General features: G+C 44.9%; 5 protein-coding genes across 17 annotated transcripts; 1 reads left to right on the top strand and 4 right to left on the bottom strand.

The window, feature by feature from the left end:
- Positions 1-46,507: 46,507 nt before the first annotated feature.
- On the bottom strand, positions 46,508-47,384 carry AHSP (alpha hemoglobin stabilizing protein). The gene is made up of 3 exons (XM_045871987.3): positions 47,332-47,384; positions 47,084-47,162; positions 46,508-46,861 (listed from the first exon to the last, which is right to left on the bottom strand). Exons 2-3 carry the CDS (start codon positions 47,156-47,158, stop codon positions 46,658-46,660), a joined length of 279 nt encoding a protein of 92 aa, XP_045727943.1. The 5' UTR covers positions 47,159-47,162; positions 47,332-47,384; the 3' UTR covers positions 46,508-46,657.
- A 7,686-nt stretch (positions 47,385-55,070) lies between these two features.
- Positions 55,071-70,741, top strand: RUSF1 (RUS family member 1). 5 transcript variants are annotated; one of them, XM_045875417.3, is made up of 13 exons: positions 55,238-55,606; positions 56,019-56,133; positions 60,287-60,332; positions 62,151-62,183; positions 62,273-62,378; positions 64,587-64,688; positions 66,701-66,771; positions 66,850-67,034; positions 67,115-67,172; positions 67,538-67,608; positions 68,264-68,407; positions 68,517-68,594; positions 70,554-70,741. In XM_045875417.3, exons 1-13 carry the CDS (start codon positions 55,307-55,309, stop codon positions 70,583-70,585), a joined length of 1,341 nt encoding a protein of 446 aa, XP_045731373.1. In that variant the 5' UTR covers positions 55,238-55,306; the 3' UTR covers positions 70,586-70,741. The 5 variants fall into 5 exon arrangements, with proteins under 5 accessions (XP_064449099.1, XP_045731373.1, XP_064449098.1 ...); XM_064593028.1 differs by lacking the exon at positions 70,554-70,741 and adding an exon at positions 68,857-69,005 and having other exon boundaries at positions 55,239-55,606; XM_045875416.3 differs by lacking the exon at positions 70,554-70,741 and adding an exon at positions 69,033-70,528 and having other exon boundaries at positions 55,243-55,606.
- SLC5A2 (solute carrier family 5 member 2) lies at positions 69,455-78,859 on the bottom strand. 5 transcript variants are annotated; one of them, XM_045875420.3, is made up of 14 exons: positions 75,323-78,859; positions 74,700-74,771; positions 74,521-74,625; positions 73,487-73,651; positions 73,072-73,177; positions 72,749-72,829; positions 72,376-72,605; positions 71,928-72,063; positions 71,575-71,682; positions 71,310-71,460; positions 71,009-71,177; positions 70,716-70,931; positions 69,768-69,897; positions 69,455-69,681 (listed from the first exon to the last, which is right to left on the bottom strand). In XM_045875420.3, the coding sequence occupies exons 1-14, from the start codon at positions 75,446-75,448 to the stop codon at positions 69,455-69,457; spliced, it is 2,022 nt and encodes a 673-aa protein (XP_045731376.2). In that variant the 5' UTR covers positions 75,449-78,859. The 5 variants fall into 5 exon arrangements, with proteins under 5 accessions (XP_045731376.2, XP_064449095.1, XP_064449094.1 ...); XM_064593025.1 differs by lacking the exon at positions 75,323-78,859 and having other exon boundaries at positions 74,700-75,211; XM_064593024.1 differs by lacking the exons at positions 73,072-73,177; positions 75,323-78,859 and having other exon boundaries at positions 72,376-72,921; positions 74,700-75,211.
- A 146-nt stretch (positions 78,860-79,005) lies between these two features.
- TGFB1I1 (transforming growth factor beta 1 induced transcript 1) lies at positions 79,006-84,504 on the bottom strand. 2 transcript variants are annotated; one of them, XM_045875418.3, is made up of 11 exons: positions 84,356-84,504; positions 82,954-83,069; positions 82,776-82,828; positions 82,531-82,673; positions 82,287-82,374; positions 82,056-82,170; positions 81,759-81,953; positions 80,662-80,835; positions 80,358-80,439; positions 79,916-80,064; positions 79,006-79,678 (listed from the first exon to the last, which is right to left on the bottom strand). In XM_045875418.3, the coding sequence occupies exons 1-11, from the start codon at positions 84,366-84,368 to the stop codon at positions 79,412-79,414; spliced, it is 1,395 nt and encodes a 464-aa protein (XP_045731374.1). In that variant the 5' UTR covers positions 84,369-84,504; the 3' UTR covers positions 79,006-79,411. The 2 variants fall into 2 exon arrangements, with proteins under 2 accessions (XP_045731374.1, XP_045731375.1); XM_045875419.3 differs by lacking the exon at positions 84,356-84,504 and adding an exon at positions 83,912-84,067.
- Positions 84,505-86,053: 1,549 nt separating this feature from the next.
- Positions 86,054-92,120, bottom strand: ARMC5 (armadillo repeat containing 5). 4 transcript variants are annotated; one of them, XM_045875415.3, is made up of 6 exons: positions 91,492-92,120; positions 89,863-89,970; positions 88,977-89,763; positions 87,944-88,449; positions 87,229-87,361; positions 86,054-87,141 (listed from the first exon to the last, which is right to left on the bottom strand). In XM_045875415.3, exons 1-6 carry the CDS (start codon positions 91,967-91,969, stop codon positions 86,322-86,324), a joined length of 2,832 nt encoding a protein of 943 aa, XP_045731371.1. In that variant the 5' UTR covers positions 91,970-92,120; the 3' UTR covers positions 86,054-86,321. The 4 variants fall into 4 exon arrangements, with proteins under 4 accessions (XP_045731371.1, XP_064449091.1, XP_064449092.1 ...); XM_064593021.1 differs by having other exon boundaries at positions 89,863-90,090; positions 91,492-91,625; XM_064593022.1 differs by lacking the exon at positions 91,492-92,120 and adding an exon at positions 91,235-91,466.
- Positions 92,121-122,877: the final 30,757 nt, after the last annotated feature.

Here is a 122,877-nt window from a genome sequence, read left to right as displayed (position 1 = left end):
GGGGGAGAGAAAAGTTGCTGTGCTGCAGAGGGGAGGGAACACTTTCCACAGAGAGAGAAAAGGGAGAGTAGGAGAGAGGGGTTGAGAGAGTGAGGTGTCGGGTTCGCACAAGAAGAAAATCTCTTGGACCAAGACTGAGTTGCTGGGGGAACTGAGTGGCTCAGGTTTTTCTGCAGTGTGTGGAGCTCGTGCTCAGAGATTTTGAAAGCACATAACTTTTGTAGAAGCAGAACTATGCCATGCACTCCTGGAGAGAAGGAGGGCTCTGGCTTGGGAGTGCACACAGAGTGGTATAGGGATCAATCACCAGGGTGGTACCAGGAGAGATTGTTCCCCTTTCTGGAGTACATTTGGAAGAGGGTATATTGCCTCTCCAAGGACAAAAGACCCTGCAGGCACCAGCAAATGGCCTTTCATAGGTAGGGGACAAAGGTGAGGGCAGGGGATGGATAAACTGGTTGCTCATTTTCGAAGTGAATATACCATAGATTCTGAGCACTGCAAAGGCAGGGGACTGTTTTTCTGGGGCAAAGGGCACTAGTAAGAGCACAGCCAGTCTCTAATCCAGAGGAGGGAGTGGATTCCAGTGGTCAGCTCCTTAAAGATTTGGAGTTTTGAATTCCCACCCTGCCAAAGATAAAATACAGTTAAGCTGGGCACTGGGTGTGCTAACAGCCTTCGCTCTTCTGTGAGGGCTTCCAGAATAGGAGGGTGTGTGAGATCCCCTGTCTAGAGGGGGGTGTCACAATTTTACCCCCACTACCAACCCAGTCAGACATCAAAGAGCGACACAGTGGCCCCCAGTGGAGGTGGGAGCTGCTTACATCAAACTCCATACACCCCACCTCCCACCCCGTTCTTGGCAACTGTTGTTGTTCTTGTTTTAACAAGGGCAAGATTGACTCTGAGCTAGCACAGCAGGCCTGTCCCCCAGGAGAGCAAAACAGGCAGCAGGCCACATGCATCAAGTCTACTAATCATAGAGAGCTTCAAAGCATCCCCTTCAGTTCTGGTGGAAATAGGATCAGGCTGTTTTTGTTTTTGTTTTTTTACTTATTCTTTCTTTTACTTTTTTCTTTTTCCATTGGAATTAGGCTTATAGATTTTTGTTTGCTTGTTCGTTTGTTTTTTCATTTCCTTTTCTCTTTTTTCTCTGGATCAGGGTTCTTTTTTTTTCTTTTTCTTTATAATCAGGGTAATAGTTTTTTAAAATTTTTATTTATTAGTCACCATACAGTACATCATTACTTTTTGATGTAGTGTTCAATGATTCATTATTTGCATGTAACACCCAGTGCTCATTACAACACGTGCCCTCCTTAATACCCATCACCGGGCACCCCTCCCCTACCCCCTCCCCTCTGAAACCCTCAGATTGTTTCCCAGAGTCCATAGTCTCTCATGGTTCGTCTCACCCTCTAATTTCCCCCCTTCAGTTTTCCCTTCCTTCCCCTAATGTCCTCCATGCTATTCCTTATGCTCTACATATGAGTGAAACCGTATGATAATTGTCTTTCTCTGCTTGACTTATAATCCCCTCCAGTTCCATCCATGTCAATGCAAATGGTGGGTGTTCATCCTTTTGGATGGCTGAGTGATATTCCATTGTATAAATGAACTACATCTTTATCCATTCATCTGTTGAAGGGCATCTCAGTTCCTTCCAAAGTTTGGCTGTTGTGGACATTACTGCTATGAACATTGGGGTGCAACTGCCCATTCTTTTCACTACATCTGTATATTTGGGGTAAATACCCAGTAGAGCAATAGCTGGGTAGTAGGGTAGCTCTATTTTTAACTTTTTGAGGAAACTCCATACTGTTTTCCAGAGTGGCTGCACCAGCTTGCATTCCTACCAACAGTGTAAGAGGGTTCCCCTTTCTCCACATCCTCGCCAGCATTTGTTGTTTCTTGCCTTGTTAAATTTTGCCATTCTAACTGGTATGAGGTGGTATCTCAGTGTGGTTTTGATTTGAATTTCCCTGATGGCTAATGATGTTGAGCATTTTTTCATGTGTCTGTTAGCCATTTGTATGTCTTCTTTGGAGAAGTGTCTGTTCATGTCACCTGCCCATTTTTTGACTTGATTATTTGTTTGTTGGGTGTTGAGTTTTAGAAGTTCTTTATAGATATTGGATACCAGCCTTTATCTGTCATGTCATTTGCAAATATCTTCTCCCATTCCGTGGTTTGCTTCTTAGTTTTGTTGACAGTTTCCTTTGCTGTGCAGAAGCTTTTTATCTTGATGAAGTCCCAAAATTCATTTTTTGCTTTTTTTCCCTTGCCTTTGGACACATGTCTAGAAAGAAGTTGCTGCCTATGTTCTCCTCTAGGATTTGATGCATTCCTGTCTCACACTGAGGTCTTTCATCCATTTTGAGTTTATCTTTGTGTATGATGTAAGAGAATGGTCCAGTTTGATTTTTCTGTATATAGCTGTCCAGTTTTCCTAGCACTATTTAAAGAAGAGACTGTCTTTTTTCCATTGGATATTTTTTCCTGATTTGTCGAAGATTAGATGACCATAGAGTTGAGGGTCCATTTATGGACGCTCTTTTTTTTTATAGAATAAACTTTATATTCACTTTTTATTTTATTTATTTTTTAAAATTTTATTTTATTATGTTATGTTAGTCACCATACAATACATCATTAGTTTTTGATGTAGTGATCCACGATTCATTGTTTTCGTATAACACCCAGTGCTCCATGCAGTACATGCCCTCCTTAATACCCATCACCTGGCTAACACATCCCCCCACCCCCCTCCCCTCTAAAACCCTCATTTGTTTCTCAGAGTCCATAGTCTCTCATGGTTCATCTCTCCCTCCAATTTCCCGCCCTTCATTATTCCCTTCCTTCTCCTAATGTCCTCCATGCTATTCCTTATGTTCCACAAATATGATAATTGACTTTCTCTGCTTGACTTATTTCACTTAGCATAATCTCCTCCAGTCCCCTCCATGTTGATGTAAAACCATGTTGATGTAAAAGTTGTGTATTCATCCTTTCTGAAACCATTGTATATATAGACCACATCTTCTTTATCCATTCATCTGTTGAAGAGCATCTCAGCTCTTTCCACAGTTTGGCTATTGTGCACATTACTGCTATGAACATTGGGGTGCATATGGCCTTTTTTTTCACTACTTCTGTGTCTTTGGGGTAAATACCCAGTAGTGCAATTGCTGGGTCATGGTGTAGCTCTATTTTTAATTTTCTGAGGCACCTCCACACTGTTTTCCAAAGTGGCTGTACTAATTTGCATTCCCACCAACAGTGTAAGAGGGTTCCCCTTTCTCCACAACCTCTCCAACATTTGTTGTTTCTTTCCCTATCCATTTTTGCCATTCTAACTGGTGTAAGGTGGTATCTCAATGTGGTTTTGATTTGAATTTCCCTGATGGCTAATGATGAACATTTTTTCATGTGTCTGTTAGACATTTTATGTCTTCTTTTGAGAAGTGTCTGTTCATGTCTTCTGCCCATTTTTTGACTTGATTATTTGTTTTTTTGGGTGTTGAGTTTGAGAAGTTCTTTATAGATCTTGGATACCAGCCCTTTATCTGTAGTGTCATTTGCAAATATCTTCTCCCATTCTGTGGGTTGCCTCTTTGTTTTGTTGACTGTTTCCTTTGCTGTGCAGAAGCTTTTTATCTTGATGAAGTCCCAAAAGTTCATTTTTGCTTTTGTTTCACTAGCTTTGGAGGTGAATCTTGAAAGAAGTTGCTGTGGCCGATGTCAAAGTGGTTACTGCCTATGTTCTCCTCTAGGATTTTGACGGATTCCCGTCTCATATTGGGGTCTTTCACCCCTTTTGAGTTTATCTTTGTGAATGGTGTTAGAGAATGGTTGAGTTTCATTCTTCTGTATATAGCTGTCCAATTTTTCCAGCACCATTTATTGAAGAGACTTTTTTCCATTGGATATTTTTTCCTGCTTTGTCAAAGATTAGTTGACCATAATGTATTATTTGTTTCAGGGGTACAGGTCTGTGATTCATCAGTCTTACACAATTCACAGCACTCACTATAGCACATACCCTTACCAATGTCCATCACCCAGCCACCCCATCCCTCCCACTCCCCTCCACTCCAGCAACCCTCAGTTTGTTTCCTGAGATTAAGAGTCTTTTATGGTTTATTTCCCTCTCTGGTTTCATCTTATTTCATTTTTCCCTCCCTTCCCCTATGATCCTCTGTCTTGTTTCTCAAATTCCTCCTATCAGTGAGATCATATGATACTTGTCTTTCTCTGATTGACTTATTTCACTTAGCATAATACCCTCTAGTTCCAGCCATGTCATTGAAAATGGCAAGATATCATTTTTTTGATGGCTGCATAATATTCCACTGTATGTATGTGTGTATATGTGTATCACATCTTTATCCATTCATCTGTTGATGGACAGCTAGGCTCTTTCCATAGTTTGGCTATTGTCGACATTGCTGCTATAAACATTGGGGTGAACCTGCCCCTTTGGATCACAATATTTGTATCTTTGATGTAAATACCCAGTAGTGCTATTGCTGGGTTATAGGGAATCTCTATTTTCAGCTTTTTGAGGAACCTCTACTGTTTTCCACAGTGGCTGTACCAGCTTGCATTCCCACCAACAGTGTAGGAGGGTTCCCCTTTTTCTGCATCCTCGCCAACATCTGTCGTTTCCTGACATGTTAATTTTAGCCATTCTGACTGGTGTGAGGTGGTATCTCATTAAGGTTTTCATTTGTATTTCCCTGATGATGGGTGATGTTGAGCACTTTTTCATGTGTCTGTTGGCCATTTGGATGTCATCTTTGCACAAATGTCTGTTTATGTCTTCTGCCCATTTCTTGATTGGATTATTTGTTCTCTGGGTGTTGAGTTTGATAAGTTCGTTATAGATTTTGGATACTAGCCCTTTGTCTGATATGTCACTTGCAAATATCTTCTCCCATTCTGTTGGTTGTCTTTTGGTTTTATTGACTGTTTCCTTTGCCTCTGGACACTCTTTCTGTTCCACTGATCTATGCGTCTGTTTTTGTGCCAATACCATGCTGTCTTGGTGATCACAGCTTTGTAATATAGCTTGAAATCAGGCAACATTTTGTTTTTCTTTTTCACATTTCCTTGGCGATTTGGGATATTTTCTGGTTCCATACCGGATGGCGTTGAAAGTGTAGATTGCTGTGGGCAGCATAGACATTTTAACAATGTGTATTCTTCCAATCCAAGACCATGGGATGTTTTTCCATCTTTTTGTGTCGTCTTCTTCAATTTCTTTCATAAGTGTTCTATAGTTTCTAGAGTACAGATCCTTTACCTCTTTGGCTAGGCTTATTCCTAGGTATCTTATGTTTTTTGGTGCTATTGTAAATGGAATCGATTCTCTAATTTCTCTTTCTACCGTTCCATTGTTAGTGTATAAGAAAGCAATTGATTTCAGTGCATTGATTTTGTATCCTCCTATATTACTAAATTGCTGTATGAGTCCTAGTAATTTGGGGGTGGAGTCTTTTGGGTTTTCCACACAAAATATCATGTTATCTGTAAAGAGAGAGAGTTTGACTTCTTCTTTGCCAATTTGAATGCCTTTTATTTGTTTTTGTTGTCTGATTGCTGATGCTAGGACTTCTAGTACAATGTTGAACAATAGTGGCAGGAGTGGGCATCACTGCTGTGTTCCTGATCTTAAGGGAAAAGCTCTCAGCTTTTCTCCACTGATAATGATATTCGCTGTGGGTTTTTCATAGATGGTTTTTATGATATTGAGGAGTGTTCCCTCTATTCCTGAAGAGTTTTAATCAGGAAAGAATGCTGTATTTTGTCAAATGCTTTTTCTGCATCAATTGAGAGGATCACATTGTCTTGTCTTGTCTTTTATTAATGTGTTCTATCACATTGTTTGATTTCTGAATGTTGAACCACCCTTGCATCTCAGGAATAAATCCCACCTAGTCGTGATGGATAATCACGTGATGGATAATCCTTTCAATGTGCTGTAGGATCCTATTGGCTACCAAGATATTAGGGTATTTTGATATCCATGTTAATCAGGGATATTGGTCTGTGATTCTCCTTTAGGATCGGGTCTTTGCCTGGTTTTGGGATCAAGGTAGTGCTGGCCTCATAGAATGAGTTTGGAAGATTTCCTTCTGTTTCTAGTTTTTGATGCAGCTTTAGAAGAATAGGTATGATTTCCTCTTTAAATGTTTGGTAGAATTCCCCTGGGAAGCCATCTGGCCCTGTACTCTTGTTTTTTGGGAGGTTTTTGATTACTGCTTCAATTGGTTATTGGTCTGTTCAGATATTCTACCTCTTCCTGTTTCAGTCTTGGTAGTTTATAAGTTTCCAAGAAGGCATCCATTTTTTCCAGGTTGCTTAATTTGTTGGCATATAGTTGCTGGTACTAATTTCTAATAATTGTTTCTATTTCCTGGTGTTAGTCATGATCTCTTCCCTTTCATTCATAATTTTATTAATTTGGGTCCTTTCTCTTTTCTTTTAGATAAGCCAGAGTTTTATTGATCTTATTAATTCTTTCAAAGAACCAACTTCTGGTTTCATTGATCTGTTCTACTGTTCTAGTTTCTATTTCATTGATTTCTGCTCTTATCTTTATTATTACTCTTCTCCTGCTTGGTTTAGGCTTTATTTGCTGTTCTTTCCCCAGCTCCTTTAGGTGTAAGGTTAGCTTGTGAATTTGGGATTTTTCTACCTTTTTGAGTGAGGATTGGATGGCTATGTATTTCCCCCTTAGGACCACCTTTGCAGTATCACATAGGTTTTGGACTGAAGTGTTTTTGTTCTCATTGGTTTCCATGAATGTTTAAGTTCTTAAACTCCTAGCTTAAACAGTTCCATAACTGTTTAAGTTCTTCTTTAATTTCTTGGTTGACCCAATCATTCTTTAGCAGGATGCTTTTTAACTTCCAAGTGTTTGAATTCCTTCTTCCAATTTTTTTCTTGTGATTGAGTTCCAGTTTCAAAGCACTGTGGTCTGAAAATATGCAGGGAATAAACTCAATATTTTGGTATTAGTTGAGACTTGATTTTTGACCCACTATGTGTTCTATTCTGGAGAAAGTTCTGTGTGCATTTGAGAAGAATGAGTATTCTGTTGTTTTAGGGTGGAATGTTCTGTATATATCTACAAGGTCCATCTGGTCCAATGTGTCCATCCAAGCTCTTGTTTCTTTGTTGATCTACTGCTTAGATCATCTGTTCATTGTTGAGAGTGGAGTGTTGAGGTCTCCTATTATTAAAGTATTATCAACATGATTCATTATTTTGGTTAACAGTTGGCTTATGTAGTTGGCTGCTCCCATGTTGGGGGCATATATATTTATAATTGTTAGACCTTCTTATTGGAAAGACACTTCAAGTGTGATGTAGTGTCCCTCTGCATTTCTTACTACAGTCTTCAGCTTAAAATATAATTCGTCTGATATGAGAATTGCTACCCCAGCTTTCTTTTGAGGTCCATTGACATGATAAGTGGTTCTCCATCCCCTCACTTTCAATCTGGATGTAACTTTAGGTTCAAAATGCGTCTCTTGTAGACAGCATATGGATGAGTCATGTCTTTTTATCCAATTTGCAACCCTGTCCTGTTTCATGGGAGCATTTAGGCTGTTCATGTTGAGAGTGACTATTGAAATATATGAGTTTAGTGCCATCATATTGCCTGTGAATTCCCTGTTTCTATAGATTGTTTCTGTAAATTTCTGGTCTATATTACTCTTGGGGTCTTTCTTCTTTTATAGAACCCCCTTAATATTTCTTGCTGGGCCGGCTTGGTGGTCACATATTCTTTCAGTTTATGCCATTCCTGGAAGCTCTTTATCTCTCTGTCCATTCTGGATGACAGCCTTGCTGGATAAAGTATCCTTGGCTGCATGTTCTTTTCATTTAGTACCCTGAATGTGTCTTGCCAACACTTTCTGGCTTGCCAGGTCTCTGTGGACAGGTCTGAGGTTATTCTGATATTCCTCCCTCTGTATGTAAGAAATCTCTTCCTCCTAGCTGCTCTCAGGATGATTTGCAAGTTTTATTATTAAATTACAGGGCATTGGTCTGTTCTCATTGATCTTGGGAGGGGTGCTCTCTGCCTCCTGGACATGAATGCTTATTTCCTTCCCCAGATTAAGGAAGTTCTCAGCTACGATTTGATCAAATATAGCTTCTAGTCTTTTCTCTCTCTCTCTCCACCCCCTCATGGATCCCAATAATTCTGACATTGGAAGGTTTCATTGTGTCATTCATCTTTCTCAGTCTGTTCTCATGGGCTTTTAGCTGATTATCACAGGCCTCCTTGATTTCCTTCCTTTCTATTGTCTTATCTTCTAGCTCACTAATTCGTTCATCTGCCTCATTTACCCTGGCTTCAGGGTATCCAGTTTAGGCTGCATCTTATTCATAGCATTTTTTATTTTGGCCTGATTAGATCTCATTTCAGCCCTTAGAGATTCTATATTGTTGGTCATATTTTTCTCAAGCCTAGATATCAACTTCATAATTGCTACTCTGAAGTCTATTTCTGACATCTTGGTTATATCCATATCCACTAGGTCTGTGACAAAGGCCACAGTCTCTGATTCTTTTCTTTGTTGGGGGTTCCTCCTCTTAGTCATTCTCTTGAGGGGTGGTTGAGGGAATGTACGGAGTCCAAAGTATAACCATGACCCAAGCAAGATGCTCCTGTTTTATAGGGACCTTAGGGTTGTTGTCCTCTTGTTCTTCCAGCCTGTCTTCTGGGGGAGGGGCCTGCCACGCTGTTACTCAGGCAACCCTGCTTGGGCAGAGTTGCCCTGCTCCCTATTTGGGGAAGTGGGCTCTGTGGAAACAGGATTTTGAGCTTTTGTTCTCTGGCAGCTTTCCACGCCTGTTCTGAGATTCAGAGCAGAAATGGCCCCACCCAAACCTCGATCCCAGAGCAGAGAAATCATAGTCTGCTCTTCACTGAGCCCTCCAGGACACACAGTCTCTGTTTCTGTATGAGCTGCTAAAAACTATAGCCTCCTGCAGTGGTGTTTGCCCACAGCAACTCTCCCAGAGTTTAGTCCCAGGGCTGGGGGGTGTCTCTGACCTTTGTGCTTCTAAAACCATGAGCCGCCCCAGGTTTTAGGGGTGTGCACTCACTGCTCCTGGATCCTACCTGGGGGCTGCTCTAAAGCCCTCTTCTGTCTGATACTATTCTGTGAGTTTGTGCCCAGTCCCCAGCGCAGGATACTTTTGTCCTCCAGTGTTATATCACTTTCTGGGTGCCAGCTTATGGCGGCTCACTCCCCCTTCTGCTTATCCTGTGATATCTGCCCACAGAATCACAACTCCACCCTTCATACCTCACGACTGCTACTTTTTCTGCTTGTAGAGATCCTGATATATATTCTTACATCTCAGGCTGATTTTGTGAGTGTTCCAAATGGTTTGGTAGATATCCAGCTAAATTCAGGGGACTTGTTGAAATAGGGTCCCCTACTCCTCCACCTTCTTGCCTCCCCAGGGTAATAGTTTTGTTGTTGTTGTTGTTTTTGGCTGTCTGGTTTTCTTCATTCCCTTTCCTCTTTTCCTTTTATTTATTTATTTATTTATTTTGGAAGCAGGCTTTTCTTTTTCTCCTTTTTTTTGTTTCTCTTTTTTTTCTTTCTCTCTTCTCTCCCTGAGGTTTTTTTAGCCAACAAATCAAAGTATACCTAGATAAAGGTCCAAGCACTCCCCATTGCAATCAAGGAGTAACTCTGCAGAGGAATGACCAGTGGGAAAGAGCAGCCAAAATGCAACAGCAGAGTGCACTCAGCATATACACCAGAAACACTTTTTTAAGTGTCAGCCCCCAGACAGTATATGACCTCTTTTTAATATAGCATTCATCTGAGGTGCAGGAAATATAACAAGCTTTCATAACAGGCAAAAGATAGAAACTTAGCCCAAGTTACAAGACAGAGGAATTCTCCCCAAAGAAAGGGCCAGAAGATATCATGGCAGAGACTGGCTGAATGCAGATATATGCAAGGTATTTGAACAAGAATTTAGATCAACAGTCATTAGACGACTAGCTGGACTTGAAAAACACATAGAAGACACCAGAGTGACTCTTGCTGCAGATATAAAGGACCTAAAAACTAGTCGGGCTGAAATACAAATGCTATAACTGAGATACAAAATAGTTTGGATATAATAACAGTGAGGATAGAAGAAGCAGAGGAGAAAATAGATATAGAGAATAAAATTATGGAAAATAAAGAAGCTGAAAAGAGGAGGAAAAGAAAATTATTAGATCATGAAGGTAGGCTTAGGGAACTAAACAATTCTATAAGACAAAATAACATCTGAATCATAGGAGTCCCAGAAGAAGAAGAGTGGGGAAAAAGGGACAGAAAGGTTATTTTAACAAATTATAGGTGAGAACTTCCCTAATCTGGGGAAGAAAACAGGCATTCAAGTCCAAGAGGCACAGAGAACCCCCCTCAAGATGAACAAAAATAGGTTAACCTCATGACATATCATAGTGAAACTTGCAAAATAAGAACAAAAGGAGACAAGTCTGAAAACAGCTCGGAACAAGAGGTCTTCAACCTACAAGGGTAGACACATAAGGCTGGCAGCAGACCTGTCCACAGAGACCAGGGAGGCCAGAAAGGACTGGCATGATATATTCAACCTGCTAAATAGGAAAAATATGCAGCCAAGAATACTTTATCCAGCAAGGCTGTCATTCAGAATAGAGGGAGAGATAAAGAGTTTCCAGGACAAACAAAAACTAAAGGAGTTTGTGAACACTAAACCAGTCCTGTAAGAAATATTAAAGAGGACCTTTTGAGCAGAAAGAGAGGCCAAAAGAATAAAGACTGGAAAGGAACAGAGACAAGCTACAGGAACAGCAACTTTACAGTAATGCAATGGCACTAAATTCGTATCTTTCAATCATTACTCTGAATGTAAATTGACAAAATGCTCCAATCAAAAGACATAGGGTATCAGAATGGATTAAAAAAAAACAAGACCCATCAATATGCTGCCTACAAAGGACTCATTTTAGACCCACAGACACGTCCAGATTGAAAGTGAAGGGGTGGAGAACCATTTATTATCAAAAGAAAGCTACAATAGACATCCTTATATCAAAGAAACTAGATTTTAAATCAAGGACTGTAATAAGAGATGAAGAAGGACACTATATCTTAATAAAGGGTTGTATCCAAAAGGAAGATCTAACAATTGCAAAAATGCCCCTAACTTGGGAGCAGTCAAATATATACATCAATTAATAGCTAATATAAAGAAATCCATTGATAATACTATAATAATCGTAGGAGACTTTAACACCCTACTCACAGCAATGGACAGATCATCTAAGCAGAAGGGCTTTGAAAGACGTACTGAACTAGATGGACTTAGCAGATATATTCAGAGCATTTCATCCTAAAGCAACTGAATATAATTCTTTTTGAGTGCATATGGAACATTCTCCATAAGAGATCACATACTGGGTCACAAATCAGGCCTCAACTGGTCCAAAAAGATGGAGATCATACAATATATAGTTCCAGACCCCAATGCTGTGAAGTCAACCACAAGAAAAAATTTGGAAGAATCACAAATACATGGAGGTTAAAGAACATCCTACTGAAGAGTGAATCGGTTGAGAGGAAATAAAGAAGGATTAAAAAAATACATGGAAGCAAATGAAAATGAAGAGGTGATAGTCCAAAACCTTTGGGAGGTAGAGTACATGCCTACCTTAAGAAGGAAGAAAAGTCTCAAATACACAGCCTAATCTTACACCTAAAGAAGCTGGGAAAAAGAACAGCAATTAAAGCCTAAATCCAGCAGGATAGGAGAAATAATAAAGATTAGAGCAGAAATCAATGATATAGAATTAAAAAAAGTAGAACAGATCAATGAAACTAGGTACTGGTTATTTGAATGAATTAACCAAATTGATAAACCCCTAGACACACTTATCCAAAAGAAAAGAGAAAGGACACAAATAAAATCCCAAAGGAAAGAGGGAGATCACAACCAACACCACAGAAATACAAACAATTGTAATAGAATATTATGAGCAAATGTATGCCAACAAATCAGGGAATCTGGAAGAAATGGACGCATTCCTAGAAACACACAAACTACCAAAACTCAGACAGGGAGAAATAGAAAACCTGAACAGACCCACCAGCAAAAAAATTGAAACAGTAATGAAAAATCTCCTAACAAACAAGAGTCCAGGGCTAGATGGATTCCCAGGGGAATTCTACCAACCACTTAAGGAAGAATTAATACAGTTTTTCTGAAAATATTCCAAAGAATATTAATGAAAGGAAGACTTCCAAACTCATTCTACAAGGCCAGCATCACCTTGATCCCAAAACTAGACAAAGAACCCACTAAAGAGAATTGCAGAGCAATATCCCTGATGAACATGAATGTGAAAATTCTCACCAAGATACACGCTAATAGGATCCAATAGTACATTAAAAGGTTTATTCACCTTTTAATGATTTATTAAATCATTTATTTAATAAATGATTTATTAAATATATTTATTTAATTTATTAATCTCATTTATTCCTGAGATGCAGGGGGGATTCAACATCTGTAGATCAATCAATGGGACACACCACATTAATAAAAGAAGGGATAAGAACTATATGACTCTTTCAATAGGAGCAGAAAAAGCATTTGGCAAAATACAACATCCTTTCTTGAAAAAAAGGTCACAATTTAGGGATAGAAGGAACATAACTCCACATCATAAAGGCCATATATGAAATACCCTCAGGTAATATCATCCTCAATGGGGACAAACTGAGAGCTTTTCCCATAAGGTCAGGAACAAGACAGGGATGTCCACTCTCATCACTGTTGTTGAACATAGTACTGAGTGTCTTAGTCTCATCCATCAGACAACAAAAAGAACTAAAAGGCATCCAGATCAGCAAAGAAGAAATCAAACTTTCACTTTTTGCAGATGACATGATACTCTATGTAGAAAACCCAAAAGACTCCACCAAAATATAACTAGAACTGATGAAGGAATTCAGCAATGTTGCAGGATATATCATTGCACAGAAGTCCATTGAATTTCTATACACCAACAATGAAACAGCAGAAAGAGAAATCAAGCAATTGATCCCATTTACAATGGAAAGAAATGCCATAAGATATGTAGGAATGAACCTAACCAAAGAGGTAAAGGATCTGTACATTGAAAACTATAGAACAGTTATGAAAGAAATCAAGAAAGACACAAAGAAATGGAAAAATATTCTGTGGTATTGTGTTGGAAGAACAAATATCGTTCAAGTGTCTATACTACCCAAAGCAATCTACACATTCAGTGCAATCCCTATCAAAATACCATTAACATTTTCCACAGAGCCAAGACAAACAATCCTAAAATTTGTATGGAACCAGAAAAGACCCCAAATAGTCAAAGGAATGTTGAGAAAGAAATGCAAAGTTGGAGGCATCACAATCCTGGGCTTCAAGCTGTATTACAAAGCTGCAATCATCAAGACAGTATGGTACTGGCACAGAAACAGACACACAGATCAGTGGAACAGAATAGAGAGCCCAGAAATGCACACTCAACTCTATGGTCAACTAATCTTCAACAAAGCAGGAAAGAATATTCAATGGAAAAATGGTGTTGAGAAACCTGGATAGCCACATGTAGAAGAATGAAACTGGACCACTTTCTAACACCATACACAAAAATAGACTAAAAATGGATGAAAGACCTAAATGTGTGACAGGAATCCATCAAGATCCTAGAGGAGAACACAGACAGTAACCTATTTGACCCTGGCTGAAAAACTTCTTCCTAGACACGTCTGCAGAGGCAAGGGAAACAAAAACAATAATGAACTATTGGAACTTCATCAAGATAAAAGGCTTCTACAGAGTCAACAAACCTAAAACACAACTATGGAATGAGTGAAGATATTCACAAATGACATATCAGATAAAGGTCTAGTATCCAAAATCTATAAAGAACTTATCAGACTTAACACCCAAAGAACAAAAAATCCAGTCAAGAAATGAGCAGTGTGGAGGACCACAGGGGAAGGGAGGGAAAACTGAATTGGAAGAATTCAGAAGGGAGACAAAATATGAGACTCTGGACTCCAGGAAACAAACTGAGGATTACAGAAGGGAGAGGAATGGGGGGGGTTGGGGTAACCGAGTGATTGGTATTGTGGAGGGCACATGATGTGATGAGCACTGGGTATTTTATGCAACTAATGAATCGTTGAACACTTCATCAAAAACTAATGATGTATTATAGGTTGGCTAACTGAACATAGTAAATAGTGATAAAATAAGATAAAATATCAAATTGAAAAAAATAAAAAATAAATAAAAATTTGATCTTTGTGGTGTCTAGCTGGCTCTGTTGGTTGAGCATGCAACTCTTGATCTTGGGGTTGTTAGTTCAAGCCCCACATTGGGTGTAGAGATTGCTTGAAAGTAAAATCTTTAAAAAATAAAATAAAACAAAAATTTGATCATTTCTATCAAAAAAAGAAAAGAAGCCTGATCCAAAAAAAGAAGAAAAAAACAAAAAGGAAATGAAAAGAAAACCAAAGTATAAGCCTGATTCAAAAAAAAAAAAAAAAAGGAAGAAAAGAAATACAGCGTGGTCCTATTTCCACCAGAACTGAAGGGGATGCTGAAGCACTGTATGGTGCTTGTGGCATGCTGCCTGTTGCTCCTCTGGGGGAGAGGTCTGTTGCGCTGGCTCTGAGTCAATCCTGCCCCAGTAAAAAAAAGCATTTGCCAAGCATGGGGGGCGGGGTTTGATGTAAGGGGCTTCCACCTTCACTGGGGGCTGCTGTGTTGCTCTCTGAAGTCCAACTGTGTTTGTAGTGATCATAAAATAGTGTTACCCCAGTCTCTTGCCAATGGACAGGGGATTTCCCATCTCCATGTTCAGGAAGCCCAACAAAAAGTTGAGGGCCATGAACATGCCTGGCTGAACAGCTCTCCTGCTTTTTCTCTTTGGTGCATGGCTGGGATTCAAAACTCCAAATCTTAAAGGAGCTGGCACTCCTTGGATCTGCTCCCTCCTTGGATTAGAGCCTTTCTGTGCTCTTACTAGTGCCCTTTGAACCACTAACACAGTCTATGCTTCTGCAGTGTGCAAACTCTATGGTGTAGACAACAAAAAGCAGCATCCAGGTTATCCACCCTCTATGTGTGCCTCTTTGACCTGCCAATGGAAGGCCTTTGCTGGTGCCTGCATGGTCTTTTGTCCTTGGAGAGGCAATATACCCTCCTCCAACTGTACTCCAGAAGGGGAATGATCTCTCTCTGTGTGACTCAGGAGATCCTGACACCACCTTGTGCTGGACCAGAACCATCCTTCTCTATAGGTGTACATGCTACAGCTCTGCTCAGTCAAAAGATGTGCACTTCCCAAAACTCAGAGTTTGAGCTACACTCAGTTTGCAAAAAACCTGTGTACTAACCAATAGTACATCACTGCACTTGATACACCAGTATAAGGTTTACTATAATATTCTGAAAACACTAGTTGTATAGAAAACCCATGACTAAACAGCCAGTAAATTCTACCAAATGTTTAATGAAGAACTTCTCAAATCCTTACAAAAAAAGAGTTTAAGAATAGGAACACTTTCAAACTCTTTATATGAGGCCAACATTACACTGATATCAACCCAGATAAGGACTCTAAAGGAAAAGAAAACTATAGACCTGATGAATATAGATGCAAAAATTCTCAAAACATATTAAGAAACCAAATTCAAAAAACATTAAAAGGATTATACACCATGACCAAGTAACATTTATTTCTGAGGGGCTAGGATGGTTCAACATATGCAAATCAATAAATATGATATATCACATTAATAGAATTAAAGATAAAATCATATGATCATCTCAGTAGATGCAAAAATAAATTTGACAAAATATAACATTCTTTCATATAAAACCACCAAAAAATTTTGTATGGAAGTAAAATACATCAGCATAATAAAGGCCACATAAAACAAACTCACAGTTCACATTATATTCAATGATGAAACACTGAAAACTTCTCTAAAATCAGGAATACAATGATGCCTGAAACTGCATATAATGAGTTGAAGAAATCTGAACTCCTTAAATTAATCAAGGTTATGAAAATAAGGAATAGTCTCAGAATCGGGATGAAGAAAGATGTATTTTTTTCTATGTAGTTGTACTTGGTAACACTCATATTGAAGTGGGTCTGTGGATTAGATTTTCAATATTGTTATGCTGATGTGTGAGTTGTGTACTATCATTGAGTTAAATTGTGACTAAACTAGGAAAAATACACTGAGAATTTCTGTGAAGGAGCAAATGCACATCATTAAGCCACTGGAGAATCTAAATGAAGGAATATTAGACATTGCAAGTTTCTGACATTTGAAATTATTTGAAAACACCTTTATAAATGACTATTTTGATACTCTGCCATAGTTATGCCATTAAAGAACTTTGAAATCAAACTTTATTATAGAGGATAAACCTTTTTAAACCCACAGGAAACAAGTGTTAAATCTAATTAACTTGTAAAAGGCTGACTACTATTTAGATTGAAATATGTGAATATTACATTATGCCACTGTATCTTTCGTGTTATGAATTATGTGGGGACCCTGGTGAAACAGTGCGAATTTTATTTTACTTTAATTTAAATTCAAGTTAGTTAACATATAGTGTATTATTAGTTTCAGGGTAGAGTTTAGTGATTTCATCAGTTGCATGTAACACCAGCTCTCATTACATCAAGTGCCAGTTCTTAATGCCCATCACCAAATTACCAATTCCAACACACTTCCCCTCTAGCAATCCTCAATTTGTTCCCTATAGGTAACAGTCTCTTATGATTTGCCTCCCTCTCTATCTTATTTTATTTTTCTTTCCCTTCCCCTATGCTCATCTGCTTTGTTTCTGAAATTCCACGTAAGTGAAATCATATGGTATTTGTCTTTCTCTGACCTACTTATTTCACTTAGTATAGTACCCTTTAGTTCCATCCACATCATTGCAAATGACAAGATTTCATGTTTTGGTTGGTTGAGTAATATTCCATGGTATATATTTACCACTTCTTCTTTATCCATTCATCAGTTGATGTACTCTTTCCATATTTTGGCTATTGTGGACATTGCTGCTATAAACATTGGGGAGCATGTGCCCCTTTGAATCACTATTTTTGTATCCTTTGGATAAATACCTAGTAGTGCAATTCCTGGGTCATAGGGTAGCTCTATTTTTAACTTTTTGAGGAACCTCCATATTGTTTTCCAGAGTGGCTGTACCAGTTTGCTTTCCCACCAACATCCTCGCCAACATCTGTTGTTTCCTGAATTGTTAATTTTAGCCACTCGGACAAGTGTGAACTAGGATCTCATTGTGGTTTTGAGATTTGGTTTATATTTCCCTGGTGATGAGTGATGTTGAGCATTTTTTTCATGAGTCTCTTAGCCATTTATATGTTCTTTGGGAAAGTGTCTATTCACGTGTTCTGCCAATTTCTTGACAGGATTTTTTGTTTTTTGGATGTTAAGCCTGATAAGTTCTCTATAGATTTTGGATACTAGACCTTTATCTGATATGTCATTTGTGAATATCTTCTCCCATTTTATAGGTTGTCTTTTAGGTTGTTTGTTTCCTTGGCTGTGCAGAAATTTTTATCCTGATGAAGTCCCAATAGTTCATTATTGCTTTTGTTTCCCTTACCTTTGGCGATGTTTCTAGGAAGTTTTTCAGCCAAGGTCAAATAGGTTACAGTCTGTGTTCTCCTCTAGGATCTTGATGGATTCCTGTCACACATTTAGGTCTTTCATCCATTTTTAGTCTATTTTTGTGTATGGTGTTAGAAAGTGGTCCAGTTTCATTCTTCTACATGTGGCTATCCAGGTTTCTCAACACCATTTTTCCATTGAATATTCTTTCCTGCTTTGTTGAAGATTAGTTGACCATAGAGTTGAGTGTGCATTTCTGGGCTCTCTATTCTGTTCCACTGATCTGTGTGTCTGTTTCTGTGCCAGTACCATACTGTCTTGATGATTGCAGCTTTGTAACACAGCTTGAAGCCCGGGATTGTGGTGCCTCCAACTTTGCATTTCTTTCTCAACATTCCTTTGACTATTTGGGGTCTTTTCTGGTTCCATACAAATTTTAGGATTGTTTGTCTCAGCTCTGTGGAAAATGTTAATGGTATTTTGGTAGGGATTGCACTGAATGTGTAGATTGCTTTGGGTAGTATAGACATTTTAACAATATTTATTCTTCTAATCCAATACCATGGAATATTTTTCCATTTCTTTGTGTCTTTCTCGATTTCTTTCATAACTGTTCTATAGTTTTCAATGTACAGATCCTTTACCTCTTTGGTTAGGTTTATTCTTAGGTATCTTATGGGTTTGGGTGCAATTGTAAATGGGATTAATTCCTTGATTTCTCTTTCTGCTACTTCATCTCTAGTGTATAGAAATGCATTGATTTTTATATCTTGTGACTTTGCTCAATTCCTGTAACAGCTGTAGCGATTTTTGGGTGGAGTCTTTTGGGTTTTCTACATAGAGTATCATGTTGTTTGTTAGGAGTGAATGTTTGACTTCTTCCTTGCTGATTTGGATGCCTTTTATTTCCTTTTGTTGTCTGATTGGTGAGGCTAGGACTTCCAGTAGTATGTTGAACAACAGTGATGAGAGTGGACATCCCTGTGTGTTCCTGACCTTAGGGGAAAACTCTTAGTTTGTCCCCACTGAGGATGAAAATAGTTATCATATGGTTTTTAAGAGATTATGTTCCTATGTTATGAACGTTTTTTATCAAGAATGGATGCTGCATTTTATCAATTGCTTTTTCTGCATCTATTGAGAGGATTATATAGTTATTCTTTCTTTTATTAATGTGGTGTATCACTTTGATTGATTTGCAGGTGTTGAACTACCCCTGCATCTCAGGAATAAATCCCACTTGGTCATGGGGAATAATCCTTTTAATGTACTCTTGGATCCTATTGGCTAGTACCTTGGTGAAAATTTTTGTATCCATGTTCATCAGGGATACTGGTCTGTAATTCTCCTTTTTGGTGGGGTCTTTGTCTGGTTTGGGGATCAGGGTAATGCTGGCCTCATAGAACGAGTTTGGAAGTTTTCCCTACATTTCTATTTTTGAAAGAGCTTCAGAAGAATAGGTATTATTCTTCTTTAAATGTTTGGCAGAATTCCCCTGGGAAGCTCTCCAGCCCTGGGCTCTTGTTTCTTGGGAGATTTTTGATTACTGCTTCAATTTCTTTGCTGGTTATGGGTCTGTTCAGGTCTTCTATTTTCTCCTGTTTCAGTTTTGGTAGTTTATGTGTTTCTAGGAATGCATCCATTTTTCCAGATTACCTAATTCTTTGGTATATAATTGCTCATAATATTCTTTTAGAATTGTTTGTATTTCTGCTGTGTTGGTTGTAATCTCTCCTCTTTCATTTATGATTTTATATTTGGGTCCTCTTTTCTTTTCGATAAGTCTGCTAGGGGTTTATCAATTTAGTGAATTCTTCCAAAGAACCAATTTCTTGTTTTGTTGATCTGTTCTGCTGTTTCTTTTTAATTCTATATCATTGATTTTTGCTATAATATTTATAATTTCTCTTCTCCTGCTGTATTAGGCTTTGTTGTTCTTCTTCCAGCTCCTTTAGGTTTAAGGTTAGGTTGTGTATTTGAGACTTTTCTTCCTTATTGAGGAAGGCCTGGATTGCTATGTGTTTCCCTCTAGGACAACATTTGCTACATCTGAAAGGTTTTGAACTGACATGTATTTGTTTTCTTTGGTTTCCATGTGTTTTTTGAAATCTTTAATTTCCTGGTTGACCATTAGAGCATTTAGTGTGTTTATATTCAGAGTAATTTACATCTCGAGTAACTCTTGGATAAAGTATGTTGATTCATATTATTCCCATTTAGCAGATTGAATATATCATTCAAGGCCTTTCTGGCCTCCCAGGAAGGACTACTGGCTAGCCTTATGTGTCTCCCCTTGTGGGTTCAGGTTCTCTTGTCCCATTCTTCTTCAGAATTGGTTGACCAATTTTGCTGTTATGGGTTCTCTGTGCCTCTTGGACTTGAATGCCTGTTTCCTTACCTGGATTAGTGAGGTTCTCAGCTATCTATTGTTTGAATAAACCTTCAGCCCCTTTTTACCACTCTTCATCTTTGGGGATGAATGTCCTATAATATGGATAATATTTCATTTTTATGGAATTGCTGAGTGGCCTAAATCTACCTTCGTGATATAATATTTTTATTTCCTTCTTTTCAACTTCTTTGTTTTCCATAATTTTATCTTCTACATCACTTATTCACCATTCTCCTTTTTTCATCATCATTTTTATGGACTCCACTTGGGACTGCATTTCAGTTGTAGCATTTTCAATTTTGGCCTGAGTAGTTTTAGTTCTTACATCTCTATACTAAAGGATTCTCTATTGTCTTCTTCTTTTTTAAATTTAAATCCAATAAGCCAACATACAGTACATCATTATTTTGTGATGTAGTGTTCAACAATTCATTAGTTGCATATAACACCCAGTGCTCATCACATCACGTGCCCTCCTTAATGCCCGTCACCCAGTTACCCCATCCCCACACCCACTTCCTTTTCCACAGCCCTCAGTTTGTTTCCCAGACTCAAAAGTCTCTCATGGTTTGTCTCCCTCTGCTTTCTATCCATTCAGTTTTCCCTCCCTTCCCTATGATCCTCTGCACTATTCCTTATATTCCACATATGAGTGAAATCGTGCAATAATTGTCTTTCCCTGATTAACTTATTTCACTTAGCATAATAACCTCCAGTTCCATCCATGTCGATGTAAATGGTAGGTATTCATCCTTTGTGAATAATATTCCATTGTGTATATGAACCACATCTTCTTTATCCATTCACATCTCAGTTCCTTCCACAGTTTGGCTATTGTGGACATTGCTACTTTGAACATTGGGGTACAGGTACCCCTTCTTTCCACTACACCTGTATCTTTGGGGTAAGTACCTAGTAGTGCAATGGCTGGGTTGTAGGGTGGCTCTATTTTTAACATCTTGAGGAACCTCAATACTGTTTTTTCGAGTGGCTGTTTCAGTTTGCATTCCCACCAACAATGTAAGAGGGTTCCCTTTCTCCACATCCTCGCCAACATTTGTTGGTCCCTGTCTTGTTAACTTTAGCCATACTGACTGATGTAAGGTGGCATCTCATTGTGTTTTTGATTTGTATTTCCCTGATGGCAAGTGATGTGGAGCATTTCTTTTCATGTGTCTGTTAGCCATTTCTATGTCTTCTTTGGAGAAGTGTCTGTTCATGACTTCTGCCCATTTCTTGATTGGATTATTTGTTTTTGGGTGTTGAGTTTGGTAAGTTCTTTATAGATCTTGGATACCAGCTCTTTATCTGTAGTGTCATTTGCAAATATCTTCTCCCATTCTGTGGGTTGCCTCTTTGTTTTGTTGACTGTTTCCTTTGCTGTGCAGAAGCTTTTTATCTTGATGAAGTCCCAATAGTTCATTTTGGCTTTTGTTTCCCTTGCCTTTAGGCACGTGTCTTGCGAGAAGTTGCTGCAGCCGAGGTCGAAGAGGTTACTGCCTGTGTTCTCCTCTAGGATTGTGATGGATTCCTGTCTCACTTTGAGGTCTTTCATCCATTTTGAGTTTATCTTTGTGTATGGTGCAAGAGACTGGTCCAGTTTCATTCTTCTATATGTATCTGTCCAATTTCCCAGCACCATTTATTGAAGAGACTGTCTTTTATTCATTGGATATTTTTTCCTGCTTTGTTGAAGATTAGCAGACCATAGAGTTAAGCGTCCATTTCTGGGTCCTCTCTTCTGTTCCATTGATATAAATGTCTGTTTTTGTGCCAGTACCATGCTGTCTTGGTGATCACAGCCTTGTAAATAGCTTGAAGTCAGGCACTGTGATGCACCAGCCTTGGTTTTCTTTTTCAACATTCCCCTGGTGAATCAGGGTCTTTTCTACTTCCATACAAATTTTAAGATCATTTGTTCCAGCTCTGTGAAAAATATCAATGGTATTTTGATAGAGATTGCATGGAAAGTGTAGAGTGCTGTGGGCAGCATAGACATTTTAACAATGTTTGTTCTTCCAATCCAAGAACATGGAATGTTTTTCCATATCTTTGTGTCTTCCTCCATTTCTTTCATAAGTGTTTTGTAGTTTCTAAATTACAGATCCTTTACTTGTTTGATTAGGTTTATTCCTAGGTACTTTATGGTTTTTTGGTGGAATTGTAAAAGGGGTTTGATTCCTTAAGTTCTCATTCTTCAGTCCTATTGTTAGTTTATAGAAATGCAATTGATTTCTGTGCATTTATTTCTGTATCCTGCCCCGTGGCTGAATTGCTGCTTGAGTTCTAGCAATTTTGGGGTGGAGTTTTTTGGGTTTTCCACATAAAGTATTACGTCATCTGCAAAGAAAGTTTGACTTCTTCATTGCCAATTTAAATGCCTTTTATTTCTTTTTGTTGTCTGATTGCTGAGGCTTAGACTTCTAGCACTATGTTGAGCAATAGTCGTGAGAGTGGGCATCACTGTTGTGTTCCTGATCTTAAGGGAAAAGCTCTGTTTTTCCCCACTGAGAATGATATTCACTGTGGGCTTTTATAGATGGTTTTTATGATGTTGAGGTATGTTCCTTCTATTCCTACACTCTGAAGAGTTTTAATCAGGAAAGGATGCTGTATTTTGTCAAATGCTTTTTCTGTATCAATTGAGAAGATCATATGTTCTTGTCCTTTCTTTTATTAATGTGCTGTATCACAGTGATTGATTTCCTAAAGTTAAACCACCCTTGCATCCCAGGAATAAATCCCACCTGGTCTTGGTGAATAATCCTTTTAATGTACTGTTGGATTCTCTTGGCTAGGATCTTATTAATATTTTGGCATCCATGTTCATCAGGGATATTTGTCTGTAATTCTTTGGATGGGGTCTTTGCCTGGTTTTGGGATCAAGGTAATGCTGGCTTCATAGAAAGAGTTTGGAAGTTTTCCTTCTGTTTCTAGTTTTGATACAGCTTCAAGAGAATAGGTATGATTTCCTCTTTAAATGTTTGGTAGAATTCCCATGAAAGCCATCAGGCCCTGGACTCTTGTTTTTTGGGAGGTTTTTGATTGCAGCTTCAATTGGTTATTGGTCTGTTTCCTGTTTCAGTCTTGGTAGTTTATAAGTTCCCAGGAAGGCATCCATTTCTTCCAGGTTGCTTAATTTGTTGGCATATAGTTGCTGGTAATAATTTCTAATAATTGTTTCTATTTCCTTGGTATTAGTTGTGATCTCTCCCCTTTCATTCATGATTTTATTAATTTGGGTCCTTTCACTCTCTCTCTCTTTTGGATAAGTCTGGCCAGTGGTTTATCAATCTTATTAACTTTTTCAAAAAACCAGCTTCTAGTTTCATTGATCTGTTCTACTTTTTTGTGGTTTCTATTTCATTGATCTCTGCTCTAATCTTTATTATTTCTCTTCTCCTGCTTGGTTTAGGTTTTATTTGCTGTTCTTTCTCCAGCTCCTTTAGGTATAAGGGTAGCCTGTGCATTTGGGATTTTTCTAATTTTTTGAGAGAGGCTTGGTTGGCTATGTATTTCCCCACTTAGGACCACCTTTTCAGTATCCCATAGGTTTTGGACTGAAGTGTTTTCATTCTCATTAGTTTCCATGAATTGTTTAAGTTATTTAATTTCCTGGTTGACCCAATCTTTCTTTAGCAGGATGCTCTTTAACTTAAAAGTGTTTGAATTCCTTCCAATTTTTTTCTTGTGATTGAGTTCCAGTTTCAAGGCAGTGTGGTCTAATGTCAGGCAGGGAATAATCCCAAATCTTTTGGTATTGGTAGAGACCTGATTTGTGACCTTGTATGTGGTCTATTTGGGAGAAAGTTCCATGTGCACTCGAGAAGAATGAGTATTCTGTTGTTTTAGGGTGGAATGTTCTGTATATATCTACGAAGTCCATCTGGTCCAATGTGTCCTTCAAAGCTCTTGTTTCTTTGTTGATCTGCTTAGATGATCTTTCCATTGCTGAGAGTGGATTTTTAAAATCTCCTACTACTAATGTATTATTGATGATATAATTCTTTATTTTGGCTAACAGTTGGCCTATGTAATTGGCTGCTCCCATGTTGTGGACATAGACATTTACAATTGTTAGATCTTCTTTTTTGATAGACCCTTTAAGTATGATATACTGTCCCTCTATGTCTCTTAATACAGTCGTTAGTTTAAATGCTAATTTGTCTGATATAAGAATAGCTACCCCAGCTTTCTTTTGAGGTCCTTTGGCATGAAAAATTGTTCTCCATCCCTCTCTTTCAGTCTGGAGGTGTCTCTCCGTTCAAAATGAGTGTCTTGTAGACAGCATATGTATGGGTCCTGTCTTTGTATCCAGTCTCCAACCCTGTGCTGTTTCATAGGAGCTTTTAGGCTATTTACATTGAGAGTAACTACTGAAAGATATGTGTTTATTGCCATCCTATTGTCTGTACAGTCCCTGTTTCTATGGATTGGCTCTGTAAATTTCTGGTCTATATTACTCTTGGTGTCTTTCTTCTTTTATAGAATCCCCTTAATATTTCTTGCAGGGCTGGCATGATGGTCACACATTCTTTCAGTTTCTGCCAGTCCTGGAAGCTCTTTATCTTTTCATCTGTCCTGAATGACAGCCTTGCTGGATAAAGTATTCTTGGCTGCATGTTCTTCTCAATTAATACCCTGAATATGTCTTGCCAGCCCTTTCTAGCCTGCCAGGTTTCTGTGGATAGTTGTGATTTATTCTGATATTCTTCCCACCATACCTAAGGATTCTTCTCTCCCTAGCTACTCTCAGGATAGCTTCTTTTTTTTCTAAGACCTGCAAGCTTCACCATTATATGTCTGGGTGTTGATCTATTTTTATTATTTTGGGAGGTGTCCTCTCTGCGTCTTGGACTTTAATGCTTGTTTCTTTTCCAAGATTAGCGACGTTCTCAACTATGATTTGCTCAAATATACCTTCTGGCCCTCCCTCTCCACCCCTTCAGACACCCCAATAATTCTGACATTGGTTCGTTTCAGGGCATTATTAATTTCTTGAAGCCTTTCTTCATGGGCTATTAGTTTTCTTTCTCTCTTTTCCTCAACTTCCTTCCTTTCCATTAGCCTGTCCTCTAGATCACTTATTCTGTCTTCTGTATCATTGTCTCTAGCTGTTAAAGCATCCTATTTAGACTCTGTCTCATTCATAGCATTTTTAAGTTTGGCCTGATTAGATCTCATTTCCACCCTTAAAGATTCTATACTGTCATATATGCTGTTTTCAAGCCTAGCTATTAACTTTATAATTGCCCTCCTGAATTTCATCTCTGACATCTTACTTATATCCATATCGATTAGCTCTGTTGCAGAGAACATTATCTCTGTTCTTTCTTTCATTGTGAATTCCTCCTTCTAGTCATTTTGCCCTGAGAAGGGTGGGTGAGCAAATGAGCAGAGTCCAAAATATCAACCAGAACCCAAGCATTATAAAACACCCTAGAGAAATCTGAAGTGGTCAGAAGGCACAACAGAAAAACATACAAAACCAAAATGAAACAAAACAAAAAAAAGGGGGTGGTGAAAAGAGACTATAATCTCACAGGGTGGACTAAGCAAGGTATCCACTTCTTCCTCATTGAATTTTGTCTGTGTGTTAAAAGACACTACATTCCAAAATTGCAAAGAAAGCAAAACTTATATATATGTTTTTTATATTTATATGAAAAATTATATATATATATAAATTTGAATAGTGTGGAAAGACTAAAATGAAGCATATATCTATAAAACGTAGACGTAAAAAATAAAAGTTAAAAAGCGACTTAAAAAACCTAAGCTGGTAGTATATGAATCTAGTTGAAGCAGGATAAAGTTAAAAAAAAAAAAGAAATGGAAAATTTTAGACTGATAGATAAATGAGTCATGAGAGAACACATGGAGCTCAATATTCTATTTTCCCCTGGTACTGGAGTTTTACGGTCTTGTTGGATCCATAAAGTTGTAGTTCACCTCTTCTTCCAGTCTGTCTTCTGTGGGGAAGCATCTGCTGTGCTGCTTCTCAGGGTTCTTTGCCTGGGCAGAGTTGCCCCACTCCTTGTCAGGAGGCTGGGCTCAGTGTAAGTTGGTCATCTGTGTGGATTTTTTTCCCTTAGAAGCTGTCCACACCTCTTCAGAGGATGAGATCAATAATGGACATGCCCAGATCTTCAGCCCAGAGCTGAAAGGTCATGGTCCCCCCTCTTCAATAAACCCTCTGGGACAAACTGTTCTCACTTTCGTGTGTGCCAAACTCTGTAGACTCTTGTGGTGCATGCCCACTGCAATCCTCCTGGTGCCATGTTACTGTCCTTTCCAGGGCCACCGCCACCCTGAGAGCTGTTGCCTAGTCGTGGGCACAGCCATTTTGCCCCTTCCAGGGGATGGTAAATGGCCCACATGTTCCAGTCCTTTTCAGGGTGTTCAGGCAGAGTGGTCACCCGACTGGCCTGGTTTGTGGTTTATGGCACCCTCAACTGAGAGTCCCTCCTGGGCTTGCTGACTGCAAGCAGTCTCCCTGCTCCACTGCTTGGGTACTATACCGGTTTCAGATCCCCCATTACTTCTGTGTCTACTGGGATCCTGAGACCACAATGACCCACCTAGAATTCTGCCATTTTCATCCCCTGAGCCCCTTTCAGAAAAGGAAGTCTCTCACTGAAGCAGATTTCTAAGGGTTCTGCTTTTTCACTCTGGTGTTATATCACTTTCCAGTAGCCAGCTTATGGAGTCTCCCCCCTCCCCATTTATCTTCCGATATTTCCCTGCAGATTCATGACTCCACAATTCCTACCTTGTGAAAAGCAGTCGCTTTTCTACTTGTAGAGTTCCAGATGTTTTCTTACCTCTCAGGCTGAATTCATGTGTGTTCAGACTGGTTTCATAGATAGCCAGCTAAATTTGAGAGACCAGATGAAAGGAGGTCCCCTACTCTTCTGCCATCTTTCTCTATTTTTGTCTTTGCTTTTTTCAAGCCCAGCTAGTGTCCTTATAATCATTGTAAATTTTAATTCAGACATCGTACTTATATCCATATTGATTAAATCCCTGGCTGTGAATACTACCTGTTGTTCTTTTGGGATGAATTTCTCTATCTCATCATTTTATCCAGAAAAGAAAAGAAGAGAGAAAAGGAAAAAATAAAAAAACAACAAAAGAACAACAGCAAAACAAAACAAAACTAGATCCTGGCTGTGTTTTGGTCTGCTTGTTAAAAGAAAGTAGATTCCCAAAATAGGAAAGAAAGAAAGAAATTATATATAAATATATATATAAATCATTTATAAATAATATAAAATAGGATGCCTGGCTGGCTCAGTTGGTTAAGCGTCTGCCTTTGGCTCAGGTCATGAACTCAGGGTCCTGGGATCGAGTCCTGCATCAGGCTCCCTGCTCAGTGGGGAGCCTGCTTCTCCCTCTGCCTGCCACTCCCCCTGCTTGTGCTCTCTCTCTCACTCCCTCTCTATCAAATAAATAAAATCTTAAAAATATATATATATAAAATAATATATAATATAAAAACATTATGAATATAAATATAAATAATATATAACAGCATATATACATATATTATCTATGTTATAAAAATAATACATATAATATATATAAAATTTATATTATAATATAAATAATATATAAATACAAAATAATTAATATATAATATAAAATACAATATTACAAATGATATAAAAATATAAATATATTAATATATAAGAATATGTTGAAAATATATAAAACATTTAAAATACATATTTTATATTATATATAAATAATATAATATTAAATTTATTAAATTTATTATTTTTAATAATTTTATTTTGTTTAAAATTTATTATTTAAAATTAAGTATAAAATTAATTATATATTATATATACATAGGTGTATATAGATATATAAATATGTATTTAATATATAATACATATATATAATATACACATATATACTTAAAATATACTATATATATATAACATGCTACATTATATACATATATAGATATATAAATGTATATAATATATAAAATAAAAAATAATACAGTAAAATGAAATAAAAAATATATATAAAATATACATAAAAATAAAGAATTAGAACGGAATGAAAAAATAACTTAAAAATAAGAAAATATGTGAAAAAATAAGAAAATATCAAATAAAAGCACATTTTTGCTAGATATTATTTTCCCCTAGAGCTGAAGCTTTGCAGCCATCTAAACTGCAAACTGGGTCATCATCACTAAACTGGGTTCGAGGGAATTGTTTGTGCTGATCTTCTGGGGGAGGGGCCCATTGTCCTGATTCTAGGTAGGGCTGGGTCATTCCTGGATTTGGGACCCTTGGGGAGGGGAACACCTTGCATCCAGAACACCCCAGATGCCAACAGCACAAAGACACAAGATGTTTCATTCATTCAGCATCCTGGGTGATGTGGGGGTTAAAGCAGAGTGCTGAAATATGGATGAATGCCCTCCACTTCCTTTATCGACACTAACTTAGAGGCAATAGAAACAGGAGGGGAGTAGGTGCAGGAAGAGGCAACAAGCATGGGCGATGGATCACATGAACACACAGGAAGGCTCTCTGGGTGCTTCCCCAGGCTTTCAACAATTCAGACCACTCTCTTTGAGACTCACCACCTGCAGAAACAAGCCATTTCTTCCCTTTGTCATATATCACATGATCTTGGGGCAAATCTCCCATGATCTCAATCCAAAATCATGAGATCTCATCCAAATCTCATGAAATCTCAGACCCAGCCTTCAAGATCTAGGACAAAAGCTCATGAGATCTCTGGCTAAAGCTCCTGGACTCTTGTAAGTACCTTTCACTTCCTAGCAGAGACTGCTTTGTGCTACTTCAGTAGGTAGGGATGGCACATACAAAGATTCAGCACAACTGCCAATATTTGCAGTTTCACAAATGCTCCCAGACACGATTTGCACAAAGACACAAGGTGTCTCACACCTAAATCCCTGGTGTTTCAGCATCCTCCATAACGTCGTGGTAACAAGGTAGCATTGAATTCAGGATGAATAGACCCTGTAGCCTCTTATTCACACTAAAATGGAGGTAATAAAACAGGAGGGCAGGACAAGAAGACAAAAGCACTATGCACCCAAGCCGGACATTTGAGCACACAGGCAGGCTTCCTGAGGTTTTTCTCATGCTTTCAACACGTTAAAGCTGTCTGTGTGTGTCCCACCCCCAACACCCCAGCAAAAAAGATGTCACCTCTTTCCTTAGCCAGATCTCATGCAATCTTGTGGCAAATCTCACCAACTTTCAGGCTTCCTCTCATTAAACTTGGACTGATTCTCAAAAGATCTCTGGATAATCTTGCCAAACCTTGTATCTCAGTCAAAAATTCCTGAGATGTTGTTACAAATCTTGTGGATCTAGGACCAAATCTCAGGAGACCTGGGGAGAAATCTCCCAGGAATTGACAGGGGTGGGAACCCCCTAGCTTCCACGCCTGTGCACTGGGACATTCCAGGATTGGGGATTCCTGGGAAGACCTGGCATTCCACAAATGCCTCCAGATGCCATTATGATGTGGAGGTAAAAAAGGAGCACTGAAATAGGGATGGATAGACCTCTAGGTCCCTTACTGACACTGCATTAGAGGTGAGAGACACTGGAGGTCAGTAGGTGCAGGAAGAGGCAATAAGCATGGGAGCTAACTCATCTGAACACACAGGAAGGTTCCCTGGGGGCTTTTCCAGGCTTTTGACATTTCAGGACAGCCCGAGACCCCCATCTGCAGAAACAAGCTATCTCTTCCCTTTGGAGATCTCATGTGATCTTGGGGCAAATCTTGTGTGATCTCATCCAAATCTCATGAGATCCTGGGCTCAGCCAGTGAGATCTAGGGTCAAAACTCCTGAGACCTCTGGCCAGAGCTCTCTGGGTGCTTTTCCAGGCTTTCAACATTTCAGGACAGTCTGTTTGAAACTTGCCACCCATAGAAACCAGCCACCCCTTCCCTTTGCCAGAACTCACCTAATGTTGGGGCAAATCTCACATGACCTAAGCCAGAGCTCGGGAGATCTCATCCAAATCTTATGAGATCTCAGGCCCAGTCAGGGAGATCTAGGGCCAAAACTCATGAGATTTCTGGCCAAAGCTCCTAGGCCCTCCAGGGGACCTGGCACTCCCTAGCTCAGCCTCCTTTGTGCTTGTGAAGTAGGTAGGGCTGGCACATTCCAGGATTGGGCATAACTGCACATATTTGTGGTGTCACAAATGCTCCCAGAAGTGACCTGCAGGAAGACATAAGTGATCTCATTCCTATATCCCTGGTGTCTCAGTATTCTGGGTGAAAGGGGGTAACAACATAGCCCTGAAGAGCCCTTGGCCTCTTATTCACATGAAATTGGAGGTGATAGGAACAGGAGGGAAGGAGGAAGTCATGTGCCCTGGAGCTGGACACCTGAGCACACAGGCAGACTCCTGGGCACTTTCCAGGCTTTTTTTTAAATTTTATTATGTTATGTTAGTCACCATACAATACTACATTGGTTTTTGATGTGGTGATCCATGATCCATTGTTTTCGTATAACACCCAGTGCTCCATGCAGTACGTGCCCTCCTTAATACCCATCACCAGATAACCAATCGCCCCTCCCCCCTCTGCTCTAAAACCCTGTTTGTTTCTCAGAGTCCATAGTCTCTCATGGTTCATCTCTCCCTCCAATTCCTCCCCCCCTCCATTTTTCCCTTCCTTCTGCTAATGTCCTTCATGCTATTCCTTATGTTCCACAAATAAGTGAAACCATATGATAATTGACTTTCTCTGCTTGACTTATTTCACTTAGCATAATCTCCTCCAGTCCCATCTATGTTGATGTAAAAGTTGGGTATTCATCCTTTCTGATGGCTGAGTAATATTCCATTGTATATATGGACCACATCTTCTTTATTCATTCATCTGTTGAAGGACATCTCTGCTCTTTCCACAGTTTGGCTATTGTGGACATTGCTGCTATGAACATTGGGGTGCATATGGCCCTTCTTTTCACTACATCTGTGTCTTTGGGGTAAATACCCAGGAGTGCAATTGCTGGGTCATAGCGTAGCTCTATTTTTAACTTTTTGAGGCACCTCCACACTGTTTTCCAAAGTGGCTGTACTAACTTGCATTCCCACCAACAGTGTAAGAGGGTTCCCCTTTCTCCACAACCTCTCCAACATTTGTTGTTTCTTTCCCTGTCCATTTTTGCCATTCTAACTGGTATAAGGTGGTATCTCAATGTGGTTTTGATTTGGATTTCCCTGATGGCTAATGATGATGAACATTTTTTCATGTGTCTGTTAGCCATTTTATGTCTTCTTCAGAGAAGTGTCTTTTCATATCTTCTGCCCACTTTTTGACTTGATTATTGGTTTTTTGGGTGTTGAGTTTGAGAAGTTCTTTATAGAACTTGGATACCAGCCCTTTATCTGTAGTGTCATTTGCAAATATCTTCTCCCATTCTGTGGGTTGCCTCTTTGTTTTGTTGACTGTTTCCTTTGCTGTGCAGAAGCTTTTTATCTTGATGAAGTCCCAAAAGTTCATTTTTGCTTTTGTTTCACTAGCTTTTGGAGATGTATCTTGAAAGAAGTTGCTGTGGGCGATGTCAAAGAGGTTACTGCCTATGTTCTCCTCTAGGATTTTGAGGGATTCCTGTCTCACATTGAGGTCTTTCATCCACTTTGAGTTTATCTTTGTGAATGGTATTAGAGAATGGTCGAGTTTCATTCTTCTCCATATGGCTGTCCAATTTTCCCAGCACCATTTATTGAAGAGACTGTCTTTTTTCCATTGCATGTTTTTTCCTGTTTTGTCGAAGATTATTTGACCATAGAGTTGAGGGTCCATATCTGGGTTCTCTATTCTGTTCCATTGGTCTATATGTCTGTTTTTGTGCCAGTACCATACTGTCTTGGTGATCACAGCTTTGTAATATACCTTAAAATCGGGCAACTGATGCCCCCAGCTTTGTTTTTCTTTTTCAACATTTCCTTGGCATTTTGGGGTCTTTTCTGATTCCATACAAATTTTAGGATTGTTTGTTCCAGCACTTTGAAAAATGTCACTGGAATTTTGATCGGGATGTCATTGAAGGTATAGATTGCTCTGGGTAGCATAGACATTTTAACAATGTTTATTCTTCCGATCCATGAGCATGGAATGTTTTTCCATCTTTTTGTGTCTTCTTCAATTTCTTTCATGAGTGTTCTGTAGTTCCTAGAGTATCGATCCTTTACCTCTTTGGTTAGGTTTATTCCAAGGTATCTTATTGTTTTTGGTGCTATTGTAAATGGAATCGTTTCTCTAATTTCTCTTTCTACAGTTGCGTTGTTAGTGTATAAGAAAGCAACTGATTTCTGTGCATTGATTTTGTATCTTGCCACATTACTGAATTGCTCTATGAGTTCTAGTAATTTGGGGGTGGAATCTTTTGGGTTTTCCACATAAAGTATCATGTCATCTGCAAAAAGAGAGAGTTTGACTTCTTCTTTGCCAATTTGAATACCTTTTATTTCTTTTTTTTAAAGATTTATTTATTTATTTGAGAGAGAGAGAGAATGAGAGAGAGTACATGAGAGGGGGGAGGGTCAGAGGGAGAAGCAGGCTCCCTGCTGAGCAGGGAGCCCGATGCGGGACTCGATCCCGGGACTCCAGGATCATGACCTGAGCCGAAGGCAGTCGCTTAACCAACTGAGCCACCCAGGCGCCCAGAATACCTTTTATTTCTTTTTGTTGTCTGATTGCTGTTGCTAGGACTTCTAGTACTATGTTGAACAATAGTGGCAAGAGTGGGCATCCTTGACATGTTCTTGATCTTAAGGGAAAGGCTCTCAGCTTTTCCCCATTGAGGATGATATTCACTGTGGGTTTTTCATAGATGGATTTCATGAACTTGAGGAATGTTCCCTCTATCCCTCTACTCGAAAGAGTTTTAATCAGGAAAGGATGTTGTATTTTGTCAAAATCTTTTTCTGCACCAATTGAGAGGACCATATGGTTCTTTTCCTCCTCTTAATAATGTGATTGATCACATTGATTAATTTGCAAATGTTGAACCACCCTTGCATCCTGGGGATAAATCCCACTTGGTCGTGGTAGATGATCCTTTTAATGTATTGTTGGATTCTATTAACTAGGATTTCATTGAGGATTTTCAAATCCATATTCATCAGAGATATCAGTCTGAAATTCTCCTTTTTGATGGGGTCGTTGCCTGGTTTGGAGATTAAGGTAATGCTGGCCTCATAGAATGAGTCTGGAAGCTTTCCTTCTGTTTCTATTTTTTGAAACAGCTTCAGGAGAATAGGTATTATTTCTTCTTTGAATGTTTGGTAGAATTCTCCAGGGAATCCATCAGGCCCTGGACTCTTGGTTTTTGGGAGGTTTTTGATCACTGCTTCAATCTTGTTACTGGTTATTGGCCTATTCAGGTTGTCAATTTCTTCCTGTTTCAGTCTTGGCAGCTTATAGGTTTCCAGGAAGGCATCCATTTCATCCAGATTGCTCAGTTTATTGGCATATAGTTGTTGATAATAATTTCTAATAATTGTTTCTATTTCCTTGGTGTTAGTCGTGATCTCTCCCCTTTCATTCATAATTTTATTAATTTGGGTCCTTTCTCTTTTCTTTTGGATAAGTCTGGCCAGTGGTTTATCCATCTTAATTCTTTCAAAGAACCAACTTCTAGTTTTGTTGATCTGATCTACTGTGTTTCTGGTTTCTAATTCATTGATCTCTACTCTAATCTTAATTATTTCTCTTCTAATGCATGGCTAGGCATTGTTTGTTGCTTTTTCTCTAGTTTTTTAAGATGTAGAGTCAGTTGGTGAATTCGGGATTTTTCTATTTTTTTGAGTGAGGCTTGGGTGGCTATGTATTTCCCCCTTAGGACCGCCTTGGCAGTATCCCATAGGTTTTGGACCAATGTGTTTTTGTTCTCATTGATTTCCATGAATTGTGTAAGTTCTTCTTGATTTCCTGGTTGACCGAAACATTCCTGAGCAGAGTGGTCTTTAGCTTCCAAGTGTTTGAATTTCTTCCAAATTTTTTCTTGTGATTGAGTTCCGGTTTTAAAGCATCGTGGTCTGAGAATATGCAGGGAATAATCTCAATGTTTTGGTATCAGTTGAGACCTGACTTGTGACCCAATATGTGGTGTATTCTGGAGAAAGTTCCATGTGCACTCGAGAAGAATGAGTATTCTATTGTTTTAGGGTGGAATGTTCTGTATATATCTATGAGGTCCATCTGGTCCAGTGTATCATTCAAAGCTCCTGTTTCCTTGTTGATTTTCTGCTTAGATGATCTGTCCATAGCTGAGAGTGGAGTATTGACGTCTCCTACAGTTAACGTATTGTTATCTATGTGACTCTTTATTTTGGTTAACAGTTGGCTTATGTAGATGGCTGCTCCCATGTTGGGGGCATAGATATTTACAATTCTTAGATCTTCTTGTTGGATAGACCCTTTAAGAATGATATAGTGTCCTCCTGTGTCTCTAACTACATACTTTAGTTTAAAATCTAATTTGTCTGATCTAAGAATTGCTACCCCAGCTTTCTTTTGAGGTCCGCTGGCATGGAAGATGGATCTCCATCCCTTCACTTTCAGTATGGATGTATCTTTAGGTTCAAAATGAGTCTCTTGTAGGCAGCATTGGATGGGTCCTGTCTTTTTATCCAATCTGCAACCCTGTGCCATTTTATGGGAGCATTTAGGCCGTTCACATTGAGAGTGATTATTGAAAGCTTTGAATTAATTGTCATCATGTTGCCTGTGAAGACGTTGTTTTTATAGATTGTCCCTGTAAATTTCTGTTATATATCACTCTTGGAGTCTTTCTCCTTTTATAGAACCCCCATTAATATTTCTTGCAGGGCCAGCTTAGTGGTCACATATTCTTACAGTTTCTGCTGTTCTTGGAAGCCCTGCATCTCTCCATCCATTCTAAATGACAGCCTTGCCGAATAAAGTATTCTTGGCTGCATGTCCTTCTCATTTAGTACCCTGAATATGTCTTGCCAGGCCTTTCTGGCTTGCCGGGTCTCTGTGGATAGGTCTGACGTTATTCTGATGTTCCTCCCTCTGTACATAAGGAATCTCTTCTCCCTAACTGCCCTTAAGATGGTTTCCTTGGTTCTAAGATTTGTGAGTTTTACTATTACATGCCAGGGTGTTGGCCTGTTTTCCTTGATCTTGGGAGGGGTCCTCTCTGCCTCTAGGATGCGAATGTTTGTTTCTTTCCCCAGATTAAGGAAGTTCTCAGCTACAATGTGCTCAAATACATCTTCTAGTCCTCTCTCTCTCTCCACTCCCTCTGGGATTCCTATTATTCTGACATTGGAACGCTTCATGGTGCCACTTATTTCTCTGATTCCATTTTCATGGATTCTGAGTTGTTTTTCCCTGGCCTCCTCTTTACCTTTTTATCTATTATATTGTCTTCCAGGTCGCTTATTCATTCTTCTGCCTCAGTTATCCTAGCTGTTAGATTATCTAGATTGGATTGGATCTCATTGATAGCATTTTTAAGTTCTGCCAATTCAGCTTTCATTTCTTCCCTTAGAGACTCTATGTTGTCATTAATTGATTTCTCCAGTCAAGCTATTGTCTTCACAATTGCTAGCCTGAATTCCATCTCCGACATCTTGGTTATATTTGCATCCATTTGTAAATCTGCAGCATAAGTCATAATCTCTGAGTCTTTTCTATTTTGGGGGTTCCTCCTCCTAGTCATTCTGTTCATGGGTGGTTGAGGGAATATGTAGAGTCCAAATTATTGACCAGAACCCAAGCAAGATGCACCTGTTTTCTAGGGACCTTAAGGTTGCTGGCCTCTTGTTTTCTCAGCCTGTCTTCTGGGGAAGGGGCCTGCTGTGCTGTTACTCAGGCAACCCTGTTTGGGCAGAGTTTCCCTGCACCCTGGGGCAGAGGATGGGTTCAGTGGGAATCAGTTTTGGGGGGCTTTTGTTCTCTGGCGGCTTTCCGCCTCTCTTCCTCGAGTCAGAGCAGAAGAGACCATTTCCAACCCTCTGCCTCAGAGCAGAGAGACCGCAGTCTGTTCTTCAGTGAGCTCTCTAGGCCACACTGTCTCTGTTTCTGTCCGTGCTGCTATAAACTGCAGCGTCCTGGGTTGTGCGCCCCTCTGCAGCGCTCCCAGTCCTGCCTCCAGGCCGGGGCACGTCTCTGCCCTTTGTGCTTCTAAAACTGCCAGCCGCTCCCAGTTCCCACGTGCAACCCCACCGCTCCCGGTTTCCACCCCGGGGGCTGCCCTAAAGTCCTTTCTCCGCTGCTAGTGGTCTGCGAGTCTGTACCCGGTACCCAGCGTGCCAGGCTATCACTCTCTGGTGGTGTAGGATCCCCACAGCCAGGCTCCCTCCTGCTGCCATTATCCTCCAATATCTGCCCTCGGAATCACGGCTCCCTGCTTCCTACCTTGAAACCAACCGCCTGCGATATTCTGTTTGTAGAGATCCAGATCTTCTTACATCTCAGGCTGATTTCGTGGGTGCTCAGAGTGGTCTGGTAGATATCCAGCTTAATTCCAGGGACCAGTTGAAATAGGGTCCCCTACTCCTCCACCATCTTTTCTTCTCTCCCTAGCAGTTTCATTTTAATGTATCTTGGAAAAGGTCTTTTTGCACTGAGATAATAGGTGTTCTATTAGCTTCACGGACTTGTATGTCCAAGTTTTTGGAAGTTTTCAGCTTTTATTTCTTTAAATAAACTCCTCTCCCTCTCTTCTCCTTCTGGCACATCAATTCTTATATTTGCCTTTCTGATTGAATCAGATAACTATCATAGTGTTTCTTCACTTTTTAAAAATATTAATTCTCTCTCCTTTTCTAACTGAATTATTTCTCAATTCCTATCAACCAAGTCACTTATTTTTTCCATCTGGTCTGTCCTGTTACTGGTGCTCTCTATTGCATTTTTACATTTTTTTCATTGAATTTCTCAGCTCCAGAATTTTAGTTTCTTTTTATAACTCCAATCTCCTTGGTAAAGAACTCCTTATGTTCATTGATTTTATTCTTTATGTTCATTGAATTATCTTTCTGAGTGTTCTTGTAGCTCACCAAATTTCTTCCTAACAGCTATTTTGAATTCTTTATCAGATAGATTGCAATATACCATACCTTTACATTTAATCACTGGAGAATTATTATTTTCTTTTGGTGATAGTATATTTCCTTTATTTTCCATAGTGTTTGTAGGAATGAACTTCTGCTTTCACATTTGAAGTAGCAGACCCTTCCTTAACTAAGCTTTTATGTCTTCTTTGGTTCTTACAATTCAACAGGCTGACTATTAGAAACCTTTCTTTTGTATTCCAGAAGGTGGTGTTATAGCTCAAGTTTATGATTTCTCTCTTGCTCACATTTCTTGGCCTATTATCTGAGCACCTTCTGTGTCTTCTGGAGTTCACTCTGGCAGATATACTTGCAAGCACACAAGGAGCTGACAGCAGAGTGGGGGGAGTTGTGGGTTTAGCACATAGTGCTTTAGGAGTGCCCACAGCTGGTGAGGGTACCCTTGAGTGGGGTACTACCAAAGGTTTGAGTGGATGTCTCACTGAAGTCCTGAAGTAGATGGCAGGAAATGTTTCTTCAATGCCCTTTGATATATTCATCTACTTTATTCCCTTTTTCCTTCTTTCCCATAGTGGTCCTCAGAAAGCCAGGTGCTGCTGGAAAGAAATGGATTTCTCCAGGAGCAACCTGCACAATTAGGATAGCCAAGCAGTCACTCACCACTTTCACTTTCCACCTACTCTGTGAGACAGGTCACCACTTTCCACCTCTGCTGCCAGAGAAGTGGCAGCTGCTCTTGCCAAAAGTCCACCCCTGTAGTGTTGCCCTGGGAGAGGTGCCCCCTTGGCAAGTTCCTCTCTCTCATCTGTGTCCACACTTGTCCTTATCCTGCTCCAATGGCATAATGGAAATCCCCCTTAGGCAGGCTGAACTTCCACAAATTTTCTCTTGTTTGCGGGTATCTCCCATTTTTGCAATCTCCAGGTTCTTTTTTCCCCCAATTGTGGTGAGTGGGGGTGGAGCAGGTTTGCTGACTCCTTTGGTTCTGTAGGCTTTACTGAGATTCTCTTTATTTTCAGATGGAGAGGTGGGCTAGAAACCTCTTGGATTCTTTGATGTAATGCGCAGTGGCACATTTGTTCAATTATGGATGTCACTGGTTATTTTTAAAGGGGGGAGAGAAAAGAAGAACACCTTACACTGCCATAATGATGACTTCACTCCTACAAGTCTGTTCACACTACTTCTAACTCTAATCCATTACCACATGGGTAATTTTTAACTTTCCCCATTGACTGTCTCTCAATTCCCACTCTAACATTGAAAAACCAAACTCCAACCATCTATTTATGTGTTTGTTTAATTCCAATGTGCATATATAACAGTATCAGAATTATTAACAGGCATTTCTGTGGGAAATAATTTTGTCAACTCTATCATGTCCAAAGTCACTTAGGTTAACACCTTTTATTCCCCCATCCCCTTAGTGAGGCTGTCTTGTACATTTGTAATACATTTGGATTCTCTTGTCATGTTCTGTATTCTTTCCTGCAATTCTTTAGACTTATCTAACTAATTTTTCTGGAAATTTACATACATTACAGTACATTCTTTGTGTCATAAAGTTCTATGGATTTTGAAAAATTCATAATGCCATGTAGCCACCATAACAGTATCATACAGAGTAGTTCCACCACCCAAAGAAATCTCCTATGCTTCAGAATCAGAGTCACAGTCAGGTTGTTTTAGTGTAGGGTGATGATCAGAGTCAGGTTCAGGGTAGGGTCAAGGTCAAGTTGAGGGTCAATTTCAGGTAAGGCTCAAGGGAGAGAGGAGGTCAGAGTTAGTGTCAGGTTACATCAGAGTCAGTTTTGGGAGACGGTAATAGAGAGGGTGAGGATGAGAGTGTTTTTTAATGTAGGTTTTATTATTATTCAAGTAAGGTGAGGCCAATAAATCAAGATATGATTACCATTAAAAAATATTTTGCTGGGGTGCCTGGGTGGCTCAGTTGGTTAAGCGTCTGCCTTTGGCTCAGGTCATGATCTCAGGGTCCTGGGATTGAGCCCCGCATCAGGCTTCCTGCTTAGCAGGGAGTCTGCTTCTCTCTCTCTCTCCCTCTACCCCTCCCCACTGCTCGTTCTCTCTTTCTGTCAAATAAATAAATAAAATCTTTTTTAAAAAAAGATATTTTGTTACTTGCAGCTCCCAAGAGGAAGGGGCATGGCATGTCACACAGAGCCACATGGAGAAGCACCGGGGTTAGGAAACAAAAAGAGTGAAGGCAAAGCATAGGCTTTATTACAGTTTTCATAGAAAGGAATGGGCCAGGTAGGGTAAACAAGCTAAGCATTAGCTAGTTTGAATAATTCCAGTGGGTTCTGAGGCATAAGGGCTGTCCCAGGTTGTCTGGTACCTGGCGCTGGGATGATTAAGGCAGAGGAATACTGGGCAAGAATCTAAGAGCCTTGTGAAAACCCAGTAAAGGAGGTAGTTGGGAGGCATGGACTTTGGATTGGTTGGTTTGCATATGAAAAGCATGCTACAATGGAAGTCATTTGCTATCTGTAGGAGTTAGCTAGTCCAGGGAAGGGCAGTCTCTCTCAGGTCAGCAAAACTCTAATTCAAAGTATCATAAAGTACAGAAAATTGTAAAACATGATTAATACAAAGTGTCAGGGATGGCAAGGATTAGGTTCAGGGCAAGGTTCTTATGGTAATGATCAGGTTGAAGGTCATGGTGAGGGCAAAGGTAAGAGTAAGTGTAGCACCAGGGCAAAAGTCAGGTTCAGAATAAGGTTTAAATAATCAGGGTCAGCATAGGTAAGGATAAGAGCTGAATGTAGGTCAGGTTCAGGGTAAGAGTCAGAGTCAAAGTCCCAAACAGGGTAAAGGTCATGGTGAGTATAAAATTTGGGGTAAAGGTCAGAGTTAAAATCAGGGTGAACGTAGGTCAAGGACAAGTTAAGTATGAAGATGATAATCAGACTGAGAGATCAGAGTAAGAGTCAGGGTCAGGGTGATGGTCAAGGTCCTGGTCTGGTTGAAGGTCACCTTGAAGCTTCAAGGTGAAGACAAGAATCAGATAGTATTTATGTGAGGACCAAGTTTCAGAGTCAGCATGTTGTTATGGTCAGAATCAAGGTGGAGTGATAATCAAGGTCAGGATGGTGGTCATTGTCAGGGTCAGTGTGAGGTAAAATTTCAAGATCAGGGTGAAGATGAGAATTAGAATCACTGTCAGGATGAGCTTCAGGATCAGAGTCTGGGTGATGATCCAATAAGGGTCAGCATTTTAATCATGGTAAGGGTATGGAAGAGTATGAGGGACAGAGTGAGTGTCAAGTAAAGGTTAGGGTAAGGAGGAGGGTCAGAAGAAGGATCAGGGTCAGATTCTGATATATTGTCATCATAAGGGTCAATGTGAGAGTCACAGTCAGGATCACGGTCAATGTGAGGGCCTCCTATATTAGCGTGGATGAGAATGTGAGTTGGTATCAGGGTGAGCACTGGGGTCCAATCAGGGTAAGAATCAGCATCAGAGATATGGTCATTGGCAGAGTCAGTGGCTTCTGGGTGAAGTTAGTGTCAGAATTGAGTGAGGGTAAGTGTCAGGTCAAGGTCAGGTTCATGATGAGGGTCAGAATGGTGTCAGGGTGAGAGTGAGGGTGAAGGTCAGGTTTAAATTATGGATAAAATGAAGCTAAAGTTCATAGTTAGGATCAGAGTCAGAGTCAGGGTAATGGTCAATGTGAACTGCAATATCTTAGTGAGGATGAAGTTAATGATTAGGGCCAGAGTTATGTTCATGGACATAGTGAGATCCGGTCATTTGAGTGTCAAAATGAGGTTTTAGTTAGGTTGACAGATTAGGTGAAGTTCAGAGTGCAAGATAAAGGTAAGTATGAGGGTGAGGATCACATTAGGGTCAGGTTCAGGAACATGGTAAGGTTTAGAAACCAAGTTATTTCTAGAGTAAGAATCAGGGTATGATTCAGAGTATGAGATCAGGTTCAATGTCAGGAGAAAGGTCAGAATCAGGTAAGTTTAAGGGTGAAGATCAGTGTCAAGTTCAGGGTGAGGGCCAAAACAAATTGCTGGGTCATGCTCAAGGTAAGGGTCATGTTCAAGGTAAGTGTCATGCTCAAGGTCAGATTGAGAGTCACTGTGAGCGTCAGAGTGAAGATGAGAAGTCAGGAATATGAGGCAAATATTGAGAGTCATGCTCAGGTTCAGAGTCAGGGTCAGTTTCAACATCAGAATCAGAGTGCAGTGCCAACCTAGGTCAGGGTGAGGAAGGGTTAGTGTCACGGTCAGGCTGATAGTCTGGTTCAGGTTCAGCATAAGTTTCAAATTCAAGGCTCTTTCTTGGACATAATGAAGATATGTGTAAGGGTCATTGTAGAGTCAAGGTGAGGTCAGGGTCAGGGAGAAAGTCATGGTCAAGTCAGGGTAAGTAGAGTATGAGCATCAGAGTCAGGGTCAGGTAAGGGTCAAGTTTATGGTCATGGTGAGGTTAAATTCAGGGGCAGGGGGGAGGGTCAAATTGAATGCTGGTGTAGGGATAGCTTCAGGATCAGAATATGGATGAAACTGAAAGTAAAGGTGAAAGTGAGGGTCACGACGAACATGACACAGAGTGTCTAAATGAGAATTAGGATCAGAGTCAGGGTGAGTGTCATGATCAGACACAAGGTGAGAGAGAGCATCAGGGTAAGGTTTAGGTATAGAATAGAGATAGTGTCAGAATGAGAGTCAGAGTCAAGGTGACAGTGAGTATATACCTCAGAGTCAGAATCATGGTCATGATCAGTATCTAGATCAAACTGAGAGTCAAGGTCAGGGTCATGGTGATGAAAAGTGTGAAAGTTGAGGTCAGTGTGAGCATCCAGTAAGGGTAAGAGTGACATAGAGGTTCAGTGTCAGTGTGAAATTCAGGGACATGATGAGGGTCACGGTAGGATCAGCATCAGAGTATGGTAAGGGTCATAAGAAAGTCACTAGCACAGTCAGTGTTAGGTTGAATATCAAGTCAATGTTAGAGTCACAGTCAGTTTGGGGAAGCAGCTGAGGGTCAGGGTGAGGATCAGAGTCATGTAGTGTGTGAGGTTAAGGGTCAGAATCTAAGTCACACACAGGGTCAGGCATGAGTCAAAATAAGGTTTAGGGTCATGGTGATTATGTATGTCAGAGTAAAAGTCAACTTCAGAGTTATTGCCTAGGTCAGGATATCAGTCCAGGGTCAGAGTAATCAGAATCAGGGTCAGCATTAGGTTCAGGTCAAAGACCAAATTCAGTTTAAATTTTGAGGGGTGGAGAATATAGAGTCAGTGTTGGGATCAAGTCTGGGTCAAAATCAGTTGAAGGTTATGGTCATGGAGAGGGTGAAGATGAAGTTCAAGGACAGAGTGAGGGTTAGATTCAGAATCCAATTCAGGGTCAGGATCAAGTTGGTCAGGTTGAGTATGAGGTTCAGAGTAATGATCAGCTTGAGGGTCAGTATTAGGGTGAGTGTGAAGGTCTCAAGGGTAAATTTGAATATCAGTATTGGCTTAGATTTAGGTTGAAGGTCTAATAAAAGTCACGTGTATGGTGAAATTGAAGAAAATGGGTCAGGTGTACAGTGAAGTTAAAGATGAGGGTCTGAGACAGATAAACTTTAGGATTGAAGTCAGGGCTTGGGTGAGGGTCAGTATAAACATGATTCTTGGTGATAGGATCAGGCAGAGGATGAATGTCACGGTCAGGATTGAGAATAGGGATATAGTGGGGTTGAGTCTGTTTCATGTTCATAGTCAGGGTCTTGGTGAGAGGCAGGTTCAGGTAAGGGTAAGGATCAGGTTGAGGAATAGGGTCAGTGTCAGGGTGAAAGTCAACATCAGGAAATTTTGATAGTTAAGGTCAGTGTCAGGGTCTTGGTGGTAATAGTGTCAGGATCAGCTTCAGGATCAAAGTCAGCACATTAGTGTCAGGTTGATGATCAGGGTCAGGGTGAAGAGCAAGTTAAGTGTTGGGTTCAGAATCAAAGTCAGCATGAATGCCAGAGCCTTAGTAAGGGTCTATGAGCATCGTGGTCATGGTCACAGGGTCAGCAACATGTTGAGAGTTAAGAGTCATGTCATGGTTAGGGTAAGGTCATAGTGAAGGTCAATTTCAGGGTAAGGATCAAAACAAGATCCATGTTGAGTGTCAGGGTCAGAATCAGGGTGAAAAGTAAGGTCAGGTAAGGTTCAGGGTCTAGTTAGACATCAGGATCAATGTGAGGGCAGGGTCCTGGGATGGAACCCTACATCCGGCTCTCACTCAGTGGGGAGCCTGCTTCTCCCTCTTTCCCTCTGCCTGCTGCTCTGCCTCCTTGTGCACTCTCTCTCTCTCAAATAAATAAATAAAATCTTTAAAAAAAAAAAGGAAAAAGGAAAAAAGAAAATGAGAGAGGTCAGCATGAGGGTCAGGGACAATTTGGGAGAGTAAGGGTGTCTGTCATTGTCAGAATCAAAGTCAAGTAGGACTGGGTGTCAGGGTCAGGGTGAGATTAAATGTGTGATTAAAATTCAAAGCTACCCCCTGGGTCAGGTGAGATTAAAGGTGAGGTTAAAGTTCAGAGTCAGCCCTAGGGTCGTCAATGTTAGGGTCAGGATAAGAGCAGTGTTATTGCTGTAATATTTCATTCTTCTGTTTACAATCTTACTTCCAGCATTAATTCAGGTACTGCTGTCAGAACAAAAGAAACATTATTCTTCCTGCTAATTTTGGTTTATTTTTCTGCAGGAATAGTAATGGATTTGGGATACTCACTGGCACAGTAATTTTAATTGTATTTTTATGCACCATCAGATCCTGATGATTCACACCTCTGAAAAGTCAAAATATTCCAAATTGTATGCCTTTGTAGATTTACAACAGTGCTTAGGTGATAGGAATGCAAGAATAAGGAGCCTGGGTGGCTCAGTTGGTTAAGCGACTGCCTTCAACTCATGTCATGATCCTGGGGTCCTGGGATTGAGTCCCACATTGGGCTCCCCCTGCTTTGCAGGGAGCCTGCTTCTCCTTCTCCCTCTGCCTACCACTCCCCCTGCTTGTGCTGTCTCTCTCTGTCAAATAAATAAATAAAATCTAAAAAAAAAATAGTAATGCAAGAACATGCAGTACAGTTTTAACAGGTTTCTGTCCTTAAAAAAAAAAGTCTTGCAACTTCTAAATTTCAAGCTTATGGAATGACTGGAATAGAATTTAGATGTTGAACTTCCCATTCCACTACAACATACCTGATAAATGATCATCTTCCTTTGAGCATTTGAGAAATGGCTAGCTAGCAACTCCCTAGGTTAGATACTTTCAAATTTATGGAAAATTTATCATCATTAATTGAGCCAAAGTGGCTTCTGACCATTCTTTTCACCTTCATACAGCAACAGACTAAATCTAATACTTTTTTTTATATGGCTCCTCAGTCTGTCTCCTCCACTCATGCACAGTAGTGCAGGTCTTTCTGCAAAAGTAATGCTATGACCACTGTCCCATCTGAGCAGACCCTGGATCCCATTAACAGGCTGAAATTTCCTGAGGGGCACAGTGGGAAGGCCCTGGCCTCTACCTGGACCACCAACCACACCTCAAAGGTGCTCACTGCCTGATTCCCAGGAAGGCTGCAACTCTCTTGATGGGTCCTGACATCCTCACACCCTAAGTTTGGAATGATGGCTGGGGGGCACTGGGCTTGTTCCCTTTGGACCCTGTGATGTAGGAAAGACAACATTAGGGTTCAAAGCTGATGGCCAAGAAAGAATTCTTGAGATATCTTTGGTGCAAAAAGGTGATTTTATTAAAGCATGAGGATAGGACTCGTAGTTGGAAAGAGCTGCAATGGGGTCAGAAGTGGCTCATTATATACTTTCAAGTTGGGAGGGGGGTGGGGATAGCATAAGTCTCTAAGGAATTTTGGAAGCAAGATTTCTAGGACTTTGAGGGGTCTAGCTATTGCTGGGAAAAGATCATTTATTACCAGCTAATAAAACCTTAGTCATGAGACCCTTCAGATGTATATTGGTAGGCCATGTGCTTGGGGGATGATTGCCAACACATATCTTGGGGGGTTTAGAGATAAAGGAAATTTCTAAAGGAATTTTTATATGTTAAAGTAGACTTACAGGATGGGGGGCGGGGTGGGCAGATCCGGCTAGGATTGCCTTTTGCCCTTAGCAAAGTGTCAACATGGAGGCAATTGAGTCCCTAGAGGAATGCCACTCTGCCTGTTTTAAGGACTTGTCAATGGGCTATAGGTAGTAAGGAAATTTAATTTAATAATTTTTCTTCTGCCTTTGTTTCCCACATCACCTGAACTAGACTAACGAGGCCCCCAAACCAAACCAAAATCAGAGGTAGGATCTGAAGGGAAGACTTGCTGAAGGTTGGAATGAGAAAACAACCCCTCTGACCACCAAACTTTTCTGGCTAAAGAGAAAACAGGAAATGACAGGGAGAGCTCCTCGCTCCCTCCTGCCAGCCCAGGCTTTGGGCAGCCTCTGATTCCCATGCCTCACCCCTAGACCAGCATTTCCTGCCCCTTCCCCACGTCTATCCCTCCTTCCCTGCTCACTGGTGCTGGGCACCTCTGATGCTTTCTGCAGATGTCACAAACCTTGTGGGATATTCCTCTTTCTAACACCTTCATTTCATTTTTTTAAACACTTGTGAGCCTGACCCCACCGTGATTCCACCCTGCAATGAATAGGTTTACAAGGTTTAGAGGTTGAAGAGAAAAGAAGTCTAGGCCAGGGAATGTCAGGAAATGGTTGAGGCCTCAGAGGCAGGCAGAAATCTTGCTTCCCAAACCTGGGATCTGAGGCTGAGGAATTATAGAGCCAAAGGTTTTCCTATCTGAAAAATAAGGGATGTATTGAATGGTTCCCAAGATCCTTTCCAATTCTAAATCACGATGCTCCAGGGAGGTATTCTCTGGTATTAGAGTCATTAGTTCCTAGAACTTTGTTCAAGCTGGGGCTAAGGGAAAGGAATTGGAAAATTGAGGCGGGTGGCCTCTTGATTCCACCTAGCGTAGGATGAACAAGACTGAGAGTCTTCAACAACTTTCTTCTAGACAAGAATGCCACAGGGCCACAATTTCTGGAGAATTTTTTTTTTCTTTTTTTTTTTACGACCCCTCCCCCAGCACTTTCTCTTTAGTCTCTGCCTGCCTGGCCTCTCCTTCAGGCTATTTTAATACTGCCCAGTGGTTACTTAAGGCTGTTAACCTCTGCTCTAAAGAAATTAAATATCCAAGATCATATCTAGGAAGCAGAGTTAAAGGAAAGGGAACCAAATGCCTCCGCAACTCAGGGACCAATAACTGAAAAAAAACCAGAAGAGCCAGGAAGACCAGCAAACCAATTTGGACTTTATTGAGGTGTCAGGGTAGAGTAATACCATGAAGGAGCAGAGCCTGAGCACTTGAATAACACAGAGGCAGGATTTAATGCAGGCCTGGGTATTTGGGCTAGGAAAAAGGCTGTGGGTGATTTAGGTGCTCAAAAGGTCTTCAGGAATGCCTTATACTTAGCCAGGAAAGGGGCAGACAGAATATTTAGCTCTTGCTGAAGTTCCTGTAGAGCCCTCTCCTGCTCTTGCTGCTCCCCCACCACCTGCTTCCTGTAATAGTTGATGTAGAAGTCCACCCAGTCATCCACCATAGTCACCATGGCTTCTTCAGGGATGGGAGGATTAGGGAAGACCTGTAGGGTGAGGGGGTAGCAAGGGAGAATGTGGTCAGCAGTGTGATTCAGGAATAATTCACAAACTCCAACATCCTCCTTTCTCTGATTTGTATCCCCTGTCTCTAATTGTTTCCATCAACTGCACCACTGCTCTCCCAACTCCAAATTATTCTCTCTTCTCTGCCCTCATCCACCTGCCAAGAGTCTAGGGCTGTCCTTTGAAACAGTGCCCGGGCTTACCTGCTGATTCAGCAGAACATTAAATTCCTTCATTCCTGTAGAAATGAGATCCTTATTGGCCTGAAGAAGAGCCATCTGCCTAAGTTAGAGAAAGAGATAGAATTTAAGTATCCTTTTTCCTCATTCTTGGGTATTTCCCCCAATTCCCTCATTCCCCTTAAAGATCTCTGGTGCCTTGCAGGACCACCTCTCCAACACCTTTCAAATCATGCCCCTTTTGAGATCACATTTCTCCCAGGTTGGCTCACCTGCAGGTCTAACAGTGCTATGTATGTCTCACCCACACTTTCCAGGGTATGTAGGTCCCTCTCTGAACTAAATGTAGGCAAGGAGTCAAGTATCAGCCTAAAAGGGGAACGCCCTGCATCTAGGTCCTGAAGGAGGGTGATAGGTCAACCAGGGGATGGGAAGGAGGGAGACGTTTCCCTGAAGTTAAAAGATAGCAAGGCCAAGAAAAACAGATAAGTGGGGAGACCCAGAAAACCAAACCCAGGACAGATCCTTGCCATCTGCCCCACATCCCAGTATTCACTCTCCAAAAGTAAAATTCAGGCCAACAAAACTAATATTAATTGACTCCCCATGACATGACAGACACTTTTTTCATTTTATTTTAACTCTGGTGTACTTAACATGCAGTGTTATATTAGTTTTAGGTGTACAGTATAATGATTCAACAATTCCATATGTCATCCTGTGCTCATTATGACAAGTGCACTCCTTAATCCCCATCACCTGTTTCACCCATCCCCCTACCCACTTCTCCTCTGGTAACCATCAGTTTGTTCTCAGTAGTTAAGAGTCTGTTTCTTGGCTGGTCTCTCTCCCTCTCTATCTCTGTCTCTCTTTCCCTTGCTCATTTGTTTCCTAAATTCCTCATATGAGTGAAATCATATAGTGTATTTCTCTGACTGACTTATTTCACTTAGTTCCACTTATATTCTCTAGCTCCATCCATGTCGTTGCAAATGGTAAGATTTCATTCTCTATTATGGCTGAATAATATTCCATTTATATATGGTAATTATTCTCCAATTCATAGATGATACATTATAGCAGCTACATTAATCATTTGTGTCAGGCACTGTTTTAAGCATGTATTAAGGTATTTATCCTTATAAAAAATCCAACTGGGCAGAGACTAATAGAAGCCACATTTTGTGGATGAGACACCTGTAAGATGTGGGAAACTGAACTCTACCAGGCTGTGCTCTGTAAGAATGGAGACACATTTGGGGTGCCTAGGTGGCTCAGTTGGCTGAGTGTCCAACTCTCAGTTTCAGCTCAGGTCATGATCTCAGGGTTGTGAGATGGACCCCCCCCCATTGGGCTCTGTGCTCAGTGGGAAATCTGCTTAAGATTCTCTCCCTCTCCCTCTGCCCTCTCCCCACTCGAACTCTCTCTTTCTCTCTCTAAAATAAATAAATAAATCTTTTTTAAAAAAAGAATGGAAACAGATTTGTCTTGTTCTCTACCATATCATCAGGTATTCAACAAAGCAGAAATACTTTTCTCTTTTTAAATATTTTCCTAATGTTTTCCATTTTTAGTAGATTTTTTCAAATTTTGAAATCACCAAATGCCAACTGAAGTAAGTGCTTTGAAACAATTGTTTCAAAACAATACAAAAATGTACACTGAAAAAGTTAGTCATTTTTGTTTCCTCCCCCAACAAAGTTACCAGCATTAAAGATGTATTTATTTCTTGTCACATCTTTCTCCATTCAAAAACCAACATTCATAGGCACCTACATACTCATACAGGCTTTGTTGATTTGCTTTTTTGTTTATAGCATGTTCTTAATTAACATACAACAAAATTGATTTCCCTTAGTGTACATTTATGAATTTTATTACATAGATTCATATAACCACTACCACAATTAGGACACAGAATATTTCTATCACCCCAAAAAGCTCCTATATGCTACCCCTTTGTAGTGACCCCCACTCCCATACCTAAACCTTGCCAACCACTGATCTGTTCTCCATCACAACAGTTTAGTGCTTTTGAGGATGTCCTATAATGGAATTATACAGTATATAACCTTTGAGAGTGGTTTCTTTCACTCAGAATAATGCCCTTAAAGTTCATACAACTTGTTGCAAGTAGCAGTAAGTTGTTCCTTTTCATTGCTGAGCATGCATCACGTGGATGCACTGTAGTCTGCTCCTTCATTCACCCACTGAAGGACATCTGGATTATTTGCAGTTTGAGGCAAGCATGAATAGAGCTGTTATAAATATTTGTGTACAGATTTTTGTGTGAACATGTTTTCATTTATCTAGGGTAGAAAATATTTGTTATCACTAGGAGAAAAAATTGCAATACAACCTGACAAGGAACATGTATACAGAATTTATGACAAACTCTTATATTTTGATAATAAGACAATCTAGTCTTTTAAATTGCTAAAAGACTAATATAGACATTTCACAAAGAAGATATACAAATAGCCAATAAGCATATGCAAAGACATTCAACATTACTATTCATCAGGGAAATACAAATTAGAGCTACAAGGTGATACCACCACATGGCCACTACAATGACTAAAATTTAAAAAGGCAGATTAAGTGTTGGTGAGGATATGGGAGGAATAGAATTCTGATACATTGCTAATGGGAGTGTAAAATGGTGCAACCACTTTGGAAAACAATTTGACAATTTCTTATAAAGTTCAACATACACTTACCACATGACCCATCAATTTCAGGCCTAGGTAGAGTTCATGAGAAATGAACATACATGTCTACAAGAACACTTAACATGCAAATACAAATGTTCACAGCAGCTTTATTCATAATAACCAAAAAATGGGAACAACCCAAATGTCCAATAACCACTGAATAGATATACAGATTGTGGGTATATTCATACAATTATATACTACTCAGCATAAAAAGGAACAAACCAATGGTCCTCATGACAACATGGATGAATCTCAGAATAATTATGTTGAGCAAAAGAAGTCAGACATATAATAAAGAGGAAGAAACGGGAATAAAAAAGACATGAAGCGGGGAGGTGGGTGGGGAGATGGGTGAAATAGCTGAAATAGGTGAAGGGGATTAAGAGTACATTTATCCTGATGAGCAATACATGGAATTGTTGAATCATTATTTTGTACACCTGAAAATTAATATAACACTGTATATTAACTACACTGCAATTAAAATTTTTTGAAAAAAGAGAAGCCAGAGATAAAATATTATATACAATATAATTCTCTATGAAATTCTCGAACAGGCAAAAATAGTCGATAGTGACAGAAAGCAGATCCAAACACAAGAGTGGAGATTAAAATGCAAAGCTGCCCGGGTGCCTGGGTGGCTCAGTCGTTAAGCGTCTGCCTTCGGCTCAGGTCATGATCCCAGGGTCCTGGGATCGAGTCCCACATCGGGCTCCCTGCTCAGCAGGAAGCCTGCTTCTCGCCCTCCCACTCTCCCTGCTGTGTTCCTGCTCTCGCTGTCTCTGTCTCTGTTGAATAAATAAATAAAATCTTTAAAAATAAATAAAATAAAAAAAATAAAATGCAAAGCTGCCCAAGGGAAATTTTTTGGACAATAGAAATATATATATCCTGATTATGACAAGCAGTTCCATGCACTGTTAGCAGGAGTGTAAATTGGTAAAGATTTTTAGAAGGATAATTTTGACAATACTTGTTCAAATTAAAATATGCATATGCTTCAATCCAATGATTCTGCTTTGAACTCTATTTTAAAGAATTATTCAATTCAGTGCACAGAAAGGCCTGTACAAGGAATTTGCCATAATAATAATGAAATTATTTGTAATAATGAAAAGGCAGAAAAACCCAAACGCTCATTAATATGAGGAGTCATTAAAGAAATTATGGCATATCCATACTATGGCATGACATGCAGCTATTAAAATAAATGAGATAGATATTTATGTGCTGATATGAAAAGATATCTAAGATAATGTTAAAAAGGGACGTCTGGGTGGTTCCGTCAATTAAGTGTCTGCCTTTGACTCAGGTCATGATCCCAGGGTCCTGGGATCGAGTCCCACATCAGGCTCCCTGCTCAGTGGGGAGCCTGCTTCTCCCTCTGCCTGCTGCTTCCCCTGCTCGTGCTCTCTCTCTCTGACAAATAAATAAAAAAAAATCTTTAAGATAATGTTAAATGAACCACAGAGCAGACTACCCTATAGGAGTAAGGATTAAACATAAAACTCTCTCTCTCTCTCTCTCTCACTCTAAGTGTGTGTGTGTGTGTCTAGAATAGTAAACAATGTTCCCTTTTGGGGATTGATTAGTATTTGCTGGGAAATGTAAAAAGGAATAAATGTCAAGGGAGAAATTGACCTTACCTAGCTAAGTTATTGTTTGAATTATTTCACAGAAAGAATGCATCCTTCTATTATTTTTATAATTCTTACGAAGAATACAAAATTTAAAAGATAGAAAGAAGATGGTGTAGTTCTAAAATCATTAGCCTCAAATTTGAATCCTGCCTCAGAGCCTAGAAGAACTAGGCCTAGCAGCTGTTCACTAAATATTTGTTGAATGAATAAATAAATGAATGCTTTTGCCGCTTTTCAGCTCTGTGACGTTGGTGAAGTCACTTCCCATATATAAATTTCAGTTTCCTTGTTTGCAAAGAAGGAAAAAAAAAAATAACTACCTTACAAGTCCTATTGAGAAAATAAATTCATTCATTCCACAAACTGATATGTGGCACCTACCTTGCACCAGGCACTGGAACAGGGCACTAGGAATATATTCAGTGCCAAAGACAAAGTTCCTGTCCTCCCGGAGCTTATGTTCTAGTGGGAGGAATAAGAGGATGAATGGTAAGGGCAACATCTGAGAGATAGGGCAAGACCCAATCTACAGAGCTTTGTGGGTCATGACAAGAAGTTTGTGTTTCATTTCCAAGTGTGAAGAAAAACCACTGAAGGGTTTGGAGGAGAATGTTGCAATCTTCTTCCACAAAAGTAATAGGAAGCCACTGAAAAGTTTAAACAGAGGAGCTTTAAACTTCATGGAGAGTGGACTGTAAGAGAGCAGTAGTGGAAGTGTGGGGATCAATGAGAGTAAAGTCAAGGAGACAAGCAGCTTGGACTATTCTGCCCAATGTTTGGTATTCTGTTGAATGCAGACTACCAAGAGGTTTCCTGGGGGTAGGAAAAGGGGAACCATCACTCATCTCTTTGTCAAGCCATTGATCTGGACACTTCTCAAAGAAGTGTATGATGAGTCCTTGTCCTCACTTATCGTTCAGTTGGGAAGACAGGACATAGGTACCTAATAAAAGCAAATACCAACTGGCTCCAGAAAGCATATGCTAAGGGCTAAATAAGTGCTACAGTGAACAAGGGCTGCCATGGTCTCTGAGCAGGAGAAATCAATGTGGGTAATGGTGGTCAGTAAAGCTGAGAGGTTCATGATTAGTGTGACAATATATACCAATATGCCCAGAAGAGCTCCAGTCTGTTTCCCCAGTGTAACTGTTAATAGTGCCTCCTCTAATGACATGCTCAAAAATTCTGATTTGGATAATGAGTTATATGGTGATGCTAGTCATGAGGGCCACTTGCCTCATATGGAGAAAAAAAACCCCATATTTGAATACTTGACATTAGCTCCAAATAATGGCCAACACTTAAATAGCATGTACTGTGTGCCAAACATAATTTAAAAGCTTTACACATGTGATTTATTTAATGCTCAATCCAAACCTATTGTGGTAGATATTAGTATTATTCCCATTTTATAGATGAAGAAACTAAAGAACAGAAAGATAAGAAAGTTGCCCAAGATCTCACAGATACTAAGTAACAGAACCTGGATTCAAACTAAGGCTCTCTGAAGGAATTCATTCATAGAGGTTGGCTTCAGAGTTCAATGCATTCACAGAAGCTAATATTTAAAATATTACACATTTGTCAGTATGAAGGTTCCTCAAAAAGTTATAAATAGAACCACCCCATGATCCAGCAATTGCACTACTTGGTATTTACCCAAAGAATACAAAAATACTAATTTGAAAGGATACATGCAGCCCAATATTTATAGCAGCATTATCTACAATAGCCAAATTATGGAAACAGCCCAAGTGTCCATTGACTGATGAATGGATAAAGAAGATGTGATATATACATATATATATTTATTAATTAATATTTATATATTATATACAAAACACACACAATGGACTATTACTCAGCCATTAAAAAGAATGGCATCTTGCCATCAGCAACTACATGGATGAAGCTAGAGTATTAGGCTAAGCGAAAGAAATCAGTCAGAGAAAAACAAATGCCATGATTTCACTCATATGCGGAATTTCAGAAACAAAACAAATGAGCATAGGGAAAAAAATAGGACAGAGAGACCCCAACCAAGAAACGGACTCTGAACTATGGAGAACAAACTGATGGTTACCAGAGGGGAGGTGGGTAGGGGGATGGGTGAAGTAGGTGATGGGGATTAAGCAGTGCACTTGTTGTGATGGGCACCGGGTGTTGCATGGAAATGCTGAATCACTGAATTGTACACCTGAAACTAATATTACACTTTATGTTAACTAACTGGAATTTAAAAACTTAAATAAATAATAAACAAATAATAAATAAAGATATTACACATTTGTAACCCTTCAATTCTTCACTCTAACACGAAACTCAAAACTTAAGAAAAGAATAATGAAGTGCCCCAGGTCTATCTTAGCATCAGAGACTCTGTGTAGGTCTCAGATAAGGTGAGGCAGGGTAGAAGGGTGTTCCAGGCTGAGGTCCAAGAAGAAGGTGATAGTTCAGGATAATCAGAAGTTTAAACCAGGGAGTCAGGCTGTGGGAGTCCAAGAAAGCCAGCGTAAGAAACGAGGATGTTTTATTTTCTGATAAAAAAGAGGGCACTTCTGGCAAATTTCTACTTTGGAATCCGTACATTACACAAGATGGAAGGAGAAAGGGAGAGAGGGAAAGAGAAAAAGAGATGAACTAGGAGAGAGAGAAACACTCTGTCTTTAGACTCTCACCCCAATTTCATGGACCCTTTCCACCAATAAACACACAAGAACTTCTCTATTTCTCATTTTCTGAGACTATTAGCTGCAATCCCTTGATTTTCTCATTTTTCAGATGTCCTAAGGATCCTTTCAGAAATAATACTCTTCAACCATAAGAGACTCTTAACCCTAGGAAACAGTTGAGGGTTGCTGGAAGGGAGGTGGGTCAGGGGAAGGGGTAACTGGGTGATGGGCATTAAGGAGGGCACTTGATGTGATGAGCACTGGGTGTTATATGCAACTGATGAGTCACTAAATTCTACCTCTGAAACTAATACAGTGTATGTTAACTAAATTGAATTTAAATTTTAGAAAAAGAAAGAAAAGAAATAATACTCTTCCAGTCTTGGGTAAGGCACAGGACCCTGGGGATCATTTGCTCCAACTTCTCATCATGCATTCCTTTGTTTGTTCATTCATTCATTCATAATTTTTTTTTTTTTTGTAAAGATTTTATTTATTTATTTGACAGAGACAGCGAGAGCGGGAACACAACAGGGGAAGTGGGAACACAGCAGGGGGAGTGGGAACACAGCAGGGGGAGTGGGAGAGGGAGAAGCAGACTCCCTGCTGAGCGGGGAGCCCCGATGTGGGGCTCGATCCTAGGACGCTGGGATCATGACCTGAGCCAAAGGCAGCCGCTTAACGACTGAGCCACCCAGGCGCCCCCGTTCACAATATCTTTTCAGCACCTACTATGTGTTAGATACCGGGCATCAAATAAGGAGTAATATATAGTCCCTGCTGTCACAACAAAGAAGGCACCTAAGCCCGGGGAGGGACACTGACTCGCCCCAAATCAAAAAACCCTGTGGCCGTCCTGGGTCTCAAACACAGCGGCTCCCCGGGGATGCCCTCTTCCCTTCCGCCCACGGCTGAAAGTTGCGGGTTACAGGAACGCAGCTATGTCCAGGACTTGGCGGGCTCAAGGGCTCCGATTGCTCCCGCGGCCCAGCAACCAAATGCTACAGAGAACAGAGGCAGAGAGCAGCCCTGAGGTATCCGCAGCGGGGCCCAGAGGCCCCGGGAGGAAGTGTGGGATCCTGCGCGGGACAGAGGAGGACGCAGCGGCCGGCGGCCCCTTCGCGAAGAAAGATTGCCCCTCTGGAGCCGCCGTAGCCGAGCCGGAAACGCAGTTCGGCCACGTTTCGCGTGCGGAGGCCCCGCAGGGCGAGCTCTGAGATGGCTGACGGCGGGAGCCCGGCGGCGCAGCTGTGCTCCGAGCAGTTCGGTTCCGGGGCGGCCCGGGGCTGCCTCGCCGCCGCCGACGGGAGCCTGCAGTGGGAGGCTTGGGGGTGGCGCTGCTGGGGGTTCTCTGGGCCCTTCACAGTAAAACCGCCCGGACGGGACGGCGGCGCAGGGGGGACTCCCGGCGCCGCTTCACCGCCTCTCTCGGGGCTCACGGCCGTGTTCCTGCCGCAGGGCTTCCCCGATAGCGTCAGCCCGGACTACCTGCCCTACCAGCTGTGGGATTCCGTGCAGGTCAGCCTGGCCGACCGGGGTCGGGGGCAGCATGGAGCCACGGGTGAGGGAGGCAATGCGGGCCACCCGTCTGCACGTAGAGGCTGGAGACTGAGGCCCAGAGCGGGGCTGTGACATGTTTCAGGTCGCACATCTATGAGAGCTGATCATAGAACTTAGACCTCCGTGCCCCTGCGCACACTCCTCACTCCACCTTTTTTTTTTTTTTTTTTTAAGATTTTATTTATTTATTTGAGAGAGAGAGCACATGAGAGGGGGGAGGGTCGGAGGGAGAAGCAGACTCCCCGCCGAGCAGGGAGCCCGATGCGGGACTCGATCCTGGGACTCCAGGATCACGACCTGAGCCGAAGGCAGTCGCTTAACCAACGGAGCCACCCAGGCACCCACTCACCCCACCCTTTTTCTTCTCCAGGCCTTTGCTTCCAGCCTCTCAGGCTCCCTGGCCACCCATGCAGTCTTGCTGGGCATAGGGGTGGGGAACGAAAAAGCTTCTGTTTCAGCTGCCACTGCCACCTGGTTGATGAAAGGTGAGCTGGGCCCCTGGAACCTTACCTGTCGCTGCTGTCAGCCCTGCCACCCCACTGGCCTCTTTTTCCTCCTACTGGGAAGCCCAGCCCCTCCTTTCCCCCATCCCAGTGTTCTGGCCTCTAGATCAGGGCTGTGATGTGTATTTGTATGGACTCGTTCCTGATTGGATCTGGAAGGCAGCTCTCCCCAGCCCCTAAAACAGTATTTTTATTGGTTTTATTCAACAATTAATTAGTCGCCCACGACCAGAATATCCTCATCCTGAGACCAGCCTTGCAGCCGCACTCAGTTCCCCACACTGTTCAGAGCCTCTAAATCATCTGGAGCTCAAATCCCTAAATTAATCATCCCCTCTCCTTTACCCCTAGGCTTTTTGTGGAGCACTGCGTTGAGCATGCGGTTATTGAATAAAACGACCGGCTGCTTGAAATGTGGGAAATTGCTCAGTTCTAGAAAAAAACAATTTTGTAGTTAGTCCTGAGTAGGAAAGAGGAGGTTCTGGGAAAGACGGAAGGCATTTTAGAACCTCTGGGATACTGGATGATAATAACTGTAGTAACCTTCTGTTGGATGTGTACAGCTTTTTGAAAAACCACTAATGAAAAATAGAACATATGGTTTGGTACCATGCCACCTAAAGAGTGAGGTAGAGAAGAAAAGGGAAACTGCCACGGATTCCACATCAGGAGGGCCTGTGGCTCTCTCCATTGTCCTTTGTCTTTCATTACTGGTTCCCTGTGGGAACTTAAATCAGACCCAAGGGAAGGCTCTTTCTGCTCCTAGCATGAGCCTGGCCACATCTCTGGTGAGTGTCCATGGATCTTTCAGAGGATCTGGAGGCTCCTGCTTAACATCCTTATTAAGACTGAGCAAACTGGCCAAACGTGAGTCACCTCTTGAAAGAAGCCTTTCTCTGTGGCTTCTTGTCCTAGGTATCTCTTCTCTTAATAATAATAGTTCACACAAACAGTGTTTATTATTTGCCAGTCTTTAAATATGCTGACTTCACAGTAGCTCTGAGATAGGTATTGTCATTACGCCCATTTTACAGATAAGAAAACTGAGGCACAAAAAAGTAACTTGGCCAGGGTCACAGCCAATAAATTGTAGGGCATGGATTTGAACCCAGGAGGTTTAGTTCCGGATTCATTTTCATACCACCAAACTGCTTGATTTGGACCTTTTCTGTTGCTCTTCTGTTGGCTGAGTGTTTGGAATGCAGCAGGAACATGAATCAGTAATTGATGTTTTCATGTCATTTCTAAGCACCCTAATCTTACCACCAACATGCTGCCCATATATGTGTTTAAGGTATTAAGAAAAAATAAGACCATCTTAAGGGAGGAAAAAAAAATTACCCACTTTTTAAAGCCTATTGTTGATATTAAAGGAAGCCTTAACTAGAAAAGAGTTTCCAAACTCATTTCCATCAAACCTGGGAAATTTGTATGTGGAGCTTTATATAAGAAACTCCCTTGGGGGGGGAAAAAAAAAAACTCCCTTGGAATTTTTTTTAAGTCCTTTTTGGTTACAGATCTCTTAGTGGAACGTGGTGTTGTCATAACTAACAATAGTAATACTACTAGCAGCTAATATTTTAACAGCCTATACTGTATGCCAGGAATTTTGTACACTTACATGTAATATGTAATTTAATCTCTACAGCAGCCATATTAGGTAGATACCATTATTAGTCCCTTTTTCAGAGAGGTTTCGTAACTTGCCTAAGTTAATGTAGGGCCAGGATTTGGACCCAGACCGACTGACTCCTGTGTCCCACTCTTAACTGCCACATTCTTGCCAGTGGGATTTAGAGTGGAGCCTAGTACAATTTGTGGACAGCTGATCCCTTACAACTGCTCAAAAGTTTCTAGATCATATAGCTCAGCTAACCGTAAGTGAGGCAAAGAAGAGCAAATGGGAATTAAGATTCCTATCTAGTGGACAGTGTTGACTTTCAGATACAGGGAGGGTATGTGTCATTCTTGCCTCCTAGTGCCAACTTCCAGATTCTGACAAGGGCCCTGCAGACTGCTGATGAAACATAGAGTAGGTCCCCTTTCTACCCAGTGGCCCTTATATGCAGGACATACACCCTATTGGATGCGTGTGCAGTCAGAGGGAAGAAAAATAGAGTCTGGCCCAGTGAGCTGTCAACAAGTAAAAGTAACCTTGGCATGTTCAGTGTCACTAAGTTGAGCCAATACAAGAATCTTAAGTGGAACAATAAAATTTTTGTGGAGAATAAAATATAGTTGAAAGAAAGAGGGTAAAGTGGGTGATAGAGGAAGCCTATAAAGCCACCTGGTGGGTATTACTTCCAGGGATATACAGGGGACAGAAATAGAGAAGTGGAGCAGGCCCAGTAAGAAATGTACATATGCCTCATCTGAAGTAGCCACCGCTCAGCCCCAGCCAGTTGTGGTGGTAAGGGAAGATAGGTTCAGGGTTGCCATGTCTTCAGGTTCTTCCAGAAAAGCTGGAAATCCAGATTTTCTCATAAAATGTCCCATTTTTGTTGATCTAGCTTCTCTGAGCTTTAGTTACTTCATCTATGAAAGGGAGGATCTCTCAGAAGTTCATAGGATTGTGGTGAAGGTTGAAAGGAGGAGGGATTTCAGGTGACCACCAGCCTGTTTACTGGTGTTCCTCAGGCCCCGAGTTTCATAAAGATGTCTAGGTAGAAGGCCTCACTGCCCAAGGATGGAGGTTGGGGCGAGGGGTGAGTACCGCTCTTTCCAGTGGAGAATGGGGAAGGCCAACCTGTCACCACCTTTTTATGTTGTAGGATACTCCCAACCCTCCCCAAAACCTAGTTTCCCTTCTTGCATTCCCTTAAGGGTCCATACCCTCGAGTTCAAACAAGTCAGGAGTCTTCTGCCTACTGTATCTTTGCTTTCCAGTATCCACTGTATGAGGGCTTCCCAGTTGTTTGGTTCTAAAACAGTCCTTTGTGATCCCCCTGCTGAACTTAATGAATGCTACTCTCAATATAAGGGGTTTATATCAGGGGGTGGAAAACCTTCTGTAAAGGACCAAGTGGTAAATATTTTACACTTTGTAGGCTGTATAGTTTCAGTCACAGCAACTGATTCTGCCGTTGTGTCACAAAAACAGCCAAAGACAGTCTGTAAATGAATGGGCACAGCTATGTTCCAATAAAACTTTATTTATAAAACAGGGAGCAGAAGACTGTAGACCACAGTTAACTGATCCTTGGTCTAAATCAGTGTTTTTCATACCGATTGCTGTTTGCTTTTATGCTGTGTTTTGAGTCTGGAACCATGACCTTCTGGGTCACGGTATCCCCTTACCTCTTATAATGCCTGGCACAGAGTTAAGTAGCCAGTAAGCATTTGTTGTGCAAATGAAGGTCTAGCTGATTCTGGAGACTTCTCTGACTCTGTCTAGCCTGAGGAAGCCTCTCCCTCTGCCCCACACCCCCAGCTGTCGTCATCAAACTGTAATTCAAATCCTTTTTTTTTTTAATTGATACTCTAATGACCACCCGTGAACCCATGGCCCAACCTAAGAGCTAGAATATCAACAATAACCTCTGAACTTTCCACACAGGGTTTCCTGCTTTTCCTTTTTTTTTAAATAGTTTTTCCATATATATATATATATGGAAAAAATATATATATATATATAAACACTGTATTGTTTCGTTTTAGAGCCTTATGAAAAGTGTATTTTGCTGTATGTAGTCTTCATGGCTTACTTTTTCATGCAATATTATAATACTAGGATTCACCCATTTTGATATGAGTAGTTGTGCATTAGATTTTTGCTGCTGTCTAATATGCCACTGAGTGAATATACCAGAATCTATCTATGCATTCTCCTGCTGATGAGCATTTGCATTATTCCCAGTCTTTGGCTGTTTATGAACAATGCTGCAAAGGGTATTTCTGGTCCATGTCTCTTGGTGTGCATGGGCACATAGTTTTCTTGGGTACATACTGAGGAACTGCTAAATCTAGACACTTCTGACCCCATCATACAGCTCTGTCTATCCAATATTTATTTTGCCAAACTGAGTTCCTAAGAGCAGTGATGCAAGGTGAATCGGCCATTTCAGTGCCAGGGTCTGCCAGGCCCAACAGCCCCCAAGGCTCTTCCTTGTTCCTTACCAGTGCCTCTCTCCCCCAGATTCAACTGGCATGCTGGGCCGCATCATCTTTGCCTGGTGGAAGGGGTGAGTTTGTCTTCCTGGTCTGGCCACTCTCCCCAGACGGGGGTCACGTGTCTCATCCCTGGCTGTATTTTCAGCAGCTCCTCTCTCCTACCAGTCTCCAAGGGAGGGGAGATTTAGCAATTATTTCATCAGAGCTAAGGTACTTACTTAGTAAGTACCCAGTCCAGGTGGCTCGCCCTAGCAATGAAGCCACAGAGCCTTTGTTATGATCACGCCTGCCTTCAAGAGCACTGATTTGCCATTCTGCTGCCCATCGTGGAAAAATACAGCCACAAGGCTCTTAAGTGTCCTCTGTTTGCTTGTTGAAAGAGAAGCCTGAACGGGACAATGCTGAATTCAAAAGGAGTGATTTTACTCCAAAAGCTACTTTGGTGGCTCAGATACTTGATTGGACTTTGCCGAGCCTAGTGGGGAGTAGACTTGGGCAGGTCATCCGTTACCATTTATCTAGAAGGAATTAAGGATCTTTTTTTTTTTAAGATTTTATTTATTTATTTGACAGAGACACACGGAGAGAGGGAACACAAGCAGGGGGAGTGGGAGAGGGAGAAGCAGGCTTCCCGCGGAGCAGTGAGCCAGATGTGGGGCTCGATCCCAGGACCCTGGGACCATGACCTGAGCTGAAGGCAGACCCTTAACGACTGAGCCACCCAGGCACCCCAGGAATTAAGGATCTTGTGCTGCCTTCTTCCTCCTCATGTCAGTAATGGGCAACCTCAGGAGTGATTTAGTATCTGCAATTAATTGTAGGCAGACACTACCTACAATGTGTTCAGTGAGATGGTTTATGCAAAGTGCATAGCATATTGTGGCACATAATAAGTATAATATTAACACTTATTATTAACACTAATAAGTGTTAGCTGCTGCTAACAGCTCTGTGCCTCACAAGCTCTCTACATATCCTCTCTCATCCTCAGAGCAAGGATAGGTAGAGAAGGATTAAATGTGTACATTTTAGCAGACCTAAAAGGGGAGGTCACTTACCCAAGTTGCACAGCTTATAACTATTAGTATCAGGCTGCTTTATTGGGCAGAGCCCTAGACCAAGCCCACGTGTTCTGGTCCTGCCTTTGCCATTTATTCCCGCAGAAGTTTCTAATGTGTGTCCCATACCCCACCTAGGAATGCTCCTTTTCCCTCCAGGAGATTTTAAAGTAAGGGACAGGGCTAATGCTGCAGATTCTGAGCTGGTCTGGGGCTACAACACCCTCTGTTGGAGAAGAGGTCCCCAGGAGTTTGTGCATGGGCCAGGGAGTCCCTCTGCCTGACAGAAGAGGCATCTATCCTCTTGGTGATAGAAATATCCTAGGCCTAGATGTCAGAGCCTGCCTCTCTCTTGATCTTTTTTTTTTTTCCTTGGCCCCTGCTTTCCATGTGATCTGAGGGAAGTCATGTCCCCTCTCTGGGCTACTTATCTGTAACCTCTGGGGGGTTACACTAAATGTAGTTGTTTACCAGTCCAAAATATGTGGACTTCTTGCTGGGTACCCTCGATCAAGTGGGAGGAAGGGGTGGGGAGCTGTCAGAGGGACCCAGGGATGGCTTCTCCCAGAGGAGGGCCAGAGGGTGGGGAGCAACCACAAGACAATCACTTCTTTTCCCTGATGCATCTTGGGTTAGTGAAGGGCAAACACTAAGTAACCACTGAAGGTCCTCCCAGCTAATGGTATTTCAAGCAGCAGTGACAGGGTGTTGGGACAGATGTCTGCCTGGGGTATGGATTTTGCTGAGTCCTTCAGACCTTACCTCAGCCTGCCCACAGGATGTGTTTTCTCCTTAAATTCAAATTGCAAACCAACGTCTCCTCCCCAACAGGAGTAAACTGGACTGCAATGCCAAGCAGTGGAGGTAAGGAGGGGCTGAGACAGAGGGGAGGGAAGTCTTCTATTATGAAGGTCTCTTACCTCTGATCTCTAACCTCTGATACCTCCCCCCAGGCTTTTTGCTGATATCCTCAACGATGTAGCCATGTTCCTCGAGATTATGGCTCCCATATATCCAGTCTTTTTCACCATGACCGTCTGTACCAGCAACCTGGCCAAGGTATCCACCTCTGGCGCACCCCTATACCTGCCTTGGTGATGCTGTGTGTGGGCTTACCTGGGGCCCACAGGTGAGACCAGCCTGGGCCCTGTGTTCAAAGCACTTGCAGAAAAGTGAAGAAGTTCAGATTTTTTCTACTCGAACTCAACCATATTTTCTGATTCTCCTCCAGCCAAATAGTGCCTCACGTAGTCTAAGACAGTGTCTGAAACCACAGGATTGGTGAGGAGCTCTGAGCTGAAAGATAGAAGAGGTGCTCCAATGTCAACCTCTTGGGACCAGCTCCCTGGCTAGCTTTCATTCTTTCAGGAAAATACTTACTGAGTGCCTGCTGCATGTTTGGCATAAAATATAGGCCCTCCCATTTTTTTCTTTGAAGAAAGCTGCACATAATTAAACAAATGTTTATAACATTGTAGCTACAGGTATTCCAGATGAGAAGTGTAGGGGGCTGTAAGAGGGTTGAGCAGGGATTCTGGCCTAGTCAAGGGATGGGCCCCTTCCCTAGGCCTGGGTCCTGAAGAATTGAGTTTAAGGTGAAGGGTGGATGTTTTTGAGTAGAAAGAACAGTGTGGGTCAAGGTCCAGGGGCAAGACAGCATGAAGTGGTTGTGAGGCTGGAGGGTCACATGGGGTGAATGTGGGCTCTTCCTCTCTGCCAGGCTGCTCACCCTTACAGTTCCTTCAGGTTGGCCGCATCCAGGTAGGGAACTGAGGCATAGCAAAGTTCAGCAAAGAGCTTAGCCTGTCTTCACCACAGGGTTAAGTACCTGGCACAGAGCAGTGACTCAAGAAGACATAAGATCCATCTCAAAAGCCCATCTATCTGTTCAAAATCACTTCAGAGCAGTGGCTCTCCACAAGGCACTAGTGACATTTCAGATACAACAGTTCTTTGTGGTGGATTACATTTAGCCCAGGTTCCAGTCCCTGGCCCAGGCACACTGCCTTGAGCACCCCCTCCAACTCCAGGGCAGGAAACACCAGAGAAAACCAGGCTGTAGCTGTAGACCAACGATTGTGACCTCTGCCATCTGTTTGAAATTATGCATTATACTTTGCCTTTGGGGCCTCAGTCTCTTCATCTGTCAAATAAAGGAGTAGGATAGGGCCATGAACTTTCCCTGACCACCTCCCACCCTCTCTAGAGTTCTAGTCTCAGTGACTAGTACCTCCGTATCCCAGGTACACTGGTCAGAAGCCTGGCTGTCATCCACGCCTTCTCCCCGCCCACTGTTACTTTCGTGTTACCTTCAGCTAAACCTCCATCTGGTGGTTCCTTGTTGCTGAAAAAGCATGGTTGCTTCCTAGGTAGTCTCCCTGCTTCCATTCTCACCTCTCTTCATTACTTCTCAGAGCAGCCCATAATCCTTTTAAGAATGGAAATCAAATCTGGTCACTTCCCTGCCCTCATTGCTCCTTAACAAGGTCCACATGATCTGGTCACTCCAGCCTCATTTTGTACCATATTCCTCTTAACCTTTGAACAAATTATTTCTTCTGCCTGCGTGACAACTTGTTTATTTATTGTCTATTGATTTATACACTTCATGAGGGCAAGGGTTATATCTGAATTCTATCACAGCACTAAATCTGTGCCTGGCATCTAAAAGAGATTTGATAAATATGAGATGGATGACAGTGATCAGTGACCCTCATTGATGAGTTCTACCATCCTAGATCTCAGGGATTGAGGAGGCCCAGGTGTCCTGGGAGGTCAGGGCCATCACTGTGGGTTTTGAAGTGGCCTGGAAGACTTGACTGGGCCTCCACTGGGACAGGACGAGAGTGGAGTTAGTTACAGGCAGAATGGAAGCATAAAGTTGGAAACCAGACTGGGCCTGGGAGCTTAGCAAAGGGGCAGGTACAGCCAAAGTAGAAATTGGGGGTTGGAGAAGTTGTGGGCTAAGAACAGTGTTTGGGCCTCCACCTTGGGGAAATAAATGGAGTTCCTTGGGACTAGGCCACAGGGAGGTGTGACAGGCAGGGCTTTAGTTTTCTCCAGGAATAAGAGGGGAGGTGGATCTAGTGGAAGTGTGGGGATGAGAATGAGATATCCAAGGACAGCATTCAGGGTTTTGCTGTTTGGTCACCTGATGCCTGGTTTTCTCAAACTGCTTTGAGTCATTTATTTGGCTCAGCTACAGACGTGCCTATGTTGCCACAGCACGTGGCCATTCTGACCTTCCTTCTCCCTTTCCCTACCTAGTGCATTGTGAGCGTGGCTGGCGGGGCCACGCGGGCTGCCCTGACCATGCACCAGGCCAGGAGAAACAACATGGCTGATGTGTCAGCCAAGGATAGCAGCCAGGTGAGCAGCTGGAATTGGGGTTGGGGGGAGTCGGAGCAGGGAGGCAGGCCAGGCCATGATTTGGGAGTATGGAGAGACACACCTGAGTGCTCCTGAGGGTAGGGTTGGGAGACCAACACACAGGAAGAAATGTTGTGCTCCCTGCTCCGACTCACATAGGTAGTCAGGTTGAGGGCATGAGTTCTAGGGGCAAAAGTCCAAGCTGATCATCTCAGCCCCTTCCCACTGCCTTTGTGGCCAAGAGTGGGCCCTTGCCCTGGCCTTCGCCCTCTCTGGGCCATAGCCCCAACCTGGGAGGTGGATGTCTGACCACGTGAGGCCCCATATGTTAAAGCACTTGGCAAGTCAAAAAGTGCTCAGCGTGTGAGGTAGCTGGGGTCATTGGCCAGAGGTCTCCACTTGACAGTTTCGTAGGCCTTTTTGACCCAGCCCCTCACCTGACCAGGGCATCCTGAAAGGTGGGGACCCCGAAGGCTAAACTCTACAGGTATTGGATCCTGCCAGGCTCCTGTGCTAGGTACTTATGTGTATTGTGGTGTTTAACTCTCACACCAGCCCCAGGAGGGTTATTATTATTATTATTTTTGGGGGGGGTTATTATTATTATTATCCCTATTTTACAGAAGAGGAAAATGAGGCCCAGGTTAGTCAGAAGTGTGACATAGTTTGGACACTGAAGCAATTTGGAAACTTCTGTTCTGTCCAGTCCTACACTCTATCCTTCTCTTAAATTGTTCTGCTCAGTTTCTAAATAGAAATTTTTTAAAATTTAAAATTAACTCCTTTCAACAATATTAACAGAAGCTAAAAAACATTTTAGCTTCTACTAAATACTAAAAAAGTATTTCATTTATATGAACTCATTAAATCCTTACAGTGGTCTTATACAGGAGGGACTCATTGTTGCCATTCTACAGATGACGAAATAAGTCATAGCCTCAGTCCCCCTGAGTACCTTTGGACACATCCCTTCTCTCAGGAAATGGTTGGATTAATTCTTCCCCATTATGTCTTCCGTAGGTTATTAGGAAGGAAGAAATGAGTACAACCCAGGACTTGTGCTTTAGGATCTCCCAGCTCCATGCCTGCTGCCTCTCACCTCCTCTCTTTCTAACCCCCAGCCCTCCCCATACCCCCAGGCTGTGTTTTCCAAGCCCCAGGGCTCCCTCAGTCTGCAGAAACAGGGACACATCACAGGGGCAATGCAGGACATATGCTCAGTCCTGCGGCAGGCCCCTGCTTTCTACTGATGTTGCTTTATTGCCACTTGATGGGGCTGCTGGAAATGACTCTTCCCACCTGAGGGAGAGGAGGTCTTTCTGCTCCTGCACAACCAAGACCTCTAATCTCCTATTTACCACCTATTTACACCCATTGCTCTTATTTCCACAGCCCACCCCCTTGCCAGGACAGCTGGGTAGGAAGAGCTCTCCCAGCCTCAAGCCCGCTTTGTGCCAGGACCAGCTCTCCCTCGGACCCCAGTAGTCAGGGGCACCAATCCAGACTCTTCCTCCCTCATGATGAGTTGGGGACAGGTGGCCTGGTGTCTGGCCAGTTAGGCCATCTCAGGCCATCAGAGGGTTCTGATAACATTGATTCTCAAGGGAAGAGGTTTGGATCTTGTGCCTTTCTTCCTGAGTGGCTCCTTGAACCCTTCGCAAATGTGTCTGCCAGTTTTTGTATACCAAGGGGCTGAGGGGGATCAGTCTTTTTAAACCACCAAATATAAGAACTTCCCCATTCCGAGGACATTCGCTTGCCTGAGTATAGGGCTGCTCAGAGGACTCTTGCAAAACAAAGACATGTTCCAAGGGCATTGTATCTACCTAGACAGAAGCAGCTGGTATCTTAAATGATAGCTCACTCATTAAAAACTTACTAGGCATCCTCATCAGTGTAGGGAGCCCTGGGAGGAACTGGGGCAGGGAGGAATGTGGTGAAAGGCACTCAAGGATATTCAGCCTGGCCTGGAAGGAAGCTCTCCAACTCCCAGCCCTTCTGCCATTTTCTAGGAGACACTGGTAAACCTGGCAGGGCTCCTGGTCAGCCTCTTGATGCTTCCCCTGGTGTCAGCTTGCCCTAGGTAAGACAGGATCAAGGGCAGGGAGGAGGTGCCCAGCCGGGCCTCTGCCCCTGTTGACCACCCCACTCTCCCACCCAGCTTCAGCCTCGCTTGTTTCTTCTTCCTCACCGCCCTTCACATCTACGCCAACTACCGGGCAGTCCGAGCCCTTGTCCTAGAGACCTTGAATGAAGGCCGGCTCCGGCTGGTCCTGAAGCACTTCCTTCAGAGGGGAGAGGTACTTGGCCCCACCTCAGCTAATCAGATGGAGCCACTGTGGACAGGTAACCCAACCCCTTGGTCTCAAGTACTGTGTCTCCCAGGCTCTTCCCCGTCTGGGCATCCTGACTCCAGCTTCCCACAGGTTTTTGGCCGTCTCTGTCTCTATCCCTGGGGGTCCCCCTACACCGCTTGATCTCCAGGTAAGTGGCCCAGTGTCTCCTACCCACCTCTGCTGCCACACACACACCCCCCCCCCCCATACATGCTCTTTATTCCGATTACACACGGGCCTCACCTCTCTATTCTACGTTCTTTATTGCCACGGACCAGACTTGGGGTCAGCATGGGTGCTTGAGGGCAGCAGGGGTGTGACGCAGAGGAGATATAAGGGATACATTTGTTAGATGCAGGAAGAAAAGAAGGATGGATGTGGCATGCATGGGTAATGGCTGAGAGAGATGAGAAGGGGGTGAAGGACAGATGAAGTAAGGGCAGTTCAGCTGAGCGAATGGTTACTCCTGCTTTTGCTTTCTCCTCCCCCACTCCACTCTCTTCTTTCCTTCAGTGTCTTTGAGCTGCAACAGCTGGTTGAGGGACACCAACAACCCTACCTCCTTCGCTGGGACCAGTCGCAAAGTAAGCGTGCCGTGCTCTTCCAGCCTTAGATTCACCCTTCTGGGGCCAACTTCTCATTCCACCAGCTCCAAGGCCTCAAGCCTGGGCAATTTAGAGGCTGCCTGGTGTCCTGAAGGGAGCTCTAGACTAAGACCTGGTGCATTCAAATTATAGCTGCATGCCCCAATGAAATTCACATTGGCCCTGTGTAAAATGAGGCTGACAATACCTGCCTTATTGTCTGTGTGTTTTTATAAGAATCAGAGAAGGCGATTATGTAAAGCAATTTATGTATTGCAACGTACTCAAATAAGATTATGACCTTTGGTTACCCCGGGAGAACTTTTCTCTCCCATCCAGAGTCACCGGTTAAGGAAACGAGTACTAGAGTTTACCGGTCTGCTGGGTGTGTGCTAAAAGGTGCTTATTCTTACTAGACATGCAAAGTAAACCCACCTCAGTGGGCTCCTATAAAGTAATATTTGGAAATTGGGCATTTCAGTTTGGCCAGAACATTGGGACAACAGGAGATGAAGATGGGAGGGGAGTGGTGAAAGATAGCCTCCATCCATGCCAGGCGGAGGCCTCAGGGCAGACAGGGATGAAGCAGGTCGGTTTGAGGGTGTTTAGGGAGGTGGCCCTTCCCTAGTACCAGCCTGTCGCTGGGTTTCTCCAGAGCAGGTGCAAGTCGTTTTGAGCCAGATGGCGGACCCTGAAACCATCCTAAGGGCTGCCATACACGGACTGGTGCTTGAAGCCCTGCAGGGAGATGGGCCCCTCCCAAGAGAACTGGAGGAACTGAGGAACCTAGTACGGGCAGGTAAGCACCTCGCAGTCTAGACTGCTGATGGCTCGAAGAGGGGTCGAGAGAAGAAGGACTGTGTTCCACTTGGGGACCTAACAGCTTCTGGTTCTGCACCCACCTCCAGGCCCTGAGAAAGAGCGCTGGGTCATCGTCAGGGAGACACACCGAGTGTTGGACAGGCTCTTCCCAAAGTTCTTGAAAGGTAACATCCTTAAGCTCCACGGCTCTTTGGCCTCTGGGGCCTTGTCCCCAGAGACCCTGCCTAGTCTGTTTCCCTGTCTGCGGTATGGGGAGGGTAGGGATACTGTCAGTATTGACAATCTGTATAATCCCAGTTGGCACTGAAGAACTGGGGGCGGGGAGGGGGGTGGGCGGCTCACAAATGACTAATGATGACCTTTCATTTAGCACCTAGTCCATTCCGGCGCTTTTCCATGTGCTAACTCAGTGAATTCTCGCTACAGCCCCATGAGGTTTTAGCCTCATTTTGTGCCAGAAACGACCCAGCAGAGGCAAGAGGAGGCTGGGCAGTACACAGAGCATGCACCTGGCCCGTGCTGCTCCTTACCACTCTCCCCAGACTCCCTAGAGCCTTCCTCCCAGCAGTCCCAGCGGCACCCTTATTATGACCTCTCCCCAGGACTGCAGGATGCAGGCTGGAAGACTGAGAAGCACCAGCTAGAGGTGGATGAGTGGAGGGCCACGTGGCTTCTCTCTCCGGAAAAGAAGATCTTGTGAGCAGCCCAGATAGAGGCCCAGGTCCCAGGATAGGAGCCTGGAGCAGGCACACTTTGGCCACAGCAGGATGTGGGAACAGTGGCTTTATTTTCGTTTAGGGGAATTGCTGTGGCAGTTTGGCCAAGGCCTCATGGGCTGTAACCACCAGTTGGATGGACAGGGGCCCCAGACAGAGACAAGGTGGAGAGAAGGGGAACCAGGGCCTACCCCCCCACTCCTGCTCCTGTCGTTCTCCCTTCTCACCACTGCAGGCTCCTCACGCCCATTCATTGTGAGACTGAGCCCTGTCCTGGCTGTGGCTCATGGTGTCCAACAGGGTTGGCCTCAGGCATAAAAGCCCCAGAGGAATGTGGCCACAGCCATCATTAGCAGGGCATTGAAGTTGACCACACGGGCCCAGCTCGAGTCCTCGCTGATGTCCTCCAGCCGCCTGGCTGCGGCAGCCACCTCCTCCTGGGTAGGGGCAGCGGGGCTACCGGCCCCAGCCCCGCTCATTCCACAGAACCAGAGCAGGCACCTGCGGACCAGGCCTGGAGCTGGGGACTGGGGCTCTAGGAAAAATTGACACTGTACAGTTAGTTTCAGGGGACCTTGGCTCCCCTAGTCCCTAGCCCCACCTCCTGAAGTAGCGCCTTACCCTCCATGTCCACTGCATGCTCTGGACACCCATTCTGGATAGGGGGGGAGGCGGGACCTTCTGGCTCATCAGCATCCAGGTCCTCTCGCTCCTCCTTGCTGTGCCGCAGACTGAAAACCAGGCGGTGGAGCTGGGGAAGGGGGCAGGGACCAAGTGAGAGTGCTGCTCCCCCACCCGGGACCCTCAAGTCTCTTGTCCTCCTGGTACTCCCTCATCTCCCTCTGTCCACCCTGTACACACAGTTCAGACTCCGTTCACTCAAACCCGACCTTCCATGGCTGCCCTTTGCCCTCAGACTGAACCTAAGTTCTTCAACTGTGTCTTTAAAGCTCTTGGCCCCAGTCAGCCCCTGCTTCATTACCCCAAGTCCCTGTCTACACTCAAATTATAGTCCTTTAGACACTAGTCTTCTCGTCCTGCTAACAGTGTTCCTTCCTGTGGATATTTGTTCACAGAGTTTCCTCCTGCTACCTTTCCCCGCTCCTCCACCTGTGCAGCCCCGCCCATCCTGCCCAGCTCCTCTGTCCTGGCCCCAATCAGCCCTGCTCTGGGGCACCTACCCTGCAGCAGTACAAGACCAAACCCTTCTGTGGGCCTTCAGGATAGTACTCTGTCCCTCTCAGCCACCAATCAGATCTGTGGTCTGAGTCCCAGGGGCCATTCCAAGGACTTTGGGGGGCTTTCATCACCTCCCCCACAGTCTTCAAGCCACCTCCCCGCCCCCCCCCAGAATACCTCAAATAAATGTCATTTAAATAAAACATTGTGCTTGCTTTGCGAATGCAGCTTCCAACTGGATTGCCAGTCTACCCTCATGAACCCCCAGCACAGAAATCCAGGTCCTCCGCCCCGGGCATTCCTGGAAGTGGATTGGCAGGCTAGGGGGACAGAGGGCTGCACAGACTCACATGGTGCACATTTGGCGCCCATGCAGCGGCCGGCACTTACGTGCTTGCGTGGGATGGGTGCTGTGCACAGTGAGACGACGAGGGTGAGGAGGCCGGAGCAGATGAAGAGCACGATGGCGAAGTAGAGGTAGTGCATGCCGCAGAGGAGTGCTGGGCACGCCGAGGGTTGCACGCAGCTGCCCGAGCCAAAGGAGAACTCAGGAACAAGTCGTGCCAGACCCATAAGCAGGCCCCCAATCAGTCCCCAGAAGGCACCCTGCGAGGGGAGAGAGTGTCAGCGTCTTCGGGATGTCCAGGTTCTGCCCCAAGCTCACCACCCACGCACAGACTCACCTTCTCGTTGACGCGGGGCACGAAGAGCGCCAGCACGAAGATGGCAGACACAGGGGGCGCCAGGTAGCTGGAGACGGCCTGCATGTAGTCGAAGAGCTGCCCGCCCTGCGCTGCCTGCACCACGGGCAGCCAGGCCACGGAGACCGCCACGATGAACACCACCCAGAGCCTGCAGCGGGTGACCATCTGGAGATTTCACCCAGGACTCCCCGTCTGCCCCTAATCCCACGAGTGTTCCCTGCCCCCCCGCCCCCCGGGGCTGATTGGTGGGGCAGGGCGTGGGGGGAAACCCAGGCCGCACCGTCCTACTAGCAGCAGCTCGCGGTCGCCTGCGCGGGGCCGCAGGCGCGTGTAGATGTCCATGGTGAAAAGCGTGCTGCTGCTGTTAAAGATGGAAGCCAGCGAGGACATGAGCGCGGCCAGCATGACGGCCAGCATGAGTCCGCGCAGACCTGCAGGCCGGTGCGAGCTGTGAGTCCCGGGCCCCAGCGCATCCCCGGGAGGGTGCGGACTTGGTGAGGGGCGACTCCTCCCAGGGGCAGTCTCCGCAGCCGGCCAGCCCTTACCGTTGGGCATGAGCTTCACAACAAGGCGCGGGTAGGCGATGTTGGAGCAGCCCACCTCGGTACCGCACACGCGCTTACACACCTCGGGCGCCACGCACGCCACCTCGTCTGCGGGAAAGAGGCACGACGTGGCTGGGACGGGACCTGGTCTGGGAACTCAGATCCCCGAAGCGGGGACGGGAAGTCCTAGCGGAAGAGAGACGGGGCCTCTGCTGGGAGGTGGGACTGGGTGACGGGATTTCCAGAGCAAAGGACAGTGACAGAAATGGGAAATAGGCACCGGTAGCCATACACAAGAAAGGGGCTGGATGGGGCACGGGACTCTCGGGGGGGGCGGGGCTTGCAGACGTTACCCGGATAAAGAATGCGGCTGATCATGCCTGGCATGACCATGAGGAACATGGGCATCAGCTTCAAGTAGCCACACAGTATGCAGCCCGCCTTGATGTGGGTCAGGCTCTTCCCGGCCAGACAGCGCTGCACGATGACCTGCGGCGGGGGCTCTTCAACTACCCGCGTCCAATCCTGGATACCTCGCCCTCTCAGGCCTTGCCTCTACTCCGCTGCGCTAAATCAGGCCTGCCTCTGGCTCAGCGGTGCTGCCAGTTCACCTTCATTCAGACCCAGAGTCTTTGGATTCCGCCGGGTCTGGTTTAGCTCCGTCCTGGCCGGGTTCCTGACCGCTCAGACCCGGCCTTTGAGCGCCCCCATATGGGTTCCGGTGCCACCCATCTCAGCTCCTCCCACAGCGGTTCTGGTTCTGCCCCGGCCTCCCTCCCGGCCCAAGGCCTGACCCCGCACCTGGTCGCTGCACCAGTACCAGCCCGACACGATGGTAAGACCCAGGAGCAGCGCCGGCCACGGCAGGTCCCCCGTCACAGGGTCCCGGAGCAGATGGTAGGAGTCCGGACGGGGTCGATAGCAGGAACTGGAGATGTTGCCCACCGCCGGATCCTCGGAAACCGTCAGCGACGTCATTGCCCCCAAGTATTTGTCGAAAAGCCCCGAGTACCCGCCCACCTCGTGGAAGGCTGTGAAGGCAAGGCTGTCAGGGGACCCGGCAAGGCCCTCCCTAGGACCCACGTGCTGGAGACGCGCCATGTCTCTGCTCCCAGGTTGAGAGCTCTGTGACTCGCATCCTCTGTGCCCCTCCCCCACTGGCTGAGCTCCATACCGTAACCCATGAGGATGAAGGCCCCCCCAAGAATGACGAAGGTCTGCACGGTATCTGTGTACATCAGCGCCGCCAGCCCTCCTGCAACGGGCCTGGGTCAGTGGAGACAGCCCAAACAGGATGCCACGAGTACATACGGTGTCTTTGTGCGCATTTGACAAATGGGCCCCTTCCTGGAGAGCAGATTTCAAAGAAATGGCCCATTCTCCAGGATCATGTACCCGGGCATCAGGAGGCAGGGCTTAGCAGAATGTGCTTCAGTGACACTCCCACCCAGCACATCTCTCGAGACCACTCCATCCCTAAGCCCCTGCCACAGCCACCTGTCACAGTGTAGATCATGGTGATGCCCAGGAGGGCGATGACAGAGGCATAGATGTTCCAGCCCAGAGCCTGTTGAATGAATACTGCCCCGGAGAACATGTCCACCTTGGGGGAAGGAGCGATAGCACGGGTCACGACCCAGGGACCCGGACAGGGACCCAGGTCTACCTCATGCCCAGACCACGACCCTACGTGGCCATGCTTCAAAGGTTCTCTTATTTTCCGATGGTCTGGCCTTCCCAGGTCCCACCCATTGTGGCCGCGGCCCAAAACCTTTTCCTTACAGACCCTGCTTCAGTCATGGGTCTTACAAGCTCTTTCCCCTTGGTCCCGCCCCCTCCAGGGTTTTCTAGAGACCTCCACTCCATGGTCCCTCCCTTCCAGGGCCCCGCCCCGCCCTCCATGAATGCGCACCGAAATCTTGGTGAAGATGTACAGAAAAAGCGAGAGCACTGACAGGTAGAGGCGGATACGGTGGCCTCCGAAGCGCTTGCGCAGGTACTGCGGCATGGTAATGACGCCCGCGGTCAGGTACACTGGTGCGAAGACCCAGCCCAGTAACAGCACCACGAACAGCGCCTGTGGGCACAGCTGACGGCTGAGGATGACTGAGAGATCCGGCTAGGAGTGAGCCCTCGCCCCTGAAGGTGTAAGAGACCTCTTCCTGAAAGTGCTATACCAAGGAAAGATCTCACTGGGGACCCAGAGGATGCAACTGCAGAGGATGTCCCTGGGCCTGGGATATTAAGGGACAGGGTCTTGACACCTCCTTGGGCCCTTAACTAGAGCCCTCCTAGTCCTCTCAGGCCAAGACCCCTGGCCAGTCCCTCCCAAGATGGTCCCTATCCCTTCACCCCCCAGCACATGAATCCAACCACAGACCCCTCAGCCTGACCACAGCCTCTGCCAGGAAGGGCTGCCTCCCCTCTCCTCTCCACCCAACCAACCCTTCTGTCCCTCAAGACTCAGCACAGAGACCTCCTCCTCCAGGAAGCCCTGAGCTCCCCAACCCTCAAAGACAAGCCTCAGTCCCAGAGCTTTGCCTCCTTCCCACTTCTGCAAGGGACTTTAATTTGGTCCAGGGATCTTCACAGGCCACAGCTTCAGAGAGCATTAGAACAAGCACTTCACTATCTTTGAGGCTGTTCACCCCACTTCAGAGAGGAGTAAATGAAGGCCACAGAGGGTAGTGGCTGGTCCAGGCTTACACAGCGAGTCAGGAGCAGGCCCTGAAAGTCGTCATCCCCAACATCCCCCTGCCTGCAAGCTGGATGTGTGACCCTCACTCGAAGCCCAGCCACACCCCACCACTTGGAAAGTCCCACCTCCAGTCTTACATCCCCCCACCTCCAGTCTTACATCCCCCCACCCCGCTTGGAGCCTCCCCAGGTGTGACAGTTCTAGGGGTTCCCACCGGGGGGGGGGTGTCAGCAAAAAGGAGGTCTCACATTCCACTCAAATCCAGCCACAGCCAAGCCGCTTGCAGCACCAGTCCCTGCCAGGCCCACGAAGTGGCCACTGCCGATGTTGCTGGCAAAGAGGGAGGCCCCGACCTAGATGGCCAGAGGGGCGGTGAGCTAGGCTGCTTCTTTCGGCCTCCCCGCCTCCACCGCACAGCCTCTCTCACCGGCCACCACACCATGCTTCGTCCTGCCAGGAAGTAGCCGCCGACAGTGCCTCTGTTGGTTCTGCACATGGACTGAGGGACAGGAGTGGGGGAGGAGGGAGACGTGGGTTCCGAGCACATCTTTGGACCTAATTAGCCTTCTTGACACATTCCTCAGCCTTGTTTCTGGCTGAAGATTAACCAGTCCTCGGCTCTCTTGATGGTTCCCACCCAACCCCCTGCCCCAACCTCCCCTGAGGCATCTAGAGCAACCCAGGCCCTAACCTAGTGCCCAGCTACCTAAGCTTGAGTGTGGCTGGATTGCCTGACTTTTCCTGGGGCCTTGGGTAAGGACGGGCTTCTGGTCAGATACCGTGTGGACAGGGGAACAGAGACCTCATTTAGAATGCTGTCCCTGATGAAAATCCACGGATCCCTTCAACTAACCCAGTCCAAAGGTGGGAAGACAAGGAATGAGTATTGGCTGGGCCTTCCTGAGGCTATCAAAAGACTCGCTTGCCCCCCAGCCCCAGGTTTCTTCCTCAAAGATCCAGGCATCCCACCCCTACTGAACATGGGGTCTCCCTGAGACTTGCCCCCCAAGCCCCAGAAGCCTGGCCCCCAGCAGCACCCCAACTTCTCACCCACAAGCCGACACCAATGACCAGCAGGAAATAAGCAGCAATGACCAGGATGTCAGCAGAGTTGTTAATTAAAACCCTCTGGTTTCCCAGTCCCGGTACGGAGCCTGCCTCTGTGTGTTCCTCCATTCTGCCTAGGATCTGTCCCTCAAGGGACCAGCCCGTGGATTTCCTCAAGGGAGGGATTAATGGTTACCTCAGGGGCAGTGAGCCGACAAGTCCCATAGGTCTTGTCCCCCCTCCCCAGCTTTGTTTAGCTGAATCAGGTCTCATCAAGGCCGAAAACTCGTCCTGTGGAGCAGACACTTTCAAGTTCAGGAGCACTCCTTCCTGGGCCTTAGCCCCCACCCCTTCCCCAGTGACCTGGGCTCAAAATTACTCCTTTCACCCATGCTTACCCTTCAGCCTTGACCTAGGGAGCATGGCTGAGCCAGCCTCCTGGTTTTGACTAATCCAGAGGAATCATTTGCAAACCCAAATCTGACAGTGTCACTCCCCTGCTCAGAAACCCCTCCTAGCTTCCCATCAGACTAAAGGAAGTAGGAGCTCTTCAGCCTCATGTTCAAGGCCTGTCATCCCCTGACTCTTGCCCACCCTTCCCCTTGCTCCTCCACACCAAACCGGGGGTGATACCACATTTCCCTCCAACTCCCTTGCCCGGCCCAGCCCCTGTATTCTCACACACCCAAACTTTTGCCTAAGCTGTGCATTCTGCTTAGAGTGCCTCTCTGCCTCCCAGATGGCCCACTCATACCTCTCAGAGGTAACCTTCAGTACCCAGCCCATGTCAACTCTCCAGGAAAGGCTTCTCTGACTTTTCGGATACAGTTATGAGCACATTGTGTTGTCCTCAACTGGGTCCAGGTCTGCCTTCCCAACAGACTAGAGATTACCCACAAGCAGGAAGTGGCCTGATTCATCCCTGGAGTCCCATTGCTTAGCACAGGGCTGAACCGAAGAAGGGAGGGTATTGATAAGTATCAGTACCTCTGCCTTTCTAGAAGAATTGACCAGACTTGGATGTCTGATTATGACAAGTTGGGTTCATGCCTGAGATGAAAACAGAAAACAATATTTTAGGGGAATATAATTAAGGAATGTCTTAGTTTGGGTCCCTTCAAAGCAGACCCGAAGATGAGAATTGGGTGCAAGGACTTTCCTGAGGAGGTGACCCCGGGAAGGAAGTGAGACAAAGAAAGAAGAAAAGCCAATAAGGGGCATGTTGATTAAAAGGTTGCCACTATGAACAATCCCAGCGGGGCCTCTTTGAGACACTGGGGGAACACACCTCAGAATTGACCCCTCAGAGCCAGGAAGCTGGAGGATTCATTCACCAGTTCCTGTCTCTAAGGTCACAGAACCTCGCCCTCCCGCTTCAGACCTGCTGGGGGCAGAAGCACACTTGTTCCCCCCGAGAGTACCCTCACACAGAAACTCGGGGAGCAGCTGGGGAGACCAGGTGTCTGGGAACTAACTGTCTACATAGGACTTCCCAGGTGGGCCGAGTGGGTATGGGCAGCACATCCACAGCTTCTGCTTCAGGGGGTGATAAATTTGAAGTGCCTGAGAGAAATCCAGGTCCAAATGTCAAGAGGATACAAGGGGGTTATAGGCCCTTAAAATCTATATGCCCTCTTTGTGACCTGCAATGCCCTTCATGACGTGGCACGTATTTCCTCTTTGACCTCATCTCCTACTACTCTCCCCTTTACTCACCCTAATCCAGCCCTACTAGCCTTCTTTCCTTTCGTTCAATATGCCAAGCTCCTTCCTACATCCTGGCCTTTGCACTTGCTGTTTCCTCTGCCCACAATGCTCTCCTCAGGCTCTTTGCCTGGCTGTTTTCTTTCCTCAACCTTCCGAGTCTCAACTTAGACGTTACATATTCACAGAGACTGACTATCTGGTTAAAAGTAATCCCTTCCTGGTGGCACCTGGGTGGCTCAGTCGTTAAGCGTCTGCCTTCGGCTCAGGTCATGATCCCGGGGTCCTGGGATCGAGTCCCGCATCGGGCTCCCTGCTCTGCGGGAAGCCTGCTTCTCCCTCTCCCGCTCCCCCTGCTTGTGTTCCCTCTCTCGCTGTCTCTCTCTCTGTCAAATAAATAAACAAAATCTTAAAAAAAAAAAAAATCCCTTCCTCACTTTCTCTAACTTAGTTCTCTGTTTTTTGCCCCTTTTCCCCTTCCCTCCTTTCCTTTCTTCTTCATTCCATCCTTCATTAACAAGCATTCACTGAGCACCTACCGCAGGCTAGATAGCATTCTAGACACTGGAGAGACAATGGTCAGCAAAACAAACACGTAATCTGACAGACAAATTCTCAGGAGCTTGCATTCCACTTTGAAAAGCAGACATAAACAAGCAACAAATAAACACCTGTTTGCAATAGTGATAAGTGCTATGAGGGACTTGGGAGGTGCTTTGGATGGAAACAAGGAGGAAGAGTGACCTTTACTTAGGCCATCAGGAAAGTCTCCATTAGTTCATCACATGTGTCACTTGGTATTTGTCATCTGTCTCCTCTACTAGACTTCAGCTCCACGAGGTCAAGAAGCATGTCTGCTTGGCTCCCTATGGTCTCCCCTAGAGCCTGGCATAGTACATCCTCAATAAACACTTGGTGCAATGAATGAATCGAGACTAGAGATGGCCAACTGGGGCATCCTCAAGACAGGAAGGTGGTTATAAGCCAGGAAATAGAATTCTCCAGAGAGAATATGTGAAAGGAGAAGAGCAGGAAGCCTGAGAAGACCTAGGGAGAGGAGCCTCCAAGAGGAAAGAATCTGGGGGGTCAGGCCGAGGTGAGGACAGAGAACACCTCACCTTTGTCTTACCCACACATGCTCTCCTTGGCTACCAGCTCCTCCTCAAGCAGGAAGGGCCTCTGAGAATCCATCATTTCCAGCTTCAAAGTCTCCTACAGTTTGGGCCCAGGAATCCAAGCCCTCTCCCTAGGGAACTGCAGGGTCCAAAGTGAAGGTTCAGAGGCTCAGAAAGGCTCTGGGGCTTAGGGATTCAGATGGAGCCTAAACTCCACATCTAAAAATCCGTGGCCCACCCATTTCTGTTGGGGCTTAGCTCAGGTGTCTCCTCCTCCAGGAAGACTTACTTGACTCCCAGTCTGAGTTAAAAGCCTTCTTCTGGCTCTTACAGCCCCTAGTGCTTCCTTTGGTCACTGCTCTGACCACCCCAAGTGTCATCCTCTGCTTAGGGGGGATGTTATGAGTCAATACGAGTTAGAGGGAAGCTGTGCCTTAGTGCCCAGATCCAAGAGTGGGCACAGATTGGCACTTCTGGATGGAGCCCCATCTCTGAGGGTCTTTTCAGGAGGGGAGAAAAATGTGAAAATGAGACAAGGTGACAAGGGTGGGAGGGAGTGGGAGTGGGAGGTGGGGGTGGAGACAGATTAAGTGCTTATTTCAAGGATACAGGTTGCTGAAGAAGTGGGGAATGAGGGTGGGAAGTTTCCCTGGGGCCCAGCCTGAGCTCCTGTTCTGGTCCCCACTATCTGTACAATCCAGCGCAGGCTCATGTGACGTGTGAAGGACAGCCTGCCAAGGCTGAGGCTGCAGGTCCCACTGTGGCCACAGGGCCGTGACCTAGAACCCGCTGCAGCCCGAGCCAGCGCAAGAGGCAGGGCATCTCCACGCAAGGCTTTCCCGAGCACTCAGAGACACCGCACCAGCATGATGTGCCATGTGTTTTTATGTGGGTACAAAAAAAGTGCACAGAACAGTGAGGGAGAGGGGAGCAGGTCTGTCCTGGCCTGTCCTCTGAGTAGGCGGAATTGCAAGGGCCCACCTCCAGTCAGGGGCCTCCCTCAAGGGTGGGGATAAAGTGAAGACCTCAGGCGGGGTTGCTTTACAGTGTACGACCCACCCGTGTGGTCTTGAAATTGGCCGGACCTTTTCTGAATTTGACCATGGAGACCTCAAGAGTAGAGTACCTCAGGGGCGGGTCTCTCCAGTGGGTGGGGCCTCACAGGGTGGGCTGGGGAGAGACCCCCAGGCTCAAAGAGCAAGGCCCTGGGGTCTGGAGAGCACGTCTTTTGGGGAAGGGTGGGGTCACTGGGGCCTTGGGCTCTCGCAGGTGATTAGCCGAAGAGCTTGACGAAGCAGGGCTGGCAGTAGGGCTTGCCCGCGCGCTCCTGGAAGGAGCCCTTGGTGAGTGGGCGCAGGCAGAAGGTGCAGGTGAAGTGGTCTGGGTGGAAGCGGCGGCCCAGGGCGGACACGCAACGGCCGGTCACGGGGAGGCCACACGTGGCGCACAACGAACCACGCCGCGCGTGGAAGTGGTTCTCGCACAGCGGGCGGCCCTCGTGCTCAAAAAAGCTGCCTCCCGAGAAGGGCGCGAAGCATTCCTGGGGGCGGGAGGCCGCGAAAGGACAGGTCAGCCGCCAACCCCCTCACCAGATAACTAGCTTTAGGAGCTTAATAACCCAACGTGGGAACCCCGCAGCCCACAACCCCGCCCCAGACGTGAAGCCCCCTGCCCCGAATACCTGAATAATCGCCCCGCCCCAGGCTCCTCGTTGGGCTCCGGGTTGGCCCAGCTCCCCTCCTCCCCCCACCCCCCACCCCCTCCCGCAGCAGCGCACCCTGCAGACGAAACAGTCCGGGTGCCAGAGTGCGCTGAGCGCCGAGATGTAGTTATCCAGAATGGGGCCTTGGCAGCCCTGGCAGCGCGGGGCGAACAGCTGCAGGAAGTCCCGGCGGCAGTAGGGGCGGCCCTCTCGCTCGTGGAAACCTAGGGGCGGGAACGGAGCGGGAAGAAAAAGAGCTGCTGGCTGCACCGAGGACTTGCAAGATCTGAGACTTGCAAGATCTGGGGCCAGATGAGGGGCAGTCAGAATGAGCAGTAGAGAGGGAGGGAGGGATCGGGTCTAGGGTGGGGGCCAAGCGGGAGGGGATAGGAGGGGCCCCGCGTGTGGGAGAGGGTGGGGCCGGAAGACTTGGGAGGTTGTAGGAGGCTGGACCACAGCGCCCGAGGCGGGATATCGCGCAGACAGGTATCTTTCAGGACTGGAGCCAAGCTCTCACCCTCATCTCCGAAGGGCTCCCCACAACTGACGCAGCAGAAATGCTCCGGGTGCCAGTGGGTGCCCAAGGCAGTAACCATCTTCTGCGGAGAATGAACGGGGACACTCAGCGTGGCCCTCCATCCCTTCCACCCTCCCTCTCCCATCATGAACCTATGTAAGCGGGTTTAAGTAGGAGTTTGAGGCGCTGGGGACCTAACGAGGGACTTGGAAGTCCGAGAGAGTGGGCGGAGTCCAAAGGGCCTTGGATGAGGCCAGGGGGCGGGGCATGGCTGGGCGGGGGCTGTGGGAAAGGCGGGGCTCACGTGTCGGATGGGTTGATTGCAGAGGCCGCATCGTGGAGAGAAGCGCTCAAAGTAGCATTCAGGGCAGAAGGGGGCTCCGTCCTTCTCAAAGAAGCTGCTGCCTCCCAGGGCCATGGAACAGCCACCGCAAATGAAGTGCTCAGGGTGCCAAGCGCGGCCCAGCGCGGTCACCACCTGCGGGTTGGGGGTAAGGCCTGGGTCAGAGTGGACCTCGGGTTGCCATGTGCCCGGTGAGCTAAGATTTACATGGCACATTTCAAGTTTTCTTTTTTCTTTTTACCATTTGAGTCCCTTCACTCATTTCTCCGCACCCACCCCGAGAGGCCAGGATGAAGAACCTAATGTTCGAGTCAGTCTGTGAGTGACAGAGATTTCAACCCAGGTCTTCCAGCACAGGGCCTAGGGCCCTCAATAATTTTAGGAGCCCATGAAAATGTTGGAATTACTTTTAAAATCAGAAGAAAAAAATGAACTAGAAGAAAACGATTTAATGTATAATATTAATATATTCATCTTTACACCAACACAGTCATAAAACACAATTAAAAAAAATTTTTTTAAATGGAGGAAGGGGCCCATGAAGATGAACATGCCTAGGGCCCACAAGAGTCATAATGCCACCCTGCTTTGCTAAGATTGGAAATTTGGGGATGGAAGCAGGGCACTAAATATAGCAAGAGGATCTAGGTCAACCACTGGGCACAGGTGTTATCAATAATATCTACTCAGTCAATAAGCCAAGAACCAGAGCTCGCAAACCAGATGCTGGTGGAGGAGAAACAGTCTTTGTTGGTGCCTGAGAGATGGTAGGTGGCACCAGCAAGACTTTTGTGAAGACTGAGATGGAGGTGTGTAAAGGAGCTAATACGGTGCCTGTACACCGTAGAACTGCAATCAATGGTAACTGGGTTGGGAGTCTCATCCCGCCACTTATGTGCTGTGTGGCTCAGAGCTTTAGTCTCCTCATTTGTAAAATATGAACAATGGTAATACCCACTTCCCAGCGTCATTTATTAAAAGGGAACAGCACGAAGTCTGGCTGTCAGAAAGGCTGGGTCCATGGGTCTCTCCATCCCTACTCACAGCGCTCCACTTACTTGCCCAGCAATAGGTTTATTGCAGGAGCCGCAGAGACCCTTGGTCTGGGTGGGAACACCACGGCGGCTGAGATCGGACTGCAGCAGCCCCAGCATGGTGTCGAGGCTGCCCTTGCTAGCCGGCCCTGGTGAGGATGGGGAGCCCTCATTCACAGAGCTTGGCACTGGTGGCTGGGTTGGCCCAGAGGCTGGAAGCTGCAGCAAGGAGGACATGAGAGTTGAGTCAGCAAGGCAGCAGATGTGGAAGGTTCTAAAAGGGGTTGGGAAGCCACAAATCTACACTGGCCCACACCCCACCTGATTCACGTGGTTTTGGACACGGAAGTCAGACAGCGAAGCCATCAGTCTGTCCAACTCCAGGGTGGCTGAGGTTGCTGAAGGCTTTGGGAGAACAGGGGATGGGCTGGGAGGGCTGTGAAGAACACAATTTGTGTCAGCTCAGAGCCCCCCAGAGTACTGAATGCTATCCTCCAGTAACTCAGGTATCCATCACGTCTCTCCCAGCTCTGCCAACTATGTCAAACTCACAGGCTGGGCCTTTTCTTGTCCTCAGATTGGTCCTCCTTCTGTTCCCCTGCAGTCTCCTTGCTTGATGGGAACTGAGACATTATTTCATCTGCAGAGAGGAAAGAAGGGCACTGGACATGGGACCATACTCCACCCTCTCCCACTTAAGGCTTGTGTTCCTTTAGCTGCTACTCTGCGAAGAGTATACCCCTCAGTCTCTGCCCTTCCCTGCCCTGTCCCCATCCTGGTCTCCGTAACCTGGTACCTGTGATGTTGAACTGGGTAGCATTAAGTTCCTGAAGCAACCGGTCTAGCTCACAGAGCCCTGTGCCCAAGACACCGCTGGAAGAGGAGAATGGAGGGGCTGCAGGGGCCGCAGGCTTTGGGGACCGAGGCTTGCAAACCGTACTGGAAAACATGGTGGGAGTCTGTGTTCAGGGGTGGGGAAGCCAAGCCTCCCTACCTGCGTCTCAATTGCCTTCACCATCCCCCAGTTCCCAGGCCCCTCACCTGTACAGATGGTCCTTGTCCCCAGAGGCTCCTGAAGACTCCCCAGACCCTGTCTACAGAGAGAAGGACACAAGTGTGGGTTGATAGGCCTGTACTTTGCCCCTCTCAAGCCCAGATTCCCCTAGCCCTAGCCAAGCTTGGCCCTAGTTATGCTCCAGTCCCTAGTATTTGATCTCACCTGTGGCTGGTGGCCATAGGGCAGGGGACCTGTGAGAGGCTCTGGGGACCGCTCTTTTGGAACCCCTGACCTTGGCATGTGTGAGGTGGTGGTCTCCAGGTCGGAGAGCAGGGCATCTGCAGGCAAGAGGCCGTCAGGATGAGAAGTTGAGAGGTTAAGGTTAGAGCAGAGACAGGGCCTTAAGAGGTTAGAGGATAAGGGTTCCAAGTAGGCAGTAGTTAAGGAGGACAGAAGCCAGTATTAAGAGCAGAGGTCAGGAGTCAGACAGAAACACAGGTCAGACCAAGGCAGAGAAGGAGAAGGGCAGCAAGGAATATTTATGACCAAAACATCCCAAATGGCTCATCTTGGGAGTCATGCACAAAAGCTGCCTGATTCTTTTATTCTCTGCATCTTCCCTAATGCAGTCAAAATTGACTCTTTACTCAAGCCAAATTTGGCTTCACCCCAAATTGCTCAACTGGCTGTATGCCTGGCACCCAACTTTCTGACTGGGTGCTCTTTCTGCCCACTAATTCCTGCCCCCCTCCTGGACCTAAACAGGCCCGCCCAGCCCTGGCGCATCTCCAGGCACTGGGTCCCACCCTATTCTCCTCATTGGCAGGTCTGCTGGGACCTGCATTCTGATTGGCTTATTTTCCACAGAGCCGGTTACCCCTGCTGAGCAGCACCCCCTATCGCAGGGTGCCTGAACCCCTTCTCTCGCATGGAGAGCACAGCCTTCCATCCGTTTCCAACAGACCAGAAGGAGGAGATGCCCGGGTCCTCCTTCCTCCACCAAGACACCCCCCCCACCTCCCTTCCCCATATCTAGATCCTTTAAACCCTTTCCTTCCCAGAACCTAGAAGTCCCTGCTCCTTTACTCATCTCTGAGTACCATAGTGGGACCCTTAACCTCTCCCTGGCGTCTTGGCACTCATCTATTCTCTTTGTGCCCCCCAAAGGCCCGACCCCTACCATATTTAGGGGTCCTTAATTATTTTCTTCCCAAACCCTGAGACGGGCCTGTTCTCTTCTCCAGAATTTGATGTCATATTCTCCCTTCCTGTCTACTTTCCCAGTGCCCGGACCCCAGACCCCTTTAACCCCTCCTTTCCCAGCGCCCCTGAGCCGAGGCGCCCACTGGCGGGCGCTGCACCTCCCTGCCCATCCGTCGGCAGCTAGTGATGGAGGAGCTGAGCGAGGGAAGAAGGGAGGGAGCGGCCAGTCCAGGAAAAGGCAGGAAGGGAGAGACAGGAAGGGGGACGTGGAGTCGGAAAGGAGGCGCGGGCAGAGACCAGAATCAAGAAGACAGGAGGCGGGGATGGGAAGATGCGGGGAGTGCGAGGGGTTTCCAGCATGGGGAAGCGGGTCCAGATGGCGGTGAGGAGCTGGGGAAAAGGGGACTCGAGCCCCACTCACCCAGGTCCTCCATGGCGGGGCGCGGGCGCACCGCGCGGGGCGAGCAGGGCGGGGGCTGTGTCCGGTGGGGGCGGGGGGCGGGGGGGACGTCCGGGAGTTGGAGGCCCGGCCGTGACCATGTAAGGAAGCCGGGACCCACTGGGATGGGGCTTGGGGGGGGGGGGGCGGGGGTGCAAAGAACGGGAGAACTCGGGATGGGGGCGTGTAAGGGAGGGAGGGCCACGGCCCACCCAGGCCCAGCCCGCCTGTCTGCCGCGGAGGCAGCCACACCCCAGCCTTGGCCTCAGCTGCCGGGAGCCCAGGCGGCCAGAGCCAAAGTCAGAGAAGTGGCTCTCCCAGATCCAGCTCGGGATCCTCTGCTCAGTGAGACTCTTAGACACAGACTGAGGACCTCAAGCAGACACCTCCCGAAGCTAGCACCCTGGGTCCTATACAGAGCCCTGTCCACTGAGGCCATTCCTGAGAGACTTGCTCCAGACAGAATTTGGGGGTTTAGGGCAGGAGTGATGGGTCTAAGGATCAGACAACAGGTTCAGAAGACACAGGTAAACTGAACCCAGGCCCAAACCCCATGCAGACTCAGGGAAGACATTCCCAGGGAGCCAGACCACAGCCAGCCTTCAAGACAAAGCCCTTCCCCAACACCGAGGCACCCCAGACCTGTTCCAAAAGAGCCCTTTCCCAAGATACTGGTGAACATAGACAAGCAAGACACAGACTCCAGTCACAAAAGGGACAAGAGGTCTTCCCTGGACTGAGACCGTGGAAATGAACACTTAGAGATGAGTGTGGACAGACACAACAGTGTTGCGGCCCCCGGACTGTGGGTCTCCACCCAGCCCTCAGTCCAGACATGAGTACTGGGCTGTGGGCTTCAACCCTGGGGCAAATTAAACTGACCTGGAGAGCTTTTTAAAAATACTGACGCCCAGGGCATCCTCCCCTCAGCCAATTCAGTGAGAAAGTACCTAGACATCAACATTTTTAAAAGCTCTCTGGGTGGTTCTAATGCAAAGCCTGAGAACACAGAACTGGACACAGAGGCACAGATAGCAAGTGTCAACCTTAGCTCCCCGGAGGCTAACAGGCAGGCCCAGTCCAGGCACGCTCCTCAGTCAGGCTGCCACCCGAGTGGTTAGTGATCTGGGATCCAGGTGATAGACCCTGCCTTGAGAGATCATAGCGCAACATAAGCCCTTCCCTCACCTGAATGCACCCCGGGGCTCTGGCTATCTCTGAGCAAAACTAAAACAGGGCCTGCCTCAGGGACTCCAGGAACACAGCAGGGCTTCCCTCAGGCTAATAGCAGAAGGATACATAAGTGGCCCAAGAGATGAAAACAGACCCAGAGACTGAAAGCCCAAGATGAGTGAAAGACACTCAGGAAACAGTAATGCCAAGGCCTTGGACATACAGCCCCACACTTACTGCATTCCCTCAGCCCAGCCCCTTCATCCCTGACCAAAGTCTGTATGTCTAGCTGGGTATTTGTCTGAGCAATGAAGTTGCATGAGCAGGAAGCAGGCTCCTCCCAGTACTCTATTCTACCCCAGGACTCCAGGAACTTACTTAGTAAACTGCTACATGCCAGGGGTGGCCTATATTGAGATACAGCAACCTGAACAAGACGCTGGTTGATTGGGGGGGGGGGGGGGGGAGTCCCACAGGAAAGTAAGCAGAGACACCACACAATAGGAGTATCCAACTCCAAAGTTTTTAATCTCAGCTCTGGAAGGCTGGGCCAGGCCAGGTTGCCTGGGGCCCTGGGCTGTTCTCCATCTGAGGGCTCCATACTACAACCGCGGCCTTGGCTTCTCACTCCTGCATCTTCAGACCATCACCTTGGGGTATAGTTCCATTCTCTCATCAATCCTTGATGGTGACTTCTGCTCAGCCTCCTCTCATGCTGCTCTGAGGGAGTCCTCCGTCACAGCCAACTCATCCTTGGATCCCCTCCCAGGGAACATCAACAGTCTAAGCTGGAACCCTTGGCCCCCAATTCAACCCCCATGACCACAGCCAGTAAAGCCTCAGTCAGGGGCCCTGCCTCCTCTCCTGCTGCCTCCACAAGCCCCACTAAGGCCAAGGCCCGTTTCCGCGGGCACTGCCCTGGCCCCAGGGTCCAGCGGGCACAATGAGCAACCAACCGGGGCCGGCCCAGGCGGAATACCTCACTCACTGACTCTGGGCCACCATGGGGTCCCAGGTGGATATGGCCCACAGCCTCTTCTAGCTCCTCCTCCAGCCCAGGCAGCAAGAAACGGCCAGCGGCCTCCAGTGCCTCCTCAGCCTCTGAGCCCAGCAGGGGCTGGCCTGGTGGGGGAATGGGCCTCAGGGCAGCCCCACAGCCCCGGCAGCCATGCAAGTGATGCAGGATAGGCCAGGCTGCGCTGGGTGACAGGCCTCGAAGTGGCACCAGGTCCATCTGGGCTTCGGCAAAGCTGCCAGCTAGCAGAGCCCGGAAGAAAGGCGAGGCAGTAGCTGAGGCAGCTCGCTGGGCAGGGAGCCGTAGGCCTGAGTCCAGTAGGAAGTGCAGGTCAGGGGCTGGGATGGGGGCTGGGCCCAGCAGACGTTCATAGAGGCAAGGGGATGGGGAATCTAGGTCCAAGGGGATTGGAGGTGGAAGGACTGGGATCACAGTGGGAGACACCAGGCCTTGGAGGCAGGAAAGGGAGTCGGCAGCAAAGAAGAGGAAGAGTGGATGTGGAGCTGGCCGAGTTAGTGCTGAGAGGAGGAGACGGAGGCCGCCCTGGTCCAGAAGTAGCCGGCGCCACAGAGAGGGCTTCCTTTGGGAAGAAAAGTGAAAAAGGATGACACTGCGGAATAGCAACCTTGCCCCCCTGACCCCTGTGAGACACCCACATCCCCCTCACCGACAGATGAAGGGCAGGGTCAGTGCACAGGCCACACGGTCCTCAGGGCTTCCAGAGAGCAGCAGGTGAGTGAGGGCGCCCACGCCAAAGGGTGATTCAGCCTGCACGGTCAGGTTCTGCAGCAACATCTCACCTGCAGAGACGGACACAGCAGGTCAGGTTGGGAGTTGATGTCCCAACTCTGGGTCCCTGAAAGGAAGCAAAAACCTCAGGGCACGGAAGAGGGGATGACTACAGGCCCTAGAGGGAAAGGGTCCAGATGCTAGGAAATGGGAGGTCAAGGACAATAACAAAGTGTGATGGTCAGGGAGTGCAGTCAGAACACAGAAGATAGGGCAGTTCCTGGCCGTGTTGGGAGTAGTGGGGGGGCCTGGGAAGACATGGGGCCTGAGCCGTGGGTTTCCAAGTCAGTGTGCCCAGTGGGAAGGCAGTCAGGACAATGCAGAACTGGGTAAAGAAAGAGCAGACTGGGTAAAGAAATACAGACAAGCATGATTCTAAGTTGTTGGGGCCAAGCCTGGTGTTGGGGTATCTAGGCCCAAAGACTTGGGCAGAGGATGGGGCAGAACTTGGCATCCTGGGAGTCCCTCTCCTCCTCCCACGTGGTGACTGAAGTTGGACGGTAGGCTGGAGAGGGCAGTGAGAACCGTGAGCAGCACGGTGAGGTTCTTGGTCCAGAACTAGAGGGGGACGGGGCCTCTTATGGGAGACACACCCAGCTCCCGGTGCTGGCGCCGAGCCGGCCGGGCACGCAGTGAGGGCCAGTCATCCGGGGCAACGCCTAACACGAGCCAGGCGCGCAGCAGTGCAGCACCATAGCTGCGCACGAAGGCCTCGAGACAGGCAGGGTTGCAGGTAAGGCGTGCCAGGATGCGCAGCGCGCGGGGGCTCGGTGGGCCTGGCGAGCCCGTCACATAGGCCAGCAGGCCACACAGGGCCGGGCCGGTCACCAATGCCCCGCTTGGGTCAGGAGCCTGGGAGAATCGAGACAGGAGCAGCAGCGCTGGCCCCTCGCGGCCCCAAGGCTCCTCGGAGGCGGCAGCAGGGCTGCGGCCAGGTGTGCGCAGCGTGCGGGGCGTCCGCAGTGAGGTGGGACCCAGGGCGGAGCTGGTTAGCTCAGCTGGCTCGGGTGGTGGTGGAGTCAGGGGACATCGCTCAGGGGACCAGTCAGGGGAGATGTCTCCTGGGCCTGCGGCATAGCCCTCCGAGATCAGCCACGACCTGCAGAGGGAGAAAGGAGAGACTGAACCCACAGCCACGGTAAAGGAGCAGGGCCGCAAGAGCTGTCATGCAAAAAGAGTGACTGAAGCCGGGAAGAGGAGGTGGGGCCGAGGGGAGGAAGGGGAGAAAGAGAAATGGGGAAAAAAAAACCCCAACTCATTTAGCAATTACTGATGCCTATTATGTGCCAAGCCCAGTATTAGGTACTAGGCACAGACAATGAACAAAACTAAAGTCCCCATCCTCCTAGAATTTATATTCTAGTGAGGGGCAAACAGACAACAAAATAAAAAAGGCCCAGTGAACCTGTCTGGGTCCCAAAGTTCAGAGGTGCTGGGGCAGAGGCAAGGCCAAAGGCAGACCCAGGAAGAGAGGACATGTGTTTAATGGTGACTAGAAAGGGGTCTTGTCCGGGGAGAACGAGGAATCGATCAGAGTCAGTAAGAGTCCTACTGAGACAGAGTGGGGGATGAGGGGAGTGAAGACAGCCAGAGCCCTCAATCCACAGCAATCAGGTGGGCACTCACCTTAGGCTTCGGAAGCTTCCGGCCTCTGCCCGGTCAGGGGTCCGCTCCTCAGGAAAGTCCCAAGAAGCAGCTTCTCTTCCCTCTTCTTCCTCATCACCAGCATCACCACACAGCTGTCCAGCCAAGAGAGGTACAAGTCCCAGAGCCTGTAGCCGGCCCAGGGCTCCAGTATCGTAGAGGAAGCCCACAAGGGCAGCCACGACACGAGGGTGCCAGGCACTGGCACGAGGGTCCCGTAGCAGACCCATCAACAGCTCCAAACCACCCGCGTCCCGCAGCCGGGCCCGGTTGATGGCCTCCCGGCACAGCAGGCACACAGCCCGCACCAGGGGCTGCTGGGAGGCTGGGCCAGCCCCACTGGGCCCCCTGCGCCGCCGGAGCTCACCCAGTAGTACGTCCACACCACCAGCATTGCCCAGTGCAGGCCGGACAAGGCCTTGGGCACACAGGTTGGCAAGGATCAGGATAGTTGCCTCTCGTACTGCCTTTTTGGGGTGGGAGGCCAAACTGACCAGTGGTCCTAGTCCCCCACCCAGACTCAGCTGCTCAGCACAGGCCCGGGAGCAGCCTCGACTCAGCTCCAAGAGTGCCCGAACTAGGGCCAAGGTCAGCGCAGGGTCTGGGGCAGCGGCCAGAAGCTCAGCCAGAGGGCGCACTGCTCCCTGCTGTGCCAGGGCCAGGCGGTGCTGGGGTGAGTCGGCCAGGTTGCGGAGCGCGCGCACCACACTCTGCAGGCACTGTGAGTCCTGGCAGGCTGTCAGGTTCTCAACGAGCAAGGGGACAGCACCTGGAGAGGGAAGAGGAGGACAAAGAGTGAGCAAGGAGATACCCAAGCCCCTCTCCCACCGCCAAGCCCTAGCTAACTCCACACTCATAGCCTTCTCACCAGCAGAATGGATGTCCCCACAGCTCTCAGGTTCCATGGCTAAGTTCCCCAGAGCACGGGCTGTTCGGTTCTGGATGCTGTCTGTCTTCACACACTGAAGAATAGTCACTGCAAGAGAATTCGGCCTCTTGAGGGTCCTACTCCTTCTTGTCTCTCTCATTAATGACCTCAAGAATGTGACCCGAGAGGGTCAGGGACGGCCTCCAGAGAGGCTAACACTTAATGGGTCTGAAAGGTTAAATAGATAGGTATTTGTTAGAAAGATGGTGGATGGGGGTGTTACAGGGCATTTCAGGTTTGGAAGCAGCCTTTGCAAAGGCCCAGAAATGAGATCCAATGTCTGTGCTGGGCCTCAAATGTCAGGCCAAGGGATCAGACAGGACTTGAATATGAGGGCACCGGGAACCACACAAGATTTTAAGAATAGGAATGCTGTGATACAATCTGGTAGCCATGGAGGGAAACAGGTTATGGAGGAAAAGAATAAGGCAGGGGGAGCAGCCAGGAGGCTGTCCCCATTGTTAAGGTGAGAAAGGACAGTGGCTTAAACAAAGCTACCAGCCCAGCCCCACACATGGGCACCAGTCCCTGGGCACATGAGGGGAGAAGGATAAGTGGGGATGGATTCAGGAGATATTTAAAATGTAGAATAGTGACTGAATGACAAGGGTCATATGCTAATAACAAAACCTGTAATTTATTGAGGACTTATTAATGTACCAGGTCTCTTGTCAAACATGTTATGGTCCAGATGCATTTTATACAAGTTTAAAATATGTTAAAGTTTCGTTTTATCCAAAAAATTAAGATTTTATCAAAATTGGCACAATTTCCTAACAGGCGGCAGTGTATGAACTATATTCCCAACATTGCCACTAAGAGGCGCCAACTTAGCTGGTAAACAGAAAAGCTTGCTATCTTTTTTTTTTTTTTTAAGATTTTATTTACTTGACACAGAGAGAACAAGCAGGCGGAGCAGCAGGCCGAAGGACAGGGGGAAGCAGAGCCCCCCGCCGAGCAGGGACCCGACGCGGGGCTCCATCCCAGGACCCTGGGATCATGACCTGAGCCGAAGGTCGACCGACTGAACCACCCAGGCGCCCCGCTTGTTATCTTCCGTTAGGATTTCTTCTTATTGTATTAGTTTTTAATGACTCAAAGTAGCCAGTCCATGCTTAGAATATCTGCGTTCTCTACTTGTATTTCATTTTCTCCCTACCTCAATTTTGCGAGGTAGCTATTATTCCATTTCTCACTGCAGAGAACCATTACACCTTCTGACCCAAGTTCGTCAAATGGTAGCCCTGTGCAGGGCCACCCACTAGGCATTGAGTGTCTGCTATGAACCTCATAAATGGAGAGTAAGAATCACCTAGAAGTCACCATTTAAGCCTTTGGTCTCCACTGGCCCAAACTCGAGGAAACAACCAATACGCAGGTCATGGCTGAATTATCTGATCAGGTTCGGGTGTAGATAAAGAAGGCTTGAGGGCTTTATGGGTGTTGCGCGGTCAGAAGGCATGTTCTTTCAGGCTACAACACAAAAGAACTCAAAACTCCGCCCAGGCCCAGAAACAGAAGTTCCCGGGCGCGTGGAATCCTTCTAGGAAATGAGGGCGGAGCACTTACCCAAAGGGAGAATGCCTCCGAGTCTGCGCACTTCAGCCCGGCACGCCCCTTCCGTACAGCAGTTGGCTAGGATGCTGAGCGCCAAGTCCAGAGTCTTGCGCAGGCGCGCTGGCGGCGAGGGCGCCGACGACGACGCAGCGGAGGGGGCAGGGCCCGGCGAGGGGGCGGGGCCAGCAAAAGTCGCTGACTCGACGGACGAGGGGGCGGAGCTGGGGCCAGCCTGGGACGGGGCGGGACCCACTGCAGCCGCTCGCCGTAGCAGCGCGAGAAGGGGGCGGAGCCCGCCGCGCGCCCGGAAGCGCTCGATTCCCCCTGCAGCCTTGACGTGGCGCGTGCGGAGGGCTAAGAGCGCACGGCCCAAGGGTGTCTCGTTGGTAGCTGTGTCCTTTCCCCCACGTAGACCCTCCCCGGCCGCCGCCGTGAGCTGCGCGAGGCAGAACGAGAGCGAGTCCGTGAGGGTGGGTTTCGCAGCCGCCATCTTGGCTCAAGCCTAAGGCTCCGCCCCCCTCCTCGCCGCTCCTCCAAGGGAGCGGAACTGGAAGAGAGGGGCGTGGCCAGGCACCTCCTCTCTGACGCTTTTTAAGTAGCGCCGCCGCAGTTATTTTGCAAGTTGGAAGTTGTAGTTCTCAATCCCGGTACTCTGGGCAGTCGCAGAAGGCACGTAGAGAGTAGTGGTTATCTAATCGTTGTGCGAACCCAAGAGGCGCGTGTGGTGCATGCTGGGATCTGTAGTCTGCGCCTTGCTTAGCACGCCTGGCTTAAGTCGGAGGAGAAACTCTCCGGGGCCTCGCAGTGGACTGGTTCCTTTGGAGAACTCAGACATCCGACCATGGAGTCTCAGTACCGTGCTGCTCCCGGTGGCGTGGCTACTCCACCCCCCCCCCCCCGCGTGTTCACGACAGCGACTGCCTTTTCCTTCCAGCTCGCTTCCCTGCCCCACAGTGATGGCCCGGGCACCGAAATCCGCGCTGACGGACTCAGGATCGCGAGCCAGGCCCAAAGTATCAAGTTCCTGACAGCGGCCACTGATGGTGAGCTCTTGCTCAGTTAAGTGAATGAGAGGGTTAAACCTACCGAGACCGTTCCCTGCCACTTCCTAGAGCGGCACGGGCTAGTGGACATTTCCGGTTCCGGTGCTGAACCCCTCTCCCCCACCCCCCTTGGGTCCGGAATGTCTCCTGGTCAGCCTCAGCTTGTGAACTGAGTGGCTGGTTCTTAGGAAACAGGTCTTCACTGCGATGTAGTCGACATCGCCAGAAGTGGCAGGGGAATCGGACATAGGATCCCGGGGGTCCCAGAGCTCCTCCCTCCTTAGGGGAGTTGTTCCACCTGAGCGGCCCTCCTGTGTATGCGACAGCCGGCCTCCTGGGAAATGCTGCTGGTCCTGAAATACCATGTAGGTCAGGGTCTGGACCAGGGAAGAAGCCTCTAATGAAGAACGACTTAGCGTGGCCGTGGCTTTAGTGAGCACGCCCAATTCATTGAGCACCAGTGCATCCACTTGGGTGAACAACTCTATGCCTGCTCAGAATGTGGCAAAACCTTCTACCCCAGCTCCAAGCTCCTTAAACGCCAATGCTCGCACACAGGCAAGATGCCCTATAAATGCTCCAGTTGCAGCAAGTTTTGTAGACAGTTCAGATCTGCTGCAGCACCAACATACTCACACAAGCCAGAAGCCTTACACTTGCAGTGAGTGTGGCAAGAGCTTCAGCCAGAGTTCTCACCTGCTCATCCACCATGTGGCCCACAGTGGTGAGAAGCTCTATATCTGTCTGCAATGTGGCATTTGCCAGCAGCTCCAACTTCGGCCAGCACCAAGAGACGTGCCAGGGCGGCAGTTGCTGCCAATATCCCTGGCTTCAGTTTCAGCCCAAACTTCAGTTCTAATTTGGTCCAGTCCTCAAGGAGCCTGAGTATCTTTAAGCAAATCTCCTTTCTGCTCCTCTGAGGCTGTTGATTCATGGACTGAATCAAGGAAACCCAGGCTGGAAGAATTAGAACAGTAGAGCCTTCCCCCAAAAGAAGGTTTAACCCTGTTTTTTGAGGCCCCAGAGACAGAACTCCAGCTGGAGGGAGGGTTTTGGATGGTAGGAGCTATCCCATACTGGCCCAGCTGCTTCCAGATGTAGGACACCTTTGGCAGCTGCTAACCAGATCCCTTCACGGGCCTAAGGAATGATGGGATTAATCATTCCAAGAACAACAGCTGCCTCGTCCCAGAGGAATGGGACCAGATGTCAGACACCCCTGTGAGGAACACAGCTGGTGGGGGGTACCTAACCTCCAGAAGGGATCATAAGGCTGTGTTCTGGCAGAAGGACCAAAGAATTTGTACTTGGGACCACTATGTGAACTCTGGGGTATATGACCCCTGTGAAAGAGAAGTCTTTATGGAGTAAAGCTAGGGCTGGTAGGGCCCAGAGCCAAAGCAAAGGACCAGGAGACCTGTCTGTTGAGTTCATGCATTGTGACATTTCTAGGCAGGGGCAAAAGGCCCAAGGTTTGTCATCTGCCCCTATCCCTTCTCTAGTCCCTTCCCTTGTGGGTTCCCCAGATCCTTTTTCGGATCCCTCAACAGAGAAAAAGTAAAGGTTCACTTGTGCATCTCATAAAGTTCACATTGAGGACTAAACGTGGCTCTTTTGCCTGGACATTGGAGAGAGCTGCCTAAATAAATGCACTTTTATTGGTAAAACTTATAGAAACCAGAGGGAGGCTTCCTAAAGCACTACCTAATCTATGCCCAGAACAGAGTCCAAGCTACGAGGGACTTCTTTTTCCTTCCCATAGCTGCCTGTGTTCCTGGGAGACGCACAGACTAGTCTTTTTGAGGTTGGAGGAGGCTTCATGCCCACCCCTGTACAACCATCCTTCCACCATTAGCCCCAAGCATGTAGAACCCTATCCCCAAATTTTGCCTTTTATCAGGTTTGCTACATCTAGAATTGTACTCAGGTAGAATAGGGGTAAAGGAAAGGAATGTGCAGCAACCCCTCTCTCAGCTTCTAGCAGAATGTCCAGGTCTATCTTTTCCTAGCTATGTGACCTTGGACAGGTCTACCTCTTCTGATCTTCAGTTTCTTCATCTGTAATACAGGAATGATGATGGCTACCTCACAACATTGTGTTGAGGATTCCATGGGATCATGTACATGATACACCTCGGTCAAAGGGGTGACTATAAACCTCAGCTCTCCTATCTCCTTCAAGTCTGGACCTTTTCACTGGTGGTGTCAGTCAAGAAAAGCATCATGCCAGCTCATGTACTAGCTCCTCCATAAAGTTACAGAAATGAGCAAGCAGCCTAGATCCTGGGGTAGCTTGGTGTCATGAAGGAGATGGACTCAGGACCAGTAACAACACGGAGTGCACAATCCTGGCAGTGGAGAAAAGGCTTCACCAGGACCAAGCCTGAGAGGCTTCACTGAGGTGACATCTGATTAATACTACCTGTCTCCTCAAGCTGGGAGCAACAAATGCCCCTGGGCATGGGGTCATTGATAAAGGGAAGGATTCTAGCTATGTTCCCCATCAATGGCAGTTCAAAGAGCACAAGCTAGGGTCTGAGTTGGAAGCCTGAGTCCCCAGCACATACATAGTTGGCACTCAGTAAATAGTTGTTATGATAGGGTTGTGTTTATACTGCTTACCTGTGTTGGGTCTTGCCTTCTTAAAAGCTCTATTATGTATGCTACAAAATCTTTAATTGTATATGAATATTAGGTACGTGGCAGAGTTGGCCATGGGAGGAAATTTGTTTGCAAAGTCCCTTTCAGTGAACTGGAAGCTAATTTCTCACATAAAGGCAAGTATCCCTAGGCTCCATCTCTCAAATTGTTATGTTCTTGTAAATCTCTTATCTTCTCCTTTAGGTTATGTTTAATTCTTTTATAAGTGTGTGTAATACTTTTATAATTCTAAAAAGATTAAAGTTGGGGTGCCTTGGTGGCTCAGTCAGTTAAGTGTCCAGCTCTTGGTTCTGACTCAGGTCTGATCTCCAGGTCGTGAGATGGAGACCCACATTGGGCTCTGCATTCAGCGGGGAGTCAGCTTGAGCTTCTCTTTCACTTTCCCACTGTCCCTCCCCCGCCCTTCTAAAATAAATAAATATTTTTTAAAAAAAGATTCATATGATGAATGTTATCCATTTATCCCTCATCTATGGAGTAATTAAAATACATTATTTAGTGTTTATTTTAAATGGTTTTTACTACAAGAAGAAGAAAACTATCATAGCTCAATTATATAAATACACACACATACACACACACAGTGAAATTCAAAACACACAGTGAAGTTCGCTGTCTCTGGCCTAAGCACTGTGTATGTGTGTGTGTGTTTACACAGTGGAGCCAATCAGAAGATTTCACATCACAATCTAGATTTCTAGTTTGGTGTTTGGGGGAGGAGAGCAGGGAGGAGGACCAGAAAATACCCGACTCCAGCTGCAGGGTTGAAGTTGCCAGGGCTATTAATTTCAGGGCATGGGGTATGTGAACCCTTGGGCAAGCGCAGAGACTAGGGGATCATTTGGAAGCAGTGTGAAGGGGTGGCTAGCCAGATCCAAGACCTGCGAAGAGGGGGGCTCAGGGATTCCCTGATCCCAGCTATCTATGGAAGGTGGGAGAGGAGAAAGGGCAAAGAAGTCCAGGAATATGACAGCCTTCTCTAACATAGTAGGACACTCCCCTCTCCACCTTACCTCCTATCTGATTTTGATCTCAGTGGTGTGAAGATCTCTGGGAATGTCTGAGGTAGGTCCTGGGTTAAGGGCTAGAACTCATGGCTTAAGAATCTCTGATGTATGGGAAATGCCCATGGAGCCTGCTTCCCCCGTCCCATGCTGTTCCAGGTCATGAACATGCTGCATCTCACCTCCCGCTTAGCCCTTGTGCTGCAGTTGCTCAGAGTTGGAAGGGAAGTGAGGAGTGACAGAGCCTCCATTTGGGCCATGACTGTGAAGAACTTGAGGATGGAGAAGTTTCATGAAAAAGAAGTAGCCTCCACTCCTGTTATCTCTGAGCAAAGTCCTGACCCAGAGGGCTCACTATTTCTCCCTAGGATTGGCTGGAAGAAGCCAGGATTGGAATTCCAACACCCATAGCTCAGGATACCTGCCACCTGAGAATCCCACACTTTTCCTCTCCTGGACCCCAGGGGTCCCACCCACACAACTCATCTACCTCTCTCCACCATGTCAGCTCTTTGAGCTAACCACAGACCTAAGTTCCTAGAGGTTCCCTAAGTGATAAAGAGAATGTCCTATCTGCCATGTGTGATATGCTCACCAACCTCCCAGGCTCACCAGTCTTCCATATGCAGAATCCAGCTGAGCTCCAGGAGTGAAGCAAAGGGAGCCTCTGGAATTTCAAATGTTTCCAAGTCCATGCACCCAAGCTCAGTCAACTCAACTCCCAGGAAAGGTCTCACTCAGAACCTAGGGCCTCTCAGTTTACTCAGTATAAAAAAACTTTGTATCATGAAAGAGTAAGTGAATGAATTAATGAATCTGGTTTCTGAGCCAGTGACTTACTAGAAATAGCAAATTAGAAGAAGGAAGAATGTTAGAATTAGGCAGACTAAAGGGACAAGTAAGAAGAAAAAAGAGGAAAGAAAAAAAATTTTCAAAGGAGATAGGCTCTTTCTCCTTCCACCCCCCCTTCCCTGCCCTCCCCTAACTGAAAAAGTAGACCTTAAAGCCTTTAGGGGCAGACAGAGCAAGATAAGCAATTTCTGAAGGTGGGGGTGAGACACGGGGCCGATGCTACATGTCAGGCCTGGCAGGGTAAAGAGGGTGTCCACAAGAGGTGATGGCCTAGCATGGGTGCCAGAGCCTAACAAGGTTGGGAGGGCATCATGGATGGGAAAGATGTGCTAGGGGAGATAGAAGTCTGGTTATACCGGCTATTGATCAAATAATTACATATATTAAGGATAATGAACCAGGTTTCTCAGTGTCAGAGAAGGAAGACACAAAGAAGGAAAAAGAGAAAACTCAGTTCTTATGGTTCTGGGTTGGAATTGGAGATATCAGAGTGACTTTATGATTTTCAGCAGACATGTAGATAGATACAGAAATAAATATAGATATAAATGTATATATGTGTATGTACACACCCGTGTATATGTTCATATATTTAATAGCTCTGAAGGGCCTTGGAACTGTTCCATCCCAATAACAGAAAGTTTTAACATGATCAACATCAAGAAAAGGCTGGAGTACTGTTGTAGAATAATGGAAACTAAAAAGACGTGACAAGTAAATGCAATATATGCTTTTTAAAAAAAAAAATTATTTGCTTGACAGAGAGAGACACAGCGAGAGAGGGAACACAAGCCGGGGGAGTGGGAGAGGGAGAAGCAGGCTTCCCACTGAGCAGGGAGCCCGACGTGGGGCTCTATTCCAGGACGCTGGGATCATGACCTGAGCCAAAGGCAGATGCTTAATGACTGAGCCACCCAGGCACCCCTGCAATATATGCTTTTGGAATGGATCCTTTTGCTGTAAAGGACATTTTGGGTTAATTGATAAAACTCAAGTAGTGGCTGAGGTTTCAATGGCAATTTCCTGATTTTGATGGTTGTATTGTGGTTATACAGGAGAATGGTCTTGTAAATACACGCTGAAGTGTTCAGAAGTGGTAATGCATCAAGACAGCAACTTATTCTCCAGTAGTTCAGGGAGGGAGTGGGGAGAGTTCCTTGTACTAGATTTGCAACTTTTCTGTAAGTTTTTTGTTTCAAAAAGAATTTTAGGAAAATAAATCTAAGTCCTCAAAGAGTATGATAGTTTGGGAATGTTTAGTTAAGGGTGCTTAGACCAACACCAAAAAAAAAAAAAAAATGTTACTGCATTAAAGGTTGGCAAGAGAACTGATGTCCTTAATGGTGGCCCAGAATCATCAAAGAAGTTTACCTTTGCTAAGTAACTCCGTTCATTCATGAGCATTTACTGAATGTTTGCCAAGTGCTAGATTCTGTGCTAGGTTCTCAGAATACAGCAGTGAACAAAATAGATGTGGTCTCACCTCTCAAGGCTTTTTCAGTCTGAGGAATGAGTTATGATCCCTGCCCTCAAAGAACTCACAGTCCACTTGATTCAGGCCTTAGGAACACAGAGGAAAGAGCCACTCCAGAAGACAGGCAGGCTTCCCAGAGGAGGTGGTCTTCACTAGAAAGGCCCTAGGGCTTTTTCTTTTCTGTTTTCTTTTTGGTTTTGTTTTCCTTTAAGAAAACAGGGAAATCAGTAACCCAAATAATGGCAGTTCAAATAGATCTAGATCTGAAAGGAGCAAACCCTTTCTGCAAACATAACCCAGCTCCCCAAAGGCTGCCAGAAGCTTTAGTTTTTGCTGCAGTATGTAAACGTGGGATTACTCAGCATCCCTCCTTCTGCTCTCCTCATCTTGGGCTCCGTGGGCAAAATAGGGAATGGGAGCCCCAGAACCAGTGCAATAGTTGTAAGAGTCTGGAGTGGATTCACCCAGGAGCAAGGTGAGAGCTAGACTTTGGAAATCTGATACCCACCCTTCTGCACATAGTTATTGTTCTGCCTACTAGGCAGGACAGGCAGAAACTGAAAGACTATGTGACCACCAAGCCAGCCCTGCAAGAAATATTAAGGGGGATTCTGTAAGCAAAGAGAGACCCCAAGAGTCACATAGACCAGAAAGAAACAGAAAATCTACAGAAACAGGGGCTTTACCAGCAATACAATGGCACTAAATTCCTATCACTGGAACTAATGAAAATGGGGACACCTGGGTGGCTCACTTGGTTAAGCAGCTGCCTTTGGCTCAGGTCATGATCCCAGGGTCCTGGGATCGAGTCCCACATCGGGCTCCTTGCTCTGCGGGGAGCCTGCTCTCCCTCTGCCTACCGCTCCCCCTGCTTCTGCTCTCTCCCTGACAAATAAATAAATAAATAAAATCTTTAAAAAAAAAAAAGAAACCAATGAGAATGAAAAAACATCAGTCCAAAACCTATAGGATACTGCATATGAGTTCTAAGAGGGAAGTACATAGCCATCCAAGCCTCTCTCAAAAAATTAGAAAAATCCCAAATGCACAAGCTAACCTTACACCTAAAGGAGCTGGAGAAAGAACACCAAATAAAACCTAAACCAAGCAGGAGAAGACAAATAATAAAGATTAGAGCAGAGATCAATGAAATAGAAACCAGAATAACAGTAGAACAGATCAATGAAACTAGAAGCTGGTTCTTTGAAAGAATTAATAAAATCAATAAACCTCTGGCCACACTTATCCAAAAGAAAAGGGAAAGGACCCAAATTTATAAAATCATGAATGAAAGGGGAGAGATCATGACTAACACCAAGGAAATAGAAACAGTTATTAGAAATTATTACCAGCAACTATATGCCAACAAATTAAGCAAGCTGGAAGAAGTGGATGCATTCCAGGAAACTTATAAACTACCAAGACTGAAACAGGAAGAAATAGACAATCTGAATAGACCAATAACCAGCAAGGAAATTGAAGCAGTAATCAAAAACCTCCCAAAAAACAAAAGTCCGGGGCCAGATGGCTTCCCAGGAGGATTCTACTAAACATTTAAAGAAGAAATCATACCTATTCTACTGAAGCTGTTTTACAAAAAAAATAGAAATGGAAGGAAAACTTCCAAACTTGTTCTATGAGGCCAGCATCACCTTGGTCCTAAAACCAAAGACCCCATCAAAAAGAATTACAGACCAATATCCCTGATGAACATGAATGCCAAAATACTCACCAAGATCCTAGCCCATACGATCCAACAATACATTAAAAGGATTATTCACCACGACCAGATAGGATTTATTTCTGGGTTTGCAAGGGTCGTTCAACATTCCCAAATCAATCAACATGATAGAGCACATTAATAAAAGATAAGACAAGAACCATATGATTCTCTCAATTGATGCAGAGAAAGCATTCGACAAAATACAGAATCCTTTCTTGATTAAAACTCTTCAAAGTATAGGGATAGAGGGAACATACCTCAACATCATAAAAGCCATCTATGAAAATCCCACAGCGAGTATCATTCTCAATGGGGAAAAACTGAGAGCTTTTCCCTTAAGGTCAGGAACATGACAGGGATGCCCACTCTCACCATTATTGTTCAACCTCATACTAGAAGTCCTAGCCTAAGCAATCAGACAACAAAAAGAAATAAAAGGCATTCAAATTGGTAAAGAAGAAGTCAAACTCTCTCTTCGCAGGTGACATGATACTTTATGTGGAAAACCCAAAGATTCCACCCCCAAGTTATTAGAACTCATAGAGCAATTCAGCAATGCAGCAGGATACAAAATCAATGCACAGGGCGCCTGGGTGGCTCAGTCGTTAAGCGTCTGCCTTCGGCTCAGGTCATGATCCCAGGGTCCTGGGATCGAGTCCCACATCGGGCTCCCTGCTCAGCAGGAAGCCTGCTTCTCCCTCTCCCACTCCCGCTGCTTGTGTTCCTGCTCTTGCTATCTCTGTCTCTGTCAAATAAATAAATAAAATCTTTAAAAAAAAAAAATCAATGCACAGAAATCAGTTGCATTTCTAGACACTAACAAGGTGACTGAAGAAAGAGCAATTAAGGAATCAATTCCATTTACACCCAAAACCATCAGATACCTAGAAATAAGCCTAACCAATGAGGTAAAGGATCTGTACTCTAGAAACTACAGAACACTTATGAAAGAAATTGAGGAAGACACAAGGAGATGGAAAAGCATTCCATGCTCATGGATTGGAAGAATAAACATCATTAAAATGTCTGTGCTACCCAGAGCAATCTACACATTCAATGCAATTCCTATCAAAATACCTTCGACCTTTTTCACAGAGCTGGAACAAACAATCCTAAAATTTGTATGGAACCAGAAAAGACCCTGAAGCTCCATGGGGAGTGTTGAAAAAGAAAATCAAAGCTGGGGGCATCACAATGCCTGACTTCAAGCTATGTTACAAAGCTGTAATCATCAAGACAGCATGGTATTAGCACAAAAACCCACAGATAGATCAATGGAACAGAACAGAGACCCCAGAAATGGACTTTCAACTCTAGGGTCAACTAATCTTCGACAAAGCAGGAAAGAATATCCAATGGGAAAAAGACAGTCTCTTCAATAAATGGTGCTGGAAAAGCTGGATAGCCACATTACGAAGAATGAAACTGGACCATTCTCTTACACCATACACAAAGATAAACTCTAAATAGATGAAAGACCTAGATGGTGAGACAGGAATCCATCAAAATCCTAGTGGAGAATATAGGGAGTAACCTTTTCAACATCAGCCACAGCAAATTCTTGCTGGACACGTCTCTAAAGGCAAGGGAAACAGAAGCAAAAATGAACTTTTGGGACTTCATCAAGATAAAAATCTTCTGCACAGCAAAGGAGACAATCAACAAAACTATGAGGCAACGCACAGAATGGGAGAAGATATTTGCAAATGACACTACAGACAAAAGGCTGATATCCAAGATCTATAAAGATCTTCTCAAACTCAACACCCAAAAAACAAATAATCAAGTCAAAAAATGGGCAGAAGACATGAAAAGACACTTCTCCAAAGAAGACATACAAATGGCTAACAGACACATGAAAAAATGTTCAACATCACTAGCCATCAGGGAGATACAAATCAAAACCACAATGAGATACCATCTTACACCTGTCAGAATGGCCAAAATAAACAAGACAAGAAACAAGTGTTGGCGAGGATGTGGAGAAAGAGGAACCCTCTTATACTGTTGGTGGGAATGCAAGCTGGTACAGCCACTCTGGATAACAGTATGGAGGTTCCTCAAAAAGTTAAAAATAGAGCTACCCTACAACCCAGCAATTGCACTATTAGGTACTTACCCCAAAGGTACAGATGTAGTGAAAGGAAGGAGCACATGCACCCCAACGTTCATAGCAGCAATGTCCACAACAGCCAAACTGTGGAAGGAGCCGAGATGCCCCTCAACAGATGAATGGATAAAGAAGATGTGGTTCTTATATACATTAGAATATTACTGAGCCATCAGAAATGATGAACACCCACAATTTGCATCAACGTGGACGGAACTAGAGGGGATTATGCTAAGTGAAATAAGTCAAGTAGGGAAGACAATTATCATATGGTTTCACTCATATGTGGAACATAGGAATAGCATGGAGGACCATAGAGGAAGGGAGGGAAAACTGAAGGGGGAGAAATCAGAGAGGGAGACGAATGATAAGAGACTATAGACTTCGGGTAACAAACTGAGGGTTTCAGAAGGGAAAGGGCTAGGGGGATTGGGTAGCTGGGTGATGGATATTGAGGAGAGTAGGAGTTGTGATGAGCAGTGGGTATTATACACAGCTAATGAATCATGGAACACTACATCAAAAACTAATGATGTGCTATACAGTGGCTAACTGAATATAATAAAAAAATATAAATGTTCTCCCTTAAGAGAAAAAAAGATAAAAATAAATAAAAAGTCTACTAGGCCAAAAAAAATTTTATTACCCCAAAAGAAACCCCATAACATATACTTTAGTTATAATCTCACAATCACCTGTTTTTGTCTGCTCAGGCTGCCGTAACAAATACCATAGACTGGGTGGCCCAGACAACAGAAATTTATTTTATCATAGTTCTAGAGCGAGAATTCCAAGATCAAGATGCCAGCCAGTTGGGTTTCTGGTGAGAGCTCTCTTCCTGGCTTGCAGACAATTGCATTCTTGCTGTGTCTTCATATGGGGAGAGAGAAGAAGAAGGAGAAGAAGGGGAAGAAGGGAAAGAAGGAGGTGAAGAAGAGGAAGTGGAGGAGTAAGGGGGAGGAGGAGGAGAGAGGGAAAGGGGAAAGATGGAAAGGGATAGAGAGGGGAAAGGGAGAGAGAGGAGAAGGAGAGAGGGAGAGATGGGGAAAGAGAGAGAGAGATGGAGGGAAAGGGAGGGAGAGAGGAGAGGGAGAGATGAGAAAAGGAGAGAGAGAGAGAGGTAGAGGGAGGGAGAAAGGGAGAGAGGGAGAGATGAAGAGAAAGTGATCTCTAGTGTCTTTCTCTTTTTATAAGGGCACCAGACCTGTCAGATTAAGGTTCCACCCTTATGACATTATTTAGCCTTTATCACCCCCTTGCCAGCCCCATCTCCAAATATAGTCACATTAGGAATTAAAGTTTCAACATTGAATGAGGGGGGATGAGCTTTCAGTCCATAATACCTCCTATCATCCCAGCCCTAGGCAACCACTAATATATTCCCTATCTCTATAGATGACCTATTCTGGACATTTCATATAAATGGACTCATATAACATGTGGGCCTTTATAATTGGCTTCCGTCACTTACCATAATGGTTTCAAGATTCATCCATGTCATAGTATGTATCAGTACTTTATTACTTTTTGTTTGGAGTTTTTAATTTCATTTTATGGACATACCACATTTTCTTTATCCATTCATCAGTTTCTGGACATTTGGGTTGCTTCCACTTTGGGACTATTATAAATAATGCTTCTATGAGTACCATGTATAAGACTTGAGGGAATATGCTTTTACTTTTCTTGGGTGTATATTTAGGAATGGAATTGCTGGATCATATTGCTCTATGTTCAACCATTTGAAGAATTGCCAAACTGTTTTCTAAGGCAGATGTATCATTTTACATTCCCACCAGCATTGTATGGGGATTACAATCTATCCATACCCTTGCAACCTGCTTCTTCTCCACTTTCCTCAACAAGCAGATAGTGTAGCTGATACCCTTTAGTTTCTCTGTTGTTATTATCTGATGGCAGCAACTTCCTTAGAAATGTGGACCTTCTGGGGCTCATGGGTGGCTCAGTCAATTGAGCATCTGACTTTTGGCTTTGGCTCAGGCCATGATCTCAGGGTTGTGAGACTGAGCCCCAGTGCCAGGCTCCACACTCAGTGGGGTCTGCTTAGGATTTTCTCTCTCCCTCTGCCCTTCCCCCAATTCATGCTCTCTTCTCTCATAAAAAATAAATAAATAAATAAATAAATAAATAAATAAATAAATAAATAAATAAATAAATTTTTAAAAAAAGAAATGTGGACCTTCTGATAAGAGCAAATAGCTGATAACAGATTATTGTCTCATTAATTAACTTACTGGGTAAGCTTTCAAGGGGTTTGCATTTTGAAAAAGTTAACTTAGTGTAAACTTCTCCAAAGAGGGAACTGATTCTTGAGCATCCCCAGGACTTGGTGCAACTGAGAGGCAGTTAGGAGACAGTTCTGAACAGGAAGACTGTGACACCTAGTGAGACCATCAATTTCAGTCTTTCCCTGGCCTTCAACTAATTTCCCATGTCCACTAATGGGTTATCAACCCAAGAGGACTAGGCAGGGAGAGTGGTCATTATAATACAAAGTGTGGACAAGGTTAAGAAAGCGCTGATGGTGGAGGAAGGAATTACACCAAGATCCCAGATGTTTGATTTAGATAGTGTGGCAGTTTCTGTAACCATGTAAAGTAGTTGGATTGGAATTTCAGGATCATGTGGTTGGGAGATAAGAGGTTTAGTAACTCCCCTCTTCCCCACTTGGAGGATTCCCGAGACTTGGCAGGACCTTACTTGGACATCAGCCCTCAGGCATCTCTAGTCTTAAACACTTAAGAACACTTACTTACTCTTCATGTTTAGTGCAGTAAAATCCCACTGCTCTGAGATTTTCATTGTCACCAAGCTTCTGACCCAGGCCTTCAAGCAACAACCTCAGGGCCATCCTAATTCTCCCACTGACTGTGTGACCAAGGGTCTGCTACAACACTACACCATTTCATCGATTTTACAAATATTTATTAAGCACCTACCATATGCCAGACACTGTTCTAGATACTTTCCTATCTTTGCAAGCATTTAAAAAATGTTAGTTTGTTTGTTTGTTTATGTGATCTCTGCACCCAACGTGGGATTCAAAATCATGACCCCAAGATCTAGAGTCCCATGCTCTTAGACCGAGCCAGCCAGGTGCCCCATCCATGAGTGCATTTTAAAGATTAATTAAAAGGCCCTATCCCTGTAACCATTACCCAGGGCCAGAAATGTTGTGCTCCAGAGCACCACTTCACACCTTCTTCCTCTCCTCTAGGGCTATAAGCACTATCCTGACATTAATGATGATAATTTCATGTATGAAATTAATATATTGAATATAATTGAATAATGAGATATATATTTATATATTATTTATATATGAAATTTATATATATTTATGTTTATAAATATATATAATATATATATATGGATTTCTAAACAATATACTGTGATTTTGCCTGATTTTGAGCCCTATGGAAATGGAACTGGACTGTATGTCTTGTTTCTTCTGTGCTACAGTGTTTGCAAGGTAGTTACACATAGTTGTAGTCATCCATTTTTGTTGTTCTATAGTATTCCATTGTTTGAAATACCATTAATTTATATATCCATTTAACTGCTGATGACCATTGACTGTTTTCAGTTCTTGGCTATTAGGAACAATGCTTCTAGGACCACTCTGTAGTCACATGCAGGTATGTGAGTTTCTAGTGAACTTTCTTTTGTTCTACCCTGTGAGAATCACTGCTGTTCAGCACGACCAGGACTCTCCTTAATAATGCAGTTGGACTCTCCCTAATTCTACAAGGGGCAACTGAGAGGAAGAGGAGGGGCATGACGGGCCCAAGGTCACTCGGGCGGCTGGTGGCAGAACTCAGACAATAATCAGGGTCTTTTCCACATGTAGTCCACTCCCGTGTCCCCCCAAACTGAGGGAATTTGGGAGAGGTGGCACCAGGATAAGATGAGTGAGGCACTGCCTTCTGGTGTAGAATGTAAAGGGGCAGGAAGATACTTGGCAATCAAGATTAATACTGGAAATTTTTTAGATCGGCAAACTACAGCTTGTGCAGCCAACTGTTTTTGTAAATAAAGTTTTTTTGATTTTTTGATATTGCATTCAAATGTTGTTTATCTTGATTACTAAATTCTTGGGCACCCCCTTCAATTCTGTGCCAGAAGCCAGCGCCTCATTCTCCTCTCCCCAATCCCAGCCCTGCAACCCAGGACCCAGCGTCCCTCTTCACCTTCGCTATCCTAAACCTTCTCCAAACCTTTCCAGCCCGGTCGTCACCACTGCTTTCTGTCCGTAGGGGGCGCGGTAGTCCTGTCCCCTGCATGTCGTTCCCTCTCTCAATTCCCAGGTGAGACGCCTGTCCCTGGAACCGAGGGAGGGACGCGCCGGGGTGCGGGGCCGGCGCGTGCGCGTGACTCAAAGCCTCGGGCTGGGGTGCTCGGGTGATCCCCAAGCGCAGCAACCAGGCCTTGCGCGCTAAGCGGGCTTCTGAAGCCTCTCGCTTGAGGACAGTTCGCCCCCAGCCATTTCCTCTCACATTCTGTTTGGGGCCCGGAATGGCAGTTCCTACGCGGCTCCTTGTGGTGTGCTCACTGCCCCGACCGTTCCGCCCCATTCTTGGGAACGCCAGGGGACGGGTGGGGCAGTTCTTTGGGACGCGAGAAGAGAGCAGGGCCGACCGGAACGAAATGCCCCCGGCCGAAGCTGGGTACGGATGCACTGGACCCTCGGCATCCAGGTCTCCACGGGGTTGGGGGGACGCCCACATGAGTGGCTTAGGTGCAGGGTCAATGCTCTTCCCGTTTCCGAGGCCCCTTGCGGACGACGACATTTCCCGACAGGCCCAGCAGAGGCCTCTTTCCCGGAGTGGGGCGTCTGGCTCCAAGGACGCTATCTCCGAGCCGCCGAGTTCCCACCGAGTTCCCACCGAGTTCCCACCGAGTTCCCTCGGAGGCCGGCCCTCGCGGAGCAGGGTCCCATCGCAACGCCGCTGGGGTTTCGTGTCCTGAGAGTGAGGGTGACCAGCCCCGCTTGGCTGCACCCCAGGTGCCATGTAGGAGATCTGCGGGCACGGGATGTCACTAGGTAAGAGCTAGCGAAGGGCAGGAGCCCGAGCCCGCTGCCTCTTACCTGGAGCAGGGGCCATTTCTCAGCATCCACTTCCGCCGAGCCCCTTCGATAGGTCGTTCCATGAACCCCCGCAAGCAGGTGGGTATTATCGGGATTGGAAGGGGCGGCATGTGCATCTCCACTGCCCTTTTCAGCTTTGCGCCCTCCATTCTCTTCCTGGAGTCCGCTCATTCCATTAGCTAACGCATTTCCTAACCATTCCTTAGACACTTGCTGCACCACAGCCCCTCTTGGCCTTAGAATCCAGACCTCCTTCTATTCCCAAGGTCTCCACTGAATTCTGCCTTTAGCCCCCTCACCTCCGCGAAAACATGCACGCAGGTATAGACACCCAGGCGCATAGGTACAGCTTTCTCAGAACTTTACACTACGCCACTGTGACTAAAAGTCTGTATATCCCCAGCCTAGAGACACTTAGCCTTAGACAGTTTGGTAAGGTTAAATTTTATTATCATGTGGCATCGAGTCCAGCTATTGAGAGTTCCACACACCTAAGTTCAGGGCCTTGACCTTAGTTTATTAATACCCTGGACCCATTCCTGAAAAGGAAGGGCTATAGTGAAAGAAAAGTAACCTGTAGAGGTTTCCGAGGATAAACAGAGATAACCCTTTAGTTCAAAGTTCTCAATTTTGACTGTATACTATGTTATTACACCTGAGTGTGCAGCCTGAGCAAAAGAATTTTTAGAAGCTGGTTGATTTTAATGTACAGCCAGGGTAGAGAGCCACTGCTTTAACCCTGAGGGCAGGTGGATGGGGCCTGGGATGGCCAGAAGCACTGGGCCAGGCACCTCCAGCTGGGAGCCGCGTCAACCCTTTATCCTAGAATGCTGCACAAATTGTTAACATTTTCCATGCGTCCCCTGCAGAAACAGGAAGCACTGCCCTATATTAAGACACGTGCCTTGGGTCCATAGTGTCGCATGGTTCCTCTCCCTCTCTGATTTCTCCCCCTTAAGATTTCCCTCCCTTCCCCCTATGGTCCTCCCTGCTATTGCTTATGTTCTACATATGAGTGAAACCATATGATAATTGTCTTTCTCTGCTTGACTTACTTCACTTAGCATAATCCCCTCCAGTTCCATACCTGTTGATGCAAAAGTTGGGTATTCATCCTTTCTGATGGCTGAATAATATTCCATTGTATTTTTGTACCACATCTTTATCCATTCACTTTCAGAGGGGAGGGAGGATGGGGGGATGGGGTAGTAGGGTGATGGGTACTAAGGGGGGCATGTGTTGTGATGAGCACTGGGTGTTATATGCAACTAATGAATCATTGAACACTACATCAAAAACAACATAATAAAAAAGAAAAAGAAAAGAAACATGCCTGACAACTTTGTGTAAGGTAATTGGAGGTAAGGCAAAACAAGCCAAAAAAGCCAACTAGGAAACATACAGTAATCTCCGGATGAGGTAAAGAAAGCCTGGGCTAGATTAGTGACAGGGAATGTAGGAGGAGAGAGTTGTGGGACGCCTGGGTGGCTCAGTCTGTTAAGCATCTGCCTTCGGCTCGGGTCATGGTCCCAGGGTCCCGGGATCGAGTCCCACATTGGGCTCCTTGCTCGGCGGGGAGCCTGCTTCTTCCTCTGCCTGCCTCTCTCTCTCTCTGACAAATAAATAAATAAATAAATAAATAAATAAATAAAAATAACTCTTTTAAAAAAAAGAAAGGAGACAGTTGTGACAGTCACAGGAAGAATGACAGACTATGGTGGCTGCCTAGATGGAAGTTTTTGGCAGGCTGTGGCTCTTTTAATTGTCATAAGGGCTGATTGCACTAACATATCCTAGTTGACTCCCAGAAGAGAGTCACCAGAACTGCTGTAGTCTTTCTAGAACTCTTGAGACCATGAATAGGCTGGGGTCATTGTGGCTGGCCCAGTGTCAGGCACTAGCAAATTGAACTGTGTCCATTTCTAGAGTTAAAAGAGCTTCTGCTTTATGGTGGCCAGAGGCCCTCTGTGATATGGGGCAGCAGCTACACTCCTGGGGACAATTCCTCACAAGAAATTCAACAGGGAAAACATAAGCTCTGTGCATGGCATGAAAATGCTTATTATAACATTATTATAATAATGATATATTCCAATAATAAAGGAAATGAATACAGCAAAAGAACTTAAATAGCTAGCGTTAAGGGGCGCCTGGATGGCTCAGTCAGTTAAGCCTCCAGATCTTGATTTCAGCTCAAGTCATAATCCCAGGATCCTGGGATTGAGCCCCGGGTCAGGCTCCGTGCTCAGTGGGAAGTCAGCTTGAGGATTTCTCTCCCTCTCCCTCTGCCCCTCCCCCCACTCTAGTGCTCTCTCTCCCTCTTTCAAATAAATAAATAAATCTAAAAATAAATAAATAGATAGCATGAAAATACGATTATTATGAAAATGTGAATGAACCAAAAAGAATCTTCTTTTGGGGAAGCAGAATTAGATTCAACTTTTGCTTGGAGTAGCTCCCTCTTACTCAGTAACTAAACTATGATTATAGAGTAAATATGTAGGCATGTGGGCAAAGCCTGAAGAAACTTGCTAACGTGAACATATTTTTCTTAGAGAAGGTCAGAATTATGGAGAAAAGGGGATTTCTTTTTCAAAATTTTCCCAGTGAGAGACACTGTAGCATAGAAATTAGGAGAAAGCTCTCTCAAGCCAGATCATTTAGGTCCTGGTTCTGCCACTTACCAAATGGATGGCCTTTGGCAAGATTAAGACTTTTCAGTGGCTTGGTTTCTTCATCTGTAAAATGGGGTAATAGTCCCCATGTTAGAGAGTTCTTGGGAGTTTAATCTATATGTGGAAACTCTTAGAACAGCACCTGGCATATAGTAAGTATTCTATAAGTGCTAGCTATTTAAACTGTTATTTATAATGTAATAAAATCTTTTTAAAAATTGGCCAATCAGCACTGATACTCCTGTCCATCCTCTACACCTCAGAAAAATCTTAGCATATTTGGACTGACAGCTTTATTGAAGTTACAGATAATAAAATGCCCCCATTTTAAGTGTAGTCTGATCTTTGATAAATGTATACATTAATAAACCACCATCATGATCAAGATATAGAACATTTCTATCACCCCTTCTTCATGCCCCTTGCCAGTTAGCCTCTCCCTACCCCACTTATTCCCAGACAACAATTGGTTTGCTTTATGCTCCTATAAATTAGTTTTGCCTATTGTAGAATTTCATATAAATGGAATCATACAATATGTACCCTTGTGTCTGGCTTCTCCGATCTAACATAATTTGAGATTCATCTCTTTGTTGCATATAACAACAGTTGTTCCTCTTTGTTGCAGAGAATTCCATTACATGGGTATCCCACAATTTGTTTATTCCTTCACCTATTGATAGACATTTGGACTATTTCCAGTTTTTGCCTATTATAAATAAAGCTGCTGTACAGATTTGTGAAAAAGTCTTTGTGTGGACATGTTTTCATTTTCCATGGGTAAATACCTCAGAGTAGAATTGCTGGGTCATACAGTAAGTATGCATTTAATTTACTATTAAGAAACTGTCGAACTGTTTTCCAAAGTGGCTGGACCATTTCACATTTCATGAGCAATGTATGAGGGTTCCAGTTATCGCACATCCTTGACAATACTCGGTATTGTCAGTCTATTAATTTTAGCCATTCTCATGATATGTAGTGATACTCATCATGGTTTTTATTATTTTTTTATTTAAATTCAATTAGCCAGGGTATAGAACATCATTAGTTCTTGATACAATGTTCAATGAATCATTAATTGAGTATATCACCCAGTGCGCATCATATCACATGCCCTCTTTAATGACCATCACCCAGTTACCCCGTCCCCCCACCCCCATCCCTTCTGTAACCCTGTTTGTTTCCCGGAGTCCAGAGTCTCTCATAGTTTGTTTCTCTCTCTGATTTCTTCCCATTCAGTTTCCCCCTCCTACCCCTATTGTCCTCTGCACTATACCTTATGTTCCACATATGCTTGAAACCATATGATAATTGTCTTTCCTGCTTGACTTATTTCACTTAGCATAATCTCCTCCAGTCCCATCCATGTTGATGTAAAAGTTGGGCATTCATCCTTTCTGATGGCTGAATAATATTCCATTGTATATATGGACCACATCTTCTTTATCCATTCATCTGTTGAAGGGCATCTTGGCTCTTTCCACAGTTTGGCTATTGCGGATATTGCTGCTATGAACATTGGGGTACATGTGGCCCTTCTTTTCACTACATCTGTGTCTTTGGGGTAAATACCCAGGAGTGCAATTCCTGGGTCATAGGGTAGCTCTATTTTTAATTTTTTGAGGCACCTCCACACTGTTTTCCAAAGTGGCTGTACCAACCTGCATTCCCACCAACAGTGTAAGAGGGTCCCCCTTTCTCCACAACCTCTCCAACATTTGTTGTTTCTTCCCTAGTCCATTTTTTGCCATTCTAACTGGTGTAAGGTGGTATCTCAATGTGGTTTTGATTTGAATTTCCCTGATGGCTAATGATGATGAACATTTTTTCACGTGTCTGTTAGCCATTTGTATGTCTCTTTTTGAGAAGTGTCTTTTCATGTTTTCTCCCCATTTTCTGACTTGATTATTTGGTTTTTGGGTGTTGAGTTTGAGAAGATCTTTATAGATCTTGGATATCAGCCCTTTGTCTGTAGTGTCGTTTGCAAATATCTTCTCCCATTCTGTGTGTTGCCTCTTTGTTTTGTTGACTATTTCCTTTGCTGTGCAGAAGCTTTTTATCTTGTTGAAGTCCCAAAAGTTCATTTTTGCTTCTGTTTCCCTTGCCTTTAGAGACATGTCCAGCAGGAAGTTGCTGTGGCTGATGTTGAAGAGGTTACTGCCTAGGTTCTCCTTTAGGATTTTGATGGATTTCTGTCTCACATTGAAGTCTTTCATCCATTTTGAGTTTTTCTTTGTGTGTGGTATAAGAGAATGTTCGAGTTTCATTCTTCTATATATAGCTGTCCAATTTTCCCAGCACCATTTATTGAAGAGATGTCTTTTTTCCATTGCATATTTTTTCCTGCTTTGTCGAAGATTATTTGACCACAGAGTTGAAGGCCCATTTCTAGGATCTCTATTCTGTTCCAATGGTCTATATGTCTGTTTTTGTGCCAGTACCATGCTGTCTTGGTGATCACTGCTTTGTAATACAGCTTGAAGCAGGCAACGTGACGCCCCTAGCTTTGTTTTTCTTTTTCGACATTTCCTTGGCGATTTGGGGTCTTTTCTGATTCCATACAAATTTTAGGATTGTTTGTTCCAGCACTTTGAAAAATTGCATTGGAATTTTGATCAGGATGGCATTGAAAGTATAGATTGCTCTGGCCAGCATAGACATTTTAACAATGTTTATTCTTCTGATCCATGAGCATGGAATGTTTTTCCATCTTTTTGTGTCTTCCTCAGTTTCTTTCATAAGTGTTCTGTAGTTCCTAGAGTATAGGTCTTTACCTCTTTGGTTAGGTTTATTCTGAGTTACCTTATGGTTTTTGGTGCTATTATAAATGGAATGAATTCTCTAATTTCTCTTTCTACAGTTGCATTGTTAGTGTATAAGAAAGCAACTGGTTTCTGTGCATTGATTTTGTATCCTGCCACATTACTGAATTGCTGTATGAGTTCTAGTAATTTGGGGGTGCAGTCTTTTCGGTTTTCCACATAAAGTATCATGTCATCTGCAAAAAGAGAGAGTTTGACTTCTTCTTTGCCAATTTGAATACATTTTATTTCTTTTTGTTGTCTGATTGCTGTTGCTAGGAATTCTAGTACTATGTTGAACAATAGTGGTGAGAGTGGGCATCCTTGTCGTGTTCCTGATCTTAAGGGAAAGGCTCTCAGCTTTTCCCATTGAGGATGATACTCGCTGTGGGTTTATCATAGATGGATTTTATGAAATTGAAGAATGTTCCCTCTATCCCTATACTCTGAAGAGTTTTTTATTGTTATGTTAATCACCATACATTACATCATTAGTTTTTTTTTAATTTTTTTTAAGATTTTATTTATTTGCGAGAGAGAGAATGAGAGACAGAGAGCATGAGAGGGAGGAGGGTCAGAGGGAGAAGCAGACTCCCCGCTGAGCAGGGAACCCCATGCGGGACTCGATCCCGGGACTCTGGGATCATGACCTGAGCCGAAGGCAGTCGCTTAACCAACTGAGCCACCCAGGCGCCCCACATCATTAGTTTTTGATGTAGTGTTCCATGATTCATTGTTTGGCATAACACCCAGTGCTCCATGCAGAACATGCCCTCTTTAATACCCATCACCAGGCTAACCCATCCTCCCACCCCCATCCCCTCTAGAACCCCCAGTTTGTTTTTCAGAGTTCATCGTCTCTCATGGGTCATCTCCCCCTCCAATTTCCCCCCCTTCATTCTTCCCCTCCTGCTATCTTCTTTTTTTTTTTCTTAACATATATCGCATTATTTGTTTCAGAGGTACAGATCTGTGATTCAACAGTCTTGCACAATTCACAGCACTCACCATAGCACATAACCTCCCCAGTGTCTATCACCCAGCCACCCCATCTCTCCCACCCTCCACCACTCCAGCAACCCTCAGTTTGTTTCCTGAGATTAAGAATTCCTCATATCAGTGAGGTCATATGATACATGTCTTTCTCTGATTGATTTATTTCGCTCAGCATAATACCCTCCAGTTCCATCCACGTCCTTGCAAATGGCAAGATTTCATTCCTTTTGATGGCTGCATAATATTCCATTGTATATATATACCACATCTTTAACCATTCATCTGTCAATGGACATCTTGGCTCTTTCCATAGTTTGGCTATTGTGGACATTGCTGCTATAAACATCGGGGTGCACGTACCCCTTCGGATCCCTACATTTGTATCTTTGGGGTAAATACCCAGTAGTGCAGTTGCTGGATCGTATGGTAGCTCTATTTTCAACTTTTTGAGGAATCTCCAAACTGCTTTCAAGAGTGGGTGCACCAGCTTGCATTCCCACTAACAGTGTAGGAGGGTTCCCCTCGCTCCACATCCCCGCCAACATCTGTCATTACCTGACTTGTTAATTTTATCCATTCTGACTGGTGTGAGGTGATATCTCATTGAGGTTTTGATTTGGATTTCCCCGATGCTGAGTGATGTTGAGCACTTTTTCATGTGTCTGTTGGCCATTTGGATGTCTTCTTTGCAGAAATGTCTGTTGATGTTTTCTGCCCATTTCTTAATTGGATTCTTTGTACTTTTGGTGTTGAGTTTGATAAGTTCTTTATAGATTTTGGATACTAGCTCTTTGTCTGATATGTCATTTGCAAATATCTTCTCCCATTCTGTCGGTTGTCTTTTGGTTTTGTTGACTGTTTCTTTGCTGTGCAAAAGCTTTTTATCTTGATGAAGTCCCAATAGTTCATTTTTGCCCTTGCTTCCCTTGCCTTTGGCGATGTTTCTAGGAAGAAGTTGCTGTGGCTGAGGTCGAAGAGGTTGCTGCCTGTGTTCTACTTTAGGATTTTGATGGACTCCTGTCTCACATTTAGGTCTTTCAACCATTTTGAGTCTATTTTTGTGTGTGGTGTAAGGAAATGGTCCAGTTTCATTCTTCTGCATGTGGCTCTCCAATTTTCCCAATACCATTTGTTGAAGACACTGTTTTTTTTCCATTGGACATTCTTTCCTGCTTTGTCAAAGATTAGTTGACCATAGAGTTGAGGGTCCATTTCTGGACTCTCTATTCTGTTCCATTGATCTGTGTGTCTGTTTTTGTGCCAGTACCATACTGTCTTGATGATGACAGCTTTGTAAGAGAGCTGGAAGTCCGGAATTGTGATGCCGCCAGCTTTGCTTTCTTTTTCAACATTCCTCTGGCCATTCGGGGTCCTTTCTGGTTTCATACAAATTTTAGGATTATTTGTTCCATTTCTTTGAAAAAAGTGGATGGTATTTTGATGGGGATTGCATTGAATGTGTAGATTGCTCTAGGTAGCATTGACATCTTCACAATATTTGTTCTTCCAATCCATGACCATGGAACATTTTTCCATTTCTTTGTGTCCTCCTCAATTTCTTTCATGAGTATTTTATAGTTTTCTGAGTACAGATCCTTTGTTGCTTTGGTTAGATTTATTCCTAAGTATCTTATGGTTTTGGGTAAAATTGTAAATGGGATCGACTCCTTAATTTCTCTTTCTTCTGTCTTGTTGTTGGTGTATAGGAATGCCACTGATTTCTGTGCATTGATTTTATATCCTACCACTTGACTGAATTCCTGTATGAGTTCTAGCAGTTTTAGGGTGGAGTCTTTTGGGTTTTCCATATAAAGTATCATATCTTCTGCAAAGAGTGAGAGTTTGACTTCTTCTTTGCCGATTCAGATGCCTTTTATTTCTTTTTGTTGTCTGATTGCTGTGGCTAGGGCTTCTAATACTATGTTGAATAGCAGTGGTGATAGTGGACATCCCTGCCACATTCCTGACCTTAGGGGGAAAGCTCTCTGTTTTTCCCCATTGAGAATGATATTCGCTGTAGGTTTTCATAGAGGGCTTTTATGATATTGAAGTATGTACCCTCTATCCCTATACTCTGAAGAGTTTTGATCAAGAAAGGATGCTGTACTTTGTGAAATGCTTTTTCTGCATCTATTGAGCAGATCATATGATTCTTGGTCTTTCTTTTGTTAATACATTGTATCATGTTGATTGATTTGCGAATGTTGAACCAATCTTGCAGCCCAGGGATAAATCCCACTTGGTCATGGTGAATAATCCTTTTAATGTACTGTTGGATCCTATTGGCTAGTATTTTGGTGAGAATTTTTGCATCCATGTTCATCATGGATATTGGTCTGTAATTCTCCTTTTTGATGGGGTCTTTGTCTGGTTTGGGGATCAAGTAATGGTGGCCTCATAAAACGAGTTTGGAAGTTTTCCTTCCATTTCTATTTTTTGGAAGAGTTTCAGAAGAATAGATATTAATTCTTCTTGAAATGTTTGGTAGAATTCCCCTGGGAAGCCATCTGGCCCTGGGCTTTTGTTTGTTGGGAGATTTTTGATGACTGCTTCAATTCCTTAGTGGTTATAGGTCTGTTCAGGTTTTCTATTTCTTCCTGGATCAGTTTTGGCAGTTGATACATCTCTAGGAATGCATCCATTTCTTCCAGGTTATCTAATTTGCTGGCACAGAGTTGCTCATAATATGTTCTTATAATTGTTTGTATTTCTTTGGTATTGGTTGTGATCTCTCCTCTTTCATTCATGATTTTGTTGATTTGGGTCATTTCTCTTTTCTTTTTGATAAGTCTGGCCAGGGGTTTATCAAACTTGTTAATTCTTTCAAAGAACCAGCTCCTAGTTTTGTTGATCTGTTCTACTGTTCTTTTGGTTTCTATTTCATTGATTTCTGCTCTGATCTTTATTATTTCTCTTCTTGTGCTGGGTTTAGGCTTTATTTGCTGTTCTTTCTCCAGCTCCTTTAGGTGTAGGGTTAGGTTGTGTACTTGAGACCTTTCTTGTTTCTTGAGAAAGGCTTGTATTGCTATATACTTTCCTCTTAGGACTGCCTTTGCTGTATCCCAAAGATTTTGAACAGTTGTGTTTTCATTTTCATTTGTTTCCATGAATTTTTAAAATCCTTCTTTAATTTCCTGGTTGACCCATTCATTCTTTAGTAGGATGCTCTTTAGCCTCCATGTGTTTGAGTTCTTTCTGACTTTCCTCTTGTGATTGAGTTCTAGTTTCAAAGCATTGTGGTCTGAAAATAGGCAGGGAATGATCCCAAACTTTTGGTACCATTTGAGACCTGATTTATGACCTAGGATGTGATCTATTCTGGAGAATGTTCCATGGGCACTAGAGAAGAATGTGTATTCCGTTGCTTTGGGATGGAATGTTCTGATTATGTCTGTGAAGTCCATTTGGTCCAGTGTGTCATTTAAAGTCTTTATTTCGTTGTTGATCTTTTGCTTAGATGATCTGTCCATTTCAGTGAGGGGGGTGTTAAAGTCCCCCACTATTATTGTATTGTTGTCAATGTGTTTCTTTGCTTTTGTTATTAATTGGCTTACATAATTGGCTGCTCCCATGTTAGGGGCATAGATATTTACAAGTGTTAGATCTTCTTGTTGGATAGATCCTTTAAGTGGGATATAGTGTCCTTCCTCATCTCTTATTACAGTCTTTGGTTTAAAATCTAATTTGTCTGATATAAGGATTGCCACCCCAGCTTTCTTTTGTTGTGCATTAGCATGGTAAATGGTTTTCCACCCCCTCACTTTCAATCTAGGGGTGTCTTTGGGTCTAAAATGAGTCTCTTGCAGACAGCATATCGATGGGTCTTGTTTTTTTATCCAATCTGATAGCCTGTGTCTTTTGACATTTAGCCCATTTACGTTCAGGGTAACTATTGAAAGATAGGAATTTAGTGCCATTGTATTGTCTGTAAGGTGACTGTTACTGTATATTGTCTGTGTTCCTTTCCTCTCTATGCTGCTTTTAGGCTCTCTCTTTGCTTAGAGGACCCCTTTCAATATTTCTTGTAGGGCTGGTTTTGTGTTTGCAAATTTCTTTAGTTTTTGTTTGTCCTGGAATTTTTTCTCTCTCCTTTTATTTTCAATGACAGCCTAGCTGGATATAGTATTCTTGGCTGCATATTTTTCTCATTTAGTGCTCTGAATATATCATGCCAGTCCTTTCTGGCCTGCCAGGTCTCTGTGGATAGGTCTGTTGCCATTCTAATGTTTCTACCATTGTAGGTTACATATCTCTTTTCCCGAGCTGCTTTCAGGATTTTCTCTTTGTCTCTGAGACTCGTAAGTTTTACTATTAGATGTCGGGGTGTTGACCTATTTTTATTGATTTTGAGAGGGGTTCTCTGTGCCTACTGGAGTTGAATGCCTGTTTCCTTCCCCAAATTAGGGAAGTTGTCTGCTATAATTTGCTCCAGTATACCTTCTGCCCCTCTCTCTGTTCTTCTGGGATCCCAATTATTCAAATGTTGTTTCGTCTTATGGTATCACTTATCTCTCGAATTCTGCCCTCGTGATCCAGTAGTTGTTTATCTCTCTTTTTCTCAGCTTCTTTATTTTCCATCATTTGGTCTTCTATTATCACGGATTCTCTCTTCTGCCTCATTTATCCTAGCAGTTAGCACCCTCATTTTTGATTGCACCTCATCAATAGCCTTTTTTATTTTGACTTGGTTAGATTTTAGTTCTTTTATTTCTCCAGAAAGGGTTTCTCTAATAACTTCCATGCTTTTTTCAAGTCCAGCTAGTATCTTTAAAGTGATGATTCTGAACTCTAGATCCGATATCGTACTAATGTACGTATTGAGTAGGTCCTTGGCAGTTGGTACTACCTCTTGTTCTTTTCATTGAGGTGATTTTTTCCATCTTGTCATTTTGTCCAGAGGAGAATAGATTAATGAGAGAACAAAATGCTAACAGGGTATCAACATCCCCAGAAAATATACTCTAAACAAATCAGAAAAGACCTGAAGCTGGGGGAAAAGAAAGGGAAGAAAGAAAAAAGAAAAAGAAAAAAGAAAGAAAAACAAAAACAGAACAAAACAAAACAAAAAACCCCAGAATATGATCAAATATGATCAGGCTGGGGCATAGATCAGTACCACACACTAGATTTGGGGTGTTTTGGTCTGTTAGAAGAAAGTGCCTCCCAAAATTTTAAAGACAGAAAAACTTATATATGTACAAAAATAAGGGTTGATATGATGAAGGGATGGAATATGACTGTAAAGAAGAAAATTATTAAAAATTTTATAAAAGTAATTGATAATAAGTTGTTTGAAAAAAGAAAGGATTTAAAAGAAAAAAGAAAAATAAAGGGGAGAGAATGTGATCAGGCAGGAAAGTAGAACAAAACCATACACTAGAGATTTAGGGTATATTTTGATCTGTTAGAAGAAACTATCTCAAAATTTTAAAGAGAGAACAACTTATATATATGCCAAAAATAAGGGTAACTACTATGAAGGGATAGAATATGACTCTAAAAATGAAAAATAAAAATGTTTTTTAAAAAAGGGATTGATAAGATGTTGGTTGAGAAAGGGAAAAAGAAAAATTCAAAAAAAAAAAAAAAAACAGTTAAAAAAAATTAACTTCGAAAGACTAAAGAATCATGGTAAAAACGCCATGGTTTCTATGTGCAGTATTGCCCTAACGCTGGAGTTCTGCCATTCTCATTGATCAGTAAACTTGGTCTTGGCCGGCTGTTCTTGCTGATCTGGGGGAGGGGCCTGTTGCCGTGGTTCCCAAGTGTCTTTGCCGGAGGCAGAATTGCCCTGCCCTTGCCGGTCCAGGATAAGTAATCTGCTCGGGTTTGCTCTCAGGAGCTTTTGTTCCCTGCAAGCTTTCGGTACATCTTTGGAGGACGAGAGTGAAAATGGCGGCCTCCCAAACTCCACCCCAGAGGAGCCGAGAACTCGGGGCTCCACTCCTCAGTGAGCCCCCAGAGAAAAGCAGTCAATCACTCCCATCTCCCCGGTCTCTGGTCGCATTCCGTGCTCACCCGGCCTGTGACAGAGTGTTTCTATCTCTGGCACCCGACCCTGTGCAGGGTCTCCACACCCAGCAGATCCCTGCAGTGCGCTCCCATGCCGCTCCTCCCAGGGGAGGAAGGGGAGTCTCCCCAAATCTGCCGCTTTTTGGGTCCCTGCTGGAGGAGCAGTGGCCCGACTCTGCCGCGGATCACAGTTTATGGCAACCCCAAGCTGAGAGCCCGAGCCTTGGCTCCGTCTCTGCAGCTGGCTTCCCCGCTCTGATACCTGGGAGCCCTGCCACACTCAGGAACCCCTGGTCTTTCTGTGACCCTGAGGGTCCTGAGACCACACTGTCCCACGAGGATTCCACTCCCCGCTTAGCCACTGGATTGACGTCCCTCAGTGGAGCAGACTTCTAAAAGTTCCAATTTTGTGCTCTGCGGCTCTATCACTTGCCAGAAGCGGCAGATGGAGGCCCCCTCCCCCACCGTCTATCCTCCCGAATATTGCCTCGGATTCACTTCTCCGCACGTACTGCCTTCCAGAAAGTGGTCGCTTTTCTGTTCAGAGTGTTCTTGCTATTCTTTTCTTCAATTTCCTGTTGAGTTTGTAGGTGTTCAGAATGGTTTGATCCCTATCCAGCTGAGTTCCTGAGACCAGACGAAATCCAGGTCTCCTACTCCTCCACCATCTTGCTCCGCCAATCTACTCTGAAGAGTTTTAATCAGGAAAGGATGCTGTAGTTTGTTAAATTCTTTTTCTGCATCAATTGAGAGGACCATCTGGTTCTTCTCTCTCCTCTTATTAATATGTTCAATCAAATTGTGTGATTTGTGAATGTTGAACCACCCTTGCATCCTGGGGATAAATCCCACTTGGTCATGGTGGATGATCCTTTTAATGTATTGTTGGATACAATACAGAATCCTATTAGCTAGGATTTTGTTGAGAATTTTGGAATCCATATTCATCAAGGATATCAGTCTGAAATTCTCCTTTTTGATGGGGTCTTTGCCTGGTTTGGGGATTAAGGTAATGCTGCCCTCATAAATGAGCCTGGAAGCTTTCCTTCTGTTTCTATTTTCTGAAACAGCTTCAGTAGAATAGGTATTATTTCTTCTTTGAATGTTTGGTAGAATTCCCCAGGGAATCCATCAGGCCCTGGACTCTGTTTTTGGGGGGAGGTTTTTGATCACTGCTTCAATCTCGTTACTGGTTATTGGCCTATTCAGGTTTTCAATTTCTTCCTGTTTCAGTCTTGGGAGTTTATAGGTTTCTAGGAAGGCATCCATTTCTTCCAGGTTGCTTAATTTATTGACATGTAGCTGTTGATAATAATTTCTGATAATTGTTTCTATTTCCTTGGTATTAGTCGTGATCTCTCCCCTTTCATTCATAATTTTATTAATTTGGGTCCTTTCTCTTTTCTTTTGGATAAGTCTGGCCAGTGGTTTATCGATCTTATTAATTCTTTCAAAGAACAAACTTCTAATTTCGTTGATCTGATCTACTGTATTTCTGGTTTCTAATTCATTGATCTCTGCTCTAATCTTAATTATTTCTCTTCTAATGCGTGGCTTAGGCATCGTTTGTTGGTTTTTCTCTAGTTCTTTAAGGTGTAAAGTTAGTTGGTGAATTTGGGATTTTTCTATTTTTTGAGTGAGGTTTGGATGGCCATGTATTTCCCCCTTAGGACCGCCTTTGCAGTATCCCATAGGTTTTGGACTGATGTGTTTTCATTCTTATTGGTTTCCATGAATTGTTTAACTTCTTCTTTGATTTCCTGGTTGACCCAAACATTCTTGAGCAGAGTGGTCAAGAATTTCCAAGTGTTTGAATTTGTTCCAAATCTTTTCTTGTGATTGAGTTCCAGTTTTAAAGCATTGTTGTCTGAGAATATGCAGGGAATAATCTCAATCTTTTGGTATTGGTTGCGACCTGATTTGTGACCCAGTATGTGGTCTTGTCTGGAGAAAGTTCCATGTGCACTCAAAAAGAATGAGTATTCTATTGTTTTATGGTGGAATGTTCTGTATATACCTATGAGGTCCATCTGTTCCAGTGTGTCATTCAAAGCTCTGTTTCTTTGTTGATTTTCTGCTTAGATGATCTGTCTGTTGCTGAGAGTGGAGTATTGAGGTCCCCTACAATTACCATATTATTATCAATATGACTCTTTATTTTGGTTAACAGTTGGCTTATGTAGATGGCTGCTCCCATGTTGGGGCATATTTACAATTGTTAGGTTTTCTTATTGGATAGACCCTTTAAGAATGATATAGTGTTCGGGCGCCTGGGTGGCTCAGTTGGTTAAGTGACTGCCTTCGGCTCAGGTCATGATCCTGGAGTCCTGGGATCGAGTCCTGCATCGGGCTCCCTGCTCAGCAGGGAGTCTGCTTCTCCCTCTGACCCTCCCCCCACCATGTGCTCTCTCTCTCTCATTCTCTCTGTCTCAAATAAATAAATAAAATCTTAAAAAAAAAAGAATGATATAGTGTCCTTCTCTGTCTCTAACTACAGTGTTTAGCTTAAAATCTAATTTGTCTGATAAAGAATTGCTACCCCAGCTTTCTTTTGACGTCTGTTAGCATGGAAAATGGAACTCCATCCCTTCACTTTCAGTCTGAATGTATCTTTAGGTTCAAAATGAGTCTCTTGTAGACACCATATGGATGGGTCCTGTCTTTTTATCCAATTTGCAACCCTGTCCTGTTTTATAGGAGCATTTAGGCCATTCATGTTGAGAGTGATTATTGAAAGATATGAATTTATTGTCGTCACGTTGCCTGTGAAGTCCTTGTTTCTATAGATTGTCTCTATAGATTTCTGTTCTATATCACTCTTGGGGTCTTTCTCTCTTTATAGAACCCCCCCTTAATATTTCTTGCACGGCCGGCTTAGTGGTCACATATTCTTTCAGTTTCTGCCGGTCTTGGAAGCTCTGCATCTCTCCATCC

This window comes from Mirounga angustirostris, unplaced genomic scaffold, assembly GCF_029215605.1.
Source record: "Mirounga angustirostris isolate CCGP_5_RB_7025 unplaced genomic scaffold, mMirAng1.0.hap1 SCAF_5, whole genome shotgun sequence".
NCBI lineage: Eukaryota > Metazoa > Chordata > Mammalia > Carnivora > Phocidae > Mirounga > Mirounga angustirostris.
The sequence above is the reverse complement of the archived record's forward strand: the minus strand, read 5'-3'. Positions and strand labels throughout refer to the sequence as shown.

What these genes read in the sequence shown, in the direction of transcription:
- AHSP (XM_045871987.3), bottom strand. Translation starts at nt 47,158, where the DNA reads ATGGCTCTTCTTCAGGCCAATAAGGATCTCATTTCTACAGGAATGAAG. An exon ending in ATGTTCTGCTGAATCAGCAG is followed by an intron (nt 46,862 to 47,083) that starts GTAAGCCCGGGC and finishes CTCACCCTACAG; the next exon opens with GTCTTCCCTAATCCTCCCAT.
- RUSF1 (XM_045875416.3), top strand. Translation starts at nt 55,307, where the DNA reads ATGGCTGACGGCGGGAGCCCGGCGGCGCAGCTGTGCTCCGAGCAGTTC. An exon ending in CAGCCAAGGATAGCAGCCAG is followed by an intron (nt 64,689 to 66,700) that starts GTGAGCAGCTGG and finishes GCCATTTTCTAG; the next exon opens with GAGACACTGGTAAACCTGGC. An exon ending in CTGGTGTCAGCTTGCCCTAG is followed by an intron (nt 66,772 to 66,849) that starts GTAAGACAGGAT and finishes TCTCCCACCCAG; the next exon opens with CTTCAGCCTCGCTTGTTTCT.
- SLC5A2 (XM_064593023.1), bottom strand. Translation starts at nt 74,819, where the DNA reads ATGTGCTCGGAACCCACGTCTCCCTCCTCCCCCACTCCTGTCCCTCAG. An exon ending in GAAGCATGGTGTGGTGGCCG is followed by an intron (nt 74,626 to 74,699) that starts GTGAGAGAGGCT and finishes CTGGCCATCTAG; the next exon opens with GTCGGGGCCTCCCTCTTTGC. An exon ending in GAGCTGCTGCTAGTAGGACG is followed by an intron (nt 71,178 to 71,309) that starts GTGCGGCCTGGG and finishes CACCCGCTGCAG; the next exon opens with GCTCTGGGTGGTGTTCATCG.
- TGFB1I1 (XM_045875418.3), bottom strand. An exon ending in GGAGCCCTTCGGAGATGAGG is followed by an intron (nt 80,065 to 80,357) that starts GTGAGAGCTTGG and finishes TCCCGCCCCTAG; the next exon opens with GTTTCCACGAGCGAGAGGGC. An exon ending in CGGACTGTTTCGTCTGCAGG is followed by an intron (nt 79,679 to 79,915) that starts GTGCGCTGCTGC and finishes TCCCGCCCCCAG; the next exon opens with GAATGCTTCGCGCCCTTCTC.
- ARMC5 (XM_045875415.3), bottom strand. Translation starts at nt 91,969, where the DNA reads ATGGCGGCTGCGAAACCCACCCTCACGGACTCGCTCTCGTTCTGCCTC. An exon ending in GGAAGCTTCCGAAGCCTAAG is followed by an intron (nt 88,450 to 88,976) that starts GTGAGTGCCCAC and finishes CTCCCTCTGCAG; the next exon opens with GTCGTGGCTGATCTCGGAGG. An exon ending in GCGCCAGCACCGGGAGCTGG is followed by an intron (nt 87,362 to 87,943) that starts GTGTGTCTCCCA and finishes CCGTCTCTGCAG; the next exon opens with GTGAGATGTTGCTGCAGAAC.